We start from the raw sequence: 139,848 nt of genomic DNA on the forward strand, positions 1-139,848 counted from the left end.
AAAATGACATCTTTTTCCTTCTGCAGTTTCCTACCCTGACAGCTCACCTTGAGACACACAGCACCCGCTTGTCAATGGTTACAAGGTGATATCATTAGATACCATACACAGAATCCAATGTGTCAGGTTAGGTTAAAAAATAAGTCCCTAGTAGCTTTCATTTTTATGATTTTATTTTGCCTGGTTACCTTTTAATTCCTTTCTTTTACATTTTTGGTTCTCAGTCTCTATTTATTTGTTTCATCTTCTTCTGAGATTATCGAGGTAGGGCGTTTACTCTTTTAGCAACCAGCGAAGCTGTTTGGGAAGCGACTGGTTTTGATATTTTACTTGCTGTGCCCCTCAAAGAACAGCCCTCAGAGGACCTGAAAACACATATTAATGAGGAACTTTGGCTCTAGTCACTTAGTGTATTAGATATAATCCACAAAATCTACCGAATTATAGTCCTCATCAATTAAAAAAATCAAATTAACAAAACACACAGGCCACTAATAGATGTTTGTGTCCCCCCCAGATTTCAGAGATTAAAATCCTAATCTTCAAGGTGTTGGTATATGACAGTGGGGCCTTTGGAAAGTACTTAGATCATGAGAGCTGGTAAAAAACAAAATTCATTCCTGGCCTGTTTGGCTCAGTTGTTCGAGCATCGGGCCGGGACGAAAAAGTCTTGAGTTCGATTCTGGTCCAGGGCAGTACCTCAGTTGCAGTTAGGTCCCTGGCCCTGGTCGGGGTAGTGCAGGAGGCAACCAATCGACGTGTCTCTCTCTCATTGGTGTTTCTTTCTCTCTTCTTCCCTCCCTCCCACTCTATCTGAAGATAAATGGAAAAATATCCTCAGATGAGGACTTAAAAAAAACAGCAACCAAAAATCAAAATTCAACTGAGTAAATTTGAAGATCTTATTGGATTTATGTAAGAATTCGTGAATTGGGCAGCATCTCATCTAACAGATAGAAAGAAACTCCCAGGAGCTGGACAAATGGGAGGTTTTTAAAGGCAGAAGGAGGGTAAGGAGTGGACTGTTTCAGGCAATGTCATCTTCCTCTAGGGGATGAAAGGGTCTCTGTCAGGTGGATGACCTCACTAGCACTGACCAGGAAATTCCAGACTTAATTTAAGATTATGTTCCTGGGAGAGGCTCAAACTGCAATTGGGTTAGGTCTTAAGTCTCAGTTTGGTGACATTAGGCTTAGCACAAGTGATTCCATTTTGGACCTGTTGTCACTTTTTAAACAATTCCCCTCTTTTGATCAGACTCTTAGCTTAACTGAAAGAGATAATAAAAAATTAATGCACTATTGCCACTCCTATGTATTGCTCTAAAATTCTAACAGTTTTTATTGATTTTCTGTGTGGTATTCACAGATCATGTGGGGTTGTTTTGCTGAATTTCGGTGATATTCATAGACCATTACTTTAGGTTCACAATTTTTAAGTTGGTCATTCTTTTCACTCTTTTTTCTGATATTCCAATCTTAGGAAGAAAATTTGCTTGGTTGTTAGTGGCTGAGAACATGCATTTAAAGCTTTTGAGAGGTTACAGCATGCTAGGGCGACTACTATCATTATTATAAGCAGGATAATTCCCAATGTTTGCGGTGCACTTTGGAGCCATGGTCCCCCAAACCCAAACCAATCAAAATCAAATAAATCAAAGACAGACCATGTTGAAGGAATTACCTGTTTAAGCCAAGTGTAACTGATTTTCAACTTTCCCAAAAGTGTTAATTCAGATACAGCAGATGGTGTTGGCCATAACATAGGCATGTCCTGCTCAGCTAATAGATGGTTATCCTATTATCAAGAACAACTTTGGCCAGAGAGTCAGCTATTGCTGTAAAGCTATTGCTTTAATAGCAGATTCAACAGTACTTTCAAGAGCTAAGGAGAGGTTCCTGATCACAGCTTCATCTACATTTTCTGCTAAGCCAAGAAAGTAGGGCCCTGCCAAAGGAAGAGAATCCTGAATCCTGAATGCCTCCTGGAATTCTCATTTGAATCTATGGCTCAAGACTGGAAAGGTGATAGCTATGGAGGCCAGTAAAATTTTAAGGGTCTGTAGACCATACAGGCCATTTTATTCTGGTTACTCTGGACTTTCTTTGCATAGAACCTGAATGTAAGCTTTCCTGAGTCTGGGCTGTCAACCAGAGATAGAAAAAATGGACCAGGGGTTCTCTAGCATATGAACAGATTGGAGTTCTTGATGAAAAATCCAGCAGTCTGAAAGATTACCCCACCCTTAGCAATGCCCTGAGAAATACAGATGTTGATGTTCTTTTTGTAGACCAATGTCAGAGTAAAGAAAAGAAAGAGAAGAAGAACTTGATGTTTAGTTAAAGTACAAAGTCCTGATCCAGCATCTTTGGAGGAGGCAGACTACCTCAATGTCAGCTACTTCTCTTCCTAATCACTTTGATTTGGGGGTCCCCAACATTTGCATCAATGACTGGTAGAGCCTTCTTCAGCTCAAGTTTGGCTGCTATTTGGTGAGTGAGGAGGACCTGGTATAGACCCTTCCAAAGAAATTTAAGGGCAATCTTTATTTTCAGTGATTCCAAATCAGAAGGGTAGGAGAAAATAAGAAATCTTAGTTTGAAGATCCGTAGCTAAGTTTTTAGGAAAGTAGAAGAATTCAGGATCCAATCTACTTTACATGTATCTAACAAAACCTCAAAGACAATGAACAGGATTATATTCTAATATAGATAAAGATGCAAACATAATTTTCCTCTTTATAATTATCCCCATTTTTTCCATGAATAATTACAGAAAACTATTAAAGAAATTTTTTTTCTTTCTTAATTTTAGAGAGAGAGGAAGTGAGAGGGAAAGAGATAGAAACATCAATGAGAGAGAACATCAACTGGCCGCCTCCTGCATGCTCCCCACTGGGGATTGGGCCCACAACCTGGGCATGTGTCCTGTCTGGGAATCAAACTGGTGACCTCTTGGTGCATGGGTTGACGCTCAACCACTGAGCTTCACTGGCCAGACCAGAAAACTGTTTGCATTGAACTTGGCTGGACTATGTACATAATCACAGCAAGAATAATGATTGACCATGTAAGCTTGTTATAAGACTACTTTGCTGGAACCTTGGAAGCAAGGTACCAGGGAGAAATTTCCAAGGCCTGTTGCAAGAAGAACAGATTCTCTTTTTTTTTTTTTATCCTCACCCGAGGACATTTTTCCATTTTTTTGTTCAGGTAGAGTGGGAGGGAGAGAGAGGAACAGAGAGAGAGAGAGAAACATCGATGTGAAAGGAACACATCGAGTGGCTGCCACCCGTTCAACCAACCAGGGCCGGGGACAAACTGCAACCGAAGTACGCGCCCTTAGCGGGAACCGAACCCGGGTCTCTCAGGACCACAGGCCGACGCTCTAACCGCTGAACCAAACCAGCCAGGGCAAGAACAGATTCTTATTAAACTTATGCAAGTAACTAAATGTATTGCCATGAAAAGAATACTCAAAATTTTCCAGATTATTGTGGGATCATTAGGGAGAAGTAAATGTTTCGTATTTGTTTACAAAGGCATACTTTACCAAATTGCTGTATTTCATAGATAACTTAAGAGATTTGCTTAAATCTGGAAAAACAAAACATTAAAGAAACAGCAATGTTTCAGAAAAAATTACAATCCTCCTCCTCAGTCCATTTAGTTCTGATATTAATTCTTGTTCTGCTTGAACATAGTTATTATTTTCCATTAGTTCTACAAATTCTTAACCAGTTTAGTTTTCTGATCTTAGAGTTATCAAAAACCTGTACTTGTCAAAAGTCCTTTCCTTGAATTTCCTTGAAGATGTAGTACTTTTGCAGGAACACTTTTGCTAAGTATGAGAGTAAAGGAATAACTGTCTATAAATAACAAAAAAACTTTTTAAAAATGTCCATTGTTAGAAATCTGATGAGAGCTCATTATAATGGAAATGGCAAGGAAATCTGGTTATTTCTGTGACATTCAACATTTTGAGATAATAACTGAAATTATGACTGATAACGTTAGATTCGGACATACCAGACTTTAGGAATTTCATATAATTTCTGGAACATTTATAACATATACTTGTACAAATAAAGAAGGCTTAGTGTTGTTTTGTATTTGACAATGCTTCCCATGTTATTTAACACATCAAATTAGCCTCATCAGTTTATCATGTCTCCTATAAGGAGAGAGGAAAAAGTCTTTTGAGATGTTTTAAGACTCTCTGAAAAATCCCAAAGTTACCTCCAGGTACGAAAGACTTTATTTAGAATTTGATTTTGGGAAGTTTGTCAAGAATACCAAAAGGTTCTCAAACACTTGGTCAAATAGGATTGTGGATCACTGTGAAACAATACTTAGTTATCCACTTAACCATAGTGACAAAGACTTCAAAGGCAAAGACAGAAAGTTAAGCAGTGTAAAAAAGGAAGGACAACACTTTTAATTGAGAATATTCAGCTTTCTTAAGTAGTCAAAAGATCTGATAAAGACACCACAGGTAATTATTTTGACAAAACACAAAATCTTTGTTCTCTAGATGGATTATATAAAAGGTAAAGAAAACCCTTTACAATCTCATATCAAGAGCCCACCAATAGTTCAAGAAAAGTCTTTAACAGAGAGAAACCAAATTCTAATTTTGCACCAGCTTACTTTTTTAAACTGGAATAAATTAATTTAAATCTAAGCCAGCTTGACCATGCATAAATTTCTTTTCTCAAGATTTCTTTTTCATAAGCCTCTACAACTTTTAGATTTTGTCTTATGTTTTTCCTCTTCCTATTTTAAAACAACCACCTACTCTTTAGGACAAAATGACTTCCTTTTCCTTTTACAAAATGCATTTCCATTCCTTGTAACTTCTTTTACTGAAAACATGCATATTACTTTCCTTGCATAAGGAGATGCTTCCCGTATTATCTGCAGTAGCTTTAATCACATATATTAGAATTTTTTAAACCTTAGAAACCTTTGTCTTCTAATAAAAAGTTTAAGAAGTAAGAAATTGTGAACTGTCTTTTATATTAATATTCTGTTGCTTGGCAAATTTAGAAACACTTTTTAAAATGTCAAGAAATGCATGCTTTCTCATAGTAAATTTCTCAGCATGGCATAAAAACATGTTTACTAATAGACCCGTATATCTTCAGTTTCTCTGAATATGGAAGCCAGAAGTAGATAAACCTATGTTCAGCAATTAATGTTTCAGTATTTTATATTATATGAAAATGACTTGGGTATTCAATAAATTTAACTTAACTCATCATTTAACTTAGCAAATATTTAAGGTTTCAGGTTACCAAAAACATTTGGGGAAACTGTTTTAAAAGTTCATCTAGAAACTTTTTATTCTACTTACATCTATTTAATTTACTTTTTCTTAACTACTATGTTTAGACTACCCACAAAAACTTCATGAGACATTAGACCAACTTGGCCAGCATCCCAAACTATTTTCCTTGTTGACAAATTTTGTAAGAGATAACATGAACTTACTTGACTATCAGTAAGCTTGAGTAGAATAAAAATGTTATATATAATGCTGATAACTCCAAAGACGAGCCTTTCATTAAACTAACAAGCTTAAATTGGCTTTAATACCAAATATTTCCCCAGATCACATGAACCTAAAATTCATTTGAATTAGTTTCTATTATATTTCTGAGAATTTAATTTATATAAATGCTTAGTTTTTTAAGCCAATTAAATGGAACTGTTTTACAAATTAGTTTTTGACAATGCCATCTAGACATAGGAAATACCATACATCTACAATACATATATAAGGAGAGATACACATAAACATACAGACAGGTGAAAACAGAATCTTATAGCTTCTGTTTTAAAATTTTAGCCATGAATTAGGTCCAATAACATAAAATTCACCAATTATAAAAGTTGGATTTAGCTTACTTTTGTGGTAGATAGAATAAGTTAAGACTACCTGCTTAGATGGCTAAAGCTTTCTAGCTGAGAAAAACATACAAAAAACTCCCTTACAGTTCCATCAGCCATGAGAGGAATGCTCTTTCAAAGGAACATATGAGGGCATTCGAGATGATATTGAAGAATCTGCATTGAAACTATGAGGACAATTTCTTTTCCAGTGTCCCAGTTGATTACAATTGAGATATTAATCCTGGGCTTGTATTTTGATAATGGACCCCTAAGAGAATGTAATGTGAGAGGCCCAGGTATCATTTTAGGTCTCTGGCCTTGGAGCTGTTGTTGGAGCTGTAAGGCCAATAGGTTGGAGGAATTTTGTTCATCTCGGGAGATAATCCATTTACAATAGGGCTGCTAGAGTAGGTTGGATGACCTCACATATTGTATGGAACCTAGAAGAGAGTTTCCAGACAGGCTTTGCAGTCTGCTACAGATTCATCTTTATTTCTCTCTCTTTTTAATCCGTACCCAATGACGTTTTTTTCATTGATTTTTTAGATAGAGTGGATGAGAGAGAGAGATATCAGTGTGAGGGAGACACATAAATTGGTTGCCTCCCACATGACCCTGCTCAGGGCTGCTGATCAAACCTGCAGCTGAGGAACTGAACCCAAGACTCTTTGATCTGAGGGCCAATGCTCTAACTGCTGAGCAGAACCGGCCAGGCCCAGATTCATCTTTCTTCTGTTTGCCTGTTTGAATAATAGTGCAATTATTGTGGGCAGGGAAAACTCTAGGAATGGCTTGTAAAAGATTAGTTGCTATTGTGTGAGCTTTTTCTGATCTGTGGGGGAACCATGTTGAAGATTGAGGATCTCAAATATCATCCTTGGGGTTTGGCCATTTTGCATCCCAAATCCATTCTGGGCTTCACCAGGTCCTACCAGCATGTGCACAAGCCAATCAAGATCTGGCAGCTCAAACTCATAGACCTTGACAATGATACTTAATTCTTCAAAAAACTTCTGGGGATTTATCCAGGGTTTAGAAAATTATTTAACTATGGCCCTTAGTTTGGTCTTTTACCAAGGAGGGAAAGATATCTGAGGAGGAAAGCCTGCAACCTGGGGTGGTTTTATTTTAAAAGGTAATTATTTAATAGTCTCTTCAGAGTGGAAATTCACGCAGAGAATTAGAAAAACATGAGTACTCAGGTAAAGAAGGATAGGAGGGAGCAGTAGGAGTTGCATTATTGTTATTGATTTTTTTTTTAAGCACCTCTTGTGTCTTTAATTTTCATTAGCCTTCTGCAAAAAAAAAAACAAAAAACTTTTAATGAAGCTGTTTTGTAAATTTGAAACCTTTTGGAAACTTCTGCATTCTGTTTTGTTTGATTTGGAGACCCTTACTTTCAAGTGCACTTCTTAGATGAACCGTGTTGTCTAATTGGATCATTCCTATATTGGCCATTGTAATTCTTGGTTGTTTTTACAAGATTTTGTCATTTTTGTTGATATTTATAGCTTCTGGGATCATAATTTTAGATATGAAATAAGCAGGTGTGCTGGAAGGTAGTACACTCAACTCTTCAGAATTTAAGGATCTTATGTCTTTAGCTAAGCCTTTGGGTCTCTTGGAGCCAAACTACTATCTAAAAGAGATATGTCTCTGGTTTGGGGATTGTGTACTGCTTTACAGTGTACCTTGTTGCACAAAAATTTTCTTGAGGTTGGTGGGTGACCTAGTGTCAATCTAACCATGTTCCATGACTATTTATCCTAACGTGGGAGACTTAGAGTTAGGTGGGAGCACTCTAACAGCTTTCAAGTGCTTGACCCATGCCCACTGATTTGTGGCTTTTTTTTTTTTTTTTTTTTGGAGGGAGGGGCTTCTGACGTTCCCAGTAGCAATCGCCTTTACTTACTGGACCCAAGGCCAGCTTACTTTGGAGCCAGTCCAATGCCAGACCCAGTCAGTTTTTAAGTCAAGCCCAATCCGACTTCTGTCAGTAACCACCAGCAGTTCTCAATGTGAAACCTGGGGATCGAAGAGAGGACTGAACCAGCAGAGCCCCAGAAACGGGGACTGTGAAATGAAGTTTCACACAATAGGGAATTGTGGACTGAATCACCAGCAGTTCCCAGCATGGAATCTGGGGACAGAACCAAGGACTGGGATTTCCAATCCAATAGGGAACTAACTGGAAAACCAATTAGATTGGGAGCTTGATGCACAGAGAGCAGAGTTCAGAACTAAGAGGAACTCACCCATAGCTTCAGAAGTGATGAGAAAGACTGTGAACTCAAAGCATTCTCAGAGTACCACGCCTGTGTTTCTCGTCCCTGAAACTCAGAAAGTCACTTTGAATCCCATTGTTCCCATCAAATCCATTGAAAAACAAACTTCAACTGAGTAATTTAAAAGATCTTATTAGGCTTATCCATTGATTCATGAAATGGATAGCATCCCATCTGGCAGATAGAAAGGAGCTCCCAGGAGCTGGACAAAATGGAAGGCTCTATAGGCAGAAGGGAGAAAAGAGTGGATTGTTTTAGGCAATGTCACCTTCCTCTAGGGCAGGGGTGGGGAACAATCAGCCCGTGGGCCATGTAAGGCCCTCAAAATCATTTGGTCTGGCCCTGCCAAGGCAACCACAGGCAGGACTCGAAATTCAATAAATCTAGAAGCTTTTTTCATAGCAACATAAATTTATATTAAGTGAACCATATAATAATATACATTTTGAGGGACAAGCAAGGAACATCCATTACGGGATAGATAGGACAGATATGAGTACATGACGGTACAGACACGTAAGCTTGTTGCCTGCCTGTGGCCCATCTGCCTGTATTGCGCTGACTCAGCGGACAGTCAGTGCCAGGCAGGCTGGGAATGTACATGTTGTGAAAGTGTTAACACCCTGTGGCGAAACTATGGAGATCCAGTAATGATGAGGTGAGATGCGATGAGATGATTCCTTGAAACACTGATGACTTTGACTCCAGTGATTGACGACAATATTGTCAACTTCTTTGTCTACTTCTTTGTTGACACAGATAATAACTCCAATCCAACCTTTATCTACACATTCACAATCAACAATCCTCACAAAAACTGAATCTCAGATGAAGATTAAGGAAATTATAGTAAACAGAAAAGAACTCAAGAGTCAATGATATAAACATTGGATATGTTCCAAATGCAAGATGCAGGATTAGAACACCAATCAAAACAAAATAATGATGTCACTGGAAACACACACTGGATAGTTATTAAAACGTAAGTGGTGTTGCCCAGCTGGTGTGGCTCAGTGGTTGAGCATCAACCCATGGACCAAGAGGTTGCCTGTTGTATTCCCGGTCAGGGCACATGCCCAGGTTGCGGGCTTGATCCCCAGTAAGGGGCATGCAGGAGGCACCTGATCAATGTTTTTCTCTCACATTGATGCTTCTATCTCTCCCTTCCTGTCTCTCTAAAATGTATTTTTTTAAAGTTAAAATACAATTTAAGTGGTGTTACATCCCACAAATGGCAACTGCAAAGAAAAGTTGATAAAGAGTGTCAATCTTTCCAAGAGAAATGGACAAATGATTATGTTTTTGTTGAAGTCAAAGGCAAGCCTGTGTGCCTAGTTTGTGGCAATGCATTAGCAGTTATGGAAAAAGTCAATCTGGAACATCATTACAGCTCAAAACATGCTAAATTCAATGAATTGGGAGGCCAAATGCGGCTGGATAAAATCAACGCTCTTCAGTGGTGTTTGCAATCGCAAGCCGGCTTCACTAGCCCTCGTTGTGACAGAGACAATGTTATTATTCAGACGAGTTATGTGGTGAGCAAGCTCACAAAGAAGCTGAGGCCTCATGTAGAGGGAGAGTTGGTGAAAGACTGCACGGTGGCTGCTTCGGAGTTGTTAGCACCAGACAAAGTAAAATTGTTTCAGAGAGTTAGTTTATCTCAGAGAACTATCTCAGATCGGATTACTAACTTAGCACAAGATATTGAAAAATACTGAAGGATTCTGCAGATTTCCAGTTTTTATCTTTGGCTGGTGACTAGAAAACAGACAAAGCAATTACTTCCCAACTGGCTGTTTTTGTTTGCAGGATAAGTGCAGAGTTTGACACACGAGAGGAACTGCTGTCACCGGAAGCCATGCACGGCAACACAAGAGGTGAGGCCCTGCTTGAGAGACTTGTTTTATCAATGAAAAAACTTGAGCTAACATTTGAAAAGTTAAGTGGCCTTACCACAGATGGAGCTCCAGCCATGGCTGGCTCATAAAAAGGGTAATTGCAAGAAAGAACTGAATCGTTTCAGTCTTGATCCAAGTGATTTAATTATATGCTGCTGCATCATACACCAAGAAAGTCTCTGTGCACAGTTGTTGGGGCTCAACAATTTGATGTTTCAGTGGGGGTAAAAGGAGAAACATCTGTAACAAAAATAAATTAATTAAAAAAATAAAATGGGTACAGTAAAACAAAACAAAACAATTTGATGTCAACAGTAGTGTAATGCATCAATTTTGTCAAAAGCAGAGGGTTTAACAGCCACAGTTTAAGGAGTTACTGCATGATCTTGACTCTGAGTAAGGTGACCTTGTTTATCACTATGAAGTGCAGTGGCTAAGTCACTGGAACATGCTCCTGAGGTTTTATGAACTACAGGATGAAGTCAAGCAGTTTATGGAGATGAAGGGAAAACCTGTCAGGGAACTCAATGATAGCAAGTAGCTGTGTGATTTAGTATTCATGGTGGACATTACCAAGTACCTCTCAGAGCTGAACATCAAGCTGCAAGACCCCAACCAGCTTCTCAGCTCCCTGCTTTCAAACATGAAATCATTTGAAGCTAAATTAAGGCTGTGGAAAGTGCAACTTGAAAGGAATAGCATGTGCATTTCTCCCCTCTGGAAGGACAAAAACCTCTGACACTTGAATATGCTGGTGAATGTGTACAATTAACTGAGGCACTTAATTAAAGATCCAAGGACGTGAAAAATAAACAAATGTAATTGAACATCTTTGCTACACCTTTCAATGTGTAACCCGCTGATGTGCCTGATAACCTACAACACGATATTATTCAGCTACAAAGCGATGATGAACTGAAAGCTAGGCACAACAATCTCCCAATGCTTGAGTTCTATAAATGTTGCATAAGCAATGATGAATTTCCCACTTTGAGGAGACATTCACTGATATACATCTGTGTTCAGAACAATACTGCTACTACCAGTTCTTTTCAAAACTTGCATTGCAAAGAGTCCACTGCGTTCCAGACTGACAGATGCAAACCTAGAAAAGCAGTTGCGAGTAGCAACATCATCAATACCAGCTAACATCACACAGCTCACTGAAGAGAAGCAGTTTCAGCCATCACATTAGGGGTGAGTTAATTAAAAGTTTGACCAAATATAGCAGGCTAATTTTTAAGTTGATAATTTTGTATGGCCTTCAAATGATGTTATTAATATCCAAATGGCCCTTGGCAGAAAAAGGTTTCCCACCCCTGCTCTAGGGGATGAAAGGCGTCTATCAGGTGGAAAACCTCACGAATGCTGGCCAGAAAGTTCTAGACTGACTGGTTAAGATTACATTCCTGAGAGAGGATGAACTGCAGTTAAGTTAGGTATTAAGTCTTAGTTTGGTGACACAGGGCTTAGTACAAGTGACTGCATTTTGGGGCTGCTGTGTCTTTTTTAACAGAGCTTAGCCCTCGTGAATGGGACTAGTGCACTTATAAAAGAGACCCCAGAGAGCTCGCTCCCTACTTCTGCCATGTGAGGACAGAGAAAAGACAGCCATCCATGAACTAGGAAGCCAGCTCTCATCAGACACAGAATCTTCTGGTGCCTTGATCTTGGACTTTCAGACTCTAGAACTGTGAGAAATACATTTTTATTGTTTATAAGCTACTCAGTCTATGATGGGTTTTTTTTCCCCCTACAATTTTTATTAATTTACTTTTGTTACAGATGTTTCTCCTTTTTCCCCCCTAGACCCCTTCTTCCCCATCTTGCCCCCCCCACCTCCCTAGCATTGTTGTCTATGTCCATTGGTTATGCATACACGCATATAAGTTCTTTGGTTCATTGCTTCCATCCCCCCCGCCCCCCTACTCTGAGGTTTGTCAGTCTGAACCATACTTCTTTCAATGTCTCTGGGTCTATATCGTTCATCAGCCCACCTTGTTCATTATATTCCACCAATAAGTGAGAGTATGTGGTATTTCTCTTTCTCTGATTGGCTTATTTCACTTAGCATAATATTCTCAAGGTCCCTCCTCATTGTCTCAAAGGATAAGAGATCTTTCTTACAGCTGCATAGTACTCCATTGTATATATGTACCACAGCTTTTTTTATCCACTCATCTATTGATGAACACTCGGGCTGTTTCCAGATCTTAGCGATTGTAAATAGTGCTGCTATGAACATAGTGGTAGATATATTCTTTGATTGGTGTTTCAGGCTTCTTATGATATATTCCTAGAAGTGGGATCACTGGGTCAAATTTTTAATTTTTTGAGGAAACAGCCATAGTGGCTGCACCAGTCTGCATTCCCACCAGCAGTGTACTAGAGTCCCCTTTTCTCCACATCCTCGCCAGCACTTATTTGATGATTTGTTGATGGCAGCCATTCTGGCAGGTGTGAGGTGATACCTCATCGTTGTTTTAATTTGCATCTCTCTGATGATTAGTGACGTTGAGCATTTCTTCATATGTCTCTTGGCCATTTGTATGTCCTGTTTGGAGAGGTATCTATTCAGCTCCTCTGCCCATTTTTTAACCGGGTTCTTTGTCTTCCTTTTGTTGAGTTGTATGAGCACTCTAAAAATTTTGGTAATTAACCCTATGATGTGTTTCTTATAGCAGCCCAAAAGGACTAAGAAAAAGCCCTCTGTCATGTCCAACATTTAGACTCGTTCCTAACACCAGGGGACATCCCCTGTCCATGACCCCCATTCCACTCAGCATAGGCAACTTTCTGTAAGTGTTTTCTCTATTAGTAATTTTCATATAAACAGATTATCCTTTTGGATACACCTATTAATGCATTTGAACACAGATCTTGAATATTTACTTGTTATCATATACCTGATATGTTTAACTGTCAAACTGGTACCATGGCCTTATTTTACATATACTGTCAATGCTGCATGATCATTTATAAAGAACAAGTCACTGAGATTCTCATAAATGTAAAGAGCTTTGGGATATGTCTTCAGGTGAATGGACAGATACACTTCTTCAGCAGATGCATCTGCTTATTCAATTGTATCAATCTTTGCTCAAGCTGAATTAGAGAGAAGCCACCATACTTCTTGTTAGGTGGGATGCCCCAATAAACAACAACAATTGTGAGACCCAATGAATGAGTATGTTTTCCCTTTTTATTGGAATTCTAATTTATCTGATGTACTCTAATTCTTGGGAGAGAATAGGGGGTATGGTTTTGCCTGAAGACTGAAGAGCAGACTAGGTCTCTTTTGAGAGTAGGGGTGACATTTTATAGCTCTTTGTATTTGTCTCACATTGCTCATTTTTTGGAAACCTCCTTTTGGAAATCTCTCTTTATGAAATTCTTCAACCTACAAAGAATACTTCTTTAAAAATATGGTTATAGTTCATTCTTCCAAAAACCAACCTGGACCCACATTGATTCACAGGTGCTAGCTCAATTTCTATGGAATCAGCAGCATCTAATGCTAAGACTTCAAGTGCCCTGACCTATTTCTTCTCTTCTTTGCTTACTTTTCAGTTTCTGTATTTTACCTTTTTGGCTGGCATTGCATTAAATTTGCCTATGGGGAGCTTGGTAGTTGGTACTGAAAAGCAAAGAGCTGGATGTCTCCAGGTTAAAGTTGTAACTCTCCAGTTCTCTATTTTTTTTCTTTGAGATTTATTAGAGTAGAATGTTACTAAGACATTGTAATTCTCACTTAGAGTATGACTGTATTTTATTCTAATACTAAGTTCAAATATTACCATAGCCTAGTATCTATATATCTACATCTATGTATCTTCAAGAGTCACAACTCTTATGCAGTATAGATTGAGTTTTACAACAAAATTTATTCGATAAATATTTATTGTGTCTTATGTACCAAGAATGAGAAAATGTTGGTGGACAAGACAGAAAGTTTCCTGGTCTCCTGGAGCCAGCACTATAGAAGCAGAATGGCTTCACAGTTCATTTATAAGAACAATAGTGTTAGAAACTGGAAGGGGATACACATTTGCCATGCTCAGTAGTATATCCTAAACATGGAATTGAAAAGAAATTAAAACAAAATATTTCAGATCAATTACTTTTATTCAGGAAATACATGCTCATTATTTTCTTCAAACTAGAAATTACTTTATCCCTCTTTTCTTTGAAGTTCTCTTAAATCTGTTATTATTCAGGGTCTTCATCCAATTTTTCATCAAATTACCCTATTTGTAGCTTCCAAACGTTAACACCTCTTTGCTGAAATGAAGCCTATAAATGCCTTAGGGGCTTAAACTGTGTGTGAGGCAGAAATGGTATTTAAGCCCTTAATGAAATTATGAGCTTTGAAAGTGTTGCATTTTGGGTTTATAGGAGTCTTCCTCCATTTCTCTTTTTTTTGGGGGGTGGGGGGAATACTCTTAATTCACTTTTTTTTTTTTTTACCTGTATTGTCTTCTCTTTTAAAATAACGATTTTCGTGAATTGGAGATTTAAGAACACATCACACTGCTTCAAGGCATCCGTGAACTTTGTGTTTATGTGTTTTTCCAACTCTCAACGAAGGTTTTTTTTTTTCTAATCCTCGCAGGCAGAAAAACTAAGTATGTCTCTCGTTTCATCGATCTTTCTCCAGAAAAATGAAAGTGAAAAGAAAACGAAATAGAGACGCGTGGAGCAAAGAGCCTGGAGAGGAGAGAGGAAAAGCGGGGATAGAGGGGGGAAAGGAGCGAGAAAATGAAGGAGCACTGGAGTCCTGACTGCGATTGCGGACGAGCCGACTCAGAACCAGAACGCGGAGCCGCCCGCGCCCACTGGTCCTCGGGGCTGCCAATCCGGGCGTAATCCTGTAGGAATTTCTCCCAGGTTTAGCTGGGAGTCACATTGCCGCCTCCTCTCCCCCAGACGCCGGGAGAAGCCCGGAGCAGCCAGCTAGGCAAGGAGGGAGGGCAGGAGGGAGGGCAGGAGGGAGCGGGCGGCGAGGACGCGAGGAGGAGGACCGCGGGAGGGAGGCGGCGGCGCGGCCGGAGGAGGGGCGCAGCCGCTGAGCCACTAGCCGCGCTCCGCCGCGCTGCTCTCCAGATACTTCGGGAGCTCCAGCCGCGGGGAGCGCGCCCCCACCGCTCTGCCCCCAAACTTCAGCAGCAGCTACATTCCAAGCCAATTAATTTATTCTTCAAGAAAAGAAGCTGAGCCAAGACACGGAGAAGAGTCCACGGAGGAGTAAAATAACAGCAGAGCAAGAAGAGCTCCAGAGAGCAGCTTCCCCAGAGCAACAACTCGGCGTCGGGAGTGCAGAAAGCAAGTGAGAAGGCTTCGCGTTCCCAGGGTGCAGCCGAGGACCCGGAGCCAACGCAGGAGAAGGCAGCGAGCGTCTCCGAGCCCCGAGCCGGCGCCCCGAGCCCGAGCCGCGGTTGCTGCGGCTGCTCTGCTCAGGATCCCTCTCGGAGGGCTGCGCCCAGTGCTGGGCAAGAAGCTTCGTTCCGCTCTCCTTGCCAGTGGCGACTCCCAGCCGGTCCTCGGGGGGAATATGCGGCGCGCTTGGATCCTGCTCACCTTGGGCTTGGTAGCCTGCGTGTCGGCGGAGTCGGTGAGTGGACCAAGCGAGGGTCGCGCGCAATTTAGGGGTGCTCGAGGCGGAGCGGAGTCCGCAGCACCCGTGGGAATCAGGGAGCTCCACCTTTGGGTTCTCACCTCTCCACACCCCCAGACACTGCGTTCGGCTCCCGGGGGGCTGCAGGAACAAATGCGCTCTCCACCACCCCTGTCCACCTTCCCTGCCCGCAGAAAAGCGCCCCTCGCTGGAGTTGCCCCTCGGTCCCCAGGGATGAGGGCTCGAGAACCGCAGTTTTGTCAAACCGCAGAGGCCCCTGAAGTTACTACCAACTTCTTCGCCTTCGGAGGGTCTTGCTGTGTCGCCCGGGAAGGACTGAGGGAAAGGGTGCTTGGAGACGGGAACCCGGATAGGGCTTGCAAGGGAACGGGTGCCCTCCACGCTCTCCTCGAGACTCAGGGGCGACCAGGAAACTTTGGGGTCCCTTCCACTGCACACCATCTCCCTACGCCAGCTTTCTTACTCGATTGAATGCAAGTTCAGAGGAGAGGTGGTCCTGATTTATGAAAGCCATGAGTGTTGGGAGAGGAAAGTTTGCCAAAGTTCTTTTGTTTGGTGATCTCCGTGGCTGGGGCGAGGGAGCAGACACTACGTGGAAATGCTACTCGCGGAGGCGCAGTCCGCGTTCTTGCTGCGGGTGCGCCAAACGGCCGGAAAATGCTGGGGCGCCGGCCTCTGTAATCCGGTCCTGCGGCGACCCTCTCCTCCTTGAAGAACCGAGCGCAGCCCGCGGGCCCTTGGGGACAGGACGACATGTTAATATTGATTGCATTGGAGTGCAGCATGCAGGACGTAGCGGGGTGCGTGTGGCACCACTCGGCCTCGGGTCGCCAGGCAGCTCGGGGACCGAGACTTCTAGCCCCCCATGCTCGCGGTCGCGGGCGCTGGCAGGGGTGCACCCGAGGCCGGGAGGAGTCTCTTCTCCCGCCCCCCGCAGGCTGCGGGCACTTGGTTTCCGGCGGTGGGAACTTGGTTTCTCCTTTGGGTGGGTTTCTCTGTGGCTGGAGCTCGTTTCCCTACGTCGCCCTAAGAGCGCCCTCTAATGGAAACTGTCTCCTGGGCTTCACCTGGTTCCCGGTAGCACCTACCTGGGCTCCCAGATCTTTGTCTGGGTAGGAGGAAGCCCATGGACCCAGGATTAGGTCTGCAGCATCAGGGCTGCCTGGGGTTCTCGATTAGGGAGTGCAGCTGTTTCTGATCCTTCGAGTTCCCCATATCTCCTCCGTGTGCCATCTAATACCGTGACCATTTCTAATGAACTGAAGTGTATCTTCGATCAAATAATGTCATCCTTAGGGGTGGTGGTGTGAGTTTTTCTCCTCCCCTCTGGAGTGTTACTCCCCCTTTGGCCCTTTTTTGAGTTGAGGCAATTTAGGGTTGGGAAACCTCTTTGGCACTGAGCAGCAGATGGCCATTTTTCATCAGTGTGGGAGCCTCTGTGTGAGCTAGCAGGTCCCCAAAGATTACTGGACATTGGACAGCAGGTAGAATTGTACACTGTACAGAATCTTTTGATTATTTGGGTGCTCAGGCTGTAAAATAGAATTCTGAGCCTTATCAGTATTATTTCTCTTTGGCAAATGATCTTTAATCCATTAGGATAGGTAGTTTCCCAGCCAGTTATGAACTTTGGCTCATTGTACACAAAAAGGGAGAGATTCTCTGTTTATTTCAGAAAAACATTAATGCTCATCTTGTTGCGAAACAGGGCAAAGAGACAACTCCATGTAAAGGTTTTCAAGAAAAGCCTGAGTAAACAGCTGTACAGGGTTAAGGAGGTTCTTTTTTTGCTGAGACTTGCCCAGGGTTTACTAAGAAATGTTACTAGATGGGGATTCTAGAAAAATAATGTCTCTATCTTCTGCCTCTGGGCTTTTGCATAAATCAGACAGTAGTGCAGCTTTTTGTCTGAACTGTACATCTCCTCCCCAGGTACCTTTCCCCCAAACTCGTTTTTGGGTTTCTAATATGTGTCATTTCCAACCAGAATTGGATGTTTTCCGAGTGAGCTGCTGTGCTGTGGTAGATACTATTTACAGTAATTGGAATATCATCCAGAAGGGTTCTTAGATATTTTTAAAATGTGAACTTGGGGACTCTAGCAGAGAGCCTTTGTTAGGCAATGAGTCAGTCCCTCTCAATGGAAGCTGTTTCAACATAGTCCATTTACATTACTTTTCAGTCTGTATTTGTTTCATGTACATCAGCATAAATGGAGGCAAAGTTGAAAGATTTCATTTTTAAACATTTAGCCATTATATGGCACATTATTTCTAGTACTTTGCATTTAAATTATGAAACTGCGACTGTTTCCTGTGAATTATAAGTAGTGATCTTCTGAGCTAAAGCCTCTCTTTAAAAGGAAGAAAGGAAAAATGTCTGTAGTTAGTGAATTCTTTAGTTAAACTAAGTTCAGGGGTAAAAAAAAAAAAAAAGGATTCTCAGGTAGCAAGCCTCAAAGCTGTCTGTGAGAAGGCACTGGTGGCCCTTCCTTTATGGACGCTAGGAACAGCAGGGACAGCCTGTTGGTGGTGATGCATTTGTACTTGCCGCTGGCAGGTTAGGACTTTCACTGCGGGAATGCCATGCAAGGGGAAAGGCTGAGTGTGGCAGTAGTGATATGCTGCTGCTTCTCTGTTCGTTTTCTACATGACTGTTTAGCTTTAGAAATAATATATTGCGGACTACTATAATGCATAATTTGAACTGGAAATAGGTTTTAAAAAAAAGGAAGTGTTTTGAACTAGTGGAATTTTTATGCACATACTTTGATGTGTATAAATTAAATGAAACTGTCAAGTCATTTGGACCCATACATTACCTCTCAGTGTGTGATGAAAGGCAGGTTTTAGAAAGCTTGTATTGGAAGGAAAAATAAAAATGGAACAATATAACCTTTTGCAGTGCTTTAAAAATATATATGTTGGCTGTTGGAGTAATGAAATAAATGACTTTTGCTAGGGAATTTTATAGAAACAAAGGCTCTTTCTCTGTTAGTTGGATATTAGCAGTAGGTAGATGTCATTTAAGAAGGAAAGATCTTATAAAATCAGGCTTGCAGAAGATGGGTGCCCTAGAAGGAATTTAAGTATGCCCTCCAACCCTTACGTCTGGAACCCGGTGCATCTAGTTTTGATGGTGCTCACCTTTCGAAAGACTGTGTAACATGATAACTCAAATGGTGCATTGACTAATCACTAGTTTGGAAAAGATTTCAAAGAATCATCTAGTTTTTTTTCTAGGTGGGACTAGTTCTCAAGTCTCCAGAATCCCCCAGGGACCTGACTGCCCAGCACTAGGTGTCCTGGGGTCTCCTGAGGTTGGCAGGGCCCCTGAGGCTGATCCAGCTACATAGAGCTTGGCCACCTTTGTCATTAGGGTTTATAGGGAGTCTGGTCAAGCCACTGTGCTGTTGGCCTGTCAGCTGGCAATGATCCAATAGGTCATGTGAGGAATGTCATCTGAGTTTCGATTCTCATGAGATTGTTCTTCCTCCATTTCCTAAAATCAAACTAAAAGATCTTACCTGTCATTTTCTTCTTCCCAAAACAGAAGACTTGCTATTCATGCCACTGTCGACAGTACATTATAGCATCTTAAAATCACCGAATTCTTTCATGAACCAGAAGCCAAAGTAAAGTTGTAATGAATGGCAAGAAGTAATGAAGAAGAGCCTTTGCTGAAAACAAGCTACTCCTTCTTATTTAACATTTTAGTCATCTGTGCCCATACCATCTCTTCATTGTAGCCTTTTTGATTCGAATTTTGAAGATGTCCTTGACTCATTTATCTTTGTTGACCTACATGTCTGGTTGGCCTCCACCTGTATGTTGTTTATTTCACAAATATTTATTCAGTCCCTACTAGGTGCTCAGGATAAATTAGTGAGCAAACAGGTGAACCCTCTGTCTTTTGGGAGTTCTCATTTTAGTGATCCAGGCAGTTTTCTCTTTCAGTTTTTTTTTTTTTCCCCTCTTGGGTCCTTGCCAGCTCATGCCTTGTCATTGCCCTTCTTGGCCCAGATGTTCATCTGCTATTTGATTTATCCTGTATCACTTTGATCGTATTGCCCATGCTCTATAAACTTCATGTTTCCTTATTATCATGGTGTAGAGTCTAAATACCTCTGCCAGATTTATAAGCTGCTCCATAATATTGTTCCTCTAGCTCATACCCTCTTGATCACTCTCAGTCATATTTCTGGGCCTCGGCCTACCTGTCTCACTGTTGTAAATGCTCCTGGGACACGACCTTTTCATTGTTTCTCCTTTTAAATTCTATTGCTTCAAATCCAAGCTCCAAAGAGCTTAACATGAATGATCCAGCCCTTGTTTTTGTCTTTCTATAAATAGGCACCCTGATTGATGATCAGAATTACTGAAAGTATTTAAAAATACTGATTTCAGGGCCTCCTGTCAGATCTACACATTAGAAACCTGAAAGGGGGTGGAGTGGTCTGTATTTTTATGAAGCATCTCAGAATCAGCCACATGTGGGAACCACTGCTCTGGGTTACGCATTTTACCCTTGATTCCAAGCTATTTTGTTTTAGTCCCAAGCCTCCCAGCAGTAAGTAGCTCTGTGACCCAGGGGACTAGGGTAGAGTGCAAGGGGGTTGGGCGTGGGAGGTGGACAAGTCCGGGTTCAGATGCTGATACTTTTCCACTTACTCAGTTTTGCCAGCAAACTCTGAGTCAGTTAAAAAACTACACTAGTGTGTGTATAAATTGTATCTAAGAATGTCTTAATAACATGACTGTTGTGAGCATAAGCTGAGGGAGCAGAGGGTGGTGCCTAAGGCACAGAGGCACTAAGTGTTTTTTTTTTCCCCTTTGTTTTCTTTTTTGACCTCTGTTTTCTTGACTATGAAACCAGGGAGCCGCATGAGATGTTCCTTAGGCCTCAGAGACCTCTGACATTCTATGGAGGTTGGTTCCACCTGAGGGGAGGGCCCTTGTTTCCACACCTTGACCCCTGCAATGAGCACTTGTTCGATGCTGCTATTAAAGTGCAGGTGACTGTGGCCAGGGCAGTCAGGGTTGGCTGGTCCTGCTGGAGTTTGCCTTCTCTCTGGCTGCTTTGGGCAGTGTGGTCTGGGGTCAACTAAGTCTGGCACCTGGAGGTAGATCTCGGCCAATTTGACAGTTTTGACCTCAGTGGCATCAACATTACACGTTGGTATGAAGAATAAACAAGCCATTGATGTCAAGTCCAGTATGTTGTCAGTGTCTGTTCTTGCATCCTCCTGTTGTCTCCAGCTGGACTGAGGTTCCAGAAAGTAGGAAGGAGAGAGTTTTCTGTGCATCGCAAGCTGGAGTGGCGCTGGTCATCTAGAATGAGGCGGCAGGGGTGGTGACGGAGTGTTGGGAAGCTGGGGGCCTAGAAAGGGAGCACTTTTTTTTAAGGGTAGACATGCATGAAATTTCTTTTTAGCAATTTGAGCTTTGGATCTTACTATTAAAAATCTTCATTGGGTTTTGTCAAGTCTGTTTCTAGGGCAGTGTTAGCTTTAGCAACAAGGGTCGAGGAGTGACTGCCTGTGAATAGGAAAGATTACTGTTGGAACAGAGTTGTGAATATCTTGTTTTTTCTCAGGTATCTCAAAGAACTGGTAGGACTTAGAGAAGGGGGGTAGCCTTGAAGTCTTTCAAGATTTCCTTTTTGAACTTCATATCCTCAGAATGAGGCCCACTGGTATGCAGTTGGTGATATAAAAGCTAGTTCATGGTCTTAGACGCCAAGCTATAGAAAAATGTCACTAAAGTAAAGCTGTTTTCACATTTCTTTGCTATTGAATCTGTTTTGTGAAAAATGTCACAAAGATGCTGTAAATATGCCCTTTACAAAGCACTTAGATGTTTATTTATTTTTTCTTGGTGATACAGGTATATTAAATACAAATAGTACTGATATTTAAAGAATACACATAATTACTGATAAGAATAAGATATCTAATTATTAAAAGAAAACTATTTTTTTCAAGTTCTTACCCCTAAATGAGTAAAAGTTAAATATATATTTGTGTATGATTTATTAGTAAATGTAAAGACTTTAAAAATAAACATACAATATTTAGGGCAAAAGTAAGGTTTTGCACACATTTAATTAACTATCTTAATCCATCAGGGACCTTAATTTCCCCATCTGTAAAATGATGGAATGAACTGGAGGAATTTTCTGTCTTTAATACTTATTTTTTTTAGGTATGCTTCAGGGTATGATTAGAGAAATGTTATGATTAACCTAATCAATAAGTAATTATTAAGCTCCTGTCAACTGCTAACTATTTTATTATTGAAGCAAGGAATTGACTCAGTATTACAGAAAAGTCAAGTCATTTCTAATAGCTGATTAGTTAGTTTTCTTGAACTGAGTATTTGTTGTGTACTAGGATTATATACATTGCTCCAAATGTTCATGATCTAGTGTCCAGCATTTTCTAATGTATTTTCTGATATAAGCCAATGTAGCATTAAGACCAGTTGATGTGATAGAATTCACTTTCACTGCAGATATAGGACAACAGACTTGTAATTTGGAGGGCTTTTCAAGGGTCTCAGGCTTCTCATTTGGTTTCTGGTCTAGACCTCCGTTTCCAGAGTGGGGCTTTTAACTGGTACCTTCCCCTTCCTTCCTCTGGGTAGCACTGGAGCCCAGTGTAAGTGCTGTGGAGACCACAAGCAGGATTCTAAGGGAGCAGGAAGTGTGGTCGAGTGGTTGAGAGGCTGGGCACTGGAGGCGAGACTTGCTCGGGTTTGAATTCATTTACTGTGCCATCTCTGGCAAGTTTCTTACTCTCTCTACGCTCAGTTTTCTCATCTGTAAAACGGAATATCCTAAAATAGGTTCTTAGGATCATGTTAGACAACATAGGTAGGAGCTTTTAACACAGTGCATATTCATACTCTGTATTACATGTTTGTTACTGTTATTCTAATTCCTGGTTTTCTGACTCCCTGAAGAGTGGGGCTTGGCACACTAAATGGGCTCATCTGAAAAGCTCCAACCCAGAGGACGGCCCAGGATATGCATTATCCAGCCTGCCTTTTCTTACTGGGGCTCCCTTCCCTGACTTGGGGTGGCCTAATTCTATGTTAAGACATTGGGGATATATATGCTTGGACTCAGCTTTTCTCTAAATGTGGGCAATGTGAGAGAATATGCCATTGATTATTTCTAGTCCATGAAAGGTTCCTTACAGGGGCTGTATAAATCTGTAAGGGTTAAAATGTGAAAACCCCATCTTTTCCAGTAATTTTACCTCTACAAATCCATCCAAAGGGAATAATCAGAGCTATTAACTTATAATAGTGAAAAAATGGAAGCAACCTGAGTGTACGATAACAAAGGAATGGTTAAATAAAATATTGTAATTTATACATTAAATATATTATGGCCATTACAAATGTATTTGAAGAATGTTTATAACTTAGAAACTGCAGTGGACAAAAAGTTGGATATAAAACTATGTAAAAGAAAACTTTGGTTATATTAAATACATTATCTATACATATATGTATACACAAACCTGTACATGTGATAAAATTGTATAGCAGTAAATACACACACACACAAACACCCAAACAATGAGTGTAAGTAAAACAGAAAACCTGAATAAGATTGGTGGACTGTATCAATGTCAGTATTCTTGTGATATATATACTGTAGTTTTATACCATGTTTACCATTGGCAAAAACTGGGTAAAGGGCACAAGAGACCTCTCTAAATGTTTCTTACAACTTTATGTGATTCTACAATTATCTCAAAATAAAATTTCAATTAAAAAAATGGCACCAGACCTAGACGGTTTTACAAGTTCTGCTCATCCTTAAGAACAGATAGTAATTGTTCCGGAGCTTAGAGAATGACAGAAGGCTATTCTTTTTCATTTTATGAGGTTAGCATTGCTAAGTCAAAATCAGACAAGGAGAGCACAAGAAAACATATCTGCTGGCCAATTTCACTTGTGATCATAGATGCCAAAATTTTAAATAGAATATCATGAAACTGAATACAGCAACTTATTAAGAGAATAATGATGAGTCCAAGTAGGGTTTTTACAAGGAATGCTTTAACATTAGAAAAGCAATGCAGTTATTAAGTTTAAGGGAGACAACAATACGATCATCTCAACAGATGCAGAAAGCATCTGGTAAAAGTTCATAAAGATGTTAATATAAGGGTCTCTAATTTCTGTTTAGATGAAGGTTTACTATATTAGGGTTAGTACATCTGTGCTGATGGCTCAGTTCACTTGACATGTTTAGGAACCAGAAGGCCACTGTTTACTGAGTTGTTAGGCAACAGTCTCTAGTTACATGGGTGACAGGTGTGTGACAGTACAATAAAGTATGGATCATAACATATATAGATTGTTAATTCATATGAAGTTGTAGTTCTAGCATTGCCAAGGTTCAGTTGTGTGTTCTCCCAAATTAAGATAATGCAGAAGGTCATCTTGAAGGTTTGGGAATCAGGTATATTGGGGTTCTGTTTCTGTTTCTGGTATTCCCCCCTATAAAAGCTGTTCCCCACGAGGCTATGGGGAAGTTTTCTATAATCCCCAAGCTGTTTCTTTCAGTTTTAACCCGGGGATTATAATAATTTGATTTTTGGATATTTTGAAGATTAGCCTCAATAATGATTGAAAACTTCTAATACAAAACCTGACCCAAATAATCAAACAACAAGTGTTGGCGAGGGTGTGGAGAAAAGGGGACTCTAGTACAGTGCTGGTGGGAATGCAGACTGGTGCAGCCACTATGGAAAACAACATGGTGTTACTTCAAAAAATTAAAAATTGAACTTCCATTTGACCCAGTGATCCCACTTCTAGGAATATACCCTAAGAAGCCTGAAACACCAATCAGAAAGAATATATGTACCCCCATGTTCATAGCAGCACTATTTACAATAGCTAAGATCTGGAAACAGCCCAAGTGTCCATCAGTAGACGAATGGATAAAAAAGCGGTGGTACATATACACAATGGAGTATTATGCAGCTGTAAGAAAGAAAGATCTCTCATCCTTTTAGACTACATGGAGGGACCTGGAAGTATTATTTTAAGCGAAACAAGCGAAACAGAGAAAGACAAGTATCATATGATCTCACTTATTTGTGGAATATAATGAACATAACAGTCTGAGGAATGGGGTAATCCCAGAGACATGGAAGTGGGGTACAGACTGACAATTCCCAGAAGAGGGGTGGTGGGGGAAAGATAAACCACAGAACTTAAATGCATGTGTGCATGAACAATGGACATGGACAACAAAGCTGGGGACAGGGTGGGGAGGGAGGAGGAGGAAGGAATCAGTGGGGGAAAAAGGAGAAACATCTGTAACGAAAATAAATTAATTAATTAAAAAAAAACACAAAAAAACCCCCACCTGACCCATAGTAGGTTTTTAAAATGCATTTGTTTCTCTTTCCTTCTAGCTTTAAATTTTGTTTTCTGGAATATTTTTTACATGTGCATAAATATATATGCATATGTTTCTTGTTTCTCACTTGTATTCTGACTCTGGATATTAAAGGACATGTATTTTCACAAATTTATGACCTCTTTATTTTTTTACCAGGCAAAGTGTGAATGCTGAATTATGTTTTTTCTTTCCCCATCATCAATATTTGAACATCAAAAAAAGCAAAGCAGTTATTCAATGCAGTTTAAGGGAGCTAAATTACTCTCAGCTAAAACTCAAAATCAACTTGTATACAAGTTGGAAATTTAGTTAAGACTTGAAAATATAATGTAGTACTTGGGATTATAATTATAAAATTCTTATCTGTCAAATTGGAATCTTACATTGTAAACACACTGATTTATCTGTTAAGTTTACTAATGAATTAAAGTATTAACTTTATTATATTCCACTTCTGAACTCATTTAGGCAAGAGTGATATTTTATTTGATAACAATATTTGATTAGATTTTTGTCTTGATTAATTAGTAAATGAAATTTTATCTTTGCTAAATCAGTCAGTTAAGAGTAAACTCATATTACTACACACTTACCAAGGGCAAAACTCTTTGCTGGTCTTGTAAGTTAAAAGGAAGTTATGATATGATACCTACCTTCAAACAACTGTTGTCTGCCTTTTGATTACTTACGGTAATTGAAAGATGGATTGAGCCCACAGTTAATATATGCATTATATAAAATATTCATCCATTTGTTTTTGTCTAGTTAGACATATTTAGCAATCAAAACTGCCAAACAACTATATTGAGAAGGATAAGACTCCTTGTAGAAGAGAAGTCACTGCTTTGGCAGAAAAACAAAAACATATCTTCCCTGAAGTGGCAAAGTGAGTTGGAGAAAAATCAGAATTCTGTTGATGACTTGAAGATACCTGATTTTCATTTATTTCCCTTTTTCTCCACTTGCTGTTCAAGGAAAGACTTCTGAGTGTTAAGATGTACAAAAGATACAGTGAGCAAGACATTGTTTACAACCTGAATAACCCGTTGATGTTTATATCAGGGGGGAAAAGAAAACTTACATTTCACCAGTCGAATTCTTCATAGAACTACTGTTCTCAACCTTTCTAATGCCGTGACCCTTTAATACAGTTCCTCATGTTGTGGTGACCCCCAACCATAAAATTATTTTTGTTGCTACTTCATAACTGTAATATTGCTACTGTTATGTCTTAGGCGACCCCTGTGAAAGGGTCGTTCGACTCCCAAAGAGGTCGTGACCCACAGGTTGAGAACTGCTGGTCTAGGAGCTTTGGGCTTTTAAAGGTGAGAGTTGGACCTTATATTACGTATAAGCTCAAATACTCCTAGTTGATGAATGAAAGAGGTATAAAAGGGATGATTCTCATTATATTGTTTTGGATTCTGGTTTTTCAATATGTAACAATGGATTAGAGAGCTGAAATTGACATTTAAAAGGAAACATATCTAAAATGGTTTAATTAATTTGTCCAAGAGTACATAGTTAGTGGTAGAGTTATAAGTTGGGCCTAGGCCATCTGATTTGTTGTTTTTGTTTTTTTGTACATGCCCCTAGTGGGAACCGAACCCGGGACACTCTGGTCTACAGGCTGACGCTCCAACCGCTGAACCAAACCAGCCAGGGCTGTTAGTTTTTTTTTTTCTTACCATGTAACATTCCTTTCTGGCTCCTTCTCTTCCATTCCCCACATTAATGATTAGCACTGAATAAATTTACTCTGGGCACATGTTTGATGAATAGATGAAATACCAAATGGAGCATATACACTATATGTTATATACACTCTGCATCGATGCAGTTAATGTGTTTTGTGCAAAATGAGTAACTTAAGGTAATAATTAGATAATTTCTCAATTTCCAGCAAAAATTGTGCTCCAGCTAACTCCTTTATTTGTCTTCGAACCTTTTGGCTGATTAAGGGAGGATTGCTGAGAGCACGGGGCGTTGGAAGACCCTGAGCGGTCAGCGACTGAAGCGAAGTTGATTTGTAAATCTTAGGATGGTTCTGGAGATGTGTGGGCGGAAAAGGAGATAAAAGCTTCCTGTAGATAAGAATCAAAACTAGAAGCAAAATCCTCATAAATTAAATATGGATTTAATGAGGGAAATAGCTGCTATTACAGGTTGAGGGAAGAAGAAGAGCATTTCTTGGATTTTCATACTTAAAATGTGACGGTGCTTTCCAGGAAAGGAGAGTCTGAGGCACTCACCAATGGCTCAGGCAAAAGCACGTTTTTACTCAGTTTTTGCTCATGTTGGATGTAGGTTCATCTTTTCTTGCAACATTTTTTTCCTTGAACGCTGCTTTTGTAAATCAGTGTGATAACAAATATGCCTGAGTAATAGTTGATGAGAAAATGAGTTTTGGGGATGAATTTTTAAGAAATGAATTTATTGAGAGACAATAACATGAACGATGACTACACTGACCTACTAAGAACTATGAGAGGCCCTTTCTGTTCATTGTCTCGAGCTGTCTCATGAGTGCTAGGCTGTACTGCCTCACCGGGCTGCATTTTCTGTGGCCCAGCACAACTTAGATCCTCATTTTGTTTTGTTTTTTTAATCCTCATCCGAGGACATTTTTGCATTCATCTTCAGATAGAGTGGGAGGGAGAGAGAGGAAGAGAGAGAGAGAAACATCAATGTGAGAGAGACACATTGATTGGTTACCACCCACACAACCCCACTGGGGCCGGGGACAAACTGCAACCGAGGTATATGCCCTTAGCAGGAACTGAACCTGGGTCTCTCTGGTCTGCGGGCTGACGCTCTAACCACTGAGCAACCGGCCAGGGCAGATCCTCAGTTTTTTCTAGCTTTAGATAGTCCTGACATGATACTATAATCTTTCAAGAAAGCAGTGAAAGTGTTTACATGTATAACCACTTTTTAATATAGTGATGGGTGCAGCCCCGAATAGTGAAGTGTTAGACCCTTCATGTGCATTGGTTGGCCCATCAGTCACCATACGTACTCTGATTTCTTCACAACATTTAGCATGCTACTCTGATGGCCCCTCTCCACAAGCTTCATTCTGGTAGTAGGAGGACTAAAGAGTAGAATGAATGGGAATCTCTTTCAATTCCAGCTCTGCCAAGATTTGTATGACTTTGGGCAGGTTACTAAGTCTCTCTGTGCCTCGTTTTCTCTTCTGTAAAAAGGAGCTTAGTCAGAGTAGCCACCGTAGAGATGCTGTGAGGATGAATGAGTTACCGCATGTCCAGCATTTAGAAGGGTGGCCGGGGGAGTCAGCACTTGCCTCGGTGTTGAGGCTGATTGAAATGGATGGCTCATTAGATGTGCTGATCAAAGGAGAGAGGATCCTCTTTTGAGGTTTTGAACCTGAGACTGAGGGGAATGATGGTGCCTCTGAGCAGATAGATAGGGAAAGACAGGAGAGGCGGAAGTTTTTCCTCTTTTTTTTTTTCCTTTCTTCATCTGTGGCTGTTGTGTTTTGGTGAGAAGAGGAGGCATTGAAACCTATGTAGCTCTTAGTTCTCATCTGGATAGTGACGGTCATATTCTGAGTCAGTGATTCTCAATCCCTCCTGCACATTAAACCCACCTGGGGAGCTTCTAAAAGCTCTCTGTGCCTGGGCCCCACTCAGCACCAATTAAATCAGAATCTATGGGGCTGGGACCCAGCTCTCTGGTTGTAAAAGCTCCCCAGGTGATTCTAACTTCCGGAAGGTTTGAACATCACTGCTCCAGAAACCTTTCTTGGTCTCTTCTGGCTTAGAGGGAAGTCTAGCAGGTGAGATTTGTGTCATCTGAAATCATGTTCTCTGCTGCTTGTGACTGAGCCTCATGGAGTACAGTGGCTTCCCAGGACCCATCTGCTGCCGTCACAGTCTAAACTGGGCAGACTTGGGAAATGCTTGCTCCTTCCCACCTTCTTTTCTGCCCTTTTCCTTCACATCTTTTCCTGCTGGTGCATACTTCGCAGATACTAACGTCGGTGGATTGTGATGCATTTGAAACTCTTCAGATAAGAGGTTATACGTATATTAAGTTTATCTGAAAATGTCTTAAAAAAAATCAAAACATTTCCCTTTCCAAAGGAAAGCTTTCCTTAGTGGAACAAAGGATGCTTGTCTTGGCCTCGTTGCAGAAAAGCATGTTTGGTCAGCTTATTAGATTTGCCTGAGCTCATGTTTTGAACAGAGGTTGTGTGTTTTACTGATTGGAAATGTATTCTAGGACTTTTCTGAACTTACTGATCACGTAGAGAAGCCCTTCGCATGCGTCTTCATGATGGACCTCTTATTGTAACTGCACTTCAGTTCAGCTCCTTGAACCTAATTCAAGTTGAATTCATTCCATGAGCAGTGTGGTTTCTGGTGAAGTAAGGAAGAGAGAGTGCTTTAGGCTGTCCTGTGAATAAGGCGTCCGAGTTGCCTTTAGTTCTTGCTTCAGTGAAAAAGCAGCAGCCCATTATCTAATCTATTCATAGTTGACTTTGTTCAGATATCTAATTTGGGAGCATGTTTGCCCTCACTCAACTCTGAAACACAATTTTCCATCCCTTAAATGAAAGGGATGTCTTTAATTGACTCAGGGGGGAAAAACACACACACCGTATTTAAGAATTCTAGAGTTCTCAAAGCCTTTACAAACTGCTCTGGCAGATAACATTAAAATGCTGATCCTTTAGAAACTTCCGCTCAACGTGTATCTGTCCTGCCGTGGAGTTGGAAGAGGATATTCTGAGCAAGCTGTTAAGATGAGCCATTTGTTATGATTCATAGGCTTTTAAACTCAATGCATCTCTGATATCTAGAATAAAATTCAACATTACTGTTTATTATTTTGGCGACAGTAGGGTTAAATGTGTCTGTTTCAGAGCATTGATATAATACAGTTTGCAGCCTGAAGTGTTTGTTCTGTAGAAATGAAGTCTATTACCAAGTCATTAATCAGGTCATTGGTTCTCAAAGTCTGGATAGAGTAGCAGCATCTGCATCACTTAGGAACTTGCTAGAAATGCAGATTTATGGGCTTCCAGACCAAGCAAATCAGAAACTTTGGAGGTGGGACCCAGCAACCTGAGTTTTAAAAGGCACTCAAGTTCGGCCTGCCAGTGTGGCTCAGTGGTCGAGCATCGACTCATGTACCAATAGGTCGCCAGTTCGATTCCTGGTCAGGACACATACCCAGGTTGTGGGCTGATCCCCAGTAGGTGGCATGCAGGAGGTGACCAGTCATTGTTCTCTCTTATCGATGTTTCTATCTCTCTCCCCCTCTCCCTCCCTCTCTCTCCAAAAATCAATAAAGGAAAAAAAAATTTTTTTAAAAAGCACTCCAAGTGACTCTATTGCATGGTAGAGTTTGCGAACTGAGCGGTTAACATCCCTGATGGCTCGGGCACTGTTAAATGAGATCCCTGGCTGTTGGGCCCAGACATCAGTATTTTTTTTTAAGCCTCCTTGGTGACTCCAGTGTGCAACCAGGCTTGCAGGCCATAACTTTAGGACCTTGCTACTTAAAATGTGGGTTCCAGCCCAGCAGCATCAGGGTCACCTGGGAGAACTACAGAATCTTGAACCCCACCTGAGACTACTGAATGGTAATTTGCATTTTAACAAGAATTCTAGTGACTCAAAATCACATTAAAGTTTGTGCAATACTATATAGAAATTGTGAGTTTCCTTATAGGAGTCGATTCCCAGAGTGCCCTTAATTTAAAAGGATTTGTGAGAAGGCAGAATGGCTGCTCTGGCTTCTGCCTGGTGTTGACTCAGGGAAGCAGCCGTTGGGTATGAAGGGATAGCTCCAGTAGCTTCTGCTTAGAAGGACCCTGGACCATTAGGTGTAATAATAGCCTGTAAGCCATTCCCAAGTGAGTGATAGCAGTTAAGACACATTCAGGTGCAGGTAACAAAAATCTCAACTCAGACTGGCGAAAGTGGTAAGAAGGAACTCTTGGCTCAGATAACGAAGTCCAGAAGTAGTCTGTCTTCAGGCCTGGCTGCATCAAGAAGCTTAAGTAATGTTATCAGGCCTTAGGTTTTACATGTCTTTCAAAGTAACTTTCCTTTGTTAGATTCACTCCCAGGCCTTAGACTAAATAAGGTAACAAGCGAACCTGTTAAAAAGAGATCCCCAAATATCGTGGCTCAAAATAGGTAGATATTTTATTTCCCTTTGACATAAAAGTCCAAAGACGGGGCTGGTGGGATGGCTCTGCCATGCTCACATGCACCTCTTACCTATGGCTCCACCTTTGCTGTCTTCCAGCCAGGAGAAAGAATTAAGGGGAGGACATACCCGTTCCTTTCAAGGCCATGGTCTGGAAGGGTCCGCATCACTGCCTCTTATAACCCATTGGTCAGAACATAGTCATATGGTCACACAGGGTGCAGTGCAGGCTGGGAAATGTAGTCTCTACATGGGCAGCCATGAACTCAGTAAAAATCTGGGGAGGTTGTATTAGTAAACAAGGGAAGATGTTAGATATTAATGACGACCAAGAAAGACCTCTCACTGTATGGTGACAACATGGGCCCTGGCAACTTCAGGTTAGCAGTTGTAGTAGAAAGAGTTTCTTTTCCCCCAACTATTCTAATGAGATCAGAGAATAGCTTCTTTTTGACTCTGGATTGGCCTGGCCTGTCTCTGGCCTAGACCACATGCAACATCCCTGGAACAATGAGTGGAGGAAGCATTGCCAGCATCCTATGGACTGAGATAGGAAAGGATTGGTCCTCAAAGAGAAATGGAGGGAGGAGATGGGATGCTGTCTGGAAGGGACACCTTTCCCTCCCTTCACCTGTGCTCTGGCTGTGACTCCTGTTAAGCCTGATTTTTACTTTACCTGATTTTGCCAGGGTAAGATGTCTAGCACATACCACAGTTTGCCTCAGGCTCACACTCTTGAGGATGCTTCTTGAATATGGATGAGTTCAGTCATCGACCTCTATCCATGGGAAAACTCCCTTATACATCTGTTTAGTGACCAAAACAAAAAGCATGTATAGCATAGAGTAAGCTTAACCTCACTTTTGGTTGATTCGCATTTGAAACTAGACAAGAAAGGGGAGACCTTGGGGTGCTAAAGCCAGGAGTGGAGCATTTACTGTCAGCTTAGTGAAGTATGGAGTATTTGAAGATTGTTAGCACATTAGATAAAAGGCATTTAAGAACACATTTATTTGGCCCCCCTTGTGTGGCTCAGTTGTTGAGCATTGATCCATGCACCAAGAGGTTGCTGGTTTGATTCTTGGTCAGGGCACATGCCCAGGTTGTGGGCCAAATCCCCAGTGCGGGGCATGCAGGAGGTGGCCAACTGATGTCCTCGCATCGATGTTTCTATCTCTCTCCTCCCTTCCTCTCTCTCTAAAATCAATAAAGAAAAAAAAAAGAACACATTTATTTGATGAGTTTAATAAACATGAGAGACAGTAGCAGTGTACTTTGGATGTCTTTTTTAATGGTTGGTAAATATGAATAAAGGAAAATATAAATTTGTTTATCTTTGACTGATTGGTAAATGCTTTTCCTAAACCTGAAGCACTAATATATGCACCCCTGTGTTCATTGCAGCATTATTTACAATAGCCAAGATTTGGAAGCAGCCCAGGTACCCATCAGTAGATGAGTGGATAAAAAAGTTGTTGTACATTTACACAGTGGATTATTACTCGGCCGTAAAAAAGAAGGAAATCTTACCCTGGTGACAGCATGGGTGGACCTGGAGAGCACTATGCTAAGTGAAATAAGTTAGTCAGAGAAAGACAAGTACCATATGAGTTCACTCATGTGGAATCTAATGAACAAATGAACTAATGAGCAAAATAGAGACAGACTCATTGATAGAAGGCTGACAGCTGTTGAGAGGAGCAGTGGGGCCGGGAGGGGGATGGAGCAATTGAGCAAAAAAGAAAAAACTCGTGGACATGACACCAGTGTGGTGATTGCCTGGAGGAAGGTGGTTGGGGGGATGAAAGAAGGTATAGGGAGGATGAACAGTGATGGACGGAGACTTGACTTGGGGCGGTGAACACACAGTACAGTGTACAGATGATGTGTTGTAGAATTGTGCACCTGAAACCTGTATACCTTTGTTAACCAGTGTCACCCCAATAAATTCAATAAGAAAAGAAGAAAAAATTTATAAATGAAATGGTTTACATCTTTAACTAATAAAGATTGTATACATAGAGAACATGAGTATATTAAACAATGATGAGTGTTATAAAATGATGAATTGCACTTGTTACCCTCTCATTCTCAAGGGTTTGTTTCCTCTGAATATATACTTTTATACTTTGCTCATTGCATAGAGTAGTTGAGATGATTTCTAGGACTGCATATCTTATTTACAGACTTGAGAAGAAATGATGTAAATGGTTGATTTATATTCATATGCTACCAGAGAATTCTCAAAGCATACTATGTAATGTTAAAAAAATAAAAAATAAAAAGCTGTGGTCTTAAATGACCAAAAAAACCAGCATAATATTTAGAATAACATGCTATTTCCAAGCTTCTCAACCGAATGCTTATTGTCCTTTTAATAAAAATGGGGATTGAAGGCATATCTGATATAAATGAATTAAAATTTCATTTGCCCAGAGCTCTGTGTGCTTTGTTAATAAGATTTACCTAAAACACTATTGTTGGTTTAATAAATATTAAGAGAGCATTTGTGAGTTGCCTCCTGGTGTTTGCTGTTTCTGTCCTTGGACATTAACTACTCTTGTGAGTCTTTACCAAGCTGTTCTTGTTATTTTGCCTCGAGGTATAGAGACAGAAAACCCAGAAGATTCAAGCAAGTTCCATACCATAAACTATTTGCAGATATGTTTAGTATTCACTTAGGAAAGCCTTTTAGTTTATTTAACATAAAACTACTTTATCTTTTTTTTTTTTTTTTTTTTTGCATTCTACATGTACAAGAGATCCATTTTTATTTTATTGGAAATTTAAACAACAATCATAAAAACATTTTCTGGACAGTATCATCATTTAACAAGCATCAGGAAGATTTTTATGTAGTGACTTGTACCTGACCCTTTGTCTTCCTGGATCTTATATTCTTTTGGACAGTCAGGAATAAAAGGGGTAGAAGCTTCCAAGGAGACAGATTTTGAGTGGATAAAAGGAAGACCTTTCTACAAGGCAGTCAGAGATGGAATAGAGCACTTCTGAAGTAGTGAGGGTAAGCACACATATGTTTGGATGGCCATTTACTTAGGATCTTTAGCGGGGATTCAGGGCATCAGCTGGCTAGGATATTAGCTGACCTTTACAGCTTCCTTCAAACCATTTACATCACTTCTTCTCAAGTCTGTAAATAAGATATGCAGTCCTAGAAATCATCTCAACTACTCTATGCAATGAGCAAAGTATAAAACCTCAGATACTGTTGTCATAGTATTTTGAAGTTGAATACTGAGCCACTTAACATACACATATTATTTCCTTTCCTATTAGCTTGGCCTGACTGAGATGACATCCTTTGTTGCCTTTAGTTGAAGAAGTATAGCATTCTAGGATCAACTTTCTTTTAAGCTGATGGCAGGACCTCTATTTGCCAATTTTAGGGAATAATATAACTATTAACTATTGGAATTCGACTTTGCCTCAAACTTTAAGCAACCCTGACAGGCACTTAATTGGGTAGAATAGCCAGCTAGACTGATGTGAGCCATTGGGAGGTAAGGCAAACCCAAGTCACAGTGAGGAGCCTCAAAGGGGAAGGACTTGAGGGGGAAGGAAGTGAGTCTTATAGGTGGAGAAGCAGAGGGTCTCCAAGTCAGTATGGATGGACAGGGGCCACTGTCCCAACCTGTCAAGCATTTGGGGGTAGATAATCTTAGTCTCCCAAGCATTCACTTCTCTACCACTTTACGACATGCACCAAGAAGCTCTTCTTAGACTGGACAAGGATGGCCAGCTGAAGTCATGAACACCCATGACCCCATTGGTCGTTGCCCACAGCTTACTTTAGGAGGCTTAAGTAATCGTTGTGAAGAACACCACTGGAACAAATGATGGGCAGAGAGGCTGTAGGTTAGGAACCATTTCCCTCCCACTTCACTTTTGTTTAAAGAGCATTCACTTTGTGTTTCCTCCTTTAATCCAGGTGAAGCAAGACAACGCTGCACAGGTAGCCAGAAGGTGGGTTCTTACAGGGTGGCCTTTCTCTGCCAGTAACCAGCTGTGACCTCTGGTGAATCATTCAGCCTCTTTTGTCGCAGTTTTGCCACTTGAAGCCAAACATACTATCTAGTTCGTCAATGGCTGCGCTTTTTTTTTTTTTTTAATTTAAGGAAATCTTTTTTTTTTTTATTTTTCATCCTTTCTACCTACTGCCTTGGAATGAAGTTTTAAAAATCCCAGTCCAAATTTTAACATTGTGCTCTATTCTCCTCTTTCCCTCGTTGTCAGCCAAGTAAACTGGTTAGAACTGTCACTTAGAGTGCAGTAATCTTTCATGACTAACCATTTCCTCCGAGATGCCACCCCATCTAGCTGCAGTAGCTCAAGTTTCTTCCTCCCAGATAGGAGGATGGAGGTTGCTTTTGAGTATGGGAAATAGGACTTAGAGAGGAGGTAAAGTTCTCACAGAGGGGGGAAATGTTGTCCACCTGTTAGAGACAGGAAATAACTGGTGTGAAGGCCAGCTGTCTTTGTTTTGTGGCTGACGATTCCCAGCAGATTCCCCCCCCCCCCCCCCCCGCCTTTTAGGCTCTGAATATTGCACACTGGGTATATATACATGGTTTTGTTGTCCTGGAATCTAAAAGTTCTGTTAAGAACTGGACAAGTGAATACATTCTGAAAAGATCATGAGGCTGTGAGTAGCTCGAGTACTGTATTCTGGGGGTCCCAAGGACTTGATGAACTTCCTCTTCCAAAGGCTAACATTTCACTCAGTGTGATCTATCCACAAATTTTCAAATTGGAAAATCTCCCTAGTGCCTATAAAGTTGATGGAGACAATTATTACAAGGCAAGTGAAAAATATTGCCTAACTGTGATCATGCCACACCCACCAGTTTATAGCTCCTTAGCCCAGGGCCTGCCTAGAGGAGACTTTCCAGGATGGATGGGTCTCCCTGCCCAAGTGCTGTCCTCACCCTGCCTGTATTGGAATCATCTTGGGTGTGTTTTGTTAAAAATGCACATTCTTGGTTCCCACCTTCTGCACTTTAATGTCTAAACATGCTGAAGTTACAACATAACTGTTTTAGGCTGAGAGGCTACAAAGCTTGGAATGGCTTTCTGTGGACCCCGCCTCGATGCTAACCTTCCTGGTGGTTTCAGTTCCAGGTTTAAAGTCCTCTACAAAATGCAAAATTAAACCCTGAACTCAGGGTCAAAATATACCTAGCATTACCTGGATATTATTTTTTCATTAAAAAAATTAGTTTGTCCATTCAATAGGATAACTGTAAACCAATGTTATTTATTTTATTGCAGTTGGTGTACATATATGTACATAATATTTAACAGCTTTCTTGAGATACAACTCACATACCACAAAAAGTCACTCATTTAAAGTATACAGTTTAGTGGTTTCTAGTATTTTCCCACAGTTGTGTGACAGTCACCACAGTCTTCTTTTAGAACATTATCATCATTACCCAAAGAAGCCCTCTACCCATTAGCAGTCACTTCTCATTCCATCCCCCACCAAGTCCTAGTGGTTTACTAATCTGCCTTATGCCTTTATGGATTATGTCTATAGATTTGCTGACCCCGGACATTTCAAATAAGTGGAATTACATGAAATGTGACCATTTTGTGAATGGCTGCTTTCAGCATTGTATTTCTCCTTGTTCCCGAATATTTCATTGTGTGGATATACCAGATTTTGTTCACCTATTCATCAGTTGATGGATATTTGGGTTGTTTCAACTTTTTGGCTATCATGAATAATGCTACTTTGCACATTTCTGTACATAGTTTTGTGTAGACATATGCTTTTCTCTTGGCATTATACGTAGGAGTGGAATTGCTGGGTCAGATGATAACCTATGTTTAATATTTTAAGGATCTGCCAAACTGTTTTCAAGGTGGATGTAATATTTTACTTTCCCATCAGCAGTGCACAAGGGTTCCATTTTCTCTACATTCTTGCTAACACTTGTCATTATCTGTCCTTTAGATTACAGTCATTCTAGTCAATGGGAAGTTGTATCTCATTGTGGTTTTACATTTACCACATGACTAATGATGTTGACCATTTTTTCATGTTTCTATTAGCCATTTACTGTTTCTTTTTGGAGAAATCTATTTAAATCCTTTGCCTATTTTAATATTGGGTTATTTGACTTATTATTGAGCTTGAGAGTTCTTGATGTGTCCCTTATCAAACAGATGGTATGCAGATATTTTCTCCAATTCTGTGGGTTATCTATTCTTTCTTATGATAGTGTCTTTGAAGCACAAACGTTTTTAATTTTTATGAGCTCCTATTTATTTTTGTGGTTGCTTTTGGTGTCATGTAAGGAACCATTTTCTAACTGACAGTTAAAAAGTTTTATTCCTATGTTTTCTAAGAGTTTTATGTTATTAGCTATTACATTTAGGTTTATAATCTATTTTGAATTAATTTTTACATATGTTGTGGAGTAGGGTACAACTTTTTAATTAAATTTATTTAAAAAAATTTTTTATTGTTGAAAGTGTTACAGATGTTCCCCCCTTTTTTCCCCTGTGACCCCCTCCTCCCCACTCCCACTCTCCTCCTTCCCCCAACCTAATGTCTGTGTCCATTGGTTGTGCATATATGCGTATAAGTTCTTTGGTTTATCTTACAACTCTTTTTTTTTTTTTTTTTTTTTTTAATGTGGTATCTAGTTGTCCCAACCCATTTTGTTGAAAAGACTTATTGTTTGTTTATTCTACTTAGCTGTCTTGGCACCCTGTTGAAAATTAGTTAACCACAAACATAAGGATTTATTTTTGGACTCTAAATTTTATTCCATTTATATGATCTATATGCAGTAGTATCTGTACATTATTATGTACATAAATATATGTATATGTGTATACACGTACACTGAAGGGGAGCTTAAAGTAAACTTGGTTGTAATCAGTGTATTCCTTTGACTTGAACTTAGATGGTTAGGAAATGGGAAAAATTGAGAAGTAGGAATTTAAGACATTAACTACATCAGGAGACTTGACCATGAGGTCCTTCAAGCCTCGGTTGAGTCCACTTGCCAGAGATACAAAGAGTAGGTAGCAGAGTGGTTGGTGCTGTTAGTTTTTATTCTTTTTTTTCGTTCCTCTTGAAGTGGAACATATAACTGAATGTTTTGGAGTGGAGCACATTTTAGTTCTCTCTGGTTTCGGCCTGGCCCTGCCAGCAAGGACATGGTTAAGTGACCTTCCTAAGCTCCGATTGCCCTCCGCCCTGTGAACTGATTTCCTGGGCCCGAGTTTCTTCAGCTGTGAAATGAAGGAGCTTGGCTGTAATGCTTCCCCCAAATCAGTTTGAACTTAGGTGATTTGTGTGCATGGCCCCCCTCAAAAATGGTATGTTTTATTGCTGTTGTCTGCACACATAACTGAAAGAATAAAGACATATCCTATTAATTCTCTCATTTTAGTGCTGATTCTGGTGAGGCTTAGAAGCCAGTGCATGGTGGGATTGATTGCGAGCAGTTCTCCGTAAGTTAGTTAGTTTAATGGTATAAAAAGCCTACGACTCATTTGCTCTTTGTCATGTTTCTTGGTTATTTTAATTTTTAATGATGACATAGAAAAAGGAAACACAGGATTTTGATGTGACACTGTGCTTCTGTCTTGTGGATGTAGTCAGAGGGATGTTCTTAGCTTGAGAGCAGTGAACTATAGATAAATAGCTGAAACTTCTTTCAGAATGTCTTAATGTGGGTTTGTGGGAATTTAGAAATACAGGCTTTTAATTGTTCACAGCTGGTGCATGAATATAGTGGTAATAATCATTAGGAATAATATGGTTCACCTCTTAAGCTGTTAATTTTAATCCACTAATTTTTTTTTTTTTTAAATCTCAATTCTGGCAGGTGTTCAAGTGCAACATTTGGAGGAGGTCTATTTTAGTCTTCAGTCAGGAAGTCTATAAGTCTGTCTTGTCTTGTTCATTTGTTACAAAGATTTCCATGGCTTGATTCTAGTGTCCTCCACCTGAAAGCCCATACTCAACAATATGCACGCATTTCCTTACTGCAGAGCCCTTGAGCATAAGCAACATGTACCAAAAGCCTTTGTCCATCCAGCACAAGAGGGGAGTTGGCAGCCTCCGCGTGGCCCTCTGCAATGGCACTGGGCCTGGTGGAGAGACGAGCCTTGTTAGGGGAGAGAGTTTGCTTTAAGGCTCTTGTGAATGGAAGCTGAGCCCAAGTGGCACTCAGTAATTTCTTGGGGTAAAAGAACTCTTCCAGTTCCCAGGATAGTAGACTTGACAATCAGAAAGCTGATTTCACTTTATCCTCCCTGTCTTGTTCTTTGTAAAGTCCTCACATTCTGAAGTCCTATGATAGTTTATTGGTGGAGTTTACTTTCCATGGTTTCTTAATGTTCTACCATAGAGAAATTTTTCAAACTGTTTAAAATCATAAATATTTATTAAAGAAGGAGTGTAAAAATAGAAACGTGTTTTCTCGAAGAATGCTTTGGAAAGAAGTTGTGTTCTGGGGAACTTTAAAACAACAACAGAAGAGATGTCTTATGAGAACATGTAGTTATCTAAAATTATTTTTAAAAATACTTCTTTTACCCTGGATAATTGGGGGAGGAAAACAATCTTAAATGTACATCTCATATGTGAAAAAAAGCTGAAACCCTCATTCACCGTGTTTTTTAGAAGTAGTAGTATAACATTAATTATATGAAGACATTGATAGCTTCTCATATTTTGTGCTGGCCATTCATCTGGCTGAGTTAGTAAATAGTTGTTGGAACTATGTGCCTCTCATAAAACATCTTCACTTTTCTCACGGGATTTTCCGGAACAGATGCCTTTCGTCAGGTAGAGTTGATATAAGAATCATGACAAGCGTAAGGACAGTTTTTGTTTTGTTTTTCCTTTTAAAAGTACACATTGAAAAATAGCTCTCTTGAATCCATAAACAGAACCCGTTTTACGAAGTTAAGCTGTTAGTTACGTTATATTTCCAGGGAAACAAGGTAGAATTGTTTTCACTTCGGGCTATGGAACTGAGGTAGAGAGCTTATGACTTCATGGAAACACTAGATCAGAACAGAAATTAGTGTGAGATCCATAAATTTAGCAATTTCCAAATGGGTGGTTTTTGCTGCTTTGCTCGCTCTTACCTTGTCATGACATACTGTCAAAGTGAGCAGAGGAGCTGTGCCACTTTCATTAACGAGGCCTGCATCCCCGCCTCTCAGAGGGCCTCTCTTCCCATCCCAGGCTGTTTATATGTGATCAGCATGTGGACACTGTGCCTGTTTTAAGTATTTGCTTCTGGAGAGCCAGCTTGAGAAAGCAAAGCAGAAAAATCCATTGGCATTTTGAAAGTTGAATCTACAGAAGATGTTGTTTGCAATATGCTGAAAACATAAGGTCCAAACAGCCGGAACAGGCCTGGTGCCAGACAATTTCACTGTGAGAGAAAGAGGAGGTCTGAGGCAGTCCTTTTAGGATTATCTCCAACTCAGCAGCTGCTGTCTGAGTTTGATTATGCACATCCTGCCCGAGGAGACCTGCAGTAACCCTTGGGCCCCTGGGGAACTTTGGGGCTGTCTTTCAAACAAAAGCCTCTTCCCCTGGACACCAAGGGCAGAAGTCCAAACAATATGGAGGTTAAAAGGAGGTGGAGCTTTTGACTATTGGATTTGAGAGAACAGTCTAGGAAGGAAACTGATTGGGGAAGTTGGGAACGGCAAGTGCCTTTTAAGACCCCGTAATTTTACAGATGAGGAAGCAGAGGCTCAGAGATGTTCAGTGACTTGCCCAAAGGGAACCAGTCAGAACTGAAATGCTGGTCTGCTTTTCAGGTTAGAGTTGTTTTATACCGTACCACATTCTTGATGACATGATTCTTACAGCAATATAAATAAACGCTGTGTTGTATATTTTGGAAAATTGAGCTGAAAGAGAAGAAACTTGGAAAAGGTCTCTTGGAATTACATGCTGACCACCTGATGTATACTGTCCAGGCATATTCAGATTTTTCTTTGAAGCAGTAGTGTTTTATCTGTGTGTAAATCTTAATAACAGAGCAGTAACTAGATTATTCCAGTACATTCTATGTATAATTTTTTTCTTTTCCTATGTATAATTCTTAAAGGCAGAACAAGTGTATTGGAGAGGTGTTGGGAGGGGAAGTTTGAGTCTGGGAAGACTGCCCTGAAAACTAGGAAGGATGTTTATGTAGCCAACTGTTTTGTTCAACTCTGGTCGTCTGGAGCAGGGCTGCAACCTCTGAGGATTGATGGCCTCCAGTCTGGAGAAGGTAGGTGGGCTCACATTATCCACGTTGAAGACCGTGTGTGGGGTCTTTGAGTTTAAGGCTCTGCAGGTTACAAAAGGCTTTGTCAAAGACGGCTATTTAGAGTTCTTGAAGAGTAATGTGTTGCTCTTAATATCTGTTCTGGGAATTGAACATTTTCCCTGCTCTGTGTCTGTAGCAAGAGTCCTAGTTTTTCTTCCTTTTAAAGGTTGAGAAGCTAATTTCTTGTAGGAAAGAATTAATAAAATCCAAGGATATCACTAGAATGTGGGTGCCTTCTCTTCTTGCCCAATTAAAGGATTGAGCTGCTGGAGTTTTGTTGGGTATAATGGAACTATTTATTTAACATTGTTGACCTAAAGGGTTTTGACTAAGCAAGAGAGAAAAATCAGGATGATCTCATTCACTAAAATCCCAAAAGGGTTTGGAATCTATTTTTATCCTTTTAAATAATGAGGTTTCTAATTGCTTTATTCATTTGTAAAGGTTATGTTGAGTGTGAGCTGAGTATCCTTTTCTGGGTTCCACCATCCTTTCTGCAAAACCTAAAAGAAAATGCTACATTTAGGATACTCTGTGGAAATGCAATGACATGCTTTTCTTCGCATGTATTTTCTAAAATTTGGTGACATCTTTAACTGAAAGCGGTAAGGGGAGGTCTGGAGTGCAGATGAGACTATATCTCAAATAGGCATTGTGAGAGTCTTCTTTTAGAGCTGTGCTTTGGTAACTGTCTTTTATTTAGTGACCTAATTAGGACATGTCTGTGTCTGTTTATTGATTGATGACTTTTTGAAGTACCTGTTGCCTGAAAGTGAATTTCTCAAGTGGTTATCTGATTTTCCCACCTTGCGGACTGGAGAAAAGTTAGGGCTGAAGGGAAAGCTATGTGTTATTTTTGTTCTTCACCAAAGACACAGTTTTGGGTACTTTGGAAAGAGAAGGTATCAAAGGTCATTCATCCTTTCCTCCTTTGTTTCCTTTCATTGATCCTGGCTCTTGGCCCCCTTGAGAAACACTCTCTGAATGCTATTATTATGCTGTAATAATATCAAAGGAGGCCACTACAGTGATTTTCCTGGTAGGCAATTATTTTAGTTTATATGAAATATTACACACTTTTTTTGGGAGAACTGTCTGCACTACTAAGGTAGGAGAAATAGCTTAAGGACCTATGCTCTGTATTTAAAATAGTTATCTAATTGGATGTTCAGAGAGTTTCAGGATGTATAGTGTCAGGTAAAGCCTGCATATGGACTGCTTCCGATCGTCAGCAGGACCAGGAGTAACAGTCCTCTGGTGGTGGCTTTCTCTAGGGAGGGGATATATGTCTATTTCCGGATACGTTTCTTACGTACATGAAGTATATTTCCCACCTGCTGCTTTTTGCCTGGGTTGGAGTTTTTCCTCTTCTCTGCTGGTCACTTGGCATTTGAGTGGAAATGTGTCCTTTTCAGAGCCCGCAGATTCTGTGTAATTCATTAGAAAAAATTTCTCCAAGGAGTTACTCATTCAGTTCCGCCCTAGTAAGTGGCTCAACACTACAGTGATGAACTTCTGGGTTCGAAATCTCTTTTTAAAAATGTTGTGTTTTTCTTTCCTTCAAAAAATGTATACAGTGGATTTCGGAGCAGCCCTAATCGCGTACTGGACAGCATTGCCATTCTGTGTAATCTCTCTAGAAGATGGGGTGTTTTGCTGCTTAGCTGAAGGCTCCCTTGTGTAGAAATAGTTCAGAAATAATAACGGGGGAGCCTTTAGATTTCCTTGAAGAACAAAGATGCCTGTATGGTGAATATACATGAATACCATGTTAGAAATAACGTTACTTAATAATTTGGGTTGTGAGTTAAGCTTCCCCTTGGTGGATTGGGCCTCTTCCAAGAGCAACACGTGGAGTCCTAGGTGCTGCTGCAGAGGTACCTTTTATTCTTGGCATTCTGGGGAGATTTACATCTGTAAACCGGATAAAAATGTGTGGAAAGGTGATTAGTTTAATTGGCCAACTATTATAATTATTCAGTAGGAGGTGACTGTTGGACTGCTATTATAGCACAAAATGCCTGGTAGGAAGGGGAGGAGACTCATTGAAAACAGCAGCGACATTTCTAAATGTTGGTTTAAACGTGGCTTTAATAACAAATTACAGTGGCAATTTAAGAAGGATGGAGGAATTCTTAACTATTTGGTACAAGAATCCACCCCCAAAAAATAAAAAAAGGGAACGGCTTTTCTCAAGGGTAATTGTAGAGAACTCTGCTAATGATTTCCCTTCCCTTAAAATAGTATACGGGGTAACAGAATGTGGTGGGTGTAAACTCTCTCACAGTGTTTGTAAATTGAAGATGGACGCTCCGAAGTCACTGTACCAGACACTCAGGGTGGCCCTCATGGTGGTGGTGTTTTAGCTTCTTTCAGAAAAGAATCCTGGTGCAAGGTCATGGTAAAGCAGAGTATTTTTTTTTTTTTTCCACATCAAAGGGCAGGGAATGTTCTACAGACAGGGAGCTAAGAAGTAGGGAGCAGGCATTCCAATACTTGCATTGGGAAACTATGTGTGGAATGTCATAGTTCATGGGCCGGGGACCTGAAGTGAATCCAGGTGCCTGCCCGCTGCTGTTTTCCTAGAGGGAAATGACTGTAGGCAGAAATTGCAGCCAGATGAACCAAAAATAAAATTGATGGCCGTATTGGACATTCTTTTCATGAAATTTAACTTTCTAATGTGCACATACATCATTCTGGGGATGTCATTATAAATGGCTGACCTCTTGTTTGGGGAGCTGCTGCTGGCTGGCGGTGCAGCCCCTCAGTTCGCCTCGATTCCGGCCCACATCTGTTGAGCATGTGATCAGTTGTTTTTTTTTTTCCCCTCTGTGAAGCGCACTGACAACTGGCTAAAAAGATTTAATGAAAACCAGTCGGAATGAATTTCAGTTAGATATCCCAGCTCTTCTCGTTTCAGATGTAGAAGTCACGGCTTCCGAAAAGTTGCTGTCGAGGGCGGCATCAGGAAGCCCCCTTAGGCAGGGAACTGGGTTTCTTTGTCTCCTCGCCACAGGGCCATCGGGGTTAATGATTGCAGGGTGGCTGGGAATAATGAACCAGCACCGCAAGGCTTGTTATCAGCCAGCTCAAGTAATACTGAAAAATCGTTCCTCCCCCTCTTCCTCCTTTCCCATAGAAGTCAGAGCACTGCTGTAGTTACACCTAATAAATACTGCAGACTTCACTGGGCTGTTTAATGGGACCTAATGTAGTGTCATTGTGCAGTTCGGTGAGTGGTTCTTATTTTTGTGTGGTTTACTGCTCAATCTTGAAAGGATGTGAGGTTGGAGGACTTTTCCAACAACGAGTGTATTTTATGGAACCAGAACTCGAGTGAGAAGACTTTGGCCCTTATTTAACAGGTCGCCTGGATTTCCATAGGAGCTCGGTGGGTGCTGGAGGAATTAAGTCACAATAATGTAAAATTGTATTCTGTGCTTCAACTTGTTCCAGAGAAATGATTGGAACCCCTGATCTCCCTCCCTTTTCCACACACACCCCAGTCATGATTTCAGCCTCTACCCACGGGCTCCTGAGTGTTCAGGAGTGTCCTGAGGTCCCCCCGCCCAGGGCATTCTGTCTTGTATTGGGCCAGTCTGGAGGCAAGAAGTGGTGAGGCTTCCTGTGAGTGTCTGATGTCACTTAGGGCAGGAGACGGCACTGTCTAGCCACCCTCCTTGGTATTGCTGCAGCATCCTTGCCGCTCCTCCACGCCGGCCTCCTGCCTGTGGTTATACTGGAAGGCCCGAGCCCTGTATGCTGGGCTGGTCCACTTAGGTCACTGGATACGTTCCTGATCAGAGCCCCTATCCCATTGGGGTGCAGCTTGCCCCTATCCTGCCCTTCCTATCTTTGGTGGCTGCCTTTACCTTTGAGCTTTTAGGGGTCAGGGAGAAGATTCTTGCCCGGGGGGCTAGAAGTGTGGCCCATTTCCAATAATCTTTGTGTTTTTGGAAGCTCTCTGGGAACAAAACTTTTTCTGCTGTCTTCCCTCCAGGTAGGTTCCTTGAACTCAGACAGATGAGAGAACTGGTACTTGGAAGAGTTAGAGGACTTGTCTAAGACCACACCTGACTGTCAAACTGGATTCCCGATCTTTATTGATTTCTGGGGTCTTTCCCTTGATTTGTTGGACCCCTAGAAAAAGCACAGCTTGAGCCTCAGTTTCTTCATAATAACACCACTAACTCCTGTAACTGAGGGTGTGGTCAGAGTGCCTCCAGAGGAAGGGGCGCAGGACGTTTGCACAGCTCTTTATGGTTTACAGAGAGAGCATTTCTACAGGTCAGCAGGCCTAGTCCCCCAGAAACCCTGTGGGTGAGCATCACTGACCTCATTTCTCAGATGAGGGAATTAGGTCCCAGAGAAGGTGAAAGCAAGGCTTGTCAAAACTGAGCATTTGGCCTAAAGTTTGCTAAGCCTTAGATGATAGAGACATGGCTTTGGGATGAGACTCCAGGCAGTGTAGGCATGTTTTTCCTTGTTATTTCCTGCTGTTTTGGTCCTGCAGGCCTCACCAGAGTGACTTTGTACCTATTTTCGTTATAGGTCAGGAGGTTAGAATTCAGTGAATATGTACTGATTATATGTGGTTCTGGATTGAAACATAGGAATCTTTAAAGGGATTGCAAGCTTTAAATTTTGTAGAAAAAGGTTCAAAAATCATTTTACATAGGCAAAAGAAAAAAATTACAAGATTGTATGTTTGATACAGAGCTGATCTCCCTAAAGCAGTTGCTAAAACCACCTCGTTATTGTTTAACAATGTCTGTTTCTTATTAGGCCAGCATATGACCAATAAATGACCAAATATTTTACAGTTGCAAGTATTTCTTTCCTCCCTTCCTTGAAGTTTAAAAGGCGATGGAGCAGATGTCTCTCTAGTCCAGCCATTTCCAACCTTTTTCATCTCATGGCACACGTAAACTAATTACTAAAAATCCGTGGCACACAAACATGCATTTTTTGCTGACCTGACAAAAAAATAGGTATAGTTTTGATTCATTCACACTGGACGTCTATTGTTGTGTTGGTTATTGTCATTGTTTTATTTGACAGTCGAAGGGAAAAGAGGTCAGTGCCCCTGCCTAAGTAGTCAGGTACTGCATGTGTTAGAAATTCTTGCGGCGCACCGGTTGAAAACTGCTGGACTAGTCTATTTTCAATGCGATGAGGGAGACAGAGCAATGTCTTTCTAGACTGCAGGAGGGCCAAGGGGTTGGTCTTTTGCTAACAGTGCATACATTGTGCCGGGAGCTGTGGAAACTCTACATCCATCAAGAGGAGGGAATTAAGCAGTGAGCAAAAAGTGGAAAATGGCCTCCTCCCCTCCTTTTTTGAGAACTTTTAAGGGCCTTTGTACGTACTTAAGATACATCACAAAGATGAAAGGTGAAGCCAGGAACCCAAAATTTGGTTCTTATTGACACCGCCCTCCCCCCCTCCCCACGAGTGCCTGATTTCACTGTCTCTGTTGAACGGACAGTGATACTGCGGTCTGGTGCCTAGAGGAAGGTTGGAAAGGTACTCACATGGCACCTGGATCTGCAAGGGTAGCTGGGGACCGGCCACTGGCCTGGAGGGAAGAGGCAGGTACCCTCCTGGAGGGCGGTGGCTCCATGCTACAGTCCTTTCCTCATAGGGTGACTCCAGTTCTAATACTTGGCTCTGTTTGTGGATATCAGAGTCATACTTATTCTTCGTGACCCCTGCAGATTTTTGTCACTGACCCATCCAGGGTTTCTTTCAGCAGCTAGTATGGTACATGGCCCATAGCAGGTGTTCAGTAAATATGGGTTTGAGCAAATGTGTGCCTATCTGCATGTTGGAGGAGAGACCCTGCATGGTGACATGTTCCTGAGCTTCATTATTTTTGCCTCTGGACTGTTAGAACGCACCGTCTGTAGCCGTCAAGGCAATACTACAACATAAATGCCATTGTCCTCATCACTGCTTGTCTAGAACAGATACTACAGGAGACTCCTAACTGCTCTTGCTGACTCTGGTGGGTGCTTTAACACTAATCTAGCTGTCCACTGTCGTGGTTATCTTTATCCTCCTGAAACAGACATCTGATCTCTTAAATGCCCTGCTTAAATGCCCTGCATCGGCTTCCTAGTGCCTCCAGTGAAGTCTGGACTCCTTGCTTCCAGATCACAGAGGGCTGTGTGCCTTTGTTGTGTCAAATCCAGGAGCCACTGTATGCAGCCTGCAGGCTGTTCAAGTGGGGGCTCGAATCTACCAAGCGGAGCGAGATTTGTTGGGTTTTAACCCCCTGTGGTTTGAATTGAGTCTCCAAATGAGCTGGGAATCTATATTTGAGACACATCAATAGGGTACATTAGAAAAAGGGCATTGAATGTTTGCAACAGGAATGTGATAATTCATGTTAAGTAACTGGAGAAAATGGAGATGTTAAGGGATCTTTACATATAATCTTCAAAAATCAATTTAATAAAAAGTGTTTTTCAACTGATTGTGTAGTTTATTTGGAAGAATATACAGGCTGGGGCAAAAGTAGGTTTATAGTTGTATATAAAAAAATCAATAATTAATAAGTAATAATACAAGAATCAACTTTCATGTACTCACAACTGTAAGCATACTTTTGCCTGCTAGACTTGTTGCACGGATTAATTAAATTAATAAATGCAAAGTCTTAAGCATAACATCTGGCACATAGAAACGTACAATAAGTGTTAGCTATTACTACTGTTTGCCACCATGGATTGTCACTGAGTAGGGGCCAGTAAGGGCCTTCAGGTATAGCCAAGAGCTTCCTACTTTGCCAGTCTCAGACTTACACCTTTTATAAAAACAGTAAGTCACCTAATTGAGTTCTTGGGGCTTCAGGGAGTATAACAATTGCCAGTTACCCCCAAGTCTGCCTATTGAGGGCATTTTTGTTGGATTTCTTTTTTGGGGGGAAAAAAAAGAAAGCCTACCCCCTGGACATGGGTCAAATATTTTTTTCCCCATGGTTAACATTCGCCACTGGTCATTCTAGTGCTGAAATACTGCAGAAAAAAGGGAGGATCAAGAACCTAACTTTTGGCTCTCCTAAGACTGCCTGTAACAAGTATCAAGACGTCATGGTGCTTTTTCAGTCATGTGCTTCCCCAAAGAGTCTGAAAGAAAGAGCTGGAGCTTTGAATTCAGACCAGCTGGCTTTGGCTTCCGGCCCACAGTTACAACTGGGCACAGCCTGGCTGTGCCTTTAACTTCTCTCACGGCCTTCCAGGTTGGAGCCACCTTCTAGAGGTGTTGTCAGCCACCAGGATGTGGTGTCAGAGACCAGCGAGGCGCCTGGGACATAACTGCTCGCCGTAAATGTGCCCTCTCTTTTCTGACTTCATCGTTGCTAAAGGAGTTTTTTAAGTGTGTCTTTGAGCAGTCTTGTGAGGTGGCCCATGTCAGGCTGTTTGATGCCAGTGGCTTTTTTGGGATGACTTTAGATAAATGGTTCTGAATCTCATCCTCTGCCCTCCTCCCCCACAAACTTTTCAGCATCATTCTGAGTTCTAGAAGCTCCTTTAGTATTGTCGCCCAGGTCCCACCCCCTCATCACCGTCTGTAGCCTCACTGTGTTCCTTGCCTCTCACTGATAGATTAATGCCCTCTCCCCACTGGGTGGCCAGATTAAATATAGAATGCCCAGTTAAAATGGAATTTGAGATAAACTTTATATTTTTTTTAAGCATAAATATGTCTGTCTCATGCACTATTTGGAATGTACTTATACAGGTGACCCTTGAACACCCCCCTACACACACACGAAAAAATTTGCATATAATTTTTGACTCCCCTCAAAACTCCTAGTAACTGAGTGTTGAACAGAACTATTACCAATAACATAGTTGATTAACATGCATTTTGTATGTTATATGGATTAAATACTGTATTCTTAAGCCAAAGTAAGGTAGAGAAAAGAAAATGTTAAGAAAATCATAAGGAAGATTTATAGATAGCATTTATTGAAAAAAAAAGTCCATGTATAAGTGGACCTGTGCAATTCAAACCTGTGTTGTTCAAGGGTCTCCTGTATTAAAAAGTATTCATTATTTGAAAATCAGATTTAACTGAGTGAGCATCCCTTATTTTAAAATCTGGCAGCCCTGTGGCTCTTACGCTGCTGTAACTCTTACTCCCAGCAGCATATTTTGTCCTTAAGAATGCTGCGAGGAATATGAGAGGCTTCCCAGGTACTTCCTGAGGCCTGTTTTGACTGCCTTAAAAAGACAATGCCTGCAGGTGATAGGAGATTCTGACAGTTGGTATGGGATTCTGTGATGTCAGGCGTGAGACACATCTTCTTTGCTTTGGAAATTGACACGCTATGAAAAGAGGGTCGGTCATTCAGCAGCCAAGTGTTACATCAGGCAGTTCTGTGAAACGTACAAATGGCTTTTGCATGCAGCTCGAAGGCATGATGTTGAAGGAGAAAACTCAACCAGGAATGATTTGTGTTTGTCAACCAGGAACATGTATGGAAATATCCACAGGACGGACCAAAGTAATCAGGTGACATGGACTTGCCCTTCAAAGCATTTAATTTATGGGTGAGAAATCTGAGAATAGAATGGCTTATCCCAACTTTCCTTTTTCTCCCTTTTGTTTCTTGTGTCACTGTCCCTCCTGAGAGACAGAACTAGATCTGCCCCGGCTATGGACAGGGATACTCAGCACAGGTGGGCATGGCCCGGGTGCCCCCAGGTAGGGTTGCACTCATGGCTCATGGTATTTCTGAGTACCAGCTGGATGAGGGTCACCTGCATATTGATTGAGTGCCCTGCCCTGTGTGCCCTGCCAGGGCTTTGGGTGCTGGGGATGCAGCCTCAGGTGACACGGGCACTGCCCCTGCCTCAGGGAGCTTGTGCTCTGTCCTGTGGCTTTTGTGGGAGGGAAGTCTGGCCTCTAGCAGCTCACTCAGGACAGAGTCCTCCTATATGCTTTCCCGGTGGCTTTCACAGAAAGAGTCTGCTGTTGGCCAGTATACTGGAAATCTGTGCACTGTTGTTTGAAAAGTTTGTCTGACCTTAGGTTCCTCACCGAGGACTTTTTACCAGGATCTTCAGTAGCCAGTCCAAGCAGGCTTGAATAAAATAGCTAGTCAACCCACCAGTCTGCAGGCATCTTCCATGCAGGTCCGATGCATGCCTCCTGATATCGGTGCATTATCAGTGCCTTGTGGGAGGCTACTGTGGTGAAAAACGGTGGCATATGATCAATTACAATGACATATTGATAAATTTTAGAGGGCTAAAAACAATGGACTGTCACAGTGAGCTTTTTCTCCTTATCAGAAGAATTTATAAGTGGTACAGAATAAGAAAGAGGCTAGTGGCTGTGGCAGTTCTTATTTTTCTTTTTTTAAGGAGAAAAAAATAAGCCTGATTTTAAACCCCATGGAATTAGAACTCTTGCCTGTGTTCTAGAAGCTTCTTGGGCTGTTTGAGATCCCCATCCGGAAGTTTACAGGACCTCACAGTGTCCAGGTACCTCAGAGCTGTCAAGAGTTCTCTGAAAATTCTGAAAACAATATACTTAATGACTGAATGCATACAGTGGAGTACTCTTTAGCGCTGGCTGGGTTCTCTTGGGGAATATAGCAAATCAGGCAGTAATGAGGTGTTGTCATGTCAGAGATTGCCATAGAAATCAGTGGTTTTAGGTGTCCAGGAAAGTTGAAAGAAATTAGTAGCTTTTCTTCTGAAAGATTTTTGCTTTGAAATATTTTGTACTGGTTTCAAATGCTATTTTAATGAGCCCAGCATTTTGTAGTAGGACTGTAACTACGGCCATGAATTTTAAGGATAATTTAGGAAATTGTAAAAAAAAGTTTATTTTCCCCTCCCTTAAGGGCTAGTGCACTTAAAAATATCTGTCAGCCTTGCCTTTAAAATCTTACTATTGACAAGTGACTGCTAACTTCATGTCTGATTGGTGCCTGACGTTTAATCTTGAGGCGTGGCTTTAACACATGCTCTTTTTTTTTTTTTTTTTGGTACGTGCCCCTAGCAGAAACCGAACCTGGGACTCTCTGGTCCACAGGCTGACGCTCCAACCACTGAGCCAAACAAGCCAGGGCGAACACACGCTCTTATTTGCTGTCAGATGTAAAGCTTATCTTATAGTTGGGCTTCCATTCCTGGAGGTTGGCTTTGTAATATTAAAAATAACAAAGTGGATATAAAAATATATCAAAAATACAAGTGCACCTTTTAAACAAATATTTATTAAATATTTTAAGCCAAAGATACTAAAAGTAGTAAAAAAGTTTTGCTGTAAATGTTACTTTTGGGGAAATATTTTCTGCTTAGGCTGAATTGACTGAAGTTTGTCAGAGTCCATTGTTAAATCTCCATAAAGCAAATACTGGTATTTTTTCCCATTGTTTCAAGAACCTTTAAATTATGTTCTATAATAGGGTTGGCTGCTTCAAATTCTGTTGTGTGTGAAAAGTCTAGAAATGCCACTAAGTTTCTTTTTTATTAATTTTTTTCCTTTATTGATTTCAGAGACAGAAGAAGGGAGAGGGAGAGAGAGATAGAAACATCAATGAGAGAGAACATCGATTGGCTGCCTCCTGCCCCCCACTAGGGATTGGGCCCACAACCTGGGCATATGTCCTGAACGGGAATCAGACCCGAGACTTTCTGGTGTGGTGGATGCTCAGCCACTGAGCCACACCAGCCGGGCGCCACTAAGATTCTTTTTTTTTTAAAATTATTTTTATTAATTTATTTTTGTTACAGATGTTTCTCCTTTTTCCCCCATTGACACCCTCCTCCCAATTCACAACCCCCCACCCCCACAGCTTTGTTGTTCATGCATACATGCATATAAGTTCTGTGGTTTATCTCTTCTCCCCCTCCCCCCTTCTGAGGTTTGTCAGTCTGTACCCTAGCCACTAAGGTTCTTAATTGCTAAAAGTTGAAGGAAGGGTAGTTGCCATGGCCACCATGCTCTATTATTTCAGAAGGATCTTCTTAGCTGAACTGTGAATGAGATATTAAGAATTCAGTCAAGTCTTCAGAATGTGAAGTACAATAGCTAAAGAAATGTTTTTGCCCTGACCACTGTTAGAGCAGACAGCTGGCTGGGTCTGTACTGTCCCAGCTGCGTCGGCCTGGCCAGTCCACTGACCAAGGTGTTGACTTTGTACATCAGATGGTCATCAGTTTTGGTTATCCCTGTGAGGATCTTATAAGATAGAAGCAGTTGCAAGTTGAGCTGTCTTTGGAGTTCGAAGCCCAAACATCATTAGGATGTTCTCCTTTAATCTGTATGGGTTTGAGTCTCAAGAAAGTAAGCAAAATAGAAATTTTGGCGAAAAGACCGTATTCAGGCTGTAATCATTTTCTGGTTTTCCTTTTAAGTAAAGGGACAAAGAAGGGCCTGGATTTATCTCATAATAACCAGTACTGACCATAGAACTTTATGTGTCTGTGCCTGTGTGAGCCACCAGTGACATGAAAGCAAGATCTTTTATCTTCCATGTTTTCAGAGATGAAACACATCTAAGCGTGAATGAGATGACAGAAAAGTATTTTCTTCAGACACTTTGGGTACTCATTTTTTCTTACCGATTTTCTTGACTAGATATTGTGCTTTGCAGGATTGTGTACATGCTAAAGTACTTAAGTATATGTGTATGCGTGGAATGTCAGATCTCACTTTCTGGTCGAATTTGTATTTTTTTAAAAATTGCTGAATTATGTTAAGCAGGAAAAAGAAACAGCAATCTTGCATAATTGCTCATAGTCAAGTAAACATCAGTCTATAAATGAGCATGTACTAAGTACAGTAGATGTTCACCTAGCACTGCATCACAGGGATCAGAGGAATAATGAGGAATGATGCCTGCTCCTTTTAAGTTGCCTGGTCTGATTTTCTGACGACTTTACTAGTGATTAAAAACTAGTATGACAAGAGTTCAATGAGAATTTCATGGCAATGCATTTATTCTATTCTACTCACATGTTTTTTGGTTGTTTCATTCATTCCGTTTTCTTGGGTTAGATAACATTTCTGATAGTCTGTGGGTCACTCCTCTGCCCAGGTTTTGTAATTTTCTAAGGTGTCATTTCATTTCCTGATCAAGGTATAATTGAACCCTTTCTTACCCTTCGGACATCATATGATAGAAGTTAGCTGAAGCAGTTGTGACTCATTAACTTGGTTGGGAAAATGGGGCCATATTGACAGGACAAGTTCACAGAAGAAATGCTTTTAAGACAAGTCCTTATATTTAACTTTATGAAGATAATTAAATCCAGATACCAAGAAGTTCCAAGGAGTAGGAAGAAGACGTGTAGCGTTCCTTATGGAAGTCACCTGTGATCGTGCATTTGGGCCGTCTGTTCAGAACCTCTAGAGGGAAGGAGGAGGAAGCGAAGCCCCACGGGTGCAGCAGCCTTCGCTGCAAGGAGAATGTGCACAGCAGCTCTCTGGCTTCCCAGGGCTCATCTACCGTCTCCAGAAGTCACCCTGCGGAGACAGTGGTTGCCCAGAGGTTCTTCCCCCAACACTTTTTAAAACTTCTGTGGTTTATAAAAGTCAGGCTTTGAAAAGCTTTAGCAATGTTTATCCATTGTGTAGTGGCTTTCCCTTTCCGGATGAAGAGTTTCTCCTCTTGGCCTTCATGCACTGAAATGGAAGTGTTAACATAGCTGAAGAAAGCAAAAAGGTTTACAAGAAAACTCTCAGTTCATACAGACCAAGAGAGTTATGGAGTCATGCATTCTCTTGAGTGGTATGAAATAAAAGAGCCTTGGGGAGCAGTTTTACCGGATTTTTATTCATTCAAATTGCCAGTTCATGTATGTCTCTGTAAGAAATTTTAAATATAACAGTCCAAGAAAAAGACTTGACATTCTCTCAGATTTGAGGAGACTGGGTTCTGGCCTCTGAAGTATAGCTTCTGCATTGATTCAGAAGGTACATACTATGGAAAGACACTCAAGTGATCTATACATACAATGGAATATTATGCAGCCTCAAAAAGGAAGGAAATTCTTTCATATGTTTCCATATGGATGAACCTTGAGGACATTATGCTAACTGAAATAAGCCTGTCAGAAAAAAGACAAGTATTGTATGATTCCATTAATTTGAGATGTCCAGAGAATTAAGATTCGTAGAGACAGAACGTGGAAGGGTGGTTGCCAGGGGTCGGGGGAAGGAGGAATAAGTGGATATCAAGTTTCAGGTTTGCAAGGTGAAAAAGAGTTCTGGAGACTAAAGGTGAAGATGGTTGTAGAACATGTGAATGTCCTTTAATAATACTGAGCTGTACACCTGAAATCGGTGAAGATGTAAGTTTTATATTTTATTCATTTTTTAAAAAGGTATTTATTGAGCACCTGTTTTTTTGGGTGTTAATTAGAGTCTGGTGATGGACACAAAAGGTCCATATTTAAGGGGGAGTCACAGGCCAATGAGAGCTGAGGGTGTGATGCTGCGGGGATGGGGAACCCCAGGTCACATTACGGTTAAGAATGCTTTTGCCCTAAACTCAGGTGAACTGAATCAACCACAGAAAACGGCCTAAAGTGGTTCCTTTGTAATTCCCAGGCTGCTGCATCCCCTCAGAGGGCTGCACTCCCAGCCGTGCCTGGGAGTCACTTGAACCAGCTTCTCTGACTGGTTTGCTTTCTGCTCTGCTCCCAAATCCAGCTCTGCTCTTCCTCCTTGGCCTGCACTGTTAAATCCCTTTTGATGTGTGAGTTTCTCCCATTTTACGGCCCACGCCATGTCATTTTCCGTCTTGGACTATAAATTCAGAAAAGATGGGAGCTGTGCACTTTGACCTTTGCAACACCCAGCACAGTAAACAATACTTAATGAATGTTTTGGATGAGGAGCTGACATTGCTAATGCCTATTTAATTGAAGGTTCTTAGGGCACTTTTTAGCAGCAAAGGATAGTCTTCAGTTTACAGCAGAGAACAAACAAGCCCTTAAGCTTTTTCCAGTGGCCCTGAGGAATTCGCATTCAGGCAATAGCCCAGTAGGTAGGGACCTGGACTTTGCATCCCAGAGAAGAGGACAGAAACAATTGGGACAGTGGGCTAGCTTCTCTTCCTTGTGCACGGTTCAGAGAGGGGAGCTCAGTGCTGGGGCAGGTCGTAATGTTTACGTACTAGTGCAACGTACTAAATATGCACATTCCTTCTCTTCCTCAGTGAACAGACTTTTTTTCCTACCCAGAATAATAGTTGTAAGTTGGGTTCCATACTTCATAGTTGTTGTTTTTTTAAACACCTGTTTTGCTGGCTTAATTATTAACAGCTTCAGCTTCCCCCTTTCACTCTCAAAAGTGCCCTGGTTTGGAGAATCAGTTATTAGAGGAAGGTGGGGAGAAAGAGGAGGGGAAACTTAGGTTGCTAGAGATTCAGGAGGTGAGGAATTTGAGAAATACCTGTCCCAGGGGTGGGGGACGTCTGGCCCTCGGGCAGTATAAGGCCTGAGAAGTCAATACCAGCTAACATCATAGGCTCAGCAAATTAGCCTGGCTAATTTTTAAGTTGATAATTTTGACAATGACGTTATAAATATCCAATGGCCCTCGGCAGACAAAAAGTTCCCCACCGCTGTGCCATGTTAGATATTTTTTTGAGTAGGAAAAACTACTTGGCTTTTAAATTATAAGCATGATAGTCTAATATGTTAGAGTTTGAAAGTCTTGAGGGCTGCATGGGATCAAAGCAAGATTTATTTTTAATTAGTCATACTATAGAATCTTTTAGTGCAGTTAATATTTTTCCTTAGAGCTTCGAACATTTTCATGGATAATGGCAAAAGAGTTTGCTGTAATGTACAAATGTACATTTGTTATTTATGAAAAAGAATCCCAATCTGTTTTATATAATTTAGATAATCGTATAGTTGATATTCAGTATTGAATGACCTTAGCTATTAAGGAAAGCCAAGCTGGTAATGAAGGAAATTAGGTAGGACATAGTAATGTCTTCATATTTGTTAAGGGAATGTCATGTAATCTGAACAAAATAAGTTGGTTGGTTTTTTTTTTTTCTTTATTGATTTTAGAGCGAGAGGAAGAGAGACATCGATGAGAGAGAACATAGATTGGCCGCTCCTGCATGACCCCACTGGGGATCGGGCCCACAACCTGGGCATGTGACCTGACCAGGAATTGAACCAGTGACCTCTTGGTGCATGGTCCAATGCCCAAACACTGAGCCTTACCAGCCTGCCTGAACAAAATAAGTTTTTAAGTCAAGTGTCACTTAGGAATTTTTATGTTGCAAGCTTCAGTTTAAACTAGTTTGAGCTGATTTCTCTGAAGGAGATGTATAGGTTTAAGTACATGGAAAGTCTAGCTGCCCATGCTTGCAGATCAGTGGATCCCACAGACCAACAATCTCAACATCATCCTGTTTATTCCCATTTCCCTGCTCTGGCTTCCCTGGTGTCTGCTTCAGCCTGAGCCTAGTGCTCCCTTGCTGTGACACCACAGTGCTTGAGTTTTTGTTTTTTTTTTATCATGACAATTCGTGTGTTACTTGTATATAAAAATAACATTTTAAAAATATTTTCAAAAGTTACCCAGTAATACTGTCTTGTATTTTGAAAGAGCTTTGCAAGGAGATGTGGAGATCCTCATTCACACCCATCTCATTGCATTGGCAAACAACCTCGGTGGAGGAATTATCATTTGTATTTTACGTCGGAGGAAACAGAAGCGTGAGTGACTTACTCAAGGTGGTATAGCTGGCAGGATGAACTTGGACTCAAACCCAGTTCTTCTTATGCTCTAGCTAGGATCTTACTTCTTCTTGCCTAGATTATTTCAGAAAATTTTCTTTCCAATTTCCTTTTCATTTAGGCTTAATTTAAGGTTGTGCCACACTACTGCTTATTAGGAAAGAAATAGCCTGGGTGCTTTTGGGCTAATTGGACTTGGCTTACCCATCAGCAGAGTGACTTTACTGATGCAAAATTATCCCATCATCCCAGGGTACCTAAGAGAGGTCAAGAGGCCTCATTCAAATATCCTTTTGACAACACTGCCTCAATTGCCATCCCATTCCATTCCGAGCATTAGGGGTTTTCCATCATTGTTTTCAGCTCTTGCCCTTCCTGCTTACTGACTGTCCACTCAATTTAACCTCCACTTAACAGACTTACACTCACCCCCTCAAGAACCAAGTGAAATGCTGCTGCCTCCGTGCTGTTTTCTCCGTTTATTCTGGTAATCACTCTTCCTCTCCCCAGCTCCTGGAGTGCCTTGAATTTCTCTTACGGTGCTTATCACACGATGCTTTGCACTATAGCTATTTGTCTTTATTATATTCCTCCCCACAAGCTTGGGCTGAGCTCCTCAAGGGCAGTCACCATTTCCCATTCATCTTGGTATCCCCACAGCATTTAGCAAGTTCCATAACCCTAGGAAACTCTGAAGCTACTTTTGTAGAATAAATATATGGGTCTAGAGATAGTCATGCTCACTCATAACATTTGAGGATTGCAGATTTTAAAAACACATGGATATCATAGGGAACCTTATTATCGGTATAATTATCACCTGGTTTGTACATAATTTAAAAAGTAATTGTATATTTTTATGCAGTAGGTTACAGTTTTAATTCTGCACTACTTTTTATGGGTCTACCATTTAATTAAATGGCATAGGTGTTTTGAAGAATGCTGCTGTGTAGAACGGGGGAGGAGGTGCAGAGCTGAGCTCTTTTTCAGAAGCTCAGTGACCTGCCTCCTTGCCTGGTTGGTGTATCCTGTTAGGCTAGGCCAGGCACAGCTGTCTCCACCTGACCAGCGTTCCTCTTGGAGTTTGTATTTGTTGCATTAACTGAGAGAACAGGTTTAAAGGTTTCTGCCTGGCCTCAGTTGCAGAAATATTTTGGTGGTTTTGAGATCTCTGTTTTATGTATACTTAATTTTTTTGTGTTTTAATATTTACATTTCACTCCATGTTTCCCCATTTCGGTAGCACTTGGACTGGCCTAGGAACTGGCACTTTTGAGAACCTCCCCCCTTTCCTCCACAACTAGGTAATTCTCATGTGTAGGGTCAGAAAAGAATCTACCTCAAGAGACACCAGAATAGATCGTACTGGAGACTTTGAGACAGACCTTTTAAAATGTGTAAGATGTAAGTCAGTGGACAGGAGATATTTCCATGTAGAGGTTAAGAAATAGAACAAAGTCTCGCCCTGGCCGGTTTGGCTCAGCGGTTAGAGCGTCAGCCCGTGGACCAGAGAGTTGCGGATTCCATTCTAGTCAAGGGCACGTACAAGTTGAGGTTCGGCCCCTGACCCTGGTCGGCCTTGTGCGGGAGGCGACCAATCGGTGTCTGTCTCTTACATCGGTGTTTCTCTTTCTCTCCATCCCTCCCTCCTACTCTATCCGAAGATCAATGGGAAAAAAGAAAGAAATAGAACAAAGTCTAAGGTGAGAATGAGCATGCAAAATTAGGGCAGGTGGGCTCCTAACCAGTCTTCAGTGGAAGCTTACTTTAGAGCAGTGACTCCCCAAAATTTATATGGAACCACAGAAGACCCCACATAGCCACAGTAATCTTGAGAAAGAACAAAGTTGGTGGGTTCACAATATCGGATATCAGGTTATACTATAAAGCCATTGTAATAAAAACAGCCTGGTACTGGCACAAGAACAGACATATAGATCAATGGAACAGAACAGAGAACCCAGAAATCGACCCAAACCTTTAAGCTCAATATTTGACAAAAGAGGCAAGAGCATCGAATGGAGTAAAGACAGTCTCTTCAATAAATGGTGTTGGGAAAATTGGACAGGTACATGTGAAAAAATGAAACTAGACCACCAATTTACACCATATACAAGAATAAACTCAAATGGATAAAAGACTTAATTGTAAGTCGGAAACCATAAAAATCTTAGAATAAAACAGAATTTTCACAGATATATCTCCTAGGGAAAGAGAAACAAAGGAAAACAAAACAAATGGGGCTGCATCAAACTAAAAAGCTTCTCCACAGCAAAAGAAACCATTCTCAATATGCAAAGGGAACCCACTGTATGGGAGAACATATTTGCCTATGATACATTGGATAAAGGGTTAATTTCCAAAATATATAAAGAACTCATACAACTCAACAAAAGGAAGACAAAGAATCCAATTAAAAATGGACAAAGGACCTAAATAGACACTTCTCCAAAGAGGACATATAGACATCCAAGAGACATATGAAAAAGTGTTCAAAGTTACTAATCATCAAAGAGGTGCAAATTAAAATGACAGTGAGGTACCACCTGATTGACTACCATCAACAAGTCCTCAAACAACAAGTGTTGGTGAGGGTGTGGAGAAAAGGGAATGAACCCTAGTACACTGCTGGTGGGAATGCAGACTGGTGCAGCCAATGTGGAAGATAGTATGGAGTTTCATCAAAAAATTAAAAATCAAGCTGCCGTTTGACACAGTGATCCAACTCCTAGGAATATATCCTAAGAATCTTGAAACACCAGTCAGAAAGAATATATGCACCCCTGGAAACAGCCCAGGTGTTCATCAGTAGATGAGTGGATAAAAAAGCTGTGGTACATTTACGCAATGGAATATTATGCAGCTGTAAAAAAAAGAAGGATCTCTTACCCTTTCAGACAGCATGGAGGGACCTAGAGCAGATTATGCTAAGCTAAATAAGCCAGTCAGGGGAAGACTAGTATCACATGATCTCACTTATATATGGAATCTACTGAGCAAAATAAGCTGACAACCAAAATAGGTTCAGAGGCATGAAAGCAGGGAACAGACCGAAGAATCTCTGAGGGAAGCGGAGAGGGAGGGCAGGCAGAGAATAACCAAAGAATTTACATGCATATATGCATAATCCATGGACACAGACAATAGTGTGGGAAGGTGGGGATGGGGTGGGAACTGGGCGGAAGGGGGCCAGGGGGGAAAATGTGGGACATCTGTAATACTCTCAACAATAAAGATTTTTTTAAGTGCTCAGTGAGCTCCTTAAACATTCACATTGCTGTGCTCCCACCCTGGAATTCTGTCAGATTGGGGTGTTCTGAGGTTAGGGTGTGTCCTGCATTTGCATTTCTAACAAACATCTGACTAACCTTGAACATCTGGAGTGATGGGACCCCTGCTTTATGGTATAAGAGGATAAGCTGATAGGGTAGCAGAGACTACGTGTTGGCAGTCTTTCCATTTTTGGATGAGGCTTTGGGGATTTAGGGGCTCTAGCTGGAGATAGTTCCAGTTGCTGAGTCATCCTGGTGAGTGATATGTGCAGTGGGGGGACGGAGAGGGAGGGGTAGGTATTAAAGGGTAGGCCTTTTTCTGGGAAGGAGGTATAGACAGCTGAAAAAGGAGTTACTCTTCTGTAAACTGCAAGGAAATTGCAGAGAAATTTTCCATCTACATAAACGTTAGAAATTTTTTAGAAAGGTCACCTTTTGACTGCACCCCTCAGCTTTCTCCGACAAAAATTCAAAATAGCTTAAGCTCGGAGATTGGTTTCGTCTTGGGGTTGGATTTGGAATCTGTGAACCCTGGACAAACGCTGGACAAAGGACTTTGTGAATCAACTCCCTGAAAACCCAGAATTTTGTGTGGATACACGTTACCTGGGAGAGGGTCCATAGTCTTGATCACATTCTCAAAGGAGCCCTTATTGGGATTTAGGATAAGATAATTTTAGTACTTTTCTGATTGGCTAGCTGGATTTTTCTCTCTTCTCTCTTTTTAAAAATCCAGAATAAATCCCTGTTAGTGAAAAAATTAGTCCAAACAACAAAGAAGGCCCCAGCCCATGGGATGGAGAGGTGGAGACCCTGCATTTGCATTTGTGTGTGTAGTAGGTGCCATCGTGAATAATAAACTGGAGGAAAAGGGAACGAGGGCTTTTTGCAGAATGTGGGATGAATTTTGCTGCTCCTCGTGGAGCGATTTCAGTGGTCTCAGCTGAATTAGAGAGGGAGCTGTTGTGATGGTAGGGAGGTGAACGCCAGTTATTACTATCAAGTTTGGAGCTGAGGGAAAATGCTGGTGTGTGAAATAGTCCTGTGCGTGAATGGATTTCTCAAGTGTTTCATTAGAGATTGGTCAGAATGCTTAGCCTTTTACTGTCCTAGAGTCTCTGGCTTCTGATGCCTTTGTGGACTGAGAGTGCTCTGGGGAAGAGGAGCTGCGCAAGTCGTTTGTTGGCATTTCTATGTATTGATTAATGGGCCCAGCAGAGTATCCTGCCGTGAATTCTTTCTGCTGATGGCAACCAGCACAATGAGCAGTTTTCTGAGATGGTACTTTTCATAGCTGCCTACTGCTACATTGGGTGTGACCATTCTTAAAAAGTCACAGTGCTGGGATTAAAACGAGCCATTTCTACGTGGCCTATTGATTTGCAAAACCTTTTCCCGTTAGATTGAATGGTCTCACAATCTAAGTTGAGGGGGAAATGCAGGCTGTTTTCCATTTATTGTGTCTGGAAGGTTTGAGTTGACAACATCTCCGCAGTGAAGTCTGCCTCCTGTTGAAAGGTCTGCTTGCATCTTATGCCTTGGTCCTGCGTGAAAAAATCTGGTTTGTTAGCTTTTACTATAAGGGACTTCTGCAGCCCCACTTACAGTGAGTCACAGTCAGTAAATATGGATCTAGAAGGCCTCACCCTTACTCAAGCTCACCCTTAAACTTGGGGACCACTTCCCCACCAATGCTCTCCACCAGCCTATTTGTAGAAGAAGACACCACATTTATGAGGTGTTGGCCTAATCAAGGAAGACAGCCCTACCGAAGTCCTCTGACCTCTGTTCTCCAGGCACATTTTGTTAAAAGATATAAAAATGTTCTGTTGAAGCATACTCTTATTGAAACAGGCCAGTCATGCCAGTCTGGTGCCCACGCTCCTGTGGTTATTCCTCACCTGCGTGTGGAGCCCCCAGCAGTGCCTGTGTAGGTCTCACTCCTTGAGTGACAGGGGTCAAATTGCTTGTTGATGGGTGCTGATGTTTTTCCTGGTCCTAATATTGTCTTCTCTTGGTTCCTACCCTTAGTCTCTGGGATCACCTGCCTGGTGGGATCCCCAGGTGTACCCAGCTCACTAGTTACTGTTGAGGACTTGAAACTTGCTTCCTGCTCAGCCAGTGATGAGTGTATTCACGCAAGTCTCCTCTGGAGAGCAGGACTGTCAGAAGAGGGTGACCCTCCCTGGGGCAGTCCCACATGGTTCAGGCCAAGCCCAACTACCTTGGGGAAGGTTTCTTTGACCCACACTAGCTTATGCAGGTGGTGTAGGTGCACAGAGAGGCACGCCACAGCCTTGCTATGGGTTACATCACATTCCCCTACAAGCCCCGAGAAGTTTATATCCCACTCTGAATGGGATTAGGAGCGAGAACCTGTCTGTGGCTCTAATTTTCCTAATCAAACCATCTCCCCTTCCTAGGATGGCATAAAACCAACCACTTCCTCAGTAAACAGTCACTAGCAACCAACACTGGTATACCGCTTGCTTACTGTGGGCCAAGCACCTGTTCTGGGCAGTTGTCTGCATATGTGAAACCAGGGATCCTCACAGCCGTCTTATGAGGCATTTATGCTATAATTGGCCTGTTTCCAGGTGAGGAAACCAGACAGGGAGCAATTAAGTAACTTGCCCAAGGTCACTGAGCTGGTGGAACCGGGACCAAGTCCCACCTACAGAGTTCCAAGGCCCTGTCCTTTACCCCTCATACCTCTCTTTGCCAAGTGCAAGCTACTTTTGGGATGGTTAATTTTTATTCTAATGGACTTTTTCAGTGTTTGAGTTTGATCATTGTCGTTTTCGGAATCTGTGGAGAAGAGACACTACGTAAGACATCTGATTAGCTGGGTGTGTCCAGCAAGCCCCGGTGCTCTGGGACTTTCCCCTTCCCCTCTGGTTCCAGCCCCTAGGAACTTGGTGCAAGTACTCTTGTGCCCATTTCCTTCTTCTTGGAATAGATTTTCACAGATAGCTATGTCTTCCTTCAAGTCTTCTCTTCCTCCTTGCTTTTTCTTCCTCCTTGCTTTTTCTTGAACAAGAACCGCCTGTGTTCACTGTTGGTGAGTATGTGCCCCTTGAGTCAGGGACTTGATTGGAAGGGGGAGGTGCCTCTTCTTGGCGGCCAGGTTTGGGGAAAATAACAAATTACAGCCTTCCTCAGCAGAAGCAGTGGCAGACTGGTGTGCATTTCACTCGCCTCTGACTTGAAGTCGCTCTTGTCCAGCTAAACTTGGCCCCGACCCCTGCGTCACCCCGACCCTGTTCCAGTTAACTCAGCCTCCAGGTGAAATGAGGAATGAAATGCAGGTTCTCGTATCTAATATAAAATTCGAACTTGTTTTTGCTCAGAGCTCCATCTCGGGACGACATTCTATCCAGAGGCCCTGAGGAACTTCTTTCGCTCTCTTGTTTTGATATATTAAAGTCTTGAATTGTATTCCATGTTATTGATCTTGGCCAATGTGAGTTTCAAAACTGAGAGAGAAAGAAGTATAAGTTTACAATATGCCGTGTTGTTACTGTGCATTTTTCTGAATTCTATCCAACATTTATAAGAGAGGAATTAGCCCGGCCAGTGTGGCTCAGTGGACTGAGAGGTCCTGGTTCGATTCCCGGTCAGGGCTCATGCCTGGGTTTCAGGCTCAGTTACCAGTAGGGGACATGCAGGAGGCAGCCAATCGATATTTCTCTCTCACATTGATGTTTCTATCTCTCCCTTCTTCTCTCTAAAAAAATCAATACAAACATATTTAAAAAAAGAGAAAGGAATTATATCAAGCTAGAGTCTTTTCACATAAAATCAGTTTACATTTTGTTAAAAATTGACTGATTTAATACATGTGGCCATATCTAAGAGAGTTTATTCTGATTCAGGATCATTGTAAAGTCCTAAATTTTACTTAGACAATTTAGGCATTGCCACTAACTTAGAACATATAATTAAAAGTAGTTTTATACTGCTTGGGAGCCTCTCAATCTGGTTTCCTGGTCCTGCTGTTCTTTAGAAGGGACACTTTACTTTTCAGAGTGGGGTACCCCTCCCTGCGTAGGAAGAGGGAATGATGAAATTCCTGTGGACTCATGAAGCATCTTGCCTTTGTTAGGGAGTATGTTTCTCCAATTCATTAAGCTTATAAGAGTTTTCAGGGATTGAATGAAAAAGAATTGTAGGTATTTCAGGAATTCTTGAATAGCTATTTTATAATCAGAGAAAAGAAAACAATTGTAGACTTGGGGATCTATGTAACACACGTTTCAAATTTTGAAAACGATGCCCAAAATGGACACCCTTATTTTACAAAATGCTCTTTTGCACTGAAAGAGAAATTCCTAAAAGGTATAAAATGTTTTATTTGATAAATATTTGAAGTGAAATGTGTTTTGTAAGGCATACTTTTAAAATAAACTCAACCCCTATAAGCCAGTATTTCTGTTGGTGCTAATTTCAGAAATTTTGAAGTATAGGAGTTCAGTTTTGATAGCTGATTTATAAATGTATATTCTGACCACTCAGGTTGTCTATGAGAATGTGTTTTTACAACATTTTATTTTGTTCTATTATTTTGATTTTTTAAAATAATTTTGTGAAGATACCAATAGCATATTGTAACTGTAAATGACCTAGAAATAACCGACACAGTCTAAAAAGGTTATTTATTTTTTGGCAGGGGGTGTCGACGCAGTCAGTACTCTTGCTAACGTTGATTTCTGTAAAGCTTCCTTGTCGGAAGCGGTACGGGTAGCAGGGAAGTTGTAGAGATAGCTGAGCTCACACCACAGCATCTTAGAGCACCTGGCCCTTTTTCCTTTCTTGCTCTGTTCTGGCAGCAAGCACTGCACGTAGCAGTGACAGTAGATGATGCAGTCACTCGTCCAGCGTGAAGAATGCACACGCTTCTCCTTCCTGTATGCTGCATTGCTGTCCTTTAGAAATCGCCTTCAGACCACGACAGCCACCTGCACTTGAGTTTATTCATTTTTACACTAAGATTCTTAATCTGTCTGGTGTGGCTCCCAGCTCTCTGTATAACGCAATTCTGGACTTCCACCAGGCGTATTTTTTCGAAGGATTGCTTACGTGGTGATTATTTAAAATATAAGATTCTGGTGTACTGAAATGTAATATATCAATATCTGAGCAGCCTGTCATCCATCTGGAAAGGGTCATAGGACAGGTTAGCTTCCGAATTATAACATTCTTGGGTTCTCTGAATATTGTTCCCTTTGGTGAAGGTCAGGTCTGAGAGTATTACTGTTTGAAAATGATTTTCTCTTTGAGCACATGTTTCTTAATTTGTCTCTGATTTTAAAAGGAAAAAGATTTTGCCCTGGCTGGTTTGGCTCAGCTGTTAGAGCTTCGGCCTGCCAACCTAAGAGTTGCAGGTTTGATTCCTGTTCCAGGGCACGGACCTGGGTTGTCTGTTCAGTCCCTGGCCCTGTTCAGGGTCATGTGGGAGACAACCAATCAGTGTGTCTCTCTCACATCAATTTTTCTCTCTCTGTTTCTCTCCCCTTCCATCCCTTCCACTCTATCTAAAAAAATCAATGGAAAAATATCTTTGGGTGAGGATTAACTAAAAGGAAAAAGATTTTATGCAGGTTATGGTTTGTTTCAGTACTTAATTTTAAAAATTATAATCTTATAATGCTAATTTGCCAAATACTTTACAAAAGCAATTTCACATACTTTGACCTAGTTCATTCCTGGGTGCTCTGAGATAGGTGTTAGAATCCTTATTTGCACACCGAGTGGGACAGAGGTCAGGCCTAACCTTGCATGGCATCCACCTGGTTTTGGTTTTTGTTTTTTTAATTCTCACCCAAGGATATTTTTCCATTTATCTTCAGATAGAGTGAGGGGGGGGGGAGAGAGAGAAACATCAGTGTGAGAGAGACACGTCACTTGGTTGCCTCCCGCACAACCACAACCAGGGCTGGGGACCCAACCGCAACTGAAGCACGTGCCCCTGACCAGAATCAAACCCGTGACTCTTTGGTCAGAGGGTCGATGCTCTAACCACTGAGCAAACTGGCCAAGGCACCCACCTGGTTTTTGAACTAAGAGTTGGGACTTGGGTTTACTCTCTTGGCTGATTTGCGATCCAGTCCATTTTGTAATATGCCACAGAAAGCTTTTTTTTCTCTTCTTCTTTTTATGGGTCTGGCCTCGGACTTCTCCCCCTCTGTTTCCTCACTCCCTGTTGCTGCCCTCCTGCCACCCAGCCTGCGGGCTGCTTTTCAGCCTCTCCTGTGGGCCCAGCTTCCTCCAGGGACTCCTGGACACGCTGCTGTGTCCACGGAACTCTTCCTTCCCTTGCCTCCTTTTTCCCTGCTAAGGCCTCCCCACAAGCCTTTTGTGATCTTACACTCTCGTAATTCCACCCCCTGTTTCTTGGAAGCACTTCTGCAGTTTATTTTTGTGGCACTTGGTCATCTCCCTCATTAGGAGAAGCTCCAGAAGGGTGGGGAAGTCCCCTTTGTGGGGTCTTGAAGAATCTTTACAACACGGCTACAGAAATTACACTCGGGGAGATATACAATATTAGAATTATTCTCACAGGTCCTAGGAGAGGGAGGCACCGTACGGCATGCAGGGGGCAATGGGGAAGGAGCCCCCAGGGAGCACGCTCAACCAAGCAGGTGGGGAGCTGAGAGAGAGGTCCTGTGGGCACGTTCCTTTATGGGGGTCAGGGTGGAGTGCACAAGCAAAAGTCCTGAGGGGATTTCACTGAATGTTACTAGGTCACAGACAGAGGGGAGAAGGCAAGAGGGGAAACTTGACAGGGGCGGGCCTTATACTGGTGCAACTGGTCTCACCTGGGTGGAGTGTTGACAGCCTGTTTGTGGGGATGTTGAGGCATGAGGAAAATAGGAAGTTTTAAAAACTTACAGCATATCCCCATTATAATCTCAGCCCCTAGCATGGTGCCTAGCACATAAGTGGCCTCACATATCTGAGTGGATGAATGAATGAATGAATGAATGAATGATACCAATTTTGTCTCATTTCTTAGACCATTAGAATCATGGAGAGTTTATGGGATTCAGTTAGTAGAGCTCTCAGCTAGGTTTGAACAATGCAGAAATCTTGTTTTGAGTTCCACCTCAATCAATTAACCAATGCTTATTGAGTGCCAGACAAGGCATGAGCGCTGTAGCTCTTTTGTCCTATTTGTCCATCTCAGTCATTTTTCATATTTACAGAGCCAACGAGAATGATTCAGATAGCTGCTGGAAGCCACCCAGTACAAGTACACAGATAATAAGTGGCAGTATTTATATAGGGGAGCTCCACAAACATTTAAACACAATATCATTATAAAGTAGGCTTGATTTGAAATGTTCCCCTGTGATGTGTAATACTTCACAGTCGTGGAAGTTTTCAGAAAATGAGGCTGGCCGCTTCTCAGTTACTCCTGACAAAACTTACCCTTCAAATATAATAGTATCTTCTACACCAGTGTTCTTTCTCCCTTTGTTCATCTCTCTAACTCCCATTATTGACCCTGCAGGTTGAGGCATTCATACAAATCCACAGGTTTAACTTCTTTGCCTGCTACAGAGAAGGTTTGAGGTAATATCAGTTTTCTCTTGGTCTAGGAATAGTATATTTCCAGTCTGAGCTTTAAGAAATTGCTGAACCTCATGAAAGTTAGACCAAAAAACTCCTTGTTGAGCTTGATTGTTAAAATATAATTTCTTTTAGAGTGAATTCTTAGAATATACAATATACACACATATCCATGTGTGATTAAGTAACATTTAGAAGTCAAAGCTGAACTAGAAAGTTTATGGTTTGGATGATTTTTGTAAAATTATTTCAGATTTCCTGCCATTGTGGTCCCCTCTTTGGGGTTGATAAATTGAGAAGTGTTAACTACTTATAAACTAGATTTAGGAAGAAGTTTTATGTTTAGAAGAAAAAGAAACCCAACATGGAAATGATTCCTTCTCTTCGATTATACCACCACCCCACCCCCCGACACACACACCTTTAACCAATTTTAGGGTTGTATCAGTTAAATATTTTGCCATGTGTCTGGTGAGTTGGTGTTTATATAGTGCCATTGTTTGCCGAACAATATTTTAATCTCCACTGATCCTTGCCGCAAACCCAAGAGCACGGTAGCTGTGGTAGGGAGGTCCTAGAGGACCAGGCTGGGATTTTATTAAAAAGAAGATACGTAAGTACGGTAGGAAAGCCAGTACATTAAACTGATCCTGAGGATAGATGTCAGGGCGTGTCTAAACCATGTCTACATTTAGTGTACTTTGTAAATGAAGCCCATAATTGGTACGCACGAGTAGTTAGAGCAGTTGTAATTGCATGAAACCCGTCTGAGAGAAGGGTCCATTCTGTTCTTGGCAGCTGAGTGTGTAAGTGCAGGGTAGAGCTGTGTGTCATTTAGAAATGGTTTGCTAGGGTTTAGACAGGGCTTCTCCTCTGGTGGGTGGAGATGGGGTAAGGAAAATAGCTGGATTTACCCTGGTTCTTGGGAAGGAGAAGGGGATTTGTGATTCTGGCTCAGGATTTGGGTAACCAGGAGCGGTGTTCATGCAAAAGAGCTTGCTGATGGTGGTTTTGTGGCCAGCAGCTGACGGGGCCTCTATGGGTAGGTCTGTGCTTGCTTAGGCACTTGTGTTGGTGTTTTCTTTAATTATATCCTTGACATGTAGGGAGGAAATCTTTTCAAAGTAAACATAATGACAAAGAATTTCTGAATTTTACCTCCTGAGATTCGCTTAGGGTTCTGTGACTAAGTTCCTGACACCTAGTTGGTTCTCTGAAATATTGATTAATTGATTGATTGATTGATTGATTGATTGAAGGAATGAGTGAATGAGTGAATGAGTGAATGAATGTGGTTTTTAAATGAGATAAGTCCATATAAATCAAATATCTATTTTTGAAGCGTGTCCGTAAATTAAATGAAATTTGTGTAATAAATGAAGTGATATCTATATCACTAGATGGAAAACTCTTAAATTGTACATTATCTTAAATTCACATGTAAAGGTAATTTCCAGATTATTTCATGGATTGGTAGTTGAGGGGTGGGTTTATTTTTAGATTATTTTGTATGCTTTACTGAAATTGGGAAGTATGTCTCCTCATGATAACTTAATGAGTAAGTTGTCTGCTTTGTGCTGTGTTCTGGGCTAGGTGGCTGCTACGGGAGCTCTCCACCAGGAATAGTGGCAACAAGGTTGTCACATTCAGCACAAGGGTCAAAAGGGACTAGGTGGGATATGATGATTTGGCAGAGGAGAGTCAAGGCTTGAATGGCTAAGAAGGAGGTGAAATTTGAGATGAGGCTTAAAAGATTTAGAAGTTTGACAGCTAGAGGGGAGGAAGGAGGGGATTGCTGGGGAATCTTTACTAATTTGGAGATGGAGTTGAGTGTGAAGCAGTGAGGAAGATGATATTGTTGAGATTATTGTAAAAGGGGAAATGAGGCGGGGTGTGGGGCGGAGGGTTTGGGATTTAATAGGATAAGTCACAAGAGGCAATCACAGATTTCTGAAGAGAGAAGTGGCAGAACGAAACTGTCAAAGACAAGCTTGATTTGCTATGTTTGCGAATCCTTCTCATGACGTTAGTATGATATGCTGTTTCTGTAGCCATCTACCAGAGGTTGTCTCCAAGAGATTTTACCCCTACCTTGTTAGGCTGATGAAGGATCAATAACGATTCAGTGACTAAACCTTTCTAAGTATTATGGTTTTGTCTCAGTTTTCACACCCCTCTAAGTTAGCGTGCACATAAATAGTGCAGTCCCCACTCCCCAGGAAGGGAGGTAGGTGATATTGGAATTAATCCAGGAATAGTGAGCCAACTTTTCTCTTCCAGTTACTACTGAACATTCCTAATGTGAAATAAATGTTAAATACTTGGGGAAACAAAACACCAAAACCTTCATACGCGGCCAAATGTTAGTTTTTGAGTTGGTATTAATTTTGTTATAAAAGATTACAAAATAGCAAAAATTCATCCCCTCCCAATTTTCAGTTGGTTTTTACAACTTTATTGAGATATAGGTTACACACTATACAATTTATCCATTTGAAAAGTGTACAACTCAATTGTTTTTAGTCTATTTAGAGTTGTGCAACCTTCACCACAATCTAATTTTAGAATTTTTTTTTTATCCTCACCTGAGGACATTTTTCCATTTTTTGTTCAGGTAGAGTAGGAGGAAGAGAGAGAGAGAGAAACATCGACGTGAAGGGACACATCGAGTGGCTGCCACCCGCACGACCAACCAGGGCCGGGGACAAACTGCAACCGAGGTACGTGCCCTTAGCGGGAACCGAACCCGGGTCTCTCTGGACCGCAGGCTGATGGTCTAACCGATAAGCCAAACTGACCAGGGCTAATTTTAGAAATGTTTGATCACTCTGCCCCAAACTTACTTATCCATTAGCAGTCACTCCCTCCGCCCTGTATCTCTCACTTCCTTTCTTCTTCCTCCCACTCAGTTCTAGGCAACCACTACTACCATTTTTGTCTCCATAGGCCAGTTGGTTTTTTTAAAACCTGGTATTTTATGGAATGTTACCATGGATTTTTGGCATCAGAAGCTCTGGGTTCACACCCTAGCTTATTAGTACTATGACCTTGAGAACATTTCTTAACTTTTGCACAGTCTATTTCTATATTTTTAAAACATGGATAACAATAACTGCACAGCTTGTTGTCAAGATTAAGGGATATTGATGTAAAAGTGTTTTGTTAAGTGCTGTAACTGGATTATTGAAGGGTCTCAAATATTAGTCATTTTCAGTAGTTGATGGAGTAGGGGGAGGTGGAAGAAGGTAAAGGGGGTCAAATATATGGTGAGAGAAGGCTTCATTTTGGATGGTGAACACAATGCAATATACAGATGATATATTCTAAATCATATATTTGAAACCTATATAATCTTATTAACCAGTGTCACCCTGATAAATTCAGTAACATTTAAAAAATAGTTGGTGGACCATAATAGAATGCATAACAACTAAAAAACAGGTTTTATGTTTTTAAGGCAATGTTTTTATTATTCACATGAATTTAGGATTTGACATTTAAGATGGACATTTTTCTGGATTTCTCTACTATGTTAGTACTTACGCTGTTTTTGGATCACTAATCTCTTTGAGAATCTGATGAAGGCTATGCACATATACTTGTTTTTATTAAAGAAAATTAGGAGGTTCATGCATTTCTTAAAACCATCCGTACATTCTCCTCATACCAGATCTTTCAGAGGGGGAGGGTGGGGAGGGAGAGAGAGAGACACACAGACACACAGGCGCCCCAACCAGGGATCAAACCCGAAACCCAGGCACGTTCCCTGGCTAGGAATCGAACCCATGACCCTCTGGTGCACGGGACAGCGTTCCAACCAACCGAGCTACACCGGCCAGGGTTCACGGTCTTTTAAAGGAGAGAAAACAGCTCTTCAAAGATGGGTGAGCAGTCCCACACACTGGCAGGAAAACATAACCATCAGCCCGGTGTGTTTATTTACCCTCCAGTTTTTAACATCCACATAAAAGTGTGCCTAGTATGTGCTTGGCCAGCCGAGGCGGATTTGCTTTTAGGTTTAGAAATGAAGAGTGGAAAAGAAATGAAGAGCAGCATCCCTGAAAGACAGAACTGGCGAGAGGCAGAACAAGCGAGCAGAGAATGTTCCCTGTTGTGAGCGGTGCGCAGGCACCCGCACATTTTAGGAGCCCTGTGCGAACAAGCATCGCACTCCCAAAGGACAGGGAAGTGGGAGGTACCAGGTGAGTGGGGTGGGCTGGATGATGCTTACTCTCCAGATAGCTGTTGCTCCAGGGCACTGGAGACCACTGCTGTGTGTTTCCCGGTGCTTGAATGGCACCCCTGTGCAGCATCCTCCTAGATTTAACATAAGCAGTTCTTACCAGATCTAAAAAGCAAATTCCTTCCTTACCAAATCTGGTTTCCCAGGTCCTTCCCTTTATTTGAAACACATTATCGTGGAAAGATACTTAGATACCAGGGGTAAAATAATCCAACTAAGATCAAAACTCAGAGGGTTGGGATGGAGAGAAAAGACGGGGAAAGCCAAATGAATACTAGAGTGGCCAGGTGGTTCTTGTCAAATAAGAAAGATCACTTGTTACACAACCTTTGGATAATAGTCCTTTACCAGATGTGTCCTTGGCAGATGTTTTCTCCCACTCTGTGGCCTGTCTTCTCATTCTCTTGGCAGTATCTTTTACAGAGCAGAAGTTTTAAATTTTAATAAACTCAGACGTATCAATTATTTCTTCCGTGGATTTGGCTTTTGATGTTGTGTCTAAAACATCATTGTGATACCCAAGCTCTTTTAGATTTTCTCCTGTGTTACCTTATCTTAGAGGAGTTTTATAGCTCTGCATTTTGCATATAGGTATATGATGCATTTAGAGTTAATTTCTGTGAAGGGTGTAAGGTCTGTGTCTAGACTCTTTTTTTTTTTTTTTTGCCTGTGACAGTTTAGCCCCAGGACCATTGGAAAAGACTGGTTTTTCTCCATTGTACTGCCTTTGGCCCTGTGTCAGAGCTCATTTGACTGTGTGGGTCTATTTATCCTCCACAGCCTTTCAGTGACTTGAAGATAAGTGGATAAGAGGTGGCATCGTGTCCCTGGCGTGGCTTCCCACGCTTGCCCTTGGCAGTCTTTCTGAAGGCTGGGTGTGGAGTCCGGATGGCAGGGCTGGCGTGGAGGGCGCTCCCTGTGGACTTGGACGTTCTAGAAGTTCTGGAGGAAGAATCACTGTTGTCAGAGTGGAAGCGAGAGGCTCCGCCTTAGTGGAATAAGAGTGAGCCCAGGGCTCATTTCCTCCTCTCTGCTGGCCTCTCATTCCTACCACACTCATTCTAAGTGATAAGATAATTAGAGCAAAATTTGGGGTAACTGCTAGAACCAGGGATTCCACCGAAACAAATATGGTTGGTAATTCTCACCTTCAGTTTTTCGTTCTCATGAAACCTAAAAGGGTTGTTTTCAACCAGATCTTTTGTGCTTAAATTACCCCTTTCCTCTCTCCGTATCAGTAGGCTAATGTAAGTTCCAGATTTTCCTTTTGGGGACTTACTGGTTCTCCCATGGAGGCCACGGTTAATTTAGGGATAGGTTAGTGCCTGGGAGAAGGGACGTGTTCATAGTAAAGTTCCATTCTCTTTTTCTTTTCTTCTCTTTTGTTTATATTTCCTCCCTGGTGGTATCACTTAACTTGGTGACTTCAGAGCATCGTTTTCCACACACATCACTCCTGATTTGTTTTTCTGGCCCTGTGCCCTTTTCTCTCTCATGATTCAACCACCTGATAGACATTTTCCCTGTTCGTACCTCAGACACCAAAAGCAGCATCTGCCAGTATTTTCCCAAACTTTCCTTTTCCATTGTTATTTCTATAAATGGTGTTAGTGAGATGTCTCTATTGCCAAGTCTTGTTGAAGCTTCCAGTTCTGAGACCTTATAAATCTCTCCCTTGTCCATCTTCCATCAACTCTTCCTAACACTTCCTAATGCACCCTTCTAATGATCTCACTTTCTGCTCCCCAAATTTTCAAGAGCTCACAATTTCCAGTTAGATAGAGTGTGGGCTTCCTAAGCTAGCACTCAGTGCATTAGAATGCCTGGCCTTCATACCCAACTTTCATCATTATTTTTACATTTTCCCTCATGATCTTTTCTACCCTCTAAGCTCAGCATTCTCCTTGTACCCCCATTTCCTGTAAATATCTTGTACCTTTCCACTTTTATATCTTTGTTCTCAGACTTCTAAGTCAGTGGTCCTCCAACTTCAGTGCATTTAAGACCCATCTAGAAGGGTGGCTACAGCACAGATCACTGGGTTCCACCTCCGGAGTTTCAGTAGGTCTGGGGTGCTGTCTGAGAATTTATCTTCCTAAGTATCTGATGATGGTGATGCTGGTGGTGCAGGGAACCCACTTTGCACCTTGAGAACTGTTCTTCTAATCAAATTTCAAAGCTGAGATGGAAGTATCACAGTCCATATTTGATATGTTAAAAGATAAATTTAATTCTTAAGGAGGCTGTCAGTTATTCAGAGCTGTGCATTGGAGTTTATGTACAGTTATGTTTTGAACTTAAAAAAACAACAAAAAAACCCCCACAAAATTCTTTGCCAGCTGCCAGGCCCTTTGCCTGTAAAAGCACCGTTGAATTGAGGGTTGTCCTTCTGTTTCCTCTCTACATATTGGATGGGGACACTTACATATTTAACGCCTGAGCTACCAGTGTCCACACTCTGTCATTACGAAACAACAGGCCCTACAGACAGTCACCTACCAATTACCAAACTACAGGCCTGTGTTCTAAAAGCAGTTCAGCCAAGCTCTGCCAGTGTCCCGGCTGTGACTTCGGTCACCAGGCCAAGGCATGGTCCTGGAGCTCGATGGCTTGGTAATTACCCTCGTTTAAGGACTCAGGTGTCCCCAGCTGTCCTGGTGAGACAGTTTTACATTTTAGTCTTGTTTTGAAATGTAGGGTCATGTCATTCCATTCTAAATGGAAGTGTAAGCTGCCTGTACCACCACGGGGGGGGGGGGGGGGGGGTAGGGAGAGAGGTGGGGAGGCACTGTGGCTCTAACCTCCTAGAGGTACTTGAGTGCTTTTACCTTTGCAAGAGCCTTTTCCAGGGTGAATGCGATTTGAATAGGGTATTAGTAAGTCCTTAGAAGGTAATCTGTACCCAACAGAAGATTTTTCATGTTTCTTCTTGCTCTGGTTATATTCTCATGACCTCTCGACTGCAGACCTTGAATGTAGAGCGGTGTATGTTGGTTGCCTGTGGCCTAGCCTCACACAGAGGCACAGGACCGATTCAGGGGGGCTTCCTCTGCAGAGGGTCCGGCCGGGAGAGCCTGAAGAGTGCTCTCTGACTGGTGAAGGGACCTGGGGTGTCTCCCTAACCACCTCTGGGCTTTCGATGATCTAACCCGGAGTGCACTTTCCGAGGAAATGCCTCGAGATTCTAGATTGTTTTCTGTGCTACATTTTACAAGTTTTGTTTTGTTTTCATCTCCTGTAGGTAAGTGATGAAGTCAGTTCTGCCAGAGCTTTGGGAAAGCACCTTGCCCATGTTTTGGCAGTTGAACGGTGTGATCCTTTAGGAAACTGACTTAACTGTCTGCTGTTGCATCATTCTGTGTACATTCTTCACTCTGCTTCATGCACGCCGATAAGTTAGCAAAGGGATAGCCTTCTCTGCCCAGGTACATTTATTAATTCTTTAAAAATTGTACATTGAGGAAAGGAACGGAATTTTTAGGAAAATCACAATGCATCAAGCATGTATATTACAGGCATGAAATATATCAAGTATCTTAGTTACAGGTTATTTTGAATGAATATTATATGACTGAATTATTATATGAATGAATACTATACATTAATACACTAAGCTCTTATTTCTGAAGTTTGTTTTTGAAGTGAGGTTTCTGTTTAGTATTAGTCGGGTTAAGAGAGGATATTTGCTGTTTGTTAATGATCGGATTTTTAAAAAATTCTCAGAATTTTTTTTCTAGAGGTTCAAGTTTTTATTAGAGATGTTCAAGTTCAATCTCTCATTTCATAGGTGAGTGCAGTGAGGTTCTGATAAAGCACACTGACCACCAAAACCACCCTGCATCTAGCTACATCTTTGATTCAGAAGATATTGCAGGGTTTATGGGATCATCATACTGAAAAGAATCTTCATTGTTTCTCAAAGCTAAGAAATGAAGTTAGGTTGAGTCTTAGTTTAAGAGGGTTTTGAATAAGTAGAATTTAACATATAAATCCTAATACTATATACAAATATGGTCTACTGCATTGGCTTAGGGACAAGGTGGGAAGGGGAGAGGGAAGAGAGCTAAATGTTGGGGCCACCAGCAGATGTTTCTTCTATGACTGGAGACTTGGGAATGTTGCTTCGTGGCTGTGTCTCAGTTTTCCCTGACACCAGTCATATGACATCACACACAGACTGGGAGAGACTGCATTCCCCTTCACAAGCCCTAGAAAGGCCTGATTGGAAAGGCTGTGTAGATAACCACCATGAAGAAACTGGAGACACTTGGCATGTAACAGCATTCCCCCAAGTACAGGAGGTGAAGAACCCAGGGATGGATGACCTGGAGGTTGTAGAGCTGAAGGTCAGCCACCAGTTGAAATACCTGAGTTGTTGCCTCAGAGAAGAGTCATACTGTTAGTGAAAAATACATCGGTCGTGCCACACACAAGACCTGGGCTTGAGTTTTCCTTCTTTCCTGCCGCCTCCACCACTTACTGGCTGTGTGGTCTTGGGTAGGACCCTAGTCTCACATCCTTTTTGATGTCACTGTTCCCACTGCCTGGTCCGCCTCACGTGGGTTCAGCGAGCTTCTTTTTCCCTGGATGATGCGAAAGTGTGTCACAGACATAAAGCAACAAAATGCATGTCTGGTGTTTTATCATGGTTATTATAGTGGTCTATTATAGTGGCTGACTTGATTGTAGGCTTCTTAGATGCTTCTCTTAAAGAAATATGGAATTTTAATTTAAAAACACATTTTGTGTAAGAACATGGGAATTGACTTTGGTAAATTAATGAACTTAAACACTTACGTTCTTTCAGAGCCTTTAAGTATGTCTTGATAATTTAAGAACATTTAATTCATCCTAATGCGATGGAGTTACAAAGCCATTAATGGTATTACAGCTCTGGAAGCAAAGGCCACAGCTACTTCATTAGAACGATAAGGAGTATTGGAGAAGGGTTTTCTACTCACAACATTTCTGGGGAAAAAAAGAAGTGTGATCCATACAGATTTTAATTGGTCATAGTTTACTTACTGTAAGAAGCTCTTATTATTATTATTTTTTTTGATCCTCACCCGAGGACATTTTTCCATTTTTGTTCAGGTAGAGTGGGAGGGAGAGAGAGAGAGAGAAACATCGACGTGAAAGGGACACATCAAGTGGCTACTTCCCACATGAGCCCAACCAGGGCCAGGAATCACAACCGAGTTACGTGCCCTGGACCAGAATTGAACCCACGACTCTTTAGTCCTCAGGCTGACACTGTAACCACTGAGCCAAACTGGCCAGAGCATATTTTCATACTTGAAGCCCATTGTAAACATTTATTTTTAGAGAGGATGTACTTGCGTCTGTATATATTTTTGTGTGGTTGTTCAAGTACATCTTTATTTTCAAAAGTTTACGTAAGTGAAAATTCATTAGTAAGATCTCATGGCTGTAACAGCTTCTAGCAAATGTTATTGCAGTCTGACTTTAAGAAATTTAGTAGCAAAAAGGGAATAATTCTCATTTTTCAATTGCAGTTTGAAGAGAAAATGGTGTCATTTTATAAAATCAGTCCTAAGTTTTGGCATGTTCTGCCATCTTTAAGCTCACCGAGAGTTCACAAGAATAATTTAGTTGTCACAGATATTTTTTCCTAAACTTATTCTTACCATAAAAGCCTCACCTGTGTTCTGAGAAGCGCAGTGGAAGTAACATCTGTTGAGTACTTGCTGGGGGCCAGGCGCTGCTGGACACTGTAAGCAGGTGGACATTATAACCAGCGTAGAAGATAGTCATACAATCCTCACTTTCTAGAAGAAAAAGTGTTATTGTCACTTTTGAACCCAGGTCTGCCACACACTGGAATGTTCCTATTTTCCCCATTGCTTCTTTAGAGGTATAATTACTGACTCTTTTTCTAATATACCAGTAAAGCTTATTTCATGTTTTAGAATCAGTAAACTTAAAGAAGCATTGTCTCAGTTTGTTTGTTTTGCTTTGTCTTACAAAGTAATACGAGGAAGGAGCCAGGTAAAGCCTCTGTCTGTAGCGAAGCCCGTGGGTTTTTCCTGTCTTCCTCAGAAGTTTTTAATTACTTTTGGCACAGCCTGTGGTGAAAGAACACAGCTTGTGGGGGTGGAAAATGAAATGTTAACAATAACGAATAAAATTGTTAGCCAACTCTAAGACTTGGTTCAAACAGAGGGGGTGCAGCTCTCATGGGTTTTTTTATAATCTAAACATGACCCAAACCTGTTGGAGATACTAAAACAACTGTCTAGTTACTAAAGTGGTCCGACTAGTCCTTGGTGATGGAGCCCTGACACTCTGTCCGCTGGATAGGCAAGGTGGCTGGAGGTGTGCTGTCGGTGGGGCAGTGACTGGCCTAATGGGACACCTGGAGGTGGACCTCTTGCTTGGCGTTCTGGTTCATAGGTGGAAACAAACACCACAGAGGCTGAGTTAGTGCCATCTTTTCTTGTATCTGTGAGTTTGTAGAATGTGAGCTGTCAGTTGAGCGTGGGTCTGCTGAAGCCAGGAGCTGGTCAGGTCGAGGACCATCCTTCAGGCTGCCATTTGGAAATGTGGGTCTGAGTCATGGGGGAAAGTGGGGGAAAGGTGAACTCATTCAGTAGACATGTATTGGACATTTTCAGTGCTTGGTAGAAAAAGAGATGAGTAGAGGAACGCTTCATCTGTTTGGGATAGGAAAGCATAAGTCAGAATATCATCGAAGTAAGAGGCATAAAGAACAATGAGCCCGGCATGTGTGGCTCAGTGGTTGAGTGTCTTCCCATGCACCAAGAGGTCACCGGTTCGATTCCCGGTCAGGACACATGCCCAGGTTGTGAGCCAAATCCCCAGTGGGAGGCATGCAGGAGGCGGCCAATCGATGTTCTCTCTCATCGATATTTCCATCTCTCTTTCCCTTCCTCTCTCTCTCAAATCAATCAAGGAAAAAATGTTTTAAAAAAGGACAATGGAAAGCTGTTATGTGATCAGGGAGGGTGAGAAGTTTCACATGGCCAGTGCTGGGGTGAGAGGGGTAAAAGGCTCTTTCATGCTCACTCCCCCTTCTTCCTGACAGTCTTAGCCTAGGTACCCTTTACTCCATGAATCCCTCTCCCTGACACCCCCACCCCCAGGGTTAGGTTCCCTTGGCGTGGGGTCCTCAGTACAGTGTACACTCTTAGCGGACCATCTGCCCCTGGGTTATAACGGGCTCTTACCTGTCTCCTACCTGACTGTCAGTTCCCGTAAGAGGAAGAGCCATGTCGACACAGCACCTGCACTTCCGTGTAAATATTTTCTAAAGGAAGTGAAACTATAAAGGTTGGAATCCAGCTGTGGAGGGCCCTGTAATAATAATAGGTGATATGTATTGATTGTTTGTAGAGAGTGCTGGGCACATATTAACTCTTCTAATTTTCCAACAACCCATAAAGTAGGACCTGTTTTTATTCTGTTTTATAGACAGAGAACTCAAGACACAGGAGACTGAACGCGCAATCAAAGGTTGCTTAGCTTGTAAGTGCAGAGCCTGGCTCAGCTCTGGTGTTTGGATCTGGAGTCCTGCCCTCACCCACTGTGCTCACTGCCTCTAGCTCACCCTGCTGGGGCATTTAGACTTGCTCCTGGGGGCTGCTGGAGCGGTAAGCAGGGCAGCGGGGCATGTGGGCAGGCGTGCCCTGTGGCACAGTGATCCTGGCACTGTTGTGCAGATGGACTGTACAAAGAAGAAAGGTGCCTTGGAGCAGTGTAAAGTTGGTCCTGAAAAGGCAATAGCAAGACATGTTAGTGTGATTTATTGACCTAATAGATACACAGAGCACTTGGCTGTGTGCCAGGCACTGTCCAAAGTGCTTTACATATGGAAGAAACCTGGGTGTCCGTCAGTAGATGACTGGATAAAGAAGACGTGGTGTCTATCCGATAGAATGTTAGTTAGGGAAAGAAAGAAGGAAATCTTGCTAATTCCAACAAGACAGATGGACCTAGAGGGTATTATGCGAAGTAAAATAAGTCAGAGAAAGACAAATACTATATGATTTCATTTATATATGGAATCAAAAACAAAGCAAATGATTAAAAAGCACCAGACACTGACACACAGGTATAGAGAATGAGTTGGTGGTTGCCAAAGTGAAGGGTGGAGGAAGAGGAGGATAACCAAAAATTTTAATCTGATCACCAGTGGTCTGAGCTCGGGTGTAGCGGACACTGTCCCAGTCCTTTCATTTCTGCCCTGGCCTTGGCATTATCCAGGGATGCAAAATGGCCAGAGCAGAGCGGTGAGAAAATTTAAAAAAAGAAACACAAAGTTTGCAAATATTAACTGGTCTAATGTTCATGGCAACCTGTGAGATAGGCACGATCACTACCATTTTTGTTTGAGAAGAGGAACCTGAGATTCAGAGAGTCCCACCGCTGGTAAGCAGCGGGGCCGAGCAAGTCTGGTCCCAGGCTCTTAACCACCGTCCCATGCTGCTGCAGAGTCTTCTGCAAATGACCGACTCCTCGCAGTCGCCAGTGATGTTTCCGCTCCACATAGTATGGGATCTCAGTGACATTTGGAGACAGATTCTTCCATTTATAAAAGCATCTGCTCTAAAGACATTTGTCTAGAACTGTTTATAATCTATTTAATATATGCAGGCTTAGAGCAAGAAAAAAACCAGACACATGCCCTGCCTAGAAAGAACTGGTCTGCAAAGGGGCAATGGAAAAGCATGTAGGTATCTAAAGAAAAAAATAATTTCGGCTAGAGAAAGGTAAATGAAAAAATAAAACCAGGTGATCTAATTGACCTGTGCTGTCCACTGTGGTAGCCACAAGCCACATCCGTCCTTGGACCCCTTGCTATGTGGCCAATTCAAATTGAGAAGTGCTGTAAGTATATATTGCATACTGGAATTCAGAAACTGAGTATGAAAAGGAAATTGTATCTCATGAATAATTAAAAAAAACACTTTTATTGATTTTTACAGAGAGCGAGGAAGGGAGAGAGAGAAAAACATTGATGTGAGAGTAAAACATCAATCATCTGCCTCTGCACACCCCTTACCCAGGTTCGAGCCAGAAACCCAGGCATGTACTCTGACCAGGAATCAAACTGGCAGCCTTTCAATGCACAGTATGATGTCTGACCAACTGAGCCACACCAGCCAGGGCTCTCGTGAATAATTTTTTTTTTCTGATGTGTTAACATTTATTTAATAAATATTCTGTAGGTATATGGGTGTTTTCCCAGGAGTTTTGTTGTTGTTGCTGTTACATGATAAACAACTTATAAATAGTTTTTGCACATGAATGATTACTTTCTGAGAGTTAAGTTTTATGATGGTCGTGAATAATTTTTACATTGGTTACATCTTTACTTTTTTATATATTTGAAAATTTTCTATAAGTTATATTAAAGGAATGCTAAGTGAAGTAAGCTAGGCACAAAAGGACAAATGTATTGTATGACTCCACTTATGTGAGAAATAGTCAAACACATAGAGACAGAAAGTAGAATGTTGGTTACCAGGGTAGGGGCTTGTGGGTACAGAATTTCAGTTTGGGATGATGAAAAATGTCTAGGGGCAGATGGTTGTGATTCAGGTTACACAACAATATGAAGTGCTGATGCCACTGAACTGTACACCTAGGTAAAATACAGGTAAAGATGTATGTATGTTTTACCACAGTTTTTAAAAAGCCAAAAAATGTGACTACTAGAAAACTTAAAATGACATGCGTGGTTCACATTCTATTTCTGTTACACTGGACTGAGAGCGATGGGTAAGATGGTTAGGAAAGACCTTTCTGAGGAGGTCTTCAAAAAGAGAAATGACTGCTCTGCAGTGAGGAGGAATTGACCACACAGAAGCTTGGGGCAAGAGTTTCAGGCAGATGAGGACCTGGTACAGAGGCCTTGGGGTGGGGACATGTTTGGGAGGTGGAATCAGGTGAGGATAAAGGGGGACAGATCATGCAGGCGTCTGGGCTATGGTGACTAGATACCACTCTGCGTGACTTGAGAATAGAAACAAAGTAAAAAAAAAAAAAAAAAGCAAATTCTTTAGAGCTTAAACCATAGGAACTGCTGACATTTCTGACCTACAATATGGCAAGTTCATCTGATTGAAACTAATGTGGTGTTTGTAGCTTTGGATTTGATTGTTTCACCAGTGATGTGCTTGGTCTGCTAGCAGAGAACACTTTGTTTTCTAATTACTTGTTCATGGGTGGGCGCCTCAGAGGACCGCACCACATCCTGTTGGCTTGCAGAGTACAGTGCCCGACAACAAATCTGTGTCGAAATGGAAGAAAACCTAGCTGGCCACAAACTGGAACTGCCACAAATAATGAAAAATCCTATTCCATAAACGTTCATTTTGTCAGCCTGGTGGCTTTTGGAACCCGGAGGGAGAGATAATAGTGCCATTAACACCTTTGGATCTTGGCTCTAGCAAGTCACTAGGGACATTTATTATTACTGCACAGGTAGACTTTTTCTTCCAGAAAGATCTTGGCTCAGGACAAGCACACTGAAGCGTTGGCTTTCTCCGCAGGGGAGTGTTGTTGGGAACGTGAGTTGGGATTTGCTTATTCTTCTATGAAAAGGCCATTGGTGCTGGCTCAGGTAGTCTCGGGGCCAAGTTCTGTTTCCCAGGTCCACCTTGGCGACCTCACTGCGTGTCATTACAGCCTTCCCTGAGCAGGGGGCCTGGGACAGTGAAAGGCAACCACATAGGAGGTGCTGAGGAGTGAATCACTTTCTTAATAGTTTTTGACTCCAGAGCCTCTGATGGAAATCTTTATTCACATTGGAGGGGAAGATGGTTAATAACTAAAACCTTTCATTTTGTGTAAACATTTTCTAGGCTTTGAAACATCTCTGGCCACTGCTGTGAGCCCAGTCAGTGATAATAATTACCTCCTTGTGCTCAGATCTGCTGTGGAAGGATTGTGTGTCCTGTTTGAACCCCCCACTGGGTCGGGTCTCGTGGCTCTGGGCGTCTTGGGTGGTGTGCGTGGGAGAGGTAACTGCAGCTTCCCCCGGCTTTTTGGAGTTGGACAGTTGACCGGGTACTTGTGCTTCCTGGGATGACTAGGCATCATTTCCTGGTAGCCTAGGTGCTGTCTAAGCTCATTTTCTAAAAACAATAGAGGCATGTTCTCTTCCATTTGCAATTATTGATATCTGAGCCACAAATCAGAAGTGTATCGCACGATTTCTAGATTTCTCGGCTCTGCACATATGAGCCATATCTGTGGGGTCACTGTTGTGTCATCTGGGTTTGCTGTCAAATGGTCAACTAATATAAGTCATCAAGGACATTAATTCAACACTTTTCTAAACTCACGAGGAACTCCTACTTCGGTAGGTTTATATGGAGGTGGAGTTAGGTTTAGGCTTAGTTACAGATTCTTGATTCATTTATTCAGTCCCGATCAGCTCCCTTTGTTTGTTTGGTTTTGTCCTTGTGAGATGACTGTGCACACTTGGCTTCGTTATGACGGACGGACAAGCTGTGGGATCTCCCTGGAGGTGGCTTCAGTTCAAGGAGCAGCCAGTTACTTTTTTAACATGGTACTTAACCTGCCTAAAAGAGTAAATGCATCCACACAGATATAAATGATCGTTCGTACTGGGTTTTCATTTTACAGTTTTTGAGCTGTTTCACACATTGCATCTCTTTCGTCTTCATTTGAAGCCCGGAGAGTGGCATTACTGCGCCATCATCTTACAGATACGGACACTCAGCCTCAGCGTGTCAGTGCAAGAGCACCGACTGACTTCAGGTGGATCCTTTCTGCCACACCTCCCAGCTGCCATGTGGCCCGACATTCCCACACGCGGCCAGAACAATTAAGAGAATCCAATTATTCAACATACGTGGAGAAACGATCGTTGATCACATATCATTTCTGATCTTACTGTAGTAAGTCCTGCTAGTACGTCCCGCTTGCTCATTCTTCAAGCTGATGTCTCAACACAACTTGCTACCTGACCCACACCCGCCTCTTCCTGTATTCCTGAGTCAGGGCGGAGCTCTGCTCCTCCTTGGAGACCAAGTCAGAGACCTGGGTGTTAGATCTAATGTTCAGGGGATGGTGGACGCACCATGTGATCGTTAAGGCTCAGGTTCCGATTGTAAATTTGGAATAAAACCTGCCTTGTTGGAACTTGGTCATATTTTGGGATAAATGCTTCTTAAGGACAGCAGCTACTATTGTCACTTCAAAAAAAATTGACGAAATTGCAGAGGGAATGAGGAGAGGGGGTGGGAAGAGATTAACAAAAGAATTTACATGCCTATATGCATAACCAGTGGACAATAGTGCCATGAAGATCCCAGGGCAGGGCGGGGGCAGGGTAGAGGGCATAAATGGGGAGAAAACGGGGGACATCGGAAATACTCTCAACAATAAAGGTAATTTTTTTTTTAAAAAAGGAGGAGGCTAGAGGAGGTATGATTAAGTTGGAAGATGAGGAAGCAGATAGTACAAGCAAGGCGAGAAAAGAATGGAGATGGTAAAGAGTCATGAGAAAGAGAATATGTAGTCCACAAAAGTGAGCCAGAGAGAATTGCACAGGTCAAGTTCAGGCCATTTGTATCCATAAAATAAAGCTGCCTTTTCTGAGAAAAACATCACCATATCCTCTCACTTACCCCTTACTTAATCAGTTGTCAGGGTGTGAGGATTTTACCCACATTGACATCATGGATTCCATCCTCTCCTTTCCAATCCCCTGCCTTAGACTTATTACATGATTACTGCCATCATTTGAATCATCATCCTGGTCTAGTCCAGCCCCTCTAATCCATCATCTATCCAGCCCCTCTAATACATCCAGCCTGATCTTTCCAAAATAAACAAATTTGAACTTCTCCTTGAAGTCCTTCATTTGCTTACAGAATAAATATAAATTCCCTAGTTTTTCCCCAAAGCCCCTCCAGGATCTGACGATCCACGGCCTCATCTCACACTGTCATTCCTGTCCCTGGGCACACACCCTACCTTCCACTGTGCAGAATTAGGACTCCTCGGAGTTCCCATCTGTCTCGATCCCTTAAATGCTGGGATTCCCCATGCTTGTTTCCCTGTTTTCTCCCTGCCCTCCACACCTCTTCCCCTCTGCCTTGCTAGTGTCCATTCGTCTTCAGCTTTGTGGTCTTAGCACCCTATGCATAGCAGGTGCTCAATGAATGAAAGAATCAACTCTTTTAATGGGGTACAGAGTGGCCAGCATCTTTAGACAAGGGGCTCTCTCAAGTCTGTAGCCTCCCTGGGCAGTAGGCAAGGCTGTAAACAGATTGGATTTTCAGAAGAAGACCCTGGTAGGTAGCTGAGCCACCAGGAGACCTGGAGTCTGCACCCAGGAACTTGGGGTGAAGAGAAATGATGTCACGGTTGCCAAAATTTGTCGCCTTTATCAGTAGCAAGAAAACCTATTTGTGATTTATCTGAATTCAAGTGTATACAGCAGCTGTCCCATGAGGAATTTGTCTGGAACTGCCATTTGGCTATTCAGAATGTAAACCATAATTACCCCTACATATTCCCTGCAAAAACAACCGTTCTCCCCCCCCCCCACCTCCCCGCAACAGCCCGCTAAAAGTGGTTGTCTGTGGTTACCAGGTGCAAAATCTCCATTAGCTGAAAAGCAGCAGAGCCAGGCCTGCTATGCAGAGGCTGGAGGATCTTACACTGTTGTGATCAGACTCACGCCTGTGCATAGTCGTCCACCAGCCTCTGTGGTACGTGTTGAGGCGCTCGTCTAGTCTTGGACTGTTCTTCTGTGAGAAACACATGTAACACCTCTCATCCTCATGTTTGCTTTGCTTCTTTGGAAAACACAGGGAGCATGAAAAGGTTATTCCATTACATGTATGTTCTAAACAACCAGAAATCTAAACCTTCCTCCTTCACGGAAAGTACGGAGATTACTTGCCTCGCTCCCATGAGAGGCAAAGCCTGCTGGAGAAGTTTGAGAATTGGCACAAAAGAACCACAGGGTCCACCTGCTGTGATATCTTGTAAATGCAAACCTGTATTAAAGAGGAGGGTGTGTCCAGGGCCCAGGCTTGGTTCTCTAAAATTAGGAGGTTCTCTTTATGCATGTTTTAATGAGCCTTTGACACAGTCTGAAAAATACACAAATCATAAGCTTATCGCCTGAATTTTCAAGTTGCCCTCTTAATATGTTAATATATAATACATTAATAATTTAGGACTTGATGCTGCCACCTATTTCTTATTCAGTTAAATTAAGGGGTTAGGGAGGATGGGGATAGGAGTGAAGTTCTGAATGCCATTCTCTTGACACAGCTGTTTAATAACTTACCATGACTCACGTGCTCAAGGAGGCAAAGTTTGGTTTTGTTGGTGGTGATATCTGAGCTACTCATAGCCTGTAATTTTTACCTCCAATTCTGTTTCTTTAGCCTTTTGAATACCTACATGAATTCCATTCAAGCCACAAGCATATATAAATGGTCTGTTTCTGTCTCTGTGTGTCCAGTAGGACAGTCTCTTCCACCTAAATTCAGTAATTGGTAGTTTCTACCACAGTTGCTTCATTTTCTTTTATATGTAGATTTTGGGGGGGTTGTACTATTGATAGTAAATTTGGTCATCAGCAGACTTCCCCACTGAAGACTTCGGCATTCGTCCCTGTAAGCAAGGACAGTATCTTATATTAGAAAGTTAATGATGATTCTATAATATTTTCTAATATCCAGTCTGTATCCACATTTCCCCAGTTATTCCAAGAACGTCTTTTTTAGTTTTATCATTTAAACCATAGTGTGCTAGAGTTTTATCCCCTGCCACTTATTAATGCATCCAGTGACTGTGACAGCTCAAAGGAACAGCGGAGCTGCGCCTCCCTTCAGACACGTGGACCAGCGAGCCACTGTCCCAGGAGACCACTGCGGGCCCGCTGTTGGCAGTCTCCTTCCTTGCGTGATGCAGCAGTGGAGGCAGGAATGAATGAATGAATGAATGAATGAATGAATGAATGAATGTTCATAACACCCATCACCACTGTGCATGGGCCGCTTACAACTTTGAGAAATCCAGGAATGTTTGTTTATTTGGTAAAGCTAAGTGAGTCAGATGCCACTGGCTGAGACAGCCGGGTGCACCCGTTGTTAGCAGCTAGGAACCATCTCTTGTGTGCTGGTTTGCAAAAAACCTGTGGTCACTCTAGCACGGAGCATAGCTCAGGGTAGAATATGTGGGTGGGTCTCTGGAGCTTTCCAGGCATTTGGACCTCATGATACAATAGACTTTATTATTATTATTTGGTACACTTTAATATTTATAGAATAATTTAAACAGATAGTACATAGAGTTCTATATACTCCTCTAGCCTCCCCATTTCCCTTATTGTGTATATTTGTTATTATTACGTACATTTGTGTATATTGTAATTAATGAGCCAATATTGGTACACTGGTATTAGCTATAGTTCATAGTTTGCATTAAGGTTCACATTTTGTGTTGTACCATTCTGTGGGCTTTGACAAATGCACATTATCATGTATCTATCATTACAGTTTCATACAGGATAGTTTTGTTGTCCTAAAAATTCCCCTGATCTTTTTACTGTCTCCATAGTTTTGCTGTTTCCAGAATGTCATATAGTTGAAATCATACATTGTGTAGTCTTTGCAGACTGACTTTTTTCACTTAGTAATATGCATTTAAGGTTTCTCCATGTCTTTTGGTGGCTTGATAGCTCATTTCATTTTATCCCAGAATAATATAACACTGTACTACGTTTTGATGATTCATTCACAAGTCTGGCTGTTTTGTTTTTAAACAAATAATAGAACATTTCAGCACGTAGTAGGTGTTTGGTAAGTAGTTATTAAAGGACCTAGTTAGATTGAATCTTTAATTTTTCTGGCAGGCATAGAGCGCCAAGGGAGAGTTGTGATGGAAAAGGCAATTAAGTTGTTAGGCACTGATCTCTGCTAATGTGAGGTTATTGTTTAAGGAGAGAGCATTTAACCCTGCGGTGGCTTGGCTCTGATCTCGGTTTCCAAAAGCAGTTTAAAAAATTCCCTCTAGAACTGCGCTAATACGCTAGCCACCAGCCACAGGAGGCTATTTGAATTTAAATTGATTAAAAGCAAGTAAAATATAAACATTGGCGCGTCTGTTACGTGGCCAGAGGCTACCATTTGGACAAGGCACATAGGAAACATTTCTGTTGTTGCAATAAATTTTATCAGACAGCCTTGATCTAGAGCATTCAGATAGAAGGATGAAATTGAAATTAGTTGACTAGGCTGATTCTGGTTTCAGTGCTGAACTCTTTTGTGCTGTGACAGTTTTACAATGGCAGAGAGGAAGGCCAGAGATTTGTTTGCTGGAGAAAAGTTGCTTAAAATAACTTACGGGGATGAAAAGGTTGCCCAGGCCAGTGAAGCTGTGAAATCCTCCTTGTGTGACAGCCCCAGGAGGTAGGGCCTGACAAAGGTTCAGGGCCTTGATCAGCCGGTGTTAAGGAGTTTTACAGAACTCTCAGCGCTGGCTTGTTTAGTTTGGTGAAAAAGCAGGAGGCCTTCTCTAATTTGAGAGGCTGGGGTGGGTGTGCAGAGGGAGTTAAACTTCTCAACTAATAAACTGGCAAATTGTATACCCATTTCTTCAGTAAACTCCCGAGAGTGTTGGAGGCTAGGAATGTGACACCTGAATGAATATCAGATATTTGCCACAGAAATTGTAGCTAACTGCCTTGAAATTGAAATCAGTCTTATTTGGGAACAAAGCAAATGGCAGTTTGGTTTTCGTATGGGTTCCCCCCCCCCTTTTTGTTGCCAGCTCTTTGGATTTGATCAGATGTAATTTCATTCACGTGGTAACTGCCAGGCTGACACACAGTATTATGGGCTGCCAATCTACTAGATTTCAGTTCTGTGTAGTATAGTATTCATTATATGTATGGCATTTTCATAAACTCTTTGTCCCCTCCCCCCCCCCAAACAGAAGTGCTGATAACAGACATTACATTAAATTGTGCTTTTCCTTAATGTCTAATCTGGAAATTGGCTCTTGATGCTGGTGAAGGTTTTTAATATAATTCTTAAATAAAAATGCTGGATTGCACTGTATGCACATTGTAGCTTTAAATATTGACTCTTCGCCTTTTGAAATGCTTGAGTTTCTAAGAGACCTGAAGTGGAAAGGCGAATTTGACAGAAGGACGTATCTACTATAATTCCTCTGAAAAGACTTAAAATATTCTGGTATTTGGAAGTTCAGTCAGGATGTGACCACTTGGAATCATGACTGTCCATAAACACAAGTTTAGAGTTGATGCTTACCTCTAAGAATAGGCACAGAGAAAATAGTATATTATCTTGCAAATGAGGAGTAGGAAATGCCAAATCCTGAATGAAGACAGATTCCCCTTGAATCTTTCAGCTAGTGTCACCTGCTAAGCAACCCTTACAAGAGTTGTTGAGGTTTAATCGGTATATTTAATAATTACTGCATTTGTTCAACCAACTTTTCTTTTAAAAACAAACATGTATCTTGAATGAAAGGCAGGATGACAGATGGATTTCTTATATCAGCTGTGGTTGTAGTTTAATTTTAATTTAGATACAAGTCTAGAGACATTGATTATGGTTTCTTAGCATGGGATTTTTTTTCTTAAAAGCTGTGAATGGGAAAAGAATCAATATTAGTGATTTCCGAGTGGCAGCTTTTTAAGAGCCCCCAGCACGATTGATCACAGCTGCTTTTGCAAAGGATCTTAAAAGAATAATCTGTATTAAAAACATTATTCTTTGGTATGAGCTTCAGCAGTTCCAAATGTGTTTCCATGGGGGCTGTGCTGCAATGTGACCACTTGAAGGGATTGAGGCTGTCACCGGTGGGCCAGGGCAGCGAGGCAGAGGGAAGGCTATTAGGTGAGGAGCTGTTGGCTTGCATGCCAAAGAGGTTACCCGGGCAGCTGCAGTCATCCAGCCTCCGAAGCAGGAGGGGCAAAAAGCAAGTTATTTTCCTACGAGCAGGGTGGAAGGTTAAGCAGCAGGAGGAGGCAGAAGTCTGTCTTTGTTCCCGGGCCTTGGCTGTAGGCAGGTGTGTTCATGCGAAGTGAGGAGCAATTGAAGCTGGTAGCTCCCCAGCCTCCATATCCCGAGACGGGTGAGGCGAGAATGTCTCTTCATGGGCACATGAGCACCATGCTGATCTCCTATCAATTAAATACCAAACTTGACTCTGTGGGCAGAGGCACTCTCTGGAGGTGGGTGCCTGGAGCAGTTAACTCTATTAGAAACAGGTCCCATCTTGAAAAACCAGTGACAGGACCCCAGTGAGAAGACCATTAATGTGGAGTGGCTGCCACGGTTTTTAATTCTTAGTAAGACGCTGTGCTCTCCGGGAAATGAAGCTGTAACAGGTGGCCCAGGTGGCTTTCGTCCTAAAAAGGGGGCTTGTATGTAAACTTTGACATTGGTTGCTTCACAGAAGGGCCTTTGCAGGAATAGGGTAGCTCATTAATTTTCCAAGAATGGAAGATCCTGGGGATGTGGGAACTTGTAGAAAATAGTGTTCAGTTTACCGTCATCAATATTTAGTACCCTTGGATGCTAAATCACCACGGAGGCCTTTGGCATGGTTTGATTCAGGACTCGTAGAATCAGCTGGTAAGCTGCTTTTATTACTGGATACACTTGGAGGGGAAAAAAATCCTTCAGATGGTCAGGTGTGTGTTTGTTTTAATTTTTCTTTATTGATTTGAGAGAAAGGGGGAGAGAGAGAGAGAGATAGAAACATCGATGAAGAAGAACAGCAATTGGCCGCCTCCTGCATGCCCCCAACTGGGGATCAGGCCCACAACTTGGGCATGTGCCCTGACCGGAAATCGAACTGGTGACCTCTTGGTGCATGGGTCAATGCTCAACCACTGAGCCACACTGGCTGGGCTGGTCAGGTGTTTTTTTTTTTTGACTCATAACTATTTGCTTTTCTTTTTTTTAATGTGTTTCAACTAACACTTAATTATCACTGAATCACCCCTAATTTGGGGCCCAAAAATAATAATATGCTCCTTTTAAATATATTATCTAGCCCTGGCCGGTTTTGTTCAGTGGTTAGAGCGTCGGCCTGCAGTCCTGAGAGACTCGGGTTCGGTTCCCGCTAAGGGCATGTACCTTGGTTGCAGTTTGTCCCCGGCCCTGGTTGGGTCGTGCGGGAGGCAGCCGCTCGATGTGTCCCTTTCATATCGATGTTTCTCTGTCTCTCTCTCTCCCTCTCGCTCTATCTGAACAAAAAAATGGAAAAATGTCCTTGGGTGAGGATTAAATAAATAAATAAATAATAAATTCTCTAAAGTGCTTTTTAAATATTATTTTTTAATTGAGCATGTACTTTTTCCATCTTGCATTTTCCTCTTTCTCCTCATCCTCCACATCCTCAGATCATAAGAATAAGAGTAGGTGGTTCCATCAGCAGAATGTCTTCACCTGGAGATCCTGATGGAGGTAGATCAGAACGACAGAGGCTGCGATGGATTAGATTATATTTGGGATTTTTGAAGGTTTGGGCCACATGTCGATTTACACAGCCAATAAAGTATTTATTGGTGGTGGTGGGGCGGGGGGGGGGGCACTACTGAAGGCTCCTTTCCTCTTCATTTGGCAAGACCATCCATGTTATCTTCAAATAAATTACTCAGATACAACAGAAGCGCTTTCTAAAACACAATTGCTCACAAATGGCACAGGTCCTGTGGCTGGATACACACTCCATGGGAAGCCCGTCCTTTTGGCTACGAGCTCATGTTCCTGCCTCAAGTGTCATGCTGCAGCCCGGGGGAGGCCCCATTTCTTGGGGAATGTCACACAGAGCCAGTGATGGATTTCATAATGGACTCTAAATACCTTAAATCCTTTCCTGGTTCCTCCATCAAGGAAGACATTTCTTTCCAAGCTGCCTGGCCCTCATTGTTTATTTTACTTGGTTAAAAAGTTTGGTCAAGAACAGTTCCTTTATAATATAGCAGAAAGAAATCCAGGGCCTGGGGCTGTTAGTCTTGGGCGGATTCAGGGTATTTTTCCAGTGGGTATCAGGAATGCGAAGAATCTTTTGGGCACACAGTGCAATCCCACTGTGACTTGGCTTTGAGTGTGAAAAGTTCGGAAGAGCTTGACTCGTTTTGAAATTCGTGGTCTCATTGGGTTCTTTCCAGTGTAAGGAACCCACTGCAAATGTCATCTTTGAAAAAGCCGTGCGTGGTTAGGTAGGCACTGTCTGAACCCAAAGGTTTTCTGGAATCGTTGAAAGGAGGGGCGGAACGAGAGGCTCCCCTTGCAGACACGTGAGATTAGTGTAGCAGTAGGGCTCTGAAATCCAGGAGCCGTGGGGGACATCTGCGGTGCTGCTTGGCTTGGCCTCCTCTGCTGGGGACTAAGCAGGAAGGGAACTGCTCTCTGGGAAACCCAGCACCCTCACCTTGACAGAGAGTGGCTTCCTTGCTTTACATAACCCAGAAGGAAAGAGTGGCTAATGAGCTGGGTAACTAGACTCAGGAAATTTTAGAACCAAGAATCTTGTGATTGAATATCCATTTTACCGGACCTCTGTCTTTGGGACTTCAGAGAAAATGGATTATTTGTGGCCCAAGCACTGTTGTGTCATTCTGTGGCCCTTTCCTGAAGTGTGAAGATTGTGTTCATGCTTGTCACTTAGATTTTTTAAAAATATAATGCACTTACCTCTGTTTGACTGGATTAACTGTTAAATAATTCATCATTAAGTTCTCAGAGGTCATTTGTACTTTTTGGAAGCTGGTCCTTGGTCATTTGTGACCTTGACTCTTTGATCTTGTGTTTTCTGTACATTTAGCACATATGTATGGTATTTTTTTTTAATGTAATAGTAATATCAATTAGGAAAGAAAGCATTCCAAGCCAACCTCACCCATATTCTTTTGTTTTTCCTTCCCATTTCAATGCTTGGTCAAATGGATATGAAATTTTAATGGAGTAGTAATATTAGAAAATATTAAAACAACATATGCTTTTTAAATTTAATGTGTAGTCTGAACATTTTGTTGTTGCTCTGTGGTGTATGATTTGTAATGACTGTTGAGAAAATTCATGTGTCATACATAATTCACATAGCTAACCCTCCATAGTCGGCCTTGAGGCCGTCTCAGTGATCTTTCTTTTCTTTTTTTAAAATTCAGGAGTAATTGACATACTCAGTGATTTTACTTCAATGCAGTAGTAAACACTCCAACTTTTCTTGTTTTTCGAATATTTCCTTAGCACAATTCCTGAGAGTTGAACTATCTGATCAGATGGTATAAAAGATTTTAGATTTTCTTAAAACACATTACCAGGGTGCTTTCCAAAGGACTTGTGCCAATTTCTGTTAGTTGGCGCCTATTAAATAGTCCAAGCATCTCTTTACAGGCCAGTAGTAAAGTGTCCATATTCGTATTAACATTCAGTCTCAGTGCTAGCTTAGACCTCTGCAATACAGGCTCACTTGGAAATTCTATTTATCAACCGCTGTGGAGCCCAGGGTCTTTCTCCGCCGCGCCCAGAGCCTGGAAGGGCAGGTCCACCCTTTGTACCTAAGATCTTTCCCATTTTCCTGGCCCGTAGGTTTTCTGTGGCATCTGTCAGCCCTCATATAGGGTGGAGAATAAGGTGGCTGTGCCTTGGGGCCTACAATTACAGCAGCTGAAAAACCCTTAGAGTGAATTCGTAAATCCAAACCAGAGCTTGTTGGTTTCTTGTGCTTGCCTTGGAGTCTGTTCCATTATGGTAGTTTTTACAAAACTCTTCTGAATTCGAAATACATTCCAAATCTCTTTTTTCCCTCCTCTCCTGCCAAACTCCACCAGGAAACAGAATCTCGTTATTTCAGTTAGAATATGTTAATACTGACCCTCTCCGGCACTTGGGACTTTTCAGGTTAGACTCACAGGGCTTCTATTTTTACTCTAGTCTGAACTGTGGTCATATGGATAGCAAAATAAATACTGGCATATTCTAGTTTGAGTGGTGGAGAGGCATCGTTGCTTATAATAACATGGCCACAAACTTCTTCCCTCTGTTTGATATTCCAAAAAAGGAAGAAAGCAGGACTTGGAGCACATCTGTAAGTAATGAACATTTTCCTTTTGTGTGTCATGCATATTCAACATAATCCCACTCGAAGTCCCAGGCATTGCTTTCATATACGTTGCTTCGGAGAACCCCGTTTTTGCTGCCAACAAGTTGAATTCAAGACAAAGGTTGCTCTCCTCTCCCTGGAATGGGGATCCGAACCCTACACCACAAACAGAATTGTTGGTATTCTGCTTTTGTTTTGTTTGTTTGTTTGTTTGTTTGTTTTTACATACCCTCCCTCCCCACAACCATCACCAGTTGACTTTCTTATTGTAGAGGAAGAAGATTGGTTTTTGTTTAATCATACCAAAAAAAGTTTCGGGAAGGGTCTTTTGAAAAACCTGTTGATTGAATTTTATAATTCAAATATTTCAAAACTTTCAGAAGGACATAATGTGAAAATTCTCTCTAAGTGAAACATTGTTTCTTTTAACCGGTTATCTCTGTCATTCCTCTAGGTTACAAAGTGTAAGGTCTGTCAAGAATTTGGGTGCGGAGTTCAGATTTCTTTCTGCTCGGTTTATTTATTTAGTTAAGGGTTCTTAGAACTTCATGAAATGGTGGCTTGAACAAACTGGGGTTTGGATCACAGGAGCTTGTAGGTGATATGCCAGTGATGGGATTATTGGTAGATGAGCATATTCTCAGTGAGTGTCTGTGATTAGGGCTATTCATTGATACCCAGTTCCAGATTAAAGAGACGTGGAACTGGGGGGCTTGCATCCTGCTGTTTTGTGTCTCAGGATGCTTTGGGGAGGAGGAGGGGTGCAGGATTCAGCTAAATAAGCATACAGGGCCTTCTGGGTCATCATATGTGAGAGGCACTTAAATTTACACAAAAACCCGTTTATTGAACCCAGTTACTGTTCTGTAGACTCAATGGACAAATATTATAGGAAGAAAAATAATTCTGAAGCACCAGCTACACCAATAAACATGCGGTGAGGCACCTTTTCTGAAAAGGATATTGATCCTGTTTAATCATAAGTACATATTTAGATGAGCCAAATGATCCTTTGGCAAGATTTTTGTTATTGTTGTTTTTGTTAACATGCTGATTATTGTGCTGAGCATTTTATTAAAGAAATATTTTATTTGAGCTTTGTTGGCTAGGAAATCTAACTGCTTTGAACCACATTCAGTTTTTTTGTTTTTTTTTAGACAAAGAGGAAAATTTCTGCAGTTAAGTACACTAGCTCAGTGTTGCTTTTTAAAATGTTTTTCAGCCATTTAAATGTTCTCCAAAGATTAGCGCTGTGCCTGGCTCGTTGGAGGCATTCTTAATGAGTTGGCTATTTCTTCTAAGATCATACTTATCTTCCTGGCAGTCCTTCTCATAGTTAGTTAGAAGGCTGAATTCCAGGAGCCCCTTTAAAAAAAAAAAAAGTAACTTTGTTGTTGAAAGTATTCTAAATGTCCTTCTTTTTCCCCCATTGACCCCCTTTTTCCCACTCCCCCACCTTCACCTCACTATTGTCTGTGTCCATGAGTTATGCATATATGCATATAAGTTCTTTGGTTTATCTCTTTCTACCCCCTGCACCCCTTCCCTCTGAAGTTTGTCAGTCTGTTCCCTACTTCTGTGTCTCTGTATCTGTTTTATTTGTCTGTTTATTTTGTACATTAGAGTCCACATATAAGTGAGATCATGTGGTACTTGGCTTATTTCACTTAGCATAATACTCTCCAGGTCCCTCGGTGCTGTCTCAAAGGGTAAGAGATCCTTCTTTTTTATAGCTGCGTAGTATTCCATGTGTAAATGTACCAGTTGCCCTTTTTAAAGAGACCAAGTAAGAAAACATTGATTTAGTTTTCCCAGATGTGAGGTAACCAGGTAACTTCTTTAAAAAGTATGGTAATTTCCTTTCACCAAATGACTTAACAGTTAGGTTCAACCTTTCAGGAAAAATGCGCCCTCTGTGCTTTTGGTGCCAGGTGGGGATGCAGAAAACCTAACACCTGGTCCTGGTCCCAGGCCCTCTTCCAGAAATGTGCATTCTAAGTGATAAGAAAGAGTCCACTCCATGTGAGATACTCACCAGAAAAAATCCAACTTCAGTTCTGAGTTCCAGATGGTTGGTTCAGACTTGAAGGAATATAAATAGACACCATAGGAATTCTGTCATCTGCCCTGCCTTGATTTGTTTCCAAAGGTTCATGGAACCAGTTGTATTTCTCTCCAGTTGCCTGTGATTTGAATTTTTTTTTAATTTTATTTTTCTTTTGATTTTATATTATTATGAGCAACCTGGTCATCCTTTGACCTCACACTTCACACCCAAATGTGATTCTGCCTTCATATAACCTGATTTCTTTTTTCAGAATTGGGTTTATTATCCTAATATGCACCAGTAAATGATTTCAGTTCATTCCCCACTCTATGGAAGGATGGTGTGGTGAAGAATTTCTTAAAGGAAAAGACCTAACTTTCTATGTAGTTAATTAAGAACCTAGTATAGATGTCTGAAGCAGTTCTGAGCTAAAGACCTTTGTTAGGTAGGGATTTAAGAATTTTCTTTCATTGCCCTTGCTGGTCTGGCATAGCGGTTGGAGCGTCGACCCACAGACCAGAGTCTTGGGTTCAATTCTGGCCGAGGGCACGTACCTCGGTTGCGGTTCAGTCCCCGGCCCTGGTCAGGGTGGTGCGGGAGGCAACCAGTCGATGTCTCTCTCACGTCAATGCTTCCCTCTCTTTCTCTATCTCTCCCTCCCACTCTGTCTGAAAATAAATGGAAAAATATCCTCAGGTGAGGATTTGAAAAAAATGAAGAATTTTCTTTCGCATATGACTTCATCTTTGACCGTGGCCTTTGTATGTAATATATTATATACAGGATGGTAGAGTAAGCCTGGTCCATGATTAGGTATCAGGTAGTTGTCTGTAAACAAATCCTTCAAATAAGTGTCTGTAAATGCAAAAACACAATATTTGCTTGTAAATTTTTTATCGGTCATATCTCATATATTCAACGACGACAGTATGTTTCTCTAGTCATAAACATAAGGTTCCTTCCATTATTCTTTGGTTCAGAAGGGACACCTCATAGAGAGAAGGTGTTACTAAAACTGAATGAATGGCATTTGCTGTGCATGGCTCCAGGCCTTTTCCACGTGGGAAACTTACAGGACGTGAGACAGTGAAGAAACTGTTAAGCTAGAACGCTTAACTCCTAACGCAGAATTTTCCCATCTATGATGCCAAGAATTCTAGTTCTGAAAGATGTTAAATAGATATTCTGGGGGTAGAATTTCCATGGCCAGCGTTTGAAAGTGTTGGATCAAGCAGAGTTCAACCTGATTATTATTACTGTTCTTCCCAGGGCCTTGTTATGATTATTTGCAAATCACAAGCAAAGAGAGGGGGAAGTAGACACAATCTCATTGAGGGCACACGCTGAAGTTCAGACGGGCCGGAATCCCCTCTCCCCCATCTGAGCTGTAGGTCTTTGGGCAAGCCTCAGTTCCTTGGTCTGCAGTGGAGATTGTTGAGATGATTAAGTGTGCCAGTGTTTATAAAACTTATATACACTTAGCTCAAAATGCCTAGCACACAAGAAACATTTAAGTTAGCTCGAGCTAATCCTTGGGAACCCCAGGCTGAATGGCTCTGGGTATCTTCATTTTATGGGTCATTAGAGTGTAGCAGAAAGAACCCAGAGTAAGCAACCAGCTTTGGGCTCCATGTTGGCCACTAACTAGACTGGAAGGTTTTTTGTTTTGTTTTGTTTTTTTGTGGTACATGCCCCTAGTGGGAACTGAACCCAGGACTCTCTGATCCGCAGGTCGACGCTCAACCGCTGAGCCAAACTGGCCAGGGTGACTGGAAGGTTTTAAGCTAATTTGCCACCATGGTGTTCTGGCTCTTAACTTTTGATTAAAAATAGATGATCTTGATGTCTGTAATGTCTAGTCATGCTCAGTCTAAGATGATGTGTTCCTTTGGGCTATACTGAGCCCAGAATTGGCAAGTTCATCATAAGGGCAAGTATATCATCTCTGAGCTGTGTGGGAGAAATTACTTCATTTAATATATGCGTTAGCTAGTAATAGAGGAGTTTATTATGTCACCTCTGGAAAGATAAGCTAAAGTTACAGCCGGTTTGGCACTTTGTAATCACCATAAAATGTATTATACATTTGAATCTACATCAGGACTGGATGTGCCTTGATCCTAAAACTAAGAGGCATCATCATCTGGGTGTTGTTTTCTGTGATGTGATACAGAATGTAATATCAGGCAACATGAGTAGTTTACTGTTGTGTCCAATGGCTAATTATCCAGAGGTTGGGTCCAGGGGTGAGTGGTGGTCATTAATAGTTAGGTTTTCCACTGCCTGATTTTGTTACTAACCTAAGTTTAAAGCATGAAGTGATTTAACACCTACTGCTCTGAGCTTTAATTTATCTTATTGGTTGCATTCGTGTAGGGCATTTAGAAGGCATTCATCTACTAGATGAAGCTGTGTGTCTTTCAGGAAGGACCTCGATTTCTAAATAACAGATTTCTACACTGGCAGGTGGACGCATGGTAGTTGTTTGAGGTGGGCTTTACCTACCTGAGAAAAACCCAGCGATTAGATCTGTTTGGTTGCTATCTCACAACTTTTCTTTGCTGAGAAAATGGACAGGTTTGTGATATTTCTTACTAAAACCAAGATTAGTGCCCTTGATGGTCTTTTATGCATTGAATTAACATTTCTCTTCCTATCTGTTACAAACACCATATGCGTTTGGGCTGAATCATTTTATCAAAATGCTAGTTTTCTTCATCCCCAATATGTAGGACTTAGATCACCATTGCTTTCAACTTTCCATCTTAAAGGGGCATATTTCCTCTCAGGGGTATTATGTAAAGGAGATTGGTGTCACCAGGTGGAATGGTCATGGAGTCTGGGGCTTGGGTAGAAGTGGCAGCAACTGGCATTGGCATTGCAGGCGACGCCACATGGTAAAAGAACTTTCAAGACTAAGGAGTTTTTATTTTGTCCTATAGGTGATAGGGAGCCAGTAAAGGGGAGGGATGTGTTCGGTCATGGTTAGGAAGGGTCCCTCTGCAGAGCATGGATTCGAAGACAAAGGCTTGAGCAAGTGGCTAAGCAGGGAGGCCAGAGTAATGGTCCAGGCTCGAGATGATCAAGGCGCTGCAGTTTGGCGCTGGAGCAGGAGAGATGGGGTTCGTTAGGAGACAGATATGTCCCTTGCTTTCCTGCTAGGCACCGTGGGGATCCAAAGCCGAGTCAAAAGTGCACGCTCCTCTGGAAAGGACCGCCTCGTCTACGGGGGCCATTTAGCGCGTCAGTTTCCCGTCGAACGTGGCGTGAAGCTGGCACCTCTGCCTGGGGCTGCTGTCGACTCCCCTCGCTGTACCTAGTTGCTTTCCACAACAGGTTTGCTCTCCTGTATGCTCCTCTTGCATCAGCCAAGGGGGGAAAGGTCTGAAAGCCCAGCTTTGTTTTTCTTGCAGCTTGTACTCCAAGCCCTGTTAGCCAACAGTATTAACACTTCCTCGCAGCAGTGGTCCCAAATTAAACAACCTCGTCGTGCGTGAATCCTCCCGTTGGCGGCTGCTCCGCACTGGGCAGCCTTGCCTCTGCACCCTTCTCCCTGGTCACTTGGGTCAGGTGGCTCTGTGTCATCCAGCAAGAGCATGTTCACAGTGTGTTCCACATCAGGAAGCAGACCACAGTTGCCTAGGGGTGAAGGCAGTTGTCTTAAGTCACCCCTTTTGATGGCTTTCAAGAGATGCTGAGGCAGTGTTCCTGCAGAATTCATTTTCCTCTCCAGCTACGTGAACTGCAGAAATCCTTTCAACAGAGTGTGGAGTCTTCGCAGAAAGGAAGTTGTCATGTTTGGAAAGGTATCTTTTTGTGTCAAGGAAAGATACTGGAGATATTCTTTGAGCATTATCTGCTACAAAGTGAGAAGGACCTACTTATTATTAAATTGGACTCTCCGGAAAGATTTTAGCTATCCCTCCTATGTGCCTGGTGCCCCCGACATCAGAGCCGGAGATGACTGTTAGTGTGATGTAAAATTACTTGCACCACACTGCGGGATGGGGGAACAAATACTTTCAGTTGCCTTTAAGCACATTAAACATCCTGCCGGTCCTGGACCACCCTTTCGTCCTGCAGACCAAGGCAGCTCAGTTTCTCTAGACACGCCCTGACCTCCACCCCACATCTTGTCGTAATTTGGTCTGACATCTCCTGATAAGGAGCCGCCGGTCCTGGGGAAGTGAGTTGCCTGTCAGGCTACTTATGGGCCTGCATTGTGAGAATCGTGAGGTGGCCAGAATCTCTGAGCCTCTGCCTGTTACTTTGACAGATGTGTCAGTCTGGACCACTGGTCACCTAATGAATATAAGTCTAATTTACAGACAGGAATGAAATGTTTTAGTGGTACCCATGCCACATCAAACTTTTTTGACAGAACCCAGAGGAAAATGAAAGTCATCCAATGAGTTCCTAGTATGTAAACCGAGTCTTTCTCTTACTTTTAAGACTCTTCAGTTACTTGATTAGATGCAGTGCAGCATGTACAGGCCAGATGATCGCTTGGGCTTAGAAGTGAGAGATTTTAACCTTAGGGACCCTGGAGGTCTTGTGACATGTGTTAACTCTGAAACCTGAGACAAATATTTACTAAGTACCCAATGCACTTTGAGAGGGGTAGGGAGCATACACAGGCCATTGAAGACCTGCCTCCTGTGAGTCGTACTCAGCTGAGGGGCAGGAGAAATATACACGTGATGGTTAAATAAACAGTGAGAGTTGACGCCTTAGATTGTTCACATGCTGCAAAATCCAAAATAGTAGTTTATAGCTAGGGCACATGTAAAGACTGGAGAAGCCAGAGGTTGCTTTGGAGGAGACAGGATTTAGAAAGGACGAGAGGGCCCTCAGATGAAGTGCACAGGACGAAGGTTGATCCAAGCAGAACCAAGGATTGCTTTGAGCGGGGAGCACATACAGCCCAAGCAGCATTCACGGAGCGCCTGCTATCTGCCAGGCATTGTGACTGCCGGGAGCTGGGGCAGACTGATGAGGAATCTGAGTCCAGTCCCTCCAAGGAGCTGTGTGCATAGGAGGGGTCATTTAAGTTGATTGTGGAGCTTGGAATGCAGGGCTCCTGATTCACTTCACAAGCCTTGGGAGTGACGGCCTGGAATGGTGATAGCCTTGGAAACCGGTGTAACACAGGATGGCCTCAGATCGCAGAGTTAAGCTCTGTCCATTCTAGCAGAAAGATTCCAGCACGCTCTTGGCTCAGGGTGGTCATTCAATGCGTGCAAGCCAGCCCGCTGGGAACCCAATCCCTGTTTCAGTTCTCAGAATGTGCCGGTGTGGTAGCTCAAATAAAACGCGTTCCCATGCTTGCCTGTCCGTGGGCACCGAAGCCCGTTGGGGAGTATGGGCTCAGGTTGAAAATACTCCAGCACCCCCAGCCAGCCGCTGAAACCTGAGAGAATAAAGTGGCAGTGTTGTCGAGGGCCCGACTCTGCTGTCACCCCCAGAGATTCCGGTCACAGAACAGAAAGTTTTATCTTACGAGGAAATCTGATGAAAGCCAAGGTAGTAAGGGAAACATTTCTCTTTTAGTTCCTGTTAGGAACCAACCTTCTATTTGAATTTAAAAACTAGGACAATAATGAGAGTTACCTGTTTCCAAACACAAATATTGTTCAGACACTGGGAGTCTGCTTTGTTTGTTTCTGGGCTTTTATGAGCTATTGGTGGTAAAGTATCAGTTTACTAAAACCATTTGGAAAAGAGTGTGTCTCCTCTGCCTTCACTGCGTGCGTGTTACTCTTTTGGCAGGATTAGGTTGAGTTTTAACGGAAATTCTTAGGAAGAGCTAAGAAGCTGCGGAACTGGTATGCTCAGTGAGGGATCCGGCACACCCGGCATGTGACTTGCTGTTACCACGTGCCAGTAATATAAAAAGAATGTGCGGTGTAGGACTGTTTGCATCTGTCGTGAAGGCTCTGCTGAGCCAGTGACCCCTAGAGCGTGCTCGCGGTGGGCTTTCACCCTTGCCAGTTGAGCTTCACCACCCTGCTCCTTGTAGGGTGCCGTGCCTGGCACTTGCCTGGGTCCGGCTGCCCAGGCACCTGGGAGCTCTTGGCTGTCGTGATAAGCATGGCCCAAGCTCTGAACGTGGCCAGGCCTGCAACACTTGATGATGTAGCCCAAGCACCGTCCTACCTTTGTCTACACCCCAAGGAAGTCTCAGATGATTTCAGTTCTTGGTAGCTTTCCCAGTTGGAGAGCTTCACAGGGACTGACAGAGTGAATGCCTGAGATGGCTTCGAACTACCACTGGGACCTCTGAAACTCAAGTTTAGTGGAAAAGAACCAAATAAGCGTGTGATAGGTGCTGAGGTCGCTGGGCCAGCCTCATTCTACTGGAGGCTACACAGGCTTCCCTGGGGGGGCCTTGTCTGTGGCCAGCCCTTGATGCATGTTGTCAGGGAATCCTGAGGAGGGGCAGGGCCAGAAATGGGGGTTCAGAGGAACAGAGGAGATGGAGGGCTGGTCACTGCCGTGTAAACCTGACGAGTAAGAGAAGTAAGCACTGCTCAATTCCTCACCGTCCTGAATCCCTTCTCTTTCCTTTCCCAGAGGGCAGAACTGACGTCTGATAAAGACATGTACCTTGACAACAGCTCCGTTGAAGATGCTTCCGGGGTGTATCCTATTGATGACGATGACTATGCTTCTGCATCAGGCTCAGGTAAGGCCAGCTACTTCCAGGCTCGCCTACATTCTCCATGCTTGCACACGTGCACACACATGCGCGCGCGCACACACACAGGGCCCTGGGACTTAACTTCAGGGAGACAGGCAAGGTGCACTGGTTAAGAGCATGCTCTTTGGAGTCCAGGTGCCTGGTGTGAACTCGCTCTCTGTCACCTACGCTGTGAGATCTTGGGAGTGTATTTAACTTGGCTGAACCTCAGTTTCCTCATTTATAGAATGAAAAGTCTACCACATAGGCTTGTTGTGAGGATTTCAGGGCTTGACACATCTATAGCTCTTAGTGTTTGCTGCTTGGCATGTAGTCAGTGTTCTGTCAACATTAGCTTTTAATTTTATTATTAAGGCTTTCGGAGTGATGTCATGAAAACCATCCATAAATAAATCCTTCAGACACTAGTTTTATAAAGCTGCCAGCCCTATGTTGAAGATTATGGATGAGATCAAGGACAGTTATATTTTCTCAAAAGTAGAAGAGAGAATGTAGCAGGGGTATCAACTCCTTGGTGTATCAGTTATCTGTTGCCTCAGTAATGCTGTATAACAAACCACCCCAAAATGTAGTGGCTAAAAGCAGCAGTCACTTATTTAGCTCATTATCCTGTGGGTCGGCAATTTCGGCTGGGCTAAATGGGCTCCTGCACATGTCAGTGGTCAGCTGCAGGTTGGGAATGCAGATTTGCTGACCTTGGCTGGACTTTGTCATATCTCTGGAGCAGCTGGGCAGACTTGGCTCCGGTCCACATGGTCTCTCCTCCTCTGGTAGGCCAACCATTTGTTCACAGGGTAGAGGCAGAGATCTTAAGAAAGCAGAAGTGTGCAAAGCCTCTGAAAGCCTAGGCTTAGAATTGGTACAGCATCCCTACCACATTTTATTGGTCAAAACAAGTCCTAAAGCTAGCCCATTCTCCACCTCTGAAAGAGCTACAAAGTGACATTGTAGAGGATGTGGATACAAGGAGAAATAACCAATTCTAGCCATTTTTGCAATCTACCACACCTAGTAAATGTTTCACCTGTGCCAGCAATGGCCCCCCAAGGAGCTGAGAAAGAGGATGAGCTTGTGCATATATTTAATCAATGAACAAATTAGGAAATTGTGGTCAGCAGCATGCTAGGAAAGTCTTATCCAGGACCTCTGTTGCTTTAAATTTTCATTGTAAACTCAACAAATGGTAAAAGTTATGCTGAACATAGATGTCTGATAATCAGATTGGCTTGGGCTTCAAAATGACCCAGAACAAATTAAAGTCAACTGTATCTTTGGTAGAGATCTAGCTGTATAAGAGCGAGTGTTTTAAGTTAGAAGATAGCAAGTCTGAAAAAGACAAGAGAGGTTGTGGCTGACCTAGTAACAATGAGCCCACAGAGCAATCCTAATGTAAAAATAGCCCTGGTTATTCTCGGGAGAGCGATAGATATTGCACACACAGATTCAGTGTGAAGAGTGCCTCTCCATAGCTCACAACTCTATTAATATATTTCGCTCATGGCACCTCTTTTTTTTCTCTAGCACCTCAAAACTGCTTTGTAACTGTCATCTTCAAAATGTCCCAGGAAATAATAAAAATGTATACTTTTTTTATCCCCATTTCACAGATCTTAGGAATCCAAGAGTTGTTAGAGATCTGTAGCTGTTGTCCAAGTTATTTTGCTGATTTCTGCCAAGATTGTCCTTAAGTTTAATATAAGAAAACAGGTTCACAGTCCTGCTCCTCTGTTAATCGCCTTTTTCCCATTGGGGTGAAAGGGGTTTGGAGCGGGTCATTTGAAGTCCTGAGCCCACTAATCAGGTAGCTCAAGTTGAGGCTTAGACGTGGGCTAGCATTGCTGTGCCCTGCCCCAGCCTTGGGCCAATGGTTGCTGGGAAGAAGTTCATCCTTGGACATTGAAAGGCCTCTCACACTGCACTGAGGATGTTGTTTTCGGCTCAAAGATCGTAGAAGTTGTAACTAAAATTTGTAGAGCGCTGACTGTGTGTCGGGCACTGTTCCTATCCTTATAACGTCTCTGTAAGGACATTTCCATTACTATCCCCATTTTTCTCAGGAGAAAACCTGAAACAGGGAGAGATTAGGTAACTTGCCTCAAGTCACTCTGTTAGAAAGTGATGGAGCTGGGATACAAACCAGGAAGTTGTGTCTTTCACTGCTTTGCTTGATGGCCTGCCTCCCTGTGTCATAAAACCCCACTCTAGAATTAGGATACCCTGCCCTGGCCAGTTTGGCTCAGCAGTTAGAGCATTGGCCTGTGGACCAAAGAGTCATGAGTTCAAATCTGGCCAAGGGTACATACCTCAGTTGCGGTTTGTCCCCAGCCCTGGTTAGGGTCGTGCAGGAGGCAGCCAGTTGATGTGTCCCTTTCACATCAGTATTTCTCTCTCTCTCTTCTCCTCCTCCTCTCCTCCTCCCACTCCATCTAAAGATATTTGGTAAAATATCCTTGGATGAGGATTAAATAAATAAATAGAATTAGGACATCCTGCCTAGCTGATGACTGGTTACAGCTGGAAACTGGACTCTCCCAGGGTTTTGGCCAGTGTTATCTTTGTCTTCACTCCTATCAAGCTAACCAGTGGGAAAGCATATGATCTAGGGGAAAATGGCCAAAGGCCCAGAGGGTACTTTCTAGGTGAGGAGTTGGGGTCATGCTATATATGTGGGCCTAGGATGGGCATTAGTGAATATGAAAACTTTAGCCATTCACTTAAAGATTTCATAGACATTTGCTGTGTGCCAGACACTTAGCCATATACTTGGGACACAGGGAGGAGAAAGATTTGGTCCTTGTCTTCAAAGAACCGAGTCTGATGAAAGAAATGTAGAAATGAGAAAAAATAATTGTAACAACAGGTCATGGGTAACATAACACAGGAAAGTGCTGTATGTCAAGCATTTAAGAGGATAATGTAGAACCTGGTTAAAGATGGTGTGCTGATCACACACACCTTCACACCTTTTAATACCCAGCTAAACTGACAGTAAAGGAATTCTGCCTCAACTCACAAAGGCAAACAAACAGTACATAAGACAAAAGCTACAGTGTTTCAAAAGTTGGGAATCAGATGGGCTGTTGTTATAGACTTGGGAGACATGAGAAAGCTGAGTTAGCCAGCAGTGGGGGTGGGGGCAGGGAGCCAAGAAGCAACTCACTTAACTCAGCAGAATCCCCTTGGGACCTGGGAATTGGTGGTACTAAGTGATACTAAACTCTGGATGATAGGTCAAAATCCTGTAGTAATTTTTTTAAAGAATAGTTTATTGATTTTAAGAGACAGAGCGAAACATCAATGTGAGAGCGGAACATGAATCAGCTGCCTCCTGTATACCTTCTTCCCAGGATTAAGCCCACAACCCAGGCAGTTCCTTGGCAGGAATTGAACAGGTGACTTACTGGTGTATAGGACGATGCCCAACCAACTGAGCCACACCAGCCATTGCAAAATTTTGTTTAAGAAGCAAGTAGTGAAGCACTGACTAGTTTGGCTCAGCAGTTAGAGCACTGGCCCTTGGACCAAAGGGTCAGGGGTTTGATTCTGATCAATAGCTCATACCTGGGTTGCATGTTTGATCTCTAACCCCGGTTGTGTGGGAGGCAACCAGTCGATGTGTCTCTCTCACACATTGATGTTTCTTTCTTTCTGTCTCTCTTCTCCCTTCCTCCCTCCCTTCCACTCTATCTAAAATGGGGAAAATAAACATCCTCGAGTGAAGATTGACAAACAAACAAAGAAGCAAGTGGTCAAAGGAAAACTGTGATGAGTGTAGACTGTGTGGTGGTAGTCCAAAGCAAGGACTCCAGAGTGCCTGGGTGCCACCCACCAGCTGTGTCCTTGGTAAATTATATGTGAGCTCTCTGTGCCTCAGTTTCCTCTTAAGTGAAATGTGGAAAACAATAGTACCCACTTCACTGGGTTACATAGTTAATGTATGTAAAGTGTTTAGAACAATGCCTAGCACATAACAGGTACTATATAAATGTTGACTGTTTAAAAGAAAAAGAACTCTAGTACACTGCTGGTGGGAATGCAGACTGGTGCAGCCACTATGGAAAACAATATGATGTTACCTTAAAAAATTAAAAATTGAACTGCCATTTGATCCAGTGATCCCACTTCTAGGAATATACCCTAAGAAGCCTGAAACACCAATCAGGAAGAATGTATGTACCCCCATGTTCGTAGCAGCACTATTTACAATAGCTAAGATCCGGAAACAGCCCAAATGTCCATCAGTTGATGAATGGATAAAAAAGCGGTGGTACATATACACAGTGGAGTACTATGCAGCTGTAAGAAAGAAAGATCTCTTATCCTTTGAGACGACATGGAGGCACCTGGAAAGTATTATCCTAAGTGAAACAAGCCAAACAGAGAAAGACAAGTTTCATATGATCTCACTTATTTGTGGAATATAATGAACATAACAGTCTGAGGAATGGGGTAGTCCCAGAGACATGGAAGTAGGGTACAGACTGACAATCCCCAGAAGAGGGGGTGGTAGGGGAGACATAAACCACAGAACTTATATGCATGTGTGCATGAACAATGGACATGGACAACAAAACTGGGGACAGGGCGGGGAGGGGGGAATCATTGGGGTGGGGGAGGAAAAGCATCTGTAACAAAAATAAATTAATTAATTAAAAAATAAAAAAAATAAAATTTGTTCAAAAAAAAGAAGAGGCAAGCAGATTCCCTAATTTCATCCCACCATAATGCAGCAAAGGGACTCATGTTTCCAACCTCAGAAGAAAACTGGAGGTTTATTATCTGGAGAGCAAAAAACAGAGGGTCATTGGACTAGAGTGCACCAGGCACAGGTGGGACTGGGGTACCATGTTGAAAACAGAGAACAAGTTCCTAGACGAAGAGTTATTTAATGCTGAGCTATTCCAGTTGTCTTCTCCCTATCAGTTCTGGAACACTGACAGCCTGGCCTGACTCTCTCTGGGGAATTGGATCAACTCAGAGGAAACAACTCCATGATACTAGCATTGGGAGCTGGCCAATAAAACACACAGCTCTCTCTTCACTCTTGATGCCTACATGTGGCAAACCTCTTCTGTGTTACAGTGTTTCCTCTTAGGTGTGACAAGACAATCAAGGCTCCCTGGACGCATATGGAAACATTTGTAATATGAAAGGTGGAGACCTCCTCAAACTCCAAAACTGGGAGAGGACAGACACTCACAGGGAGAAGAGAATTTATAGACAAATGTATTACATTTAGAAAGAGAAGAAGATGCTTTAATGGTAAAACAAGAAGATGCTGTAAAAAAGGAGCATCTGAAGCTGGAAAGAGCCCTTAGAGAGTGGAAATATTGTGTCAGAGATGAAAAACTCATTAGAACATGAGAAGATATAGAGGATATTCATTTATTTAACAAGTGTTTGTTAACCACCTGCCACATCGGGGAACAGATACCATTCTAGGTATTAGGAATACATTAGTAAATAAAATGTAACAATGCTTTCTCAGGTGGTGGAATAATTTCATTTATTCCTTTTTGCATTTCCATGTTTTCAACTTTAATGTGTGAAAATATATATATTTTTTTAACCAGCATTCTTTTTATAAGTAAAAATATTTATTTTAACGATTCAGTGACAGTGGGAACACGGAGAAGGAAACAGTTCCACAGTGGGGCAGGGGCGTTGATGTTGATTCTGGGCAGGACGGTGTAAACAGGGCTCTCCCGTTGGGAGCTGGGCTCTGGCTGGATGTCGCAGGCAGAGAGAACAGCGAGACTGGAGGTCAGGGATGGAGGAGACGTGGCGGGGGCCTGCCAGGTTTCTGGCTTTGGCAGGAGGGTCGGCGTGTTGGATGAAGAGGGTGACTGCTGCAGAAGAGCTGCTGGAGGTAGATCAGTCACCCCCAACTTCACAAGCCCCGGCTTGAGGGAATTTTCTACTTTACAAAATCTCTTCTCCCTCACAGACTCGCCACACCTAGTTTGCAATTCACATTTGTAGCTGTTGTGAACCAAGGGGGTCTTGAAAGCCCTTAAACGTTTTTCTCATTGGAAAAACATTTTTAGTGAAAAAATGATTCAGTTTAAGAGGAGCACATCAAGCATAGTCTCTGTAAAACATTGATGGAAACCCAGGTAAGCTGATAGGAAAGAGCAGCGTATTTCTGGAGCCCTCATTACGGATGGCACATTTACAAAACATTTTATGTGTACAAAATGCTTTCACATGTATATCACGTTTGAACCTCTGGGAGCTAGTTATTATTTTCCTCATTTTACAGATGAAAAAACTAAGACTCAAGCATTACTGGCCAAGGTCACAGAGCTAATATATGCCAGGACCAGTAGTACTAGGTTTGTTGGTTGGTTTGTTTAGGGCCAAATCCAGTATTCATTCCAATGTGCCCTGGCGTTTGTTGTCTATATAATGCGTGTACATGCTGAAATTAAAGGAGACAGTTGATATATTAAAATATTAGAAAATGAACCATGGTCATAGCCATTGCACTGTTTCCAGCACGTTACCTCTGAATTTCCCAGCTGCTTATTATATTAACATGATTCTGTGAGGAGTTTCAGTCTTTGTCATTTGTCTCTGTCTGGGGAAACTGGTTCGTTTGAGTTACAGAGTTTGCGTTTATTGGAGAGATTACAAATTTGACAAATGATGAACTTAAAAAGAATGTTGTATCTGAATGTGAGAAATTCTCAATGTTATTCTGGTAAAAAGGTAAAAAGAAAAGAAACCAGTGGCTGATGACAGCCGATGGTTACTCCCTTGGTGACAGATACTGATCAGACCCTGTATGAGCTGGGGACTCTGTTAGGCACTCAGGGGACAATCAGATGCAATCCCGTGGCCTTATGGAGCCTCTGGTCCTGGAGGGGAGAGTCCAGTCTGTACAGATAAATGTGTAATTACAAACGGTGATAAATGCATTGAGGGTCAGAAAGGTGGTGCTAAAAATTTACTTAACAGAAGATTCTGACCTAGTATGGCAGGGAGGCCCTCCTTGAGGAATGGCTTTGTGCTGAGGCCCCGAGGGGGTTAGGAATTACCTAGCCTCGCTTTCTGGCAGAACAGGAGGGGACCACAGCTGGACCACGTGGGACAACCGGGGAGATGTTGCTCAAGGAAGCTGGTAAGGTGGGCAAGGCGGGGCTTGAGGCACCTCGTGCTCATCGGAGAGCCGTTGTAACAGCTTCAAACAGGAGGGTGATCGGGTCACAGCCAGTCTGGAGACGGGACTGAAAGGAGGCGGGTAGGATAGTTCCTGGAAAGGGGGCAGTGGCTTCGATGACCGTGGCTGACCTGGAACTGGAGGAGGGTGTTAGAGGGAGAGAAGGTAAGAAGGTGCAATCAGGAGAACTGGGTGATGGATTCAGTGGGGTGGTAGGAAGCAGAAGTTGAAAGTGGTGCTTTAGCCCTGGCTGGTTTGTCTCAGCAGTGGAGCCTCGGCCCGCAGAGCAATGAGTTGCGGGTTCTATTCCGGCCAAGGGCACGCACCTCGGTTGCGTTCATCCCTGGCCCTGGTCGGGGTCGTGCAGGAGGCAGCCAGTGGATGTGTCCCTTTCATATCGATGTTTCTCTCCCTTTCTCTCCCTCCTACTCTATCTGAAGATAAATAGTATCCTTGGGTTAGGGTTAAAAAAAGCGGTGGTTTATAGAAATGGAGAGTTCCATTCACTGCAAGGTGGCCCCGGGTTCGTGGGGCAAGAGGGAGGGGGCTAGTGATTTCTGTTTTGGATATATTAGAGGTGTATCGTACCTTTGAGGCATTCTAGTGAAAATGTCAAGTAGGCCAATGGATATATAAGTCTGAATTTCAGAGCAGTGATATAAGCTAATATATAAACTTAGGTTTCTTTTCTATTTTGATGGCAGTTGCAGCCGTGCACGTGGATGAAATAAAAAGTGTCGAGTAAGAACAGGCCTAGGAATGAATCTGAAGGAAGTCTTGCTATTCTGTGTCCAGATAGAAGGGAATGAACCTGCAAAGAAGGCAAATAGCCAAGACATGAGGGGAAAGCCAGACATGAGGGCTTCAAACCCATAGAAGCCCAAAGAGAAAGTATTAAGAAGGAGATGATGGTTGACAAGTGTCCAGTGGGGCTGGGAGGTTCGATTAGATGAGAACCACTCTAGCAAATACCACAGGATCTAGAAGCATGGAGGGTTTTGGTGACCTGAACAAAACAAGACCAGAGTGTGATGACCAGGAAGATCTGACGAGAGGGCATGGAGCAGGGGGTGAGGGCATGAGCTTGCGAGGAGCCAAGCATCACTGGAAAAGTCTGGCCCTGCTGACGTGCCGAGGGCAGCAACCCCTCACATAGGGTCCACTGGAGAGTTCTCCTTTTTTGGTTATTGTTTTGTTATCTTTTAAAATAGAAAATGTAGCCTGTGGAAGGGAAGAAATCTCAGTGAGCAGGAAAGATTAAACATTGCAGGTGAAAGAAGGGCTATTTGAGAATATTCAGGATGATATTATTTTTAAAAAATTGCCAGGCTGCCCATAGATCCACTTTGAAATCATTTCTTCATCACCGTGAAGACTGCAGAATTCTTGATGAGCAGGTTTTTTGAAAGAACACGGCTCTGTCGGTGTCAGCCTTAGACAGTGTTATCTGATCATGTGGACATCTGCATCCTGATTCGTGTACTCAGCTCATCTTTGCTGCTTTTCCCAGGAGCTGACGAGGATGTGGAGAGTCCCGAGCTGACGACAACCCGGCCGCTTGCAAAAGTACCGTTCACTAGTGCTGCTCCAAAGGTGGAAACCACGACACTGAAGATGCAGAACAAGATACCTGCTCAAACGAAGGTGTGTTTTGTTTTGCATTGTAATCAGGTTACTGTAACTGCCTCGCCATTTGATTATACAGAACAGTTCTTTTCAGAGGCCCCATTTAAAAATCTAGAAGGACAAATGGTGTTTATGTTACAGTGTTGTCAATGGCTTTTACCTACCCTTTATGATCGTCTTGACTTTTGCTCACCAACTACTCTTTGTGTGTAAGTTGATTTTGTTTTTTGGAGCAGTCTTAGGTTACAGCAAAACTGAATGGAAGTGCAGAGAGTTCCTTTTACTGCCTACCCTACGTACGTACAGCCTCCGCCACTGTCACCTACCTCCACCGGAGGGTACGCGTGCTGTGATCGAGGCACCTACATCAACACGTCCTCATCACCTAAAGGCCATAGTTTACATTCTTTGTGTTGTCTTTCTGTGGGTTCTGACAAATGTATAATGACATGTATCCACCATTATGGGATCACACAGAACGGTTTTACTGTCCTAAAAGTCCTCTGTGCTCTGCCTGTTCTCCCGCACCAAACCCCGGCAGCCACGGGTGCTTTCACATGGTTTCACATGGTTTTGCCTTTTCTAGAGCATCATGTGGTGGAATCATGTAGCATCCTTCACTTAGTGATATGCATTTAAGGTTCCTGCATGTCTTTTCATGCTTAATAACTCATTCTACCTACCTACTTTTATCATCCAGGCCTAGCTTATTCATGAATATTTTTTAAAGGGTGGTCCTTTATAAGGAGTTCACAGCAAATTAAAAAACAAAACCTTCTCATTTTATTTGGCGCAAGCCAAGACAATTTATTTTCATTCCGTGAAGAATGTGCTCTGAGTTAAAACCACTGTGTACTTTACATATGCTGACACGGTTATGGGATAAGGAGACTCCAGATGCTAGTTGCAATAAGTTTTTTTTCTCAAAGTCTCCACCAGCCCATTATCAATGATATGTGAACTTTGACCTCTTTCCGTGATAATGGTGAATCTTAGTGCATCTCTATGTATTCATTGTGAGAGCTGACTTAGAAAGAAAGAAGAACAGTACAAAGATGAAAACTCTAAGACTTGTGATTTTGGCTTATTAATGTTATATTGCAGTGAACTGGCCACCCACATAAGCTTTTTAAGTTGAAAAATGCATATTAAAGTCTGAAGAAGGCCTAGGTTTCAAACCCTGGAGCTGGTCAGATATTTGAGCTTCTCTGAGCCCATTTCTCATGGGTCATTGAGCAGATTAAATGTGAGGGCAGGTTACTTGGCCCCTGACACCAGGTAACATTCTGCAGGCCTTGACTGAATTCCGTTAGAGCAGTCGAGACCAAACCACTTCACCGAATACATGCGTGTGACCAGTGCAGTAGTAGACCTCTAGACAGTCCGGGCCGCATGCTGCTCACGGAAACTGAGAACCGAAGTGGCCCCTTTCGGAGCTCACCTGTCTGTCGGTGCCAAGCTTTAGGAGCAGATAGGCTGTGGAAGACCGTGTCATGCGGGCAGTGAGTGACAGGCCTTCTCTGGAGTAAGAGGCGTCCCTCTGCAGACAGGAACACGGGTGGGCTTCCTTACCCGTTCATTTCCCTTCCCTTCCAGAGTTCCTTTGTTCCCTCCCCCCACATCTTCTGTCCTCCCAGTGACTGGGAGGATGGTGAATGACACAGCTGGAAGGGTGTCTGCAGGGATGGAGCAGCCAGGTCAACCCTCTCCAGACTGGAGTGCTCTCTGTAGGTTAAGAAGGGTCCTTGGCTGATCGGCTTACAGGCCAGGTGATAGGAAAGAAAGGAGAAGCTCTGAGCAGTGAGGCAGACACACTTAGCAGGTGCTTGTCTGTGCATGGTAGCTGCTCTGTAAATGTATTAAGTTGAATGAATACAAGAAGGGAGAAGGGGAGAAATGCAAAGTACCAGGTGCAGTTGATGGTAGGGACACCTCAGAGCACATGTGGCACAGTTATCCATTGTGGCTGCTGAACATGCATTGGCTTTATCCCCCATTCGAGTTTTCTCTTCCCTTCCCTAAACTCCAGTGGCAGTGCTAATGAGCAGTGAAAATGTTCCTAGATCACTTTTATTTGAAGCACTAGTCATGACTGAATCTTTTTTTTTTTTTATCCTCACCCGAGGACATTTTTCCATTTTTTACTCAGATAGAGCGGGAAGGAGAGAGAGGAAAAGAGAGAAACATCGATGTGAAAGGAACACATCGAGTGGCCGCCACCCACATGACCCAACCAGGGCTGGGGACAAACTGCAGCCAAGGTACATGCCCTTGGCGGGAACCGAACCCGGGTCTCTGTGGACTGTAGGCTGAAGTTCTAACCACTGAGCCAAACCGGCCAGGGCTTTTTTCTTTTTTTAAATCCATACCCGAGGATATTTTTCCATTGATTTTTTGTTTGTTTGTTTTAATATAGAGTGGGAAGGAGAGGGGAGAGAGCGAAAGAGACACACATTGATTGGTTGCCTTCTGCATGACCCCCATTGGGGCTGGGGATCAGACCCTCGACTCTTTGGTCCACTGGCTGATGCTCTAACTGCTGAGCCAGACCAGCCAGGGCCACAACTGAATCTCTTGATACCAGTGACCATTTGGACTCACTAGCTTGAGGCAAGAAACTCAGTGTTGGCTTTCAGTGATAAACAGCATCCTAAGCCAAATCTAATTTGACGAAGAGTTCTAGTCAGTGGACAACAATGGATTAACAATTGATTTAAGTTTTTAAAAATTAGCTTTAAGGAAGTAATTGTGTCTGGTCAAGATAAAGAAGATAGATGTTTGGCAGATAAGCTCAGAAATTAAATATCTCCAAACATTTTAATATATTTGTATTCCTAGTATCATGTATGTCCAATGTAGTAATAATTTCACTCCTTCATGGGAGATTTACTGAGTGCTACTTGTTATGTGTCAGATACTATTCTAGGTACTGATACTTGATAGTATTGATAATGAATGATATTAATACTAGTGATTAAATTTTTTATTTTGTAGTTATAAGGCACAGCTAAATTAAACATTGCCTCTAGGATACCATTAATGTAGACTTGGCTTTTGAATGGGTCTCACAGTGGCATTAATGTCACCATTATAGATATTCTTTCTAGTTTGTTGTGAATTTATGTGACAAAAAAATAAAAAGAACAGTGATTTGTTCAAGCAGAACATTGCTCTTAATCTTTTCCTTCCATTACATTTCCATGGCACTTTAACAGGTAGACATGGATGTGACAGATCTTTAATTGGCTTCATTTAATCATCTGGGCTGCCTTTGGTACGTCCGTTCTGCACATATATACAAGAATTAAAGCATTTCAGATGAATTGTATACTGTAGAAAGAATTCTTCTTAGTCAAGCCCCTGTTTCCCTACAATAGAACTTTTCAATTTAAAGAACAAATGTTCTGTTCAAAGCACCCGGAGGCTTGTGCACTGATGGACCATCCCTCTGAGAGCGCGGTGACCCCGATCTGTGGCGACCTGCTGTCCCACACTTGTGGAGCCCTGCAGTGTCAGCTGCTTCCCTGCTGCTGGATTGCAAGCTCAGTCGGGGGAACTGAAGTGCTAACTCTCTCAAATGACTTTAGGGACTCAAAACGCCTGAGGGGCATCACGTAATTTGTCATAGCAGTGGGACAGAGATGATGTGGGGAAGTTACACTTCATCTCTCATTTCACAGTGGCAACTGAATGCCCATCTCATTTGCCACCCGGCCTTGCTTACCTCCTTCCCTCGTCCTGAGGATCCCCCATTCGAGTTCGCTCTTCCCTTCCCTAAACTCCAGTGGCAGTGCTAACGGGCAGTGAAAATGTTCAGAACCCGGAGAATCCATGTTCTTATCTGTCGGCTTGTCTGTCCTCCTGTCAGGCGGCCGACCAGCGACCGGATTTCCTGAGAACGGAGACACTCAAGCAGAGTACTTACTGCCAGGGAGTTTCCCCCTTTTGCTTTATGTTGGTACAGAAGGGCCTGAGAAGACCTTTCGTATTTTCTTCTCTCACGGTGATGTGAGAGAACAGTGAGATTCTGGGTGTATTTTGTGCAGCTGTGAAATGACCGTTCATCCATAGCCTCTGCTCTTTGCAAGTTAGAGCACGCTGAGGTGTCGGTCAGTGCAGGGTTTCCTGTGGCTTGGGAAGGTCAGACCCTGGATCACACTGTGCTACATACTGTCTTCACTGGAAGCCAGATGCTCTGTTCACGAGGCCCCGCCCCACTGGCCTCACATACTTTGGAGTTCAAGTGGATCTACCTGGTCTAGTTAATGGTCCTTCTTAGAAATGCCCATGACCTTAAGGCACCCCAAGAAGATGAGATATTTTCAAGGTTCCTTAATTGTCTACCAGGAATGGGGAACCTTTTTTCTGCTAAGGACCATTTGGATATTTATAACCTTATTCTTGGGAACATACAAAATTATCAACTTAAAAATTAGCTTGCTATATTTGGTCAGGCCAATTTGGTGAGGCGTGTGATGTTAGCTGGTACAGATCTCTCAGGCCTTGTACGGCTCACAGGCCGGGCGTGCCCCACCCCTGGTAGACTCTCGATATAAGTAGCAGGCTGCCATTTGGGATGAACCCTGACCTTCAGAAAGCAATCAGTCACTTAACTGGGCCACAGCTTAGAGTCCTAATGAAGATGGTTGGCTATTCCTGGGAAGAGCAATAGAACTAAAAAGGATTATTGCCTTAATAACAGCCCAATGTGTTGACAGTGTTTTTTATCAATAGTGTTGACCAACAAAACTGCAGGCTCATAGGGAGTAAAAAACTCATGTAAACTGAGACTCTCTAACCCAGTGGTTTTCAAACCATAGAATTGTCTGGAGAGCTTTATAAAAACAACAAAAATCAGTGGTAGCTCCCCACCCAAACCCATGGAAGCAGAATCTCTAGTGGTAGGGCTTCCTCTTTTTTTTTTTTTTTTTTTTTTTTTAACCTTTTAGGTTTCACTGCATCTGCAGGTGGATGGACAAGATGGACAGTGATGGAGCTGGGTATTAGGAAGTCAGCAGATGATTTATGTGTTGATGTTATAGACTGCAGCGTGTTCTGGGTTTTAGAGAGATGAAAGATGAGGGAGGGCTTTGCCAAGGACAGATGGACAATGAAAAACGTGAAACATTTGGATTGGAGTTAGGAGAAATACATGAACCAAGGCACCGATGTTAAGATTCATTTTGGTAAGGAGGTGGCAACAGAGATGCCTGTGCAGGGTTTCCTACTGGGGATTAGGCTCGAAGGAGTCTAGAAGCCTCCGAGGATATGCAGTTACGAGGTTGTGGCAAGAACTTGAGTGTGAGGTGACAAGACCTGAACAGGGCTGTGGACATGAGAATCCAAGGGGGGAACTTAGTGGAGAGAATGGTGAAAGGCAAATGGAGACGCTTGTGACACAGCAAACTGTGATACAGTGTAGAATGTGCAAAAACAGTTACCTTTGGGGGCTCTAAAGAGTAGTTGGTACCATTAATGGAAATAGAAAGAAGATTGATCTAATTCTGTGCTGCAGCCAAGGGTTAGTGCCCTATAGGCTGCTGGGTAGATGATGATAATGCAGACTGGGGACGATGTTTTAAGAGTTTATTATCTTAGACTTATCCTTTAGAATTGTAGAATACCCAAGAGCCTGAGCGCATTCTTCATTGGTTGAAAAAAAACGAGGTCCGGAAAAGTTTGATGACTTAGGGTCACGCAGGAGCTACTTGCAGCACCCAGGTCCCCTGAAGCTGTAGTTCAGGGTTCACTGAATGTGTAAGAGGGGTACGTAGAGGGGCGGATTGTAACACAGCACGGGTGACTGCCCACAGAGTGGGATCGGGAAGAGCCTTGGAGAGCACCTGGAGAGAATGCATGAAAGGTAGCTGTCAGGTGCCCTGTGTCGCAAAGGCATGGAGTAAGGAGAACCGGGGACAATGCCCCTGGGTTGGAGCAGCCAGAGAGGGAGGGCCTGAAGTCAGAAGCTTGATGAGAAGGTACAGATCTTGTCAACGGAAACCACTTAACCATGTCATCAGGATTGTTATGAACTCACCACCGATCTTGCCTATACACGTGATTTTCTGTTACACACAACCAGGAACTACGCAAGCTTATCACAGGACTCACCCATTTGGTAGAAACATGACTCAAAGTAATTATCCCAATTATTTTCTAAACTCATTGTTTGAAAAAAGAAGCAACTTGGAAATACAGTTATTATTCTTTTTAACACATTAAACACATCTTTTTAATCTTTCCCTTTTTCCTTACCAGTCACCTGAAGAAATTGATAAGGACAAAGTTCACCATTCTGACTCAGAAAGAAAAATGGACCCAGCAGAAGAGGATACAAATGTGTACACCGAGAAGCACCCAGACAATCTGTTTAAAAGAACAGAAGTCCTGGCAGGTAAGGAGCCTGGTAGGGGGCAGGTGAGAGGGTCCTTAAATGGGTCTCTGTTTGTCTAAGTGAACTCAGAGGTATAGCCAAAGCTTGCTGCATGTTACCTTTCTACTGAAAGCAGTGTGGGGTGTGGGGTTGGGAGGGGGTCTCATTCCAGAATGAGAGGCAAGAGTTAGTTTATTTTCTGTCAGCTCCCTCAGCCTTGTCTTTGGCCAGCCATTGTGGGGAGGAGAGAAGAGGAAAGTTAGGGTCTGAATGGGTCCAGAGCAACTGGGTGTGGGGGATGGCAGGATGTGGAGATGAATCAGGCTTGCTGCAAGTCGTTCTGATTTCAAAATAAATGTAAGAAAAGGACAAGTTCCTCATGGAGAAGGCAGCTGACACAAGTAACTCCAAGGCACTAAGGATGTTTCTCTAATTGTAAAGTATCTGATGAAAGTATTAACATTTGAGTTTTGAGGGGAAGATCTGCAGGATCTAAGAACACATAATCCTTGAAAGAATAGTTCCATATCCAAGTCTAGGGGGAAAAAAAAGTTGCATGCTTTTTTTTTCCTACTTACTCTTACAAAATTTAAGTAAATCATATCATGCTTTGTGTTTTCACGGAAAAAGCAATTAGAAGATTAGACTATGAAATGTGAGAACTGAAAAAACTAAAGAATCTCAAAGTATGGAATTAGTTGAGCTCACAGCCAGATTTTTCTTATTGAGGCTTCTGGGTGATATTATTAATGCAAATCAAAGAAAGGATTGTACCTCCCCAAGGAATGTCAGATTTGCACAATTGCCCGGTCGCTTCATTGAATCCAGGTTTTAAAATTGGGGGGGGGGGGGGGAGGTTCAAATGAAGCCTTTTATGAAAGTGTTGTAAAATAGATTGGGCTTGACAAAGCTATTTCTGCAGCCCTTGAATCTCTCCTCAAAGTAATCTCCCTTTTGGTGTGTTTCAGCTGTCATTGCTGGTGGCGTGATCGGCTTTCTCTTTGCAATTTTCCTTATCCTGCTGTTGGTGTATCGCATGAGAAAGAAGGATGAAGGAAGTTACGACCTTGGAGAACGCAAGCCATCCAGTGCTGCTTATCAGAAAGCACCTACTAAGGAGTTTTATGCGTGAAACTCCCACTGTGTGTCTCTATTTATGAGATCACTGAACTTTTAAAAATAAAGCTTTTGCATAGAATAATGAAGATCTTTGTTTTTTGTTTTTTTCATTCAAGAGCCATCCTGGCGCTTGAATGATAAAATCCCATTGTATTTAAAACTTTCCATGTATTTCTGTAGAACCACACCAAGTTAAAACTTAACATCTGCAGTGTTCTGTGCATAGCAGTGGCAAAATATTATGTTATGGAAAATTCTCAATGTTCATGGAATCAGTTTAAATTTTTATGCGCAAATATGAGATGATTGTTTTTGTTCAATGGTTCATAGACGAACGCTGTTTAATTTGTCAGCATGTCTCTGACTGACCTAACCAAGTTGGTCTTACTTTGTTAATTTATCTCTTGCTCCCTTCTCCTCGGCTCTCCCCTTTGTGTCCTTGGAAAACAGAACAAAACTCTATGCCTTTTGTAGCTGTTACGGTGCAATTTGTCTTTGGATAATTCAGAAAATGGTAATTTAGTGTATATGTGATTTTCAAATATGTAAACTTTAACCTCCACTTTGTATAAATTTCTAAGTGTCAGACTATCCATTTTACACGTTGTTTTTCATCACCTGTAGCTTCTGCTAGATTTGCAACAGCAAATTACTGTGTAAAATTGGATTATTACCAGAAAACTGTTTAGTCCTATCTAATCAGATCTTCTTTTGGGAGGATTTGATGTGAGTTACTGACAAGCCTCAGCAAACCCAAAGATGCTAACAGTATTTTGAGAAGTTGCTGCAAATTCCTTTGGCCACTGTATTTGTTAATTTCTTGCAATTTGAAGGTATGAGTAGGGTTTTAAGGAAAACAAAAACAGTTTTTGTTTTTAAAAATGCATTTAAGTTGTAAACGTCTTTTTAAGCCTTTGAAGTGCCTATGATTCTATGTAACTCGTCACAGACTGGTGTTAATAAGAATATATAACAGTTAAAAAAAAGTTGGTATTTTATAAGCACAGACAATTCTAATGGTAACTTTTTTGTAGACTTACGAATAGACATAAATTGTAATTTGGGAACATAAAAACTACTGAATAAATCATGTGGCCTAATAACTAAAAATGTCACTGTTATAAATTTTGTACATTTCGATCAAATGTACATCTCCCCTTTGCTAATGACCGTCTGCTTTCAAAAAGGACATGGGTGTGATTTCCGAGTGTCCCACGGCATGTGTACGTCAGCCCAAGAGCTCCTCATTAAGGCTGACGCAGATTTGCTGCCGAATTGGCCAGAGGAAATCCGAATGGATCACCCTTCTGTTGGGGCGTAGGTATTAGAAGACAGCCAGGGTGGGAATTGCGAAGTTTGCAACCTTTATAGGAGACCTGATGGCAATATTGAGACAGATGCCTGCTTTTGCAAAGAACGTTTAGGGCTGTAAATTCCAAAGAACGGAAGAGAACTTTCCTGACCTCAGTATCTGAGATTTAGTTTTATAGGCCGAGTTACCTTTGAAACTGTGCTCCAAATCTCTCCTGAAGCTTAACCGAATCACTAATAGCTGGAGCACCATCATTCACACACAGGGCAGGACAGAGGGCGGGCGGCTCTGTAGGAGAGAAGGGCCTCGCTGCTTAGGGTTGAGGTGGCAGCAGCGACGCCCAAGGAGATGGAAGCATGAGGGTCCCCTGCCTGGGTACCTTTTTCTAACTGAACACTTTCTTTTTCTGTGTTACCATTCGTTTTGTTCTAAATTGTGAGCTGCCTAAGTAGGAAGAAGATGGCAAAAACAGCAACCTTTCCCACGCATAATTTACTTTTAATAACTATGAATACTTCATTTAGAGAATGTTCCCTAGAGTTGCCACAGAACTCATTTCTTTAAAAAAAATGTAAAGCAACACTTGGGACTGTGTTTAGTTCAATTCTTAATGGCCTTCGTTCTCAGTCGCCTGCCCTATCACTTACAGAATCAATCCACTCTGGAGTGATGAAAAGGAAGTGATAGCAGCTTCTAAATCTGCGTGATGTCCCTCAGTTCAAGGTTAAGAATCCAGTGAGCATCCCTCTAACAGTGCAAAGCATAGTGCAATTCCGTTAGCAGAATAACCACTGCCTGGAAAACCTATGCCAGGAAAAGAACATTTCTGGCAAATATTTTGTCACTGCTGTAAAGCAAAATATTGGTTATAATGCCAAAATCAAGTCTGTCGCGCGGAAAGTGAAAAATAATTGTATAGACCGACATTGAGTTTTCTTCAACTGCATGCTTTCTGCCTAGTTTTATTTTTATTTTTTTTACTTTTAAGATGCAATAAATAGTGCTATAAAAAGTGTTAGTTATGATGACCAAGTTCAGGAAAATTTTGGTCAACTATAAATATTAAAGCCAATGTGAAAATTTCCTGTTTCTTTAACCACATGTAAATGATTTTCTTTGTGTGAATATGGCTTTGTGTTCAAGAGACCTGCAGTATTTAAACTGTCCCATTTTCAGCATAGGGGGTTGGGGAATGGGATGAGCTCATGGTTTTTGAAAAGTTTCCACCACAGGTGAATAGTATCTGAACTTCAGGATTAGGACCTGGTTAATAAAATTGAATTTGGGTTAGACAAGTTTGCAGAAATTGCCATCTATTAATGTTAATAGTTGGTAGTTTCAGATCAACTGTTCAGTGAAGTGGTATTTTTCTGATAAACTCCTTTTTGCAAATTAGACAAAATGCACTTGCTTATTGAGGAGGTAATCTGTTTTATAGGGTTTAGGAGACTCAGCTAAATAAGTAGAACATAATTAATGATCCTACTCTGGTTGCCCTAAAGAACTGAAATGTCCTACAGTGGCACTGAATCCTGTAAGAACAGGAGCAACAATAACTTAACAGTTTTTAGTAGGAGTTTATTTCTTCACTCTCTTAGACACTTTGAAACCTTAAGGAAAATTTTGGTTAGAAGCAAAATAGAAAACCTAAAAATAATGCAGGGTTTATTTTATAAGCAGGATCTTCTTTACAGCCTTATTATAATTATATAATGGGGTGGTAGAAAAATACATTTTTAATACATTTGGTTTAAAAAGGCAGTGACTGCCCGGCCGGTGTGGCTCAGTGGTTGAGCGTTGGACCCATGCACCAAGACGTCGTCGGTTTGGGACACATGCCGAGGTTATGGGCCCAATCCCCAGTGAGGGGCATGCAGGAGGTGGCTGATCGATGTTCTCTCTCACCGATGTTTCTATCTCCCTCTCCCTTCCTCTCTCTCTAAAATCAATAAAGAAAAAAATAAAATAAAAAGGCAGCGAGTTTAGACAATACAATCTATAACTTGAGTTTCTAAGCTTCTGGCTGACCACGAGGAGACCGTACAATGTTTCTAATGAAAAGGAGTCAAGCCAGATGATAACTTGGAGTGCTATGAATTGAGTAATCACTGAAGTTTTTTTCGGTGCTCATATTTTATTACAATAGTGAAATTTGAGATTTGACCATTTCTGGGGAATTAGATTTTGCTGGCATAGAAAACTTTAAAAAGGATGGAACAACTGTTAGCCATTTAGTGGTAAAAACAGAATTAACATGAATTTTGTCCCACCCACCTAACTCTGGGTGACTTCACACTTTCGATTTATGGCTCTAAGATTTTGTTTCTTTTTTATTTGTCTGTTGCCTATGGTATTTAGCAGGGCCTTTGCTGACCAAGGTCTCTCTGGGAGCAACTTGATTTCCTGGGAAGCGGTGGGAGGGGTGTAGCCGAGGCAGTGGTTCTAGCATTCAAATGGTGAAGTGAAGCTTTAGGTTTTATGTCTTCAGATGTACTGAGCACAGACGAATTCACTCCGGTTGTCTCAGCAAAATAGCGTTCAAGCAACAGATGCTTGTATGTGTAAGGCATCAGAGGCTTCATCGATTGATATTTGCCTACTGACTGTGCCCTGGGCACTCTTGTAGAGGCTGGGATTATAGTGGTGAATTGGGTAGACAGAGACCCTGCTCTCATGAGGTTTCGAGAGGGGTACACAGTGGGAAAAAAATCAATCAATAGAACAAGTGGGAATTAGCAGGGAGTGGTGAGGTCCATGAAGATGTAATGCAGGCTGATGTGAGGGACAGAAGGACCGTATCAGCCCAGATAAGCTGGGTAGGCTGCAGTAACCATCTGAAAGTCTCAGCCACCTAAACCAGCAAAGGTTTATTTCTTGCTCAGGTGACATGTCGTGGGTTGGCAGTTCTCTGACTAATTCTCATCCTCAGCCCTGGTCTTAGGCCAGCCGAGCAGCCACTATCAGGAACATGGCCTGTCACTGTGGTAGAGGGAAGGGAGCGGTGAAGCTTCCACCCAGCAGTGACAGGTCACTTGCACCCACATTGCATTGGCCAAAGCGATTCGATTCATACGGCCGCACCTAACTTCCAGGGTTCCAAGAAGTGCCCTCCTACTTTGTGCCCGAAGGAGAAAGATGGGATATTTGTGACCCGCTATCACTGGTCAGGAGAGATCTCTGAGAGGGGAAGGCTGAACGGGTGGAGCCAGCTGTGCTCAAATCAGGAGCCCTCACCAGGGCAGGAGCTTGGTGTGTTGGAGAAATAGTAGGGTCGGTGGCTGCTGAACAAGGGGACAGTGGTGCAAGAGGTGGAATGATGGGCTGAAGAATGCAATTGCCTTATATTTCTGTTCTTTCTTATTTTATTCCCCTCAAGGAAGCCAGGCTGGATCTCTACGATATAAATGACTTCATGTTACCCCCTTCAGTGGCTCCTATAGCACTTAGAATAAACTCCTGACTCCTTACAAGTGCCCTCAAGCTCTTCAAGAACTGACCCCTGGAGACGCAGTGGGGTAGCATGGCCAGTTAGGAAGCCATCATCGTTACTTCGGGGAGAAATGGCGGTGGCTTGGCCTCAGATGGGAACAGCAAAGACGGAGAAGACTGGAGGCCCTGTTGTGGGGAGGTGGAATCCACAGGTCTTGCTACAAGGTTGGAAGAAGTAGGGAGTAAGGAAAGAGGGAAGCGAGGCTGACACCCCTATTTTTGGCGGAGCTGGGTGAGTCTCGTATTAAGAGGGGCAATACCAAGGAGTTGGCTGGTAAAACAGAAGTTTTCTTTGGGCCACATTAAGTGAGGACTCTAGGCACCCAAGTGGAGGTGTCAGAGAAGAAGAATAGGGCTCAGAGAAGAGGTCTGAACTAGAGATGCTGATTTAGTAGTAGCGTCCACCCTTCGCCTGTTGGTACACTGAATTATTTCCTTCTCTTCCCTTCTCTGCTCTGTATAGAAGTTAGAGTAGGGAGGGGGATCATCCATGCAAACTACATTTCCAAAACTTCTTTGCCAATGGCTTCTGGGAAAGTTTGTCCAAGAGACGGTGCTGGTAGAAGAGTAAAGGTCAGGAGGAAGGGAGAAGCTCAAGTCCTTTCCCCTCTGCCTGCTTTGGGCAGTGCTGAATCCCCTCTATGGTTTGAATTCCAGTGGACAGACTCTCCTCCAAGTTCCCAGCTCTCACTCTTCCTAAACCCTCACAAACCTCTTTCCCCCTTTGCCTCTCCAGCGTTCGGGAGGGTAGCAGCTTCCTGCTGTTGCTGTTCTCTGGGTCACCTCACCCTCTCCAGTTTGCCCTTCCAGCTTTTCCAACATTCTATACATGACCAGCACGGGTTCGAGTTTCTTTCCTGGACCCCGACTGATGACATAAGAGTGAACAGCATGTAGATGGTACTAAAAGCCCTGGGACTAGATGAGATTATCTGGAGAGGTAAGTAGATAGAGAAGGTGGGTGGCCCTGGTTGCCTTCCAGCCATCTATCTCTTTAGAGGAACCACAATCAGGTTCACTCTTTAGCTTGGTCACAGGACCGGATTTTCATTTTAGCAGATGCTTAGCAGGGAAACAATCTCTCGCTGCAAAGGAGGAAACCTCCATGAGGCATCATCGAGAGCTCACGTTTGAGCAAATGAATAAACATGTTCAAGTATCCACTTCCACCAGGTCATTAATAACATACAGTATAAACTGCCTTTTTTTTTTTTTTTTTTTAAGTAATTGAGCAGAGGATTAAGAACTATTTGAATATTTAGAAAATATTTCTGGTATCTGTATTTAATGGGAAAATAATCAACAAAACCGTAGCTATTCCACGTGTAGCCTTATCCTGTAGTCACTGAGAGCAGGACTTTTGCCTCCTTGATGACATTCCACTGAGGTCAAATACCAGAGTGCACTTGGATTTCCTCTGTCCAGTCCCGTTTCAGGGAAAAGCAGTAAATATGGTACAAAATGTATATGGACTGGACTCCATGTTAGACCCAGAACTTGGCGATCATACAAAGCTTCTTTTTCTGATAACCAGTTTCAGTCCTTTCCTATTTTTACTAGATAACTTTTTTTTCCACTTAGCTCATCTTTTCACGTGTAAGGTAAAGATAGTAAGGTCACCCTGGCCGGTTTTGTTCAGTGGTTAGAGCGTTGGCTTGCGGTCCAGAGAGACCCGGGTTCGGTTCCCGCTAAGGGCACGTACCTTGTTTGCACTTTGTCCCCGGCCCTGGTTGGGTCGTGTGGACGGCAACCACTCAATGTGTCCCTTTCACTTTGATGTTTCTCTCTCTCTCTCTCTCTCTCTCCCCCCCCACTCTATCTGAACAAAAAATGGAAAAATGTCCTTGGGTGAGGATAAAAAAAAAAGATCATAATGTCCACTGCATTGACTGTGGGAATTCAATAATGCACATTTAATGAGGTGGTGCACTTAGCACGGAACCTGGCACCTGGTAGAACCCCAATACAGGAACATTCATTCATCCCCCCACCAATGTCTCCCAGGCACAGTTCCAGGTTTGGGAATACAGGAGCCAACAAAAGTCCCTGCTCTCAAGGAACTTACATTCTAGTGGGAAGAGACAGACTATAAATATGTAATATATTGATGAGAAGGTGAGGTTTGAGCAGAGGCTGGAAGGTGGTGAGGGACTGAGTTACGGTGGGTGGAGCTGGGGCTCTGGGGCTCTGGGGAACCTTGCAGGCAGAAGGAACAGCAAATGCCAAGGCCTCGAGTGTGGCCGAGAAGCAAGGGAGCTAGAGACGAGAATGGTGGCCGTTAAGTGAAGGTTCCATGGGCCAGATGGTACATGTATGTCCCTGTAGCTGATGTAATGACCTTGGAGTGCCATTGCAGGATTTTGAATCAAGGAGGGACATTATCTGGCCTATGCTTATAGGCTGTCTTAAGCTCTGGTAAGCATTGGAAGCACTGGGAGCACTGTCAGAACACAGATTTCTGCGCCGCACCTCCGGCGTTTCTGATTCTGTAGACGTAGAACCTGAGAACTGGCATTTCCAACCACTTTCCTAGGTGCAGCTTCTGCTGCTAGTCCAGGGGCCCTACTTGGAGAACCACTGCCTCAAAGGGATTGATTTGCTACTATGCTGAGAATAGTTTGTTTGTGGGTGGCGGGTGTGGGCAAAACACAAAAGGAAGACTGGTAAGAGGCTACTGCAGTATTCAAGGAGAGAGACCGTCATGGTGGATGATGTCATGGACAGAGACTGTCATGGTGGACGATGTCATGGAGAGAGACCGTCATGGTGGACGATGTCATGGAGAGAGACCGTCATGGTGGACGATGTCATGGAGAGAGACCGTCATGGTGGATGATGTCATGGAGAGAGACCGTCATGGTGGATGATGTCATGGAGAGAGACCGTCATGGTGGATGAAGTGGTGAGAAGTGACCAGATTCTGGAGAGCCCAGGTGGCCATCAAGTCTGGAAACCCAGGTGAAAACCTAATAACTGGTTTATTGACAGTACAATATAATATACTCATCTCCCAAATGGACACACGCTCAAGACTCTTTCCTTCTTCTGAGGATATCAGGAATCACGGTCCTTGTCCAGTCCCCATCAACCTCACTCCTTTCTCTGTACTCCTATAGACTTCAATATATACCTGGTCCAGCCTTGTGTTATATGCACCTGCTTTTGCCTTCAGTTCTAAGTGTGTTGAGGACCCAGATCAGGATTAATTCATCTTGCTACTCCCCACCTGCCATTGGTACCTAGCCCAGTTCCCAGCATGGGATGATGGATGAATGCACCCATCATCAGGTCTCTTACCAGCCTCTTACTCAATTCCTCTCTGAAATTTAGTGAGGCCCCATATGTCTGGAACCTTCAGCCAAACCAAACCAAACAAACGATCTATATCATGTCAGAAGTCTAAACAGAATTCAAATAAGTAGGTGTTCACAGATATTTGTTAAATCCTTGGACTTGAACTTCACCTACTTAAAACACAGAAAGTGCTCTGATAGTTTAATGGTTTTCTTACAGATACATTTTATCATTTTTAGATAAACATTTAGCATTTATACAGGGAGCTTATTAGTGTTTTCTTCCTTTGTTCTTTCAATATTTCCGTTATTGTACCACATAATCACCATGCTGGATCCATGCTGTCCAGAGATCAAAAACTACCCTTTTTATGAACCCCTCTCCCATTTATGTGAAAGAGGCTGGGCTGTAAACATGGTATGAAAAAAATTCTTATATGCCATCTTGATTGCTAACATCTGTTCAAATTTCCATTCATAAATTTAAAATTCAGGCTTCTGCAGCCATCTGTTTTCTTGCAACAGTCTGAAGAGAAGAACAGCCCAAGGCAGCTGTGCAGGTGGGAGGGGAGCTTCCGGCCTACCTCCGAGCTGTTCCTCTGCGTTCCTTTCTGCCTAGCAGAGCGGGCAGACCTTGTCCTTCGAGGCGGGGTTTCGGCCCTTGTGTCGCAGTTTCCTGTCATACTTAGAGAAGAGATTAGGAAAGGGCCAGTCTTTGTTTTAAATATCTCCCTACCAATCTTTTTAGTTTATTTAATCATCTTAACCCCTATCTTCTGGACAATGTGGAAAAAACTTTCTTATTCATTTCATGGTTGCTTTTCAGTGCCTTTGTCTCTACTTGTCTGTCTCTCTCTCTGTCTCTCTCTCTCTCTCTGTCTCTCTCTGACACACACACACTCAATTAGTGGAAGTGCCCATTTTATGAACGAGAAGTCAGGATCTGAAATTTTTCTACTGACTTGCTTCCAGTTGCCTGGCAATGGAGCAGACCCCGGAGAACGGGGCCCCCTTGCTTGCCTAGATCACAGGCAGTTTCCTAGCATGCCGGGCCACTGGGCCTCTCATTGGGCATTTCTCTGCGGATTACTTTGGCATGGTTAATGGATATGATTTGGCAGCCGCAGGACCCAGATGCCACGCTAGGCAACAGCCCTTTTTTATTTTGCTCTTGGAAGTGTCATCTATGTCTAAGGGACTGGCTGCCTCTAAAGCCACTTGGCTCTATTCCAACGGTGCTCTTGCAGCAACTGTGAAATGCCTTCGAAAGCTGACATGGCATTCAAGGGGGGCTGCTGGGCTACTATCTCAGACGCAACCGAGCTTGGAACTCACTTTTTGCTTTATGTAATTATTTTTTCTAGTTTATCTTGAGAAAGAAGTCCTCAGCAAACCCCATGCAGAGTCTAGTTCACATTCTAATGCCTCTCTGAAAACCTCATCAGAATGAGTGAGGACCCGCCCATCCCAAACCTTACTTTAATAGTCCTGCACATAAGCTGGTGGTTTGTGGGATCATCGGACTCATTTTCATTCTCTCCGTCCTTGCTTTTATGTATAGCTCGTGAGTGCTGTTTAACTCTCACTGTGTGACCTGGAACGAGTCATTTAACCTTTCTGATGACTTGCAATGCCAGGAGAGTAGATGTCAAAACTTTGCCTCCCTTCTGCTTGCTGGCGTGTGGTTCATTGGGGTGATGTTTGCAACTTTGAGGAAAGGCTTGGCCAGCATTGCTGACACAGAAATGCTTAACTTACAAGTGACCCATAATTCTGAGCAGCTGTTGTCACCTCCTCAGAGGAGTCCATGCCACTGACTTCCCCAGGCCCTCCCACACATCACAGAAACCTGGAGCGGGGCAGTTTCTGCTCTCTCTCTCTCTCTCTCTCTCTCTCTTTTTTTTTTTTCAGTATCCTTACCCTGTCTCCTTCCCCCACTCCCTGGACTCCCTGGGGCTCCAGATTGAGAAGTGTTCAGAGACCAGGTCACAAGCCTTAGGTTATAGTTTACTGTCAGGGTTTTAAAGGGTCTAGAACAGAGATGACAAATGCTTGGTTTGGGGGCCTCTCTTCTATCATGGCAGACATCATTCATTGATGCTAGTACACTTGTCTGCAAAAGCCAACCTCAGGATTTTTCTCCAGACACCACCAGTGCAGCCACAAGTCATCGATTGGAATTGGATAGGAAGAGGAAACCCTATTCACCATCCTCTGCCCAGAGGGACACTGCCTTTGAGACCGTAGTTGTTCTGAATCTGCAATGTTGTGAGTTAAATAGCCTATTTAAAGAGGTTGGCCTGGGAACCAAACCTAATTTGCAATGTTGTTTTGGCAGGAAATGCATTGGAACTTGGAGCTTACAAAGTGAAGTTTTGGAAAGCACCTGATCCATAAATTGGAGTTCGCTCCTGTGCTTGGTTATGTGGTGGTAGGAGTGACTGCATGGGTTGAGGTTGAGAGCTTGGACTGCCTGGTTCTGATCCTGTTCCTGCCTCTTACTGGCTGTGTGACTTTACACAAGTTAATTAACCTCTCTGTGGCTTGCTTCCTTCGCCTATAAAATGGGGAAGGTAAGAGGATTACCCTCCTCATAAAATTATTATGATGATTAAAAATTCATTATTTGTGCCCTAGCCTGTTTGGCTCAGCTATTAGAGCATCAGCCTGCAGACCAAAGAGTAATGGGTATGATTCTGGTCAAGGGTGTATACCTCAGTTGCAGTTCAATCCCTGGCCCTGGTTGGGGTTGTGCGGGAGGCAACCAACTGATGTGTCTCTCTGGCGTCGATGTTTCTCTCTCTCTCTCTCTCTCTCTCTCTCTCTCTATTGCTCTCTCTCTCTCTCTCCTTCCCTCCCTCCCTCCTTCCCTACTACTCTATCTGAAAATCATTGGAAAAATATCTTCGGGTAAGGATTTAAAAAAAATTTATTATTTTTAAAGCACTTAAAATAGTACCTAGCATACAGAAGGTACAATATGAATTAAAATAAGCACCAACTTTCAGTCTAAACTGGGGGACTATATCTGTTTCTTTTATTCTCTTCATGAAACACACAAAAAAACCATAATTAATCACAAATTTTGTATTTGTGTGAGGTGCTATTGGTGTCTATTCATAATTTTTTCAACACTTTACAAATATATTAACTCAATATCCCCGGTAACCAGGGTATTAGTCTCTCTCCATTTTGCAGGTGAAAGAGCAGGCACTTCTATATGGTGTTAAAGTGAGCTGATACATCCATACGCACCTCTTAGACACGTAGCAGAGTTAGTGACCTTACACCAGACATAAGGGGAGGCTTTAGGGACTTTGCCCAAATGTTTTCTGCAACATCAACATGTCCCAGGGAGTAAAAATGTGTTATTCAAGGTTGTGAAGACTGACCCCATTGACTGCTTTCCCCCAATTCTGTTATTTAAATTTTAGTTTAAAAATTATCTTCTGCTACAGAAACAGGGCATGTTTATTTTTGTATATTAGAAAATAAAGACAAGCAAAAATTAGAGAATAAAAAAGTATTCCTGCCACTCATCAAGTGCCAGTGCTAAGGTTAGAACTTCATTTGTATTTCTCTTTATTGCACAGAATGAGATCACATGACACACACTATTACCTGCTTCCCCGCCCCCCCCTTTCTGATCAACACTCTGCACTTTTCCATTTCAACACATTTTTATCTCATCTAATAAGAAACCATATTTACATTACACAACTGTCTCCAAAACATGCTTTATTGCTGTTTATCCAAACTTGAATGTCATCCAGGACCATGTTTGTCTGCTTGTTTTGTCCCATAGCCTCTTTTAATCTATCCCTTTTTCATGACAGATTTGTTGGAGAGGCTGGGCCAGGGCCAGTTGTCCTGCATCCCTACCTTTTTTTTAAAATTTGGAAACAGCCCTGGCCAGTTTGGCTCAGTGGTTGGAGCATCGGCCTGCGGACCAGAGTCCCGGGTTTGGTTTCTGCTAGGGGCACGTACCAAAAAATAAAATAAAATAAAATAAATAAAATAGAATTTGGAAACAATTCCAAATTTATAGAAAAGTTGTAGTACAAGTAACTTGTTTTTCATTTCTGAAGCATGTGAGAGTAAGTTGCTGACATGATGCTCCATCATATCCAGACGTTTAAGTGTATATTTCCTGCAAAAAAAAAAAAAAAAAAAGACAGTTACATAACCACAGCCAGGAAATGAACATTGCTACATCACTACTGCTAACCCCCAGACCCGCTCTAGGTTTCTCCAGTTGTCCCAATGATGTCCTTCAGATGAAGCATCCTTTGCTACAGAACATTTTTCCATTTTTCCTTGACTTTTATGACCTTGACATTTGTGGAGATTAAAGTCTAGTTATTTTGTAGAATGTCCCTTCGTTTAGATTTGTTTGATGTGTTTTCATGATTAGATTCAGGATGTGCATCTTTGGTAAAAATATCACAGAACTGATGCCGTGTTCTTGTCACTGTAGCCCATCAAGTGGCTTGGGGTTTAGCTTTGTCCCATTACTGATAATGTTAACACTGACCATGGACTGAGGTGGCATCTGCCACACAGGCATTTTTCCTTTTGTAATTAGTATCTTATGGGGAGGTACTTTAAGACTAGGTAAATATCTTATACTATTTCTTATATTTTCAATTGGCTATTTATATATTTACATCACTATAGACACATAGATTAATCGATCATAATCTGTTACTACATGTATTTTTGTGCTTATATCATTCCATATTTGGCTAGTGGTAATCCCTTCAAGCTGGTTTCTGTGTCCTTTTGATGTGACATGTCTCTACATTTTTTTTTTTTTCATCACTTTCTTACTTGCTGATACAAAAAGAGGTTTTGGACTTACCTTGTACTTTCCCTAGCCAAGATCTGGAATCAGACATTTATCCAAGGAGCCATGGTGTGTTTGAGTGGAGAATAGTGTTTACAAACCAAAGTCAAGGCACTTGGTATGCTCATTGCTATTTTAGTGTTTCTGCACCCAGAGCCTCTGTGCACAGACGTGAGGAAAGTACATATACATGTGTGTACACTTTTAGTCTATTTTTATCTTCTATCTATCTATCTATCTATCTATCTATCTATCTATCTATCTATCTATCATCTATCTTATCTATATCTATATCTATATCTATATCTATATCTATATCTATATCTATCTATCTTATTATCTATATCTATCTATCTATCTATCATCTATCTATCTATCTATCTATCTATCCATCCATCCATCCATCCATCCATCCATCCATCCTTTATCTATCTTGAAAGCTGTCTTCACACTATTATCTCCAATTCTAACCCCACAGGGTTCATTCTAGTTTCCCCCTTTCCATAATTATAACTTCCTTCTTCAACAGGGAGATATCTTGCTCTCATTGTCCTTAACATATTTACTTGTCTAATTAATCTACCTCTATATAAACAATCTCCCATTTGCCCTCCTTATACCACTTGGGTTCTGACACCCCACACTGGGCCCACCTACCAGCTGGATGCCTATTCACCCAGCTCAAACTCTGCCACTTCCCACCACCCCACCCTTCTGTGTGGGCACCCACCTCACCCCATTGGGAAGCCAACACACCGAGCCAGCGTCACCCTCCCAAAGTGGATGCTTCCTCACCCCTCTCACCTTCTGACACCATGCTGAGCCACCCAGCCATCTGGACGTCTTCTTCACTCTCCTCATACATTTCTGTCTTACACTGGTTGCCCCCCTGTGGGGAAGGGACATCCTGCTCCCCTTGCTCTGGCTATGACACCCCACACAGGGTCACTTCCACATGGAGACTCACCTTACCCCACTCAGCTTTTAACATCTCACACCAGGCAGTCCCTCTACATAAATGCCCGCCTCACCCTTCATGGTCAGGCTACCTGGGGCCAGGTTTAGCCTTTGTGTGGATACCTGCCTCCTCCCACTCAGGCGTCAAAACCCTGTTTAGGCCACCAGGGCCTACTACCACCCACCCACTCACCCACCCACACACACACACTTTACATGCTTAGTTCTATCTAATGACTTTTGCACAAATTGTTCAGGACAGAGGACAAAAAAGTAAAAAAGAAATAGGGACCATAATTGACTCTGGAAGAAAAAAAATACTGGTCTGTACTTCACCACTAACTTCCTCTCCCACCAATGACTGAGACCCCCACATCCATTCCTTAGTTACCAGCTACATGAGAATGTGCTTTGTAGTAATTCCACAAATACCATGGGTTTCTTTTCCATGGGTATTTTTTGAGAGAGAGAACCAAGATAAGATTCTCAACGAATCTGGTGAAGAGAAATGCCATTTTGTTAATAATTAGTAGGGGACCGTATTAGTTTTCTAGGGCTATCATAAAAGAGTACCAGAGACTGGGTGGCTTAAACAACAGACATTTATTTTCTCACAGCTCAGAAGCTAGGAGTTAAAGATTAAGGTGTCCACAGGGCTGGTTTCTTCTGAGGCCTCTCTTCCTGGCTTATAGATGGTCATCATCTCCTTAGGGTTCATATCATCTTCGCTCTGTGTATTCGTGTCCTAATCTCTTCTTCCAGTAAGGATACCTGTCATATTCAGTTAGACCCACCCTAAGGACCTTATTCTAACTTAATCACCTCTTTATAACCAATGGACACAGACAGCAGTGTGGTGAAGGCAGAGGGAACAGGAGCGGGGAGGAGGGTGTCAACGAGAAAAGAAAGGACATCTGTAATACTTTCAACAATAAAGATAAATTTTAAAAAAAAGATTCTATCTCCAAATATAGTCACATTCTGAGATACTGAGGATTAGGGTTTTCACATGTGAATTCTGAGGAGACACAACAGAGCCGCTAACAGGGACACACTCCTGTCAGGCTATAAGTCTTACATACTTCTTTGTGCAGCCACAGAGCCTTGTGTAATGTAGATTTTATCTATCCTCACCTCACTCGAGGACTTTTTTTTTTTTTTTTTTTTGCATTTATATTCAGATAGAGCGGGAAGGAGAGAGGGAGGAAGAGAGAGAGAGAGAAACATCGATGTGAGAGAGACACATCGAGTGGTTGCCACCCATACAATCCCAACCGGGGCCTGGGACAAACTGCAACCGAGGTACATGCCCTTAGTGGAAACCGAACCCGGGTCTCTCTGGTCCACGAGCCGATGCTCCAACCGCTGAGGGCCGTAATGTAGATTTTAAAGATTTTAAAGATTTCCTTATTTGAATGACTAACCTCTCTCTATCAAAGATTCTTCTTTCTTACCTTTCCCCATTAGAGACTCCTATTATCCAATCTGAGGGAACCAGTCTGAATATTTTGGTGGGCTATAGAGGAGGTTTTGACCTTTGGGTTTTCTGAATAACATAAATTAAAGCCAAGGACGCAACAACATCAACAGAAGTGAACGTGTAGTAAGGGGACCGGAAAGATTTGCAACAGGACCCACTGAAGGAGACAACAGGACTGTGGTTCTTGCACATGGAAAGACGTCTGGTTAATGGTCGTGGGCTGGGTGCAGAGGCTGGAGACCCTGGCCAATGGAATGAAAAAAGTGTGGCCCAGGCTTTCGACAAACCACATTCAGGGTAACACCTGAAATAGAAAGCCAGGCTTGATGTACCATAAAGTTCAATCCAAAGAGATCCAGGTACTGGACCACAGGGCAGAGTAGAGATAAGAAACCAGAGCAAGCGGGTTTAGAATGGAAAGTACAAAGTAGAACCTGGAGCAATTTTCCGAACCACTGGGATGTGAACGTAGGAGCTGTTTCCAGTTCCTCAGCGACCTTAGCCATGGGTGATGAAGGAACTGTTGGGGTAACCAAACCAAGTTAGGCACTACGTAAATCAGGACTTTTGGGGAAGCAAATAACAGAAACTCTTAACTCAAATGAGCTTAAATTTAAACAAAAAGGAATTTATTGGCACACATAGCTGAAAGAGGCTAATCTAGCTTCAGGCACAACTGATATCTCGGGCTTTAAAAGATACCAGTGCTTTCCATCTGGTGTCTGCTCAACTCCCCCTCCCTCTTCAGTTTGGTTACATTTTTTCCCCACACACATGACCTTTCTACAGCTGGGAAAGATGTTTGTTTTCACGTAAGGCAACTTCTATTCTCCTTCATTTGTCCGGAAGGATCCACCCTATCTCTCTCAGTGTCTGTGTTACATTTTAAGGCAGACTCTAGATGAGTTTGAGCTATATCCATTCATAAGCCAATCACGCGGTCTGGGAGATGGCGAACTGTGAGTGGTCCTTCTGGGTCTAGTGGGAGATGAGCGCAGCTGCACCAGAATCACATGGAAAGGGAGACTGGTACCCAGATGGACTCTCTAACCGCTGAGCCAAACAGGCCAGGGCCAGACATTGCATGTTTTAAAAATTCTTGTGCACACCAGCTGAAAATGGCTGTCATGGAGTCATATGGAAATTAAATTGCATTAGCTCAGTGCTTATCATATAGTTTGTATCAAGAAATGTTAGCTATTATTAATACTGAGTACCACTGAGTAATATTTACTGAGTACCAAGCTAGAGTGCTAGACTTGCTAGAAAATTTTATTAAATCTAGTCCTTAAGTAGGTTTTATTATTTCCCATTTTATAGATAAGAAAATTAATGCTTAGAGAGGTTAAATGACTCACCCTTGAGACACAGCTAATAAATGGCAGAGCCAGACTTTAACTTCTAGGTTATGTGAACCCATAGTCTTTAAATGTTTTTGCTAATGTACTCCTTGGAACATATTTTTAAAAATAAAACATTTTCATCTATAATTTTCAATGTAAGTTTAATAGTTGCAATGAAGAAAAGTTCCAGCATCTTGCAAATATTAGCATATCAAAACATAAAACTGTTATATTACGCTTCCAAATGTGTCCGATTGAATTTTACATCCCACAGTGACTGGATACCCATCATCATGTATTTAACAAATATTTGAAAAAACTCTTAATAGTTAGAAATTTATACTATTCCTTTCCTTAGAAGAAGTTGTTTTTCCATCCCAGTGTTTGTCATCCAGGTTTTATCCTTCTGGTTTTTAGGCTTCAAAATATTTTGTCAATTGCCCCAACAGACTTCTCCACAATAAAATGTATACATATAAATTTCATTTTAAAAATTTCCTGTTAAAATTTTTTCTCTGAATTATTATTATAATTACTAGTAGTACATAATTTATTAAAATTTAAATATATTACACATTCAATAATTAACTATTAAACCTAAATGTAAGGTATTGAAAATGAATTTTCTGGAGATAAATGAGGGTTATATTTATGGAACTGTGATTAAAAGAATTATCAAAATCTCTTGGTTTGGCTTCTGGGTCATCTTTCCCCTCAGGGCAATGCATTTGAGAGGCGTGGGATGTGTAAGAATTCTTTCTTTTGGAAAGTGGAAGAAAGGCAATTAGAAAAGATGCCTTTCAAGAAAATCAATTTTTGGAAGGAGGCAATATGATCTTTGAGGTTCTGAATCTTGACACTGGTGCCTGAAAATTCTCCTTGCCTGTCTCTGTCGCTTGGAAAGCCTTGAGCACTATGACAACCACACACTGCAGTTTATACCCGTTGTCCTGGTGAAATTGGTAACAGCACCCCTGTCACTCTCCAAGAACCTCAGCTTGGATGGTATTATTGGTCAAGTGCCCCTTCTGGTTGGTTCCCCAAGGGAACACATATTCAGATTTGAAGACCACTCTTGTAAACCAAGTATTGCCTGATTTATTTTCCTGTTTCTTTTATTCCTGTTAAAAGAAATTTTTTTTAATCCTCACCCGAGGACATTTTTCTATTTTTGTTCAGATAGAGTGGGAGGGAGAGAGGAAGAGAGAAGGGAGAGAGAGAGAGAGAAACATCGATGTGAAAGGGACACATCAAGTGGCTGCCTCCCGCATGACCTCAATCAGGGCCGAGGACAAACCACAACCAAGATACATGCCCTTGACCGGAGTCACACCCAAGACTTATTGGTCTGCCGACTGATGCTCGAACTGCTGAGCCAAACTGGCCAGGGCAAATTTTTTTTTTTTTTTTTTTACTCCTCACCTGAGTATATTTTTTCATTGATTTTTAGATAGAGTGGTAGGGATAGAGGGAGAGAGAGAGAGAAATATTGATGTGAGAGAAACACATTGACTGGTTGCCTCCCACACAATCCTGACCATTGCTAGGGATTGAACCTGCAACCCAGGTACATACTCTTGACTGGAATTGATCCTGAGACCCATCTGTCTGTAGGCCGATGCTCTAATCATTGAGCAAAACCGGCCAGGGCTCCTGTTAAAATTTTAAAATATTTATTGTATATCTATTATGTGACCACGCACTGTAAGCTACTTTGACATATCTTACCTCATTTTATCATCAGAATGATCACAGGAGGTGTTTTTATTGTAACACATTTTTTTAGCAGATAAGAAAATTGAAAACCCAGAGTTTAATTGACCAGTCACAGCTAGAAAGTGGCTAAACCAGAACCCAAGCCCTGGTCTCCCTGTTTCTAAAGCCTATGCTTACAATCAAGTCTGGCCCCTGGGTCTTGGGGAGGGCGGGCACTGCCTTGATTTGGTTCCATTCGCTGAGGCATGAGGTCCTACCTCCTGAAACTAGGATTATAGCCTAGACCTGCTCACTTCCAGACACTATTTTACCCAAATCTCCATGTAAAACACTTTCTACCAGGCTCCCCTTCAGAGCTGTCCACACTTTTTCTCCATCTCTACCTCGGTTCTGTTCACCAGCATCTCCCCTCTGGGTGGCTGCACAGAGCCCCACCCATTGGACAAAGGCAGCTGGACCAATCTCTCCAAAACGCTAGCCCAACCATACCACTCACCTGTGTAAGCCATTCCAGTTCTCCTGTGGGATAAAGTCTTATCAAGAGTTACAAGGCTCTTCTTTACAAATGTGCATGCCAGTTCTACTGAACTTTCTCCTCTTCCTCCTCCAGCCCCCATCTGCCTTGCCAATTGTTTGTCCCACACGTCTCCGCCTCCCAAATCTGTCTTCTATTCATCCTTCATATCTCAGCTTAGATCTCTGGGCTGTCTGCCTGGGCTCTGTGTGCCACTTTCTGCCCTTCCAGCGGTGTGCTGGAGCCAGCTGGAACGGGCTCTCAAAGCTGATGGCTCACGTTACTTCCCAAAGCCAGCACTGCGTGACTTTGTGTTGGCATCTCAACACTGGCCATGGTGTATTTACATCACAGGGACTGGCAAATAGTACAAATCAGTGCTTACAAAATAACCAAAACAACTGATTGGTAAATATTTACCAGCACAATATTGTGCCCCCCCTATATTTTCATAATAACTCTGAACACCATTTATTATTTATTTATTTATTTATTTATTTATTTATTCAACGAATGTTTACTCACTCACTGCCTACTATATGTCAGATACTGTTCCAGTTGCTGAGGACATACAGGTGGGCAAATATAGTCCCTGCCATCATGGAGCTTAAGATGTCGAAAGGAGAGACTTGCCTTATTCAAATATTCACATAAATAAAAGATAAAATGAAAGTTATGTTAAGAACTAAAAATCCTTTTGATAGGATATTTGATCTAGTGTAGGAAGGTTTCCCTAAGCTAAAATCTGAAGGCCAATTTGGGGTTGAGGAAGGAACAGGTGAGGGAATAGCACTGACGGCCAAGGGAATGGCATGTGCTTTGTGCAGAGGGAGCACGGCTCTCAGGAGCAAGGGGAAGAAGACAAGAGCGGCTAGGAGGGAGTCAGGAAGCCTGGTGGGGCATGCAGCTGCAGAGTCAAGGCCACATGGAGTTTTGTAGGCCTTCTATGCAGTTTCACCTTTAGCCTAAGAGCAGTAGAAAATTACGGAAATGTTTTCAGCAGGCAGAACACTTGGGGTAGTGGAAAATCAGCACAGCATGGTCATTCAGAAATCAACACTGGAGTCAGGTTGATCTCGACACCAGCTTGGAATGCTGACTCTGCTGCTTAATAGTATCTTACAAGTAACTTCTCTGTGCCTCAGTTTCCTCATGGGTTAGAGGATGATAAAATAACACCTACTTTAAAAGGCTTGTAGAGCAATGCTTGTTCGACTAATTAAATAAAAACATCTTCGGTAAGACAGGTGAATGTAGCAGGTGGCCTGCGGTCTAATAGAGGATG

The 139,848-nt window shown here is 42.3% G+C and overlaps 1 protein-coding gene across 1 annotated transcript; it reads left to right on the top strand.

The window, feature by feature from the left end:
* The first annotated feature begins 15,141 nt into the window (after nt 1–15,141).
* On the top strand, nt 15,142–120,715 carry SDC2 (syndecan 2). The gene is made up of 5 exons (XM_036263990.1): nt 15,142–15,688; nt 103,207–103,318; nt 112,006–112,139; nt 118,380–118,515; nt 119,463–120,715. The coding sequence occupies exons 1-5, from the start codon at nt 15,629–15,631 to the stop codon at nt 119,624–119,626; spliced, it is 606 nt and encodes a 201-aa protein (XP_036119883.1). The 5' UTR covers nt 15,142–15,628; the 3' UTR covers nt 119,627–120,715.
* The last annotated feature ends 19,133 nt before the right edge of the window (nt 120,716–139,848 follow it).

This window comes from Molossus molossus, unplaced genomic scaffold (genome assembly GCF_014108415.1).
Source record: "Molossus molossus isolate mMolMol1 unplaced genomic scaffold, mMolMol1.p scaffold_m16_p_16, whole genome shotgun sequence".
Lineage (NCBI taxonomy): Eukaryota > Metazoa > Chordata > Mammalia > Chiroptera > Molossidae > Molossus > Molossus molossus.

Excerpts from the sequence above, each read along its gene's own strand:
- SDC2 (XM_036263990.1), top strand. The coding sequence starts at position 15,629 with ATGCGGCGCGCTTGGATCCTGCTCACCTTGGGCTTGGTAGCCTGCGTG. Across the intron at positions 103,319-112,005 it reads TGCTTCTGCATCAGGCTCAG|GAGCTGACGAGGATGTGGAG; the intron begins GTAAGGCCAGCT and ends TGCTTTTCCCAG. Across the intron at positions 112,140-118,379 it reads AGATACCTGCTCAAACGAAG|TCACCTGAAGAAATTGATAA; the intron begins GTGTGTTTTGTT and ends TTTCCTTACCAG.